Below are 135,361 nucleotides of genomic sequence, written 5' to 3' on the forward strand. Positions count from 1 at the left end.
TCCAAAGCGCTTGACCACTACCATCCCAGCCAAATTGAGGGGCAGCGTCTGACAATGGTATTTAACATCAATCCACTGAGTCCTTTATCACAGCCCCGTCTCAATAGTGTGGCTGCCAGTCCTTTTCCCACGGGTTCCTGTTCTGTGACCGATTACTTTGTTGTTATGGCAGTCACTGGTTTGTAATAATTTTTCCCCCCGAATTTCCCACGGGATCAATCGTGGTTGCGTTTTCCCTATCGGAGCTTCGCGGGAGCAGAGCATCGCTCTTTCGTCATTTAACTCTCAAGATGCTGACAATGGCCCTGGCACACAATGCTTGCAGAAAAATTCCAGCAGGGACATTATACAGTTTAACTTGAAAGAGAAATTGTCATTCCATCAAGCCGTCGACGCGTCATGACATTGAACATGGGAACTTGGCAAGACAGGTTTATCAACGAGCAAGTGCATAAATTGCATTTGAGTAGCGATCTAATTCGGCATTTCTCAACATATGTGAAGGGATATCGGGGTATTGATCGCCGTTATTTGTCACCTTTATTATATCGCAGTGTTTTGTGACCTTTTCCTTAACAGTCCTTACCCCACCAATGTTAATATGGTTTTTCACATACGGCTATTTATAACGGATTGCTGAGATTAATATTAAATATTAACCTAGCAAACCTAGCTATAAACACACAAATTTTATGTTCCTGAATATGTTTAGCTTTCACTAGATGTATTCATACCCTCATTCTCTATTGTCTCTTGACCAGTGTTCTTGGGTTACCAATTATAAACGTCCAGATACAAGTGGAGGGCAGTTGGCAGCTAGTGGTAGTAACTATGTAAAACATTGAATAACAAAAGAAGGGATAATATTGATGATCTTGCAATAGTAACTTGAATATCAAAATTGGCAAAGACAAACTGACATGCACTCTATGACCATGTTCTTATGGCCTGCATGTCACACTGAATCATGAATGCATCAAAGTTAACGTAAAGTTGCGGTATGTGGCTGTAATAAGGCCACTTTTCGTTCTCGACGTTCTGATCCGATCCACTCCACAGTAAGTGTGGAGTGTAGACCTGTTCACAAACAATGATTTGATTCTCGTCATTCAGAATCCAACTCTCGTATCAATCCAACACGGACCGGCGTCTTGAATTCGAACGAGACTGAAGCGCAGAAACAGACTGGTGCCAATGACGAAGCCCATAGATCATAATTATGAACGATGGGGACGAGACACAAAACGTTTATTAGGCTCTCGCAAAGAATGGGGTTGTCAGTGGCGTTTCATAACGTCGTGCTGTCACGTTAGGTTGGCTTAATACGCCAAGGCAGACGATAATACTAAGAAAAATAGGTCAGCGTTGTGATTTAGCCTGTTGTCCATAAACTTCAGCTAACAATGTACCTGTCCTGTAGAGACACAGATAGGTATTTAGCCGCCTTTTTTCCTAATTTGGGAATTGTTTGTGACTGTTTTACAAGAAAGTAGTCTTTTGATTTAGCATTCCGCTGAAAACTGTTTTGGGTTACCAGTAACGGTGAATGTATATACACTTTGTGTTTATGCATTTAGTTCGTTTCAGGTAAAATTCAGTTAACACACCTGAACCCGCACCCCGTTGTGCAGCCATTTCTGGTACAGCAATGAAGAGTCATCAGAACTACCTTTAGCAGTAATGCGCACGACTTAGCTTAGTAGACACACACTTGGTTTGCGGCCTATATGGGTCAGGACTCATTCCCATCGCGTGCTTATCGTTGACTTGACCGTAATTTAGTTTACCGTCCATGGTTTACCGTAGACCTTGCCTTGACTGAAACCCAATAGATGTAACCTTTAGTAACACAGGGAGCCAGATTATCTTGTTTGTCAGATATTTCTAGTATATGACGTCCTTGGCACATATTTTTTTTAAAACCTGGGCCACGCGGACAGCTTTCTGCAAGTCTATCTGGAAACTTGGGCTCGGCACAATTTTTGGTGTCGTGAAACATGGTTGAGAATACTGAGAACCTGTACATGTATTTTCAATTTAGGCCTTAGCCACGGCATTTAGTATTAAACGGTCACCTTTTCCTCTTTCAGACATCATTTTAGGTTAAACTTGAAGAGGCATTGTTCGCGTTTGAATTCACTTATTCTCAACATTCGCTTAAGTAAAAACTGCTGAAACATCAGTTGGGTCTATCAGTTTTCTTGCTTTTTAACAAAAGGAGGCATTTTTACTGTATGGTTTTTACGGTTGCAAACTGTTTTCAAGCGAAACGTCGAATAACAAGACAGTACAGGCCATGTGAGTGACCAGATTCGTTGGTTGTTTACACATCTAGATGACCCGATGAGACATCCCCTATCGAACAGCAGATAAGGCCATAATCCTGGGGTTGGCTCCCGTGGCGTGTATGTAAAACGACACCAAGCGGCGCGCGACACCAATTTGCCAGGCCGTGCCGCCGACCGCAATCGCCCGCTGGGCGAGAGGCACACGACACGCTGGGTCTTGTGACCCCCTTGGGTAACGCGTGGATGGTACTCTGCCTCTTGAGCTGATGAACGCAGCTATAAATGGTAGTGGGGTTGGGCCGACCCGGCAGGGGTGAGCAGATTTTGCTTGGACAGGTTTGGTTACCGGCGCAATAATGAACTGAATCCGCATGGCCGCATTACACAACATCTTGACATGCTTGTCGATGCATTGCATACGTTGCTATATAAATGGACCTTTCTCAATCTCAGAGTTGCTCATGGGGGATTTTGTACAGCTCTCTGTAAAATCAACGGGTCATTGATCACTGTAGGCTCAGTCACCTGTTTGATGCAACAGTATGTTGTGCACAGAATGCAAAGTGAATAAAAGGGTTCCAGCATTTTTTGAGCCAGTGTAGCCTAGAACCCAAACCCCACATAAAATGGACTGCTCGGCCTTATCGCACATTTCTCAACGATCAGCTGAGTTGAAAAACACGGTACTCATGTGCGAGAGTGGGGATCTTTCATTTGTGTCAGTCAAAATAATGCAACAAAGTTGGGAATTAGCATCGGACGTGCAGACCGATTCGGCATACTATCGTGCAAAACAAGCATATAACTCTGTGTCCAACTGTACTTGTTTGAACTTTGAGGTTTGGCGATGTTGCTGTTGCTATATATGCTGTTGTCAGTCTAAGCTATTGCAGCTGGTGCAAAAATGTTCCGGATTTAACTGGTTCTGTTGCAGTCATGGAAGACCAAATGGGCCACAGGGACGTTGCACGTAACACAAAACATAGGTGAAGAAGAGCAGGACCTACTGCTGGGAACCAGCGTAGCGTTCAAAATGTAAAACAGCTTTTGATGATGTCCCCCACATCACGTTTTACGTCATGTCACGCGTCTTTATGCAACAATTATTATGCTGCCTTGTCGAGTGGTACATTGATTCAAATCATGCTGCTCTATTATTTTTGATACCACAGACTCGAATACCGGCGCTACGAAAAGTTAACCAAGAGGAGAAATAACATAGGCCTACAGTGTATACATGATATTATATGAACACAGAAGGACACGGGCTGGAAGGTTTGCAAGCCGTATACAGCCAATGGATATAATATGTCACATTACGAGGACAGCCGTGTAGTTTGGGAAAGTCCTAACGTTCGAACTTACAACTCTCTTGAGTGAGGGGCGCAGCTGACTGAGAAGGGATGCTTACTTCACGCCGAGCTCATCAATTCCCGAAGATCAATCAAGATTTTAATCACCATTCCGTAAGTCTTGCTCGGGGCGCTTACGTCACAAAAGTGCAAGGCGAATCTGTCATTAAATCAAGAATGCGCTGAAGGGTTGGACAGTACAGAGAAAGGTTCTTATGATAAAGCATGCCTGTCCAGTCCTGAATGTCGTGAGAAGTTAACTTGTTTTGAGGGTTCAAGATGTCAAATGTACACATTACCATCCTCGACACTGCCAACACTATAGTATCCTTTGTGGTTTACTTCATAGATTCTAGCATGGGTGTAATTTGCCAAATGAATGATCCAGTTTTTTTTTTGTAAAAAAGCGTTTAAACTTGTCAGTGCCGTTAACTTCCATAACTTGTTTTTGGTGTTTTTTTTTCAACTTTGCTAGAAGTGGCGCAGACAGGAGTGATTAGGCTAAACGGAATTGCCAGAGTGTTTTCAGATAGCCTAATAATGATCTGGTGGTTTATAAACTAGACCGGAACATTGTAACTGTAGCTATTATTCGGTGTCGGCCACCTTTGATTTACGTTCTCGAGTCTGGAAACAAAACCTTGTCTCACAAAGATTATGTCGTTGGTTTCTCCCGATTACACAAGGAAAAATTCCATTTTTCCTCCGGATTAATTCGATTTAAAACAAAGAATCTCCTCTTGCTGTTTCTGTATCACGGGCAAGGTGAACACTTGTCGCCTGGTGTCACATGCAAAATTGAACCCCTGCGACTTGGTGGATGGGGTGTCGGCTGTCGCCGCAGGACGCGGTGTGTTTAGTCTGTTGCTACCCTGGTGCCAGCTGTCTTCAAGATCTGCACTCACCTGTAGAGATACATATGAGAAATGCACTTCTGAAGCTATTATTATCATGTGAACTTAATCATGTATTTTTATGCTTTGAATCTGCTACGCCATTGGTTACAACCCCCCCCCTTCCCGGGAGAAAGAGGAAAAGCAATCTGAAATGTTGCCAAAGTTTAACAAGGTGTCAAGTTGACGTTTATTTTAGTCTAAAATCGTAGCACCTGGAGGTACACTGAGTGACATACATGTCCACGGACAGTACAGTATTTCACTGGGTTTTTTTTTTTTAGCTGGGAGTGAATCGTGACCCTAAACACCCATGCATGTTGTCTATGAAATCGCAAAGTTGAAACTGGTTATTATGCTTGGTTTTACTTTTGAGAATAATAAACAAAATTTTCAACGTTCTGAAGGATTTGCGCACTTTCTCAAGGCCACTTCATGTACACCTGCAAGGTGTTTGTTGTCGCGGAAAACACGATTCTCCTTTTTCTTACCTTGTGCATTTTCAGAGCACTTCAAGACGCGGGGGACTTTGCGGTATTTAGTTTCTCTCAAATGAAGGGTCATGTACTCTTCAACATCCTCCGGTCTTGTGCAGTTCCTTTGTTTCAAATGGCTCTAATTTCCTATGAGTTTGTTCGAGCACCGTATTCTGCATATGGAGGAGTCCATCGTTATTTTAGAGACGAATAAAAAAGTACTTGAAATAAAATTTATTGTTCAGTATCATGCAATATAGTTGTCCCTGTTTTGTAAGTTCATTTTGAGGTTCATTGAAGCTATGAACTGCTAAAAGTTGTTTCGAGCCTATCTCGCTTCATAAGTGCTGTTTTGGGGATGTGTAAGTTTTATTAAATTATAATAGATAAAGCCATACATTTTTAAGTTAATAGCTTTTGGGGTAAAATCCGCATTTCGCATTGAATAGCACTTGAAATGTATTTATTCTCAGATAATACAATATTAAGGGACATCTTGGTTCTATTGGCTCTGTTGGTCGTCTTAAAATAAGACATTTACGTGTGGGGATTGAAGGGGAACACGCGAATGCATCGCTTTGGTTTCAGCCAGGGATCTTGTGAAGTTTGACCTCACTGTGACCCAGGCGGAAACCTGAGGACTCGGCTGTCGTGTAACTTTTCAGCCCACGAACGGCCCTGCGATTGTGCTGGGTAAACACAGCAACAATCATGTCAACAATCATGAATATCGATTCAGTCATCGTCTGCAATCGAAGAACTTGGGAGCCCGGCCCTCGACAGACCAACACCACCCCGGCTTGACAAAAAGGGGGTAATCACCAGTGCCGAAAAGACTCATGGACAATTATCCATGGGAACCGAATATTTCAGTGCAAACAAAAAGCCTGGAAGGATTTCAGACTATAAGTGGGGCTTTCACTCACTTTCTGAGAGTTTTTAAAGCCCTATCAAAACATTGCGAGAAAAAAAGCCTACCACGATGACTCTTACTGTACACAGTTGACTTTGATCTGTGGCTGTAATTTCAAGCTACTTGTAGGGTTTTCACGATAACTTCGAATTTGTTGTTGGAGAGGTCATTAGCTCATTTACAGTCTTCGACGTGAGGAAAGTGGTCTTGTTAGTTCTTCTGACAAAAATCTCTCTTGTGTATTTAACTTCCAGAAAACACACATTCGAGATGTCTCTTTGGTTTGGCAATTCAGACTCTGAACAAGCTCAATAAATGCGCAATTTGAATTGCAAAACAATCAACCACAATAGCTATTCAAAGAAGGTTGGCTAATTATCGCCAATTTTTTTTCTTGAGGTTTTGGGAAGCTGTTCGTGAGAGAGACATGTACCAGAATCGTGGTCGTGCAAAATGTAAAAGCACTGTTCGTGTACTTTGTAACTACTTTTCCACTTCTTTAATACAAAGAGGATTATTGCTAAAAACCTCCCTAAAAACATCACGTGGTTTGAAAAAAAAATGTCAGTGTTCATCTTCCTGTATCGTTTTAAAGACCTTGAACCTTTAAAATGTACCACCAAGGGTCACGGTGGCCACTCTGTGACGCCTCAGCACCACACACTCTGACAATTTATGCGTTAATTTACATCGGTTCACCTTCCCGTGTCTAACAGATACGGCAAGTATTATTTATGAGGCGAAAGGAGTAATATTACTTGATATTGTTTCTCTCTTGGTAGAGGAGACATGTTGCCAGCCTGAATAGGTCGCTCAAGGTACAAGATGTGACGACTTCGAGAAAACAGGCTAACCGCCTGGGCTATGTGCCTCATTTTCATATCATTCTGCCGTTTTTGTGGGGTAAAGCAGAGCTAAGATGAATGTTCGGGGTTGGTTGTACTGAGAAACAGCCATGGATCTAGTTTATAACGTGAGAGTGTCATGTAAACATGTTAAATTACGTCGGCGATGATAAACAGACGACAAAAGAAAAAGACGGCTAGTTGAATCAGAATTATGACAACCTGGGTGGAATTGAGGTTTATTGGGACTGGGTTTTGGGGATTTGAATCGGAGGTGTGGCTGGAGGCCTTTGGGTGGTACATTCATTGCGTTTGGAAGTTCTACCAATGTGAGACTGATTGAGAGGTGCTGTGTTTGCCCGAGGTTTTGTTGAAGAAACTTCACGGAGCGGTCCAATATGCAGGGTGTGAGGTTTGGAGGAAAGTTAAGGGAGGGTTTCATCGTGGTGATTCAAGGTATACTGTGAAGTGCTCTGAGGTTGGAGGCTCCTTCGTTCAAGAAGATTTCCTCATATAGTAACGAACTCATTTGAATAGGATAGCGACTTAAGCATATTCCAGACTGCTGTTTACACGGTGAACGTTCAATTAGGTATTTTGTAACAGTTCTGTGAGTTGATATAGGCCTATCACCATCCATTTTTCCATTTAACACTTGTCAAATGTGTTGTGATTCATTTGCTCTTACCACACATGCCCTGGCGTGCGACTCCCGAACGAATCTGTGTGCCTGGGTAATAGGTCTTGTCAGTAACTATCGACCTGTTCGCAAATATGGAGTGGTTGAAGTTTCAGGGCGACCACACCCATCCTGGGGACGTTAGACCCTGGACCAATGTCAATCCGTCGCCACGACCAGACAATGAGAAAAATGTCAGTGCGCATTCGATCACGCATCCAAACCAATTGCATATCCCCGTGGAGGTCGTCCTGGTCGAGCGGCGTGACGTCACGGCCTGTTGAGATCAAATCAGAGGTGCTGAAATTAAATTTATTGCAGTTGGCACTCCGAGAGGCCATGAGATATTTACTCAGTGTAACTCAGCATATGTATAATTCAGTTTTACGTCGTCTCACCAGAAACGATGAAGGAAACCTTAGAAGAAATGATCATAAAAATTACCCTTCATGATGTAAAGACTAAGAAAAGAAAGACCAGTTTTGAGGCATGATTGTTTCTTGGAAATGTTAACTTTCAAACTATGTTAGTTTGGCAACAGTTATCATTTTCAAACCTGTCTTTTTGTTTTTTGTTTTTGTTTTGTGTTTTTTTGCTGGCACCACATAAAGAATTATTTGCAAATGAATAAAATTTTACGGTTCTGCTCAGATTATAATAGTCTTAAAAAAACTGACATTTTTTATTCCCATCTGAGGCAAAAATATTTCCAAACACATTGTGTGTGTTTGTGTATCTCCTCCATAACAACATTAGGCCTATAGTTTCATTTTCATCTAATTGAGTTAAATTACATTTCGAATTTATTGCTAACCACAATCTTTCTATAGAACGCCTTATTAAAGAGGTTTCGCGTGAATTTCGGAGACATTCCACCACCTAACTTTACCAATAACGCCACTGACAGAAATGATCCTGGTCACCATCTATGAATGTCCTTTAACTTCTCCTTTCTTAACGAGCAATTTGGCTAAATTAGCGAAGCGCGGAGAAGCCTGCATATAGAGTTGTGGTGGTACCTGTTAGGCCAACTGCAATTTCTGGTTTGCCCTAAAAGTTATCTTTTTGCACCTTTTTGGCGGAAAGGAATCCTTGCGTAGTGTCTAGCTGAGGGACACATGCACCGCGCGAAAAATATGTCAGGAAAACTCCCTTTTTTATGGTTCTATCATCATGATCCTCAGGCATGCAGTTCCGATTTTCTTGCCTGCCATGGCTTGGTCCTGTCAACGTGAGCACCTGATCCAAGGGAACGGATTTTCTTTCTTTCCATTTTGCAACGAAAACATGATCCCGACCCAGAGCTGGTCACATATCCCCCTTCCCCATTTGATTCTTTCCTTTTCTTTATTTTCCTGTATTGATATTAATCCTCAGACAAATGAGGATTAGGCGATGTGATTGAGGCAAACCTGCCAAGGGCTTCACGTCAAGTGGACGTAAAACCTTCGCTCACAATAGTTACGCCAGTGGACTCGACGGCCAGGGGACGAAGTTAGTGAAAGATTTTCAAAATCAGGTGTTCAGTTTGGTTAATTGCCTTTGGCTGTGACCCAAAGGCGATTACACACTCTGTCACAAATATGTTTTCCTTTCCTGCATAATCCTCTGGCGTTTTTCCCGCTCTGATGTCTACTTGTACTTTTCTACAGTTCACTTGTCCTTTTTTGATGGGTTTGATCTATATGCTGGGAGCTCTAGCAGTATTGGTGTCGACAGTTCAAGAGGTGCATAACTAGAGGATGTCGAACAGAGTCAGACCAAAAAATGGCATATCGTTTCAGCTGCAAACTGAAAGCAGCGGACTCTCTAGAGTGAAATCAACTTGAAGCTGACACTTGCAGATTTTCGCCCTTGTCGAGTGGAAAAACACATAAAAAATATTGGTGTTCGTATGGCTCTGTAAAATGAGTCGTTCATTTCTCTTTTACATTTCGTAGAGAGCCAAAATGATAAGATTGTACTATTTCAACAAAAATGTTCACTGCATTCCTGCTTTCATTCTTTTTGCTAGCAACTAGAACCTCTCTGTGATATTGTGTGCCTATTTACCTTTGTTCTTTTTTTAGCATTTTTCCTTTTTAATGATGAATTAATGTGTTATTGAACGTGTACACAAGGTGTTCCATTTGCCCTGATAAACTTATTTGAAGATCCATGATCTATTTTTGATCATACCAGAGAATTCATCAGTGAAAAGAAGGGTATAATAGTTGATTCTTGAAGCTCATAGCCGCTGAAGCATGGACTCCGTGCTAAGACCTTCACAAAGAAATACACTCAACAGTTCAATTCGTCTCAAACCATGGCTGTGGGCAAGTTTCACCCTTCGTCCTATTTGTTTAGAAATTGGTATCAGGGCGAGACGATATTCGTTCCCTAATAAACCACACTGATATGACCAATACCGGGGCTTCATGCATCATCCATGTCGTTATCATTTTTTTTGCATGAGGGTGTTATCCCGTCCCTGTATCAAAACAGGTTGATTTATCGTGCAAAAAAAGGGCGCGAGTTCTTTTAACACAAATAAACGGCGTTCGGGAGTGCAGGCACCGCCGCGGCTCGGGGAGACGAGGTGCTGGGGAATGGGGCATACGTGCAAAACCGTGGGTTCCCGGGTCATTTTTTTGGGGGGAGGATTTGATGAAAGATACACCAAAGGCATTGCACTGGGTGCTGAGGTACATGCACGGCATACCTGACCTGAACAACCGTGACCGTGGATTTTTGGGGGGTTAGCTCTAGGCCAGGAAATGGTCCACTTAAGATTCCCGGTATTTAGCCTTCAAAGACGCTGCTAAAAATTGGTCAAGATTTTCCAATGAGGTAAAACCTTTTAAGCTAATTCCTCACGTGGTCTCCAACTCCCCCCCCAAAAAATCAATAACTAAAATTCGCACAAAAAAATCTACGAACTTGTTTAATCCGTTTTTCCGATCTGCCAATCTCTTTTAAAGGCATACAAACGAAGGAAAATGGAACAAGGTAAAGGTTTTCACTGGCTTTTCGAACAAATCCAACCGCCCAACGATAACATCAATTTCTGTTGTTGCTCGATCATGTTCAGAAGCCTTAGGGGTCTGCTGGGAAGGTCCAACCAATACAGGTTCATTGTTACATTATGGAGTTTCGAAAGAAACAGAATGTCGAAACGAATTTCTTTCGGATCTGTCAAGCAACCGTCGCCTTCAAAACAAAATTAGGTGTAGGACTGTGATCTTGGCTGCCAAACCACAAATTCAGGCGATTGAGACTTTTTTTTTCGAGATGGACCAACAATAGATTTGGAAGGTTTAACAACTAAACAGGTGACCTAATGTTATTTCCAGAGATATGTCCTGATATAGTTTAAATTTAGAACAATGAGGTGGTGTGGTCCACGGAAAGACCCATGAGTCCCACGACAGTTTCTGCAGTCGTAGATATACTGTGTTTTTACACATAAAAAAATCTGAAAACAGTCGTGAACAGGTATAAAGTAGCTACTACGTGAGGCACAAACAGACAAACCAAAAGCGTATGGACAGACAGCGCCCAGACGCCCGAAGCGCTGACGGGATAAATGTTAATGCAGTGCCCACAAATCTTTGAAAAACAACTTGATAACAGATGAAGATCAAAGCGAAAACGTCAAGCTTAATTTGCCCGCGATTTGCCCCTGTCCTGTTGTCGTGGAGTGGCAACAAAGTGCCCGCGGCTCTCACTCCGTCAGACATGGTAATGACAAGGACGGCCCATTGTCACCTCCCTCCCCACCGAACTCAGCTGGAACCTCGGGCCATGATCGCAGGGCAAACTCGTTCGTGTGTAACACGCGAGACTCGTGACAGCCACAGAGGCTCCGCCTTGACTGTCAACAGGTGACCCACAGAGTGCGCTCGTATCGTACATGCGCTACATAAAGGTCCCGGCTGTGAACATGTACGTGTAAGTCAGGAATGAATAATTTATGAGATCGTTACATGTACATGTACATGTTTGTCATACGCACGCCGCGAGGGTTGTGGTGCAAAGCCGCGTTGTTAATATTCAAAAGTAGGCGGAGATTACACTCAGTGTGGAACCGCTGGCTGTCAAAAAGCACAAGGATCAGTCAGTCTGTAAGCAACGGTGTGAAAGGTAGGTCGTGTCCTGGTGAGGTGCGTCTAACAACTGCAATTTTGCCAAGCGTGAACGAGTACCGTGAATACAAACGCTGCAAGCTTGGCGGGATTTCTGTTAGAGAAGGGGAATCTGCTCATCGGGCATCCAGTGACAGGGCATATTTGTGGATTACCTGGATCCGAAACTGCTTCCCAAATCTCACGCGAGCCATCAGGTAATCAACAGACTGCAGCTACTGACATCCACACCACCTCAGTGTTGATGACCCTCATCGCGCCTTTTCTCAGCCGTTGATCTGGAGATTTACACACAGGCCGGATAATTATTGAAGAAGAGTCTGCTGTTTTGTGAAGGGACACAAACTCGATCCGAACATCAAAAAAAAAAAAATAGATAAAGACCGTGTAAAGATAACAAAAATGGAAGGTAAGAAAGATACAACTTTGACAAAGATCTTCGTTGGAGGACTGCCCTTCCACACGAACAATGAGAAGCTACGGGAGTACTTTGAGCCGTTCGGAGAGATCGAGGAAGCCGTTGTCATCACGGACAGGAACTCTGGAAAAAGCAAAGGATACGGCTTTGTAAGTACCTGTTTCATTACATGTTGCTATAGAACCATGTGTATACTATTAGTTTTTGCTTGAAGCCGCAAATAATGGCTGACCAACCATTGACTAAAAGCAGTGAATAATAATTGTTCACGGTGTCAAACTCTCACGCAGCTGTTGAAACATATTAAATACCAAAGTGGAGACTAGTCTTCCTCGAGAGCTCAAATGGGACAATGTGCATCATTGATAAAAGAAACTGTTGCCAGCCAAGGATGAAAATTTGGCAAACTTCGGCAGCCAGTACAAAATAATTGGCAGTCATCTTCTTTCTGTGCTGTGCACAAGCCTTCCTGTGCTCGGCAGCAATCGAAAAGAGGCCTATAGTTGTTTCAAGCAAAACCTTTCAGATATAGGGTGCAACTTAGGCATGGGATGGCATGTCAGCCGTTGAGCTATTTAGTCAGTGACTCATACCCCAATGTAATAGTGCCCCGGTGTTTCTCGATCAGCTTTGACAAAGTAAACAGAAAATCGGGGTGATCAACGTTCCTCATGATGGGTTTATTCCATTAATTAGCAAGCGAATCCTTTCAGTATTGTACATTTCAAAACCCAGTCTGTTGCTACCAAGAGAAGGGCAAAGGTTTAAAGGCGTAGATGGGTTCATTCTTGCTCAGGACGTCATTGTACCTGGCGGCGCTGCGCCAACCGCGGGGCATTTCTTAGTAAGGAGCAATTTGAAACTAGATTCTATGCATTTTATCATTGGCCATAATTATTAGCTCGTTTTGATGGCTTAAAAAAGCTCACTGATGAAACCGATATATATTTGGTTGCCGATATTTTCAAAAGCGAAAGAAACGTAATTGAGACAAGATCGAACAGTTCACACGGTGTATGTGAATTCGGTACAAGCACATTCCGTGTCTAGTGACGGGATCAGCGTCCGTGGTTACATGACGTGAGCGGTATATATACCCAACTGCACAATGTTAAACAAGGCGTACCGCATACTATACAAGGCCCCCGGCAGGCCTAGCGAATCCTTATTATACAGGGCGCAACAATAGAATGCCCCTGGTAGACTGTGCACTTATTGTTCTCTCGTTGCCACCGTGTGCAAGTATTTGCTTCTTTTTCGACGAACAGCATTGGGTGGAGTACGTGCGACTTCTGTTATGGGTCCAGAATTATTCAATGTGGACCTTGTCAGCGCAACATTGGCTCAGTGTACCTATCTCAACATTTCATCCATCCAAACGTGTTGCAGCCGTCAATGTATCTTTTCTCCATGACACTATAATCATTCCGTATCATTTGCCTAACTTTGCTTGCGTCTTTTTAACACTTGCAACCCAGAGTGACGGGCATGTTATGACCGCGAACTCTGCGTCTGTATCTGCCCCTACACCAACTCGGATAGTCTGCTCAAAGTGGTAAGGCCTAGACTGAATGGAAACGTTGGGAGGGACAGAAAGGTTTGTGGGAGGTAGGCTCAGGACTTAATGTCAATAACAAGTGATTATAAAGTAGTCAGTGCTATTACCGCGTACCATCTACCACCCACTGTACCTGAGCCCTTTCACGACTATACCAAATATTTTGTCAAAAATGACAGGACGGTGCAGCTTTTCCCAATGGATCCTCAACCATGTATTGCACGCGGCGAGGCGAAAGAAGCATGAAAAGGTGTTGGATGTGCCATTCATCATAGTCGCGTTTATGACCCAGATGCAGTAGGGACCGCCAACGGGAACGAACCGACCCAACCCCCGTCACAGTTTACCAGCGCCGCGGGTTTCCCCTCTATCTCAAAAAGGGGGAGAGGAATCGAGCGACAAAGTGAAAACACATCCATCATTCTTTTATTCACTTCAGTTCTCGAAATCTGTAACATAAAAATTTTAGTCAAAATTTGATTAGTTCGGGAGGTATAAAGCCGTGGGCCTTTACAAACAACACGTTCGCCCCCATGGCCGCGTGGGTATGTCGTGTTGATTGCTTGAGTGAAAGCAAACACATTTTAGACTGTTTTCTTAATAATCGTGCATTGTCCTCTGTAGGAATGACCTCTGTTGAATAGCATTTACTTTCCGTTCTAGATACATCATGTAACTGCGATGTGCCCGTGCCAATGCACTAACTCTGTCAAAAGGGTCACTGATAAAACCTCCCGTCGGATACATCTCGTGCCCAACCTCGTCTTACCTGGTCGACTTACAGGCTTACAGCTGTTTCTTTAGGGAGGCACATTTGAGATACCGTAGGTTGTCTGCAATGTAACCATCTCCGCCATTTTTTCAGGTCTTTTAATTATCATTTTTGACGAAGGCTTGTTAACAACAAACCCAGAAATACAGTATAAGTAACGTATAATCTGGACGGAGTAGACGTTACGTTTCACTTCTCTTCTTGGTGGTGTATTTTTCTCACCAACGGAGGGCTTGGGACGTTACCGGTGATTTGTACCTCTGGCGACTTCGAGGAGAAACAGATTCAACCCCCCCCCCCATCTTTCCGGGACGCTTGTTCTTTCATACCTTTTGAATCTAAGTGAACCATTCAACTCCACGTCTCTGAGTATCGGTATATCTATTGAATTATGAAGTTCGTCAGACAGTGCACTACCCTGGATTGGGGCCCACAGCGCTCGAATTCGCTGGAAGTATTACGTGATACATAAAGGGCATATGCTCGCACATCGCCATTTAAAGGTAAACGAATGGGGTCGACTTCGCGTGAAGATACTCATGTAGAAGTCGCTTTCGTGCTGGAAATTATCAATCATCTTTGGCGCCGAAAAGTGGCAAAGGTGTAATTGTTCTTTTCGGGTAAGGTTAAAAAGGTTTGGCCGGTCCGGGTCCGGAATGTTCCGTGGAGAAACCACACGGGGTGTTTATGGAGCAGTTACAGTTCCTGCTTCGGGCAGTTCCGAGAGAACTTGTGGCTGGGTCCATGTTTGGACACGGGAATTTCCGACATGGACGGTGACAAATTGAATTGTTTGACAGTGATGGAGCACATTTCTTTCGAATATAAACCGCCAGTAACATGTTGTTAGGGGTTGACAGGCGTATTCCTGTAGGTGGCGATATGTTACATGTTCCTTCGAGTTTTGGGGTCTTGCTTTCGTGTAAATTTCATCAGTTGAGATGAGAAATATTGTGTGAGACTCTTTGACTGTGTTGACGTTGACGTCTTGGGTGGACAATGGAACCGTGTCGGCGTGACTTGGCAAGCCTCTTGCAATGCAATGTACTGAGGTCTTCGAGGGAAAAAGCCTGATCAGATCAGAGATTATTTCATCCACAACACACAACCTCGGAGAAGTAAGCCTTAAGAGGATCGGAATGGGGATTAGGGCATATGGCTAAGCATAAATCGCCTTCTTTGGGGATTGGTGATGATTAAGGACTCTATAGTGTGGGTGGTTGGCTCACCGGAACACGGCTGTGTTTTTTTTAAGGGGGGGGGAAGAGAGGGGACACAGCCGTCCCATTTATTGTGGTTGAGGCTTTGGCCTCGATTTAGTCATTTTACAGCAAGACATAAAAGTGGAATTAGGGGAGGGTAGCCTGGCCATTCATGTGCAGAGCCTCGCCACGTGTGGTGTTTTCCCGGTCGTGTCGAGGTGCATGTACTCGTTGACATGGCCCTTTGAGTGGAGATTCCATTTTCAATTTTTTTTTTCTCACACTCTGGGCAAACCTCCACTGCGCTATTATCCTGATAATTTCCTGCGCTGACAAGCCATGAAAGCCACGGCTCATTGAAGACATCTGTCTTTTCATGATGTGGTGCTCAACCAAAACTACAGTTTGTGCGCTCAGCTGAGATGTCTTAGAGAATCGAACTTCTTGAACCTTGGGGAGAATTCTGAAGATTGAATCGACACCTTGTACATTTTATCGCTTGAAAAGATACCCCCTTGTAATTGCTTTGATAAAAGTGCACGTGTGTGGACTGTGTAAGAAAAATTACGCGAGCTATTATTTGCTGTCTTGTGTTTCCCAACCAGACTCGGGTAAGAGACCGTCTCGTGCGATGCATACTGATGTCTATGCAGTGTACATGTACATTAATACTCATGCCTGTAATACAGTGACTCTATCTCTCTGATAATAGCGCACTGTTTCTTTCCTTGTTTGGCCCACAAAACAACTTGTATGAAACTGAGTTAATACATTTCCGGATTCTAAAGGGAAGGACTTCAATTCTGCTGGGTGATGTAATGGAGGAATAATTGCACTAGGTACGTACGGCACGCCGGACTTTGGGGACATAAAAACGAGATCATGGCACTACGTGGGAAAGGCGCTTGCCGTCATAGACGTCACTGGCAAGCCGTCTGTGCTCTTTGTATAATTATATCTCGCTTTATCGGCATTGTCAAAATGTGCTCAAAAAGAAGAAAAACTCCCTGACCAATGCAGTGTGTCCCCGATCAGTCTGCATTTTAGGAAAAGGAAAAACCTCCAGGGGCCAGTTATTTTGTGCTTAGTGTTACGTAGTATGTGAATGTAACAGTGTTCGTATTGTGATACACACACGACCCTTAGGGGGCGTAAGTCGGAAGCGCCGAATTCTCTTCGCATGGAAGGGTGACAATGAGTGAACCTTCTTGTTTATTTTTCATTTGGGCGGCTGCTCTGCTAATCTAAAGTACAGAGTGGGTGCCAAAACAAGGTTAGCCGGGGTGCACCCATACTTCCTCCAAGAATGGGGGAGGGGGTCGAGGAAAGCTAAAACTGTACCTAATAAATTCCCCCAAATCCAAAAGCATGTTGTTTTTTATCATTGATTAAACAGAGCAAGCAACCAATGTTAGCGCAAAATCAGAGACCATTCGCGATTGTCAGCAGCACAATTAGGCGTTGGCATTTTAATCGATGAGTTGTTTACGTACAATCCACCGAACTGCATTGACCGGTTATTGGTAAGCCTTCACTGCCTGTGGTTGAATGCTTTTGCTCACATCAAAGACAAAAATATAATCGTGATAAACATGCGTTTGCTTCATGTCACACAGTTTGCACTCCATGTACCTTGCAATAATTAAACGAGATCTAGGGTGAGCCTGCCCAAGATGCAACAATCCCTTCACATCGATACATCTCGTAAAACACGTAATAGCTTGACGATTGACAGATACCGATGTATTAATTGAGTTTGCTTTGCCAATTACAATAAGTCTCACTAGCCTAAAGCAAGGTCAGATCGGTTAAAAAGGTGCCTCCGGGATAGGCATCACCTTGTAAAATCCCAGTCACCATAAAATCTCCTATGCGACAAAAATACCGAATATTCAAGAGTAAAATAAGAGTGATGCTGTATTTATTTTAAGGTTGGCTAAATTGCTAAGATTATTATAAGTTTGTCGAGATAAGACACGATTTGAAAGATGTCCGGCATAGTAGTCAAAGCTGTGGTGTTTAGCGAATAACAAACAAGAGGCGATTATTTCAATTTCGTTTGAATTTTGCTCCAGGTAACGATGGCGACCAAGGATGCGGCGAGGTTAGCATGCGCGGACGCGAACCCAATCATCGATGGGCGGAAGGCCAACGTCAATCTGGCCATAATTGGTGCCAAGCCAAGGAACAACGCTACACAAAACAGTAAGTGTTCATAGGCAAGTGGCGGTTAGGGTATGATTCCTAGAATGAGGATCGCACGTGTGTTCGTGAGCCCAAGAGTTAATGTTCTCACGAACATTACTTTCACAAAGGTACATGTACGCTGGCATGAACACCCGTCAGTTTGATTTCCCTAAATAAAGTTTGACGTAGGTGTTACAGGTCACGTGCTGCTCTTCTAATTGTCTTCCGAGCAATGGAAACGTATTTTTAAAAATCACCACACGATTGAGGTTATTGAAAACACCGCTCTTTTTTTCACTGAAATGAGATTTCTGCGTAAATTCCTGAAGCTAGGTTGGATCCAAAAGTCCCTTCATCTAAACTCAGGTAACGCGAGACACTGACAGAGCTTCGATTTGTTTTTCTTCTCAAAGAATCCATTTTGTTTTCATTCTGTCCCGCTGCCGTGATGCATCCTGTCCGGGTGGAAAGAACTTTACCAGTCAGGTTTGCAATCACGTACCAGACACTCAAGGATTTTCGTTATGCATGAGTTGATAAATTCGAACGGGGAGTAAACACCAAAGCTTGATGAGCCTGGAGTGGCACGTGGCCAAGCATTGCAACCTGGGAGAACTCAACACACTCATCATGCAAATTTTACAACAGATAACATTTAGCCTACTTGGTATGTATGTATGTAATTATTGAAAATAGGACCATGAAACTCTCACCAGGTCGTTACATTCCAAGTAGACGGCATACTGGTACCTTTTAAAAGCTCCTTTTAATCTGTGACCTAGGTGGGACTATAACCATGGAACCGAAGCCCACAAGTTAGCAGAAAACTGCCTTCTTTTGTGGTGTGTAGATGCAACAACTTAGGTGACACAGGAATTTGGTTCCGACTGGTTGCTTTCAAGAGAGCTAGTCCTCAATTCGATACTCGTTTTGTAATCATTTGTTGGGCGTTCACCAGAGATTAGGTTTTAGTTCTCACCGTAAGCCTTTCTTTTCTTCTCGTTGCCGTGAGATCTGAAGCGTGTAAAAAATTCCAAAATAATTTTGAATGGCGTATAACGTGTTACCGCACATGAGAATGCAGAAGTAGCCGTGAAACTGGCAAGGCCGTTTTAGTCCGTTATTAACTGTCGGGTGTGACGTAAACACATTCAAATCCAGCAACCTTTCATGGTTGTCTGAGAGCTATACAGTACCCACAAACGACGTAAAAGTCTCCTTGTTCAACACAGTATCGTGTACCTCCCATGACCTCTAGTTGTTTCCTGAAGACATTTTCACGAGGTGCCAACGACAGCTCAGGATTGTCGAAGAACCGGAAACTTGTGCTCAAGACCAGCCGTTTCTTTACATTTTGAAGCAGGAATGGCACATTTTGTATTTTACATACATATAGTGTGGCTTCACAAGCGACATTAATTCTCCAGAAACTTCAAATGTAGGTTTTTAAGAACTTGTGAATGAATTTAAACATACGTTTGTGTATCGGGGAATGTTTAAGGGTTATCCCTGAAGGACGGACGCTATATGCCTAATCCTGCATTCCAAGAAATGTTGATTTCCCACGAACCTCAAACAAAAACTCGTTACTAAAGGAGAGCCAAACACGGCCCTCCTATTGCATTCACCCTCGTTCAACCGGATCAGTTGTTAGTTCGGCGTGCCTGCGTTGCCATGGCAGCCGACGTTCCGCCATTATACGATTGACCTTTGACCTCTCGAAGGCCCTGGGAGGTAATGCGGAACCAGGCGCGCCAGATTTTTTAAAGGAAACTTCCTAGTACGGTCGGGGTTGAAAACTAAGCTGGTGCAACGCCAGTAACGAAGATCCATGGCTCTCTGACGCTGTATAAGCCAGACACGTTCAATTTGAAAAAAAAAAGCTCATGAGTATGCAGAAGCCTTCATGTAATGTCTGTTACGCTTGGACTGGGTACGGCTAGGTAGTCCCGCCAGAAACTATGACACTGATAGAAGTTACGTCATTGAAGTACGGAGTGCTCAGTGTCATCCGGGCTATTCAACTATGACGGTAACAACCTTGGTACGATCCATACTTACTCTTGCTAATGGCGTTTTTCCACAGTGGACGCAATTCCGGTTGAAGATGCATATACAACCTGTGGAGGTCATTCACTGTCTTCGAAATGATATGGCAAGCTAAATTGATAACTATGTTGCATAATTAAATAGATGTTTATGCTCGTAACAGGAACACTTCATGCAGGAAATACATGTATATGTAATCTGAGTGTACTCACTTCGGACGGACGAGGTCAACTATTCGGACCCCAGCGCACATCCTCCGAACGACGCTTGAAAGACTGCCCATTTTGTCAGACAAATTGTATGACATTGTTCCACCTAATGTTGTCCCAAGTGAATAGGCGGATGCTGTTTTGCACCCTGGCATGGTTGAGCCACCTGAGGAATTCAACCCGCCAGTTTCAACGTTTGGCTGTAAAACCGCTGGCAGTCGACAGCTAATTGATGTGGTAACACCACAACCTCGTTCAACAACTATTATAAATCACCCCTCTACGTGCAAAATAAAGATGACGTATCAAGACCCAGCCCCGATCCCCGTGTGACCCGAAATATTGTCACGTCGAACGCCGAGCTAATAAACAAAATAAACAGGAGCAATTGTTTACGCTTAATGCATGTGTAATGTACCCTACACGATTGTGTCTCTCCTTTTAACTGCTATAAATCCAGCGCTGGCCTTAATGGCCGCCATATTTTCTTCAGAAGCTCTGAACTTACCAGTGATATTTCTTCCCCGTTTGTTTGACTATTTAATTTAGACGAGTGTTAGAATAACAAAGAACTTGGGCACAGATGATGAAGCGCTTTCCGTACAAAAAAGTGTGTTAGGGAAGCTTGTTACTGATCTTTCAGCAGGTGTCTTATGCGCAAAGGAAACAAAATGGGAATGCTCCCGATTGTTCATTTTCTGGTAGGCAGATCATCCCAAAGTACAGTATTAAGAAAACCTTTTGGCTGCCAATGTTTGGTACATCTAGCTCATACTTGAAAATTCTTTTTGAATTTTTGCGTTAGCGTGTCATGCTTAAGTTCCTCGATATTTATTCCAAGTCAGACGGCCTACGTATACTAAAAGCATAGAAGTACGTTGTCGAAGTCACATTCATGTTCATGTAATGAATAACAGTTTGTTATTTTTTAAGTTAAGATCGTATAACGCGTGCACAACTAATCTGAGGCAGGAAATAGAAAACCAAATGGCGCACCAAGTATATGCGCTCAGAAGCATTATGTTGCAGTCGTAACAGAGCATTGTAGAGCGACCACAAAGCAGCCAACAGCTGAATCGTATCAATGCATGTTTGGATGTGACCGTTAATTCCAGCATGCCTGTATGGCTGTACCTTGCGATCTTGCAGAATCGTTGCCGAACTTTTTTTTATGGTTTGGCTTAAAGTAGGTTGCCCCCGCCGGCATCGTCGTCAAATGTCATGAATGATGGTGATCTTGAGTTTCTTATGGGTAAACTGTGTGAAGCTATCAAGGCATGTATTGAAAAGGGACATTTTATCTTCAGGCCTACGTGCGTCGCGTCCGATTCTTGCAGATAGAGCGGCTATAAATTTGTATCATTTATTAAAGTGTCCGATTTTGCTACTCCTACGCTTCTTTTCTTTCTTTGAATATGGAAATGCGGATAAATTATTGGAATAAGGTGTTACTGTCTATCCTACGAAAGGACAGCCGTTTTGCAGACTCTGAGTGGGGCAAGCGACGAGGATGTGCTCGCAGCATAATTCGGATGGCAGTAATGTCAAAGGTTGAAGTAGAGCCCCAAAATTAAAATCTTCCGTGTTGCATCAGGAAGAAAAGCGAGAAAGTTCCAGCTTTTGTTTTTAAGCACGTACAGCAGAACAACTTATAACACTGTTCGCATTTTCAAGGGGAAACAAACAGTCTAAGGATCCTGTGGATGTTTACTTAAGCAATTTCCTAATATTTTTCTTCTCCTAAAAATGCATGTGCCTTTATGGTGGAGAACAAAGCCGTACAAATGATCGCAACTGTGGGAACAGTTTGCACACCCGTCGGGAACCAAGTAAATAAAGGTCGGGCGGCCTTGCCGTGGTTTGGAGAAACCCGTAGGCTACGGTTTATGAGCCAGCATGCAGTGACAGGGGGAAAAGGGGATTGTCACCAGAAGCATTGCTCGTGCAAGCCGCACCAGTTTTTTTCGCGTGTAAATAACGAGTTCTCACACGTAAATAATAGGGTTTAAGTAGACATAAGACACCCCAAATAAGATTACACGCGTGTTATGTACCCTGAAATTATAGTTGGAACGTATTTTCGGAGCGTTTTGTGTACCGTAACCAGGTAGAGTCTGACTGCGAAAATGTATTGTTTGCTTTGGACCTACATCAAGTCACAACACGGTGAGCGCAACGGGTGTGCTTAATGCGAAAGGACGTTCACAATTGCCGAACAATGTACATTTGGAGCCGCCGATTGTTGTAACTTGGTAAAGGCACGAAGGCCTTGTTTTGCTGACAAGACTTTCCCTACAGCATGCGACACTATAGCTCACAAAGATTGCATAACGATTATTGTGCAGACCTCACAGCATCCCAAGGGCAAAGAGTCTCATGCAGGCCGATTCGTCTACACCAATTTCTACTGTAATTTACTTACTCGTCGACATGTTCTCTAGGCTCTAAACACGACCTCTTGGAAGGAAATTTGAGGTCCTCTTCCTGGAGAATGTCCGTGTTCATCAAGATATTGGCTGTTTCTGAAGGTGTGGCTGCCACCGGCTGTAGCTATTACCATTACCACTTGTATTATTCCCATAATACGTAACCGGATAAGTCGCTCACGGCCTTCGTTGCATATAAATTTTTACCACGGGTTTCGCACGTGCAGTCGATAGCAAGTACCAACACAAAAACAAATTGATGCGATCGCGAAGTGGTGGCGTCAAAGGAAGGGGAGTCATTTCCACTTCTCCTCGTGTCGAATTTCGCAGCAAATGTTCGGAGACGTCAAATTCATTTTGGATTGTGTAGATACTGAACTAGCATTGTTCAATAAGAAAAAAACTACTTTTGTACACGACTAAGCGTCTTTGATAATTTGCTAAACCTCCGTTAACGTTTTCGAGAAGTGCATGACATTTTTATTCAAGCAATGTCAGCCTCCAGCAACGTAGCTTCAGCTCAGACTTCTTAGAAACCTAGTAATAATTGTCGCGAATTAAACACGAGTATGTCGGTGAAAAACCAGAAAGGTTGCCCACAGACAGTGTGAAACATTTTCAGAGATGCTAACTGCATGCGACACAGACATTGGCTGACGGCTTGCTCAACTTTGCCAGTCCCAGACGCATCCTATTCTGCGCTCATTACTACAACATAGATGTGAAACATTTGGTTCAATCTTTTCCAATTCATGCCATTTCATATTTTCAATACAGCAGCAGAGCAGATCCAGTTAGCCATCGCCAGACAACAGCAGGTCAACTTAGCCCATCACCATGCTGGCCACGCGATACCCGCCATTTCCACTCCATTTGGGTAAGTTGTAGCCTCGAGTTCACAGTCTCATGCCATTTCGTCTAGGGACGTCAGAAAATTACGAATGTAAAATGCACGTCTTTAAACTATGGTGTACCCAAGGTCTTGCTTTTTTGTCTTAAAGTTAGATTGTTTGGTTGTCCGAACATTTTGATTTAGGTTAGTCTTTTCTATCAAGAGGAATACGGTATGCAGTGTGTAATTATGAATATTCATGAACGATAAGGATGACATTTCTTCCTATGAACTGGATAGTAGGGTTCACATCAGTGTTGTAGTCAAGACCTCACAAGACCAGACTCGAGACCATGCACGAGACCATTCAGAAGACCCTTCACATGTAAAAAGCTCGTGAATTCAGACTGGAGGTCTTGTGTTGGTCTTGTGAGAGGCCTCGTCTTGTTGGATTTTGTGATGGTCATAAGAGGTCTCTAGTACAACACTCGTTCGTGTAAGTCGCGAAATTTTCATGAAACAAATTGATCAATGCCGTTCCGAGAGAAGCAGAAAATTTTCTCACGAGTCACCACTCGAAACCAACTGTGTTTTAACAACGATATACACAATGAGAAGTAAGCATGTTTCCCAACAGCCTTAATGTAGCAGAAATCAACGTTTGGAGCGCCGATTGAACCTCAGGCTTTATTTCTTTATTCGACTTCAAATAACAAAATCCATATCCTGGCTACACGAGATAGAAATTGACAACATAATGTCTCAGTAGCTTGAAAGAAGGCACATGGGCATTCCGTCGTAACCATTGGTTCTTTTGTTTTGTTTTCTTTTCATTGTAAGACGATTGACGTTTGTGGAGCTGATAAAATGCCTCCTGTATATGATTGTGTGCAAAGTAGTAAATGTTACACCGTCTGCACATTGTTAAAGGATGTAAAGAGTATCTCATCTGAATTTTTTCAATGTCACCTTGACCTAGGCCTACTTCCACTAAATTAATCAGATGTCACATTCCAGTGAAAAGAAATTGAACACTGCTTATCAATTTATTTTGTATATTGTCCTGACTGTAATACCTGAATTGTCTTGAAATTGTGTTTATCAAAATGATAACTTTTTCAAATTTGGAAAACTTTGCTAGTTTAAAGGTTGCAAAGATAGAAGTCACGTTACCACAGCTATCTACTTTAGATAGCAAACTAACTTGATGAACTACCCACCTCTTTCTTAGTCGCCGTTAATTTCTCTGATTTTGTTGACGTACTCCGTTATTATGTGCAATAAATCTGTCTTTGCTTTCATGGCTTTTATTCCGTAGGCTTATAACTTAAAATAAGACCAGCAACAGCCTCGCATTGGAGAGTTTTTCTCCCGCGGTACTAGTGAAAGTCAGAAGTCATAGCCAAGATGGCGTCTGAGCTGGAATCGCTGAAATTCTCAATTTTTTAAAGGTTGGACCAGTGAGATGTTGTGAAGTTATTTGATTTTTTTGTGACGGTTCGTGGCCTGGGTTTGTTTCTTTTTTTTCACGGAGTGTAGTGGGAATGATATCTTGTGTCTGTAGCAACGAAATTTATTTTGGTAAAGTTTAGTGACACTTTCACAACAGCGCCTTTTGCAAAAGAAGTTTCAAAGTGACTTGATTTTGTTCAAATAGATGCAGTGATCAAATTGCGCTGTTTGGAGCTGAATGACCATTATCATACCGTAGGGCTAAAGCATGGTTTGAAAACAGCAATTAATTCATTTTGGTTTTTGGTTTTCTTTGATTGATTTAACTGTCATCATTTTATGCAGTGCACCAAACAAATTTGATTTGCAGTGTCTGAATCTGATTGAAGTTTAATTAATCTCAAATTGTTGTGGAATGAGAAGGGACCTGTTAACAGAACACATTGTCCAACGGAAAGTTAATTTTCGTGGTAGACAAACAATTTCAAGCCGAAGCCCAAAGCTTTTCGCTGTAATAGTTTTACATCCAATGAAAAATTTCGGACTAATTGTTTCCTTCACTATCGTTTTCCCTTGGTTTTTGCCCTTCTTTTCTACTTCTTGAATATCTTTCTTGTCTCATTATTTATCTTTACCATTAAAAAGATTTGTGCTGGATTCTTTAATATCTCTATCGTTTATAAAATGTTATTACATCAAAAGCCCAATAAACAGCATATCTCTTCGTCAACAAGTGCTGATGAAAAGTCAAGCAATTTTAAATCATCGATTTTTATCTATCTTACAAATGCCTGTATTGATTACAGAATGACCGATAGCAGTGATCTGCCAGCTTACAGGACACACCACATTCACAAAATAATCCCCATTGACCTCGCCCATCGATCAATAGTCGACCATAATGCATCTGTATCGACTGGTATCGATCAATTGGGCCAGCAGACACTCGAGCCGCGTCACTATATAAAATACGTGTTTGTCGTCCAGGAGAGATTATCTTTTGAAAAGCTCTGAAAAGCAGTTATTGTGAGCTGCCTGATCAGAGCCGGCGAACTTTTATGTTACCTGATGGATTAGACTGTCGTTGATGAATAATTGACAAAAAGTCGTCCGGTTTCGCCTGGGATGAACCAAGGATATTGACGTTTGGATTTTAACTTTACCTTCGACTTGTAACAATGGAACCATTTAGGCATAGTCAAATGTTAAGACTGTCATTCGATATTAACCTTGAATGGCTTAATACTCACGTAAAGGTCTTATCAATTCCAAAAGGTTTCAGTACTTCCTAAATGTTAAAATATTGCACTGCATATACACTGTACGTGTTAAAAATTACGCGTATATTAGGCCGTGTCCGAAACGGGCTTCCGGAGCTACGGCTAGGTCTACTGTCTACGCGTCTCCACGCATTTCCAATTGAGTGAAGCCCTAGACCTAGCTCTAGACAAGAGATTCGGATGCAGCCTTAGTTACTTTGAAACTGTTAACATCAGGAGCAATATGTACGTTTTGTTCATACATTTGTTGCACATACATGTACATTTCTAAATTGGCCATCCAAATTGGCTAATCGAATAAAAAAGTAGGAAGTTGGAAGGATACTTTCAGAAACAAATCAAACAGTTGTAGGCCTACTAGAGACTGCAGTTTTTCTTTGAAGGGTACCCATTGATTTTTCTTGAGGTAATATCTCCTCTGAAAAATGACAAAAGCTGAAGCGATGACGTCCATTCTACAAATTGTCTTGTTGATGAAGATCCAACTTGATATACACTTATGTCATCGGTCAGAAAGGATATCTCGGCAGCTGCAACCGCGGTCTGTGATAAATCTCAATTTGAACGAAATACAACCCTCGTCAGTATTTTAATAGGATCTGACGGTGCGATAAGTCATTTAGCGAAGTCACGGTCATGGAACCCGGGGACCTGACTACACTGTGTAAATGAAGTTGAACTCTGAATTTTGACGACTCAGTGCACTCTCCAGTGTCATTAACCTTGTTGGTATGTTTTTGTGGGTGGATTTGGCAGTTCAGTTTTAGGCGGGAGAAAAGGGTCATATAGAGATAGTGCAGGGCATATTTTAAAAATGGAAATGAGCCAGTTGAACATTACAGATTTATGTTACTGTCACTTCCCGCACTTCATTGCAAAGCTCAATAAAATCCTGAATTTGGTTGATAATTCCACAAGAAAAAAGTGATTGAATGTGAATTTAGTGTAATTGTAAGAGGCAAAATGTTGGTATCGGGAGCCACTCATGCGGTAAATGAGATTAATGGCTTCTGTTCTAATGTGCTGATGCAACTTTTATCGGAGTATTTAATGGGAAGTCATTTTTTAACATTCATATTTGCTCTTGAAATGCGCTTGAAAAGATTGAATCATTTGAGATTTAAGTAAAAAGGTTAGCAAATTTGATGTTCATATAGGCCCATACAATTACATGAAGATATTCACAGAGGATTAAATTGGTGTTAACATTTTGTTAAACATCGTGCATGAACTTGCGGCTTGACTCTCAAACACTATGTGACAACGGCTGTTTAGTATACCTTTTGAATGCACAGTGAAAAAAATCTTTCAAATTCCGTTCAATCGAATTAGTGTAACGTTTGAGCAATTCTTACATATCTGTTGACAGGTATTGTTTGAAAATTACTTCCGTAGGCCCCTTTTTATTCTGTTAACGTCGGATGTTTAAGGGAATCTCCCTCCCAACTAAAACCCAAACCTAATATACAAGCCTTTGTAACAGCTGAAGCAACTAAAAAGATACAACGTGAATAGTTTGTCCTGAAGCTTATTGCAATTTGTTTGTAGTATTGGACCGGATGGAGAGATCTCATTTGAGATAAGGCTTTAATCTGTCAGTTGTCCTGCATGTCGCCCAATTTCAGACAACCTTAAGAAGCTGCCCGCGTGCTTGCAAATCCATTCATCCTTCCCTTGCCAATGCAACATGACTGGCTTTGACCTCGAGGAAAGCCAGCCCCGAGCCGCAGCAGGCTGTGGATTATTGTGTTCCACGGCTGCCCTTTCCGGCTCTGTTCCTCCCGTTGGTGTGGGCATAACCCCTGCTACGTCATCCACGTGGCTCGTTCTAGCCCTCCCCAGGTCGGCGTACGCCAGAATTACGTTCTCACAGCCAGGGGTCAGGCATTCTCTTCCATTTCTTGCTGGCCTCAAACTGTGCCCGTTGGCCTGTTTTCAATCTCCTAGCATTCATCAGTATACACACTCAACACACACAGGCCCTCGTCCCACGCTAGGCATGCTTTCCACTCCATCGATCCTGTTTCTTACCATATAAGGCAATTCAGCTGGCACGTGGCTAGAATTTTGAGTCCAATTAAGAAGGGGGAATTCCTCGAGAAGTGGGCTGAAAATCTCCTCAATGATTGATCAGGACATGTTTTCCTATACGTTGCCTGGCCGGTGATTTGAGAAATTTTGGAGCGATTGTGTGGATTTGGTTGTTTTCTTGTATCACTCAGTCATGGTGTACCATGCAATGGTATCAGGCAAACTTGGAGAGAGACGACAGAGTTTGTATGTAATGATCAGATAATCCAGACACCTATGTGCGGTGCATGTTGTCGATCATAGGTGTTAAGTCACAAATACCCTGTAAGCCGTCTCAGAGAATGTTGAAGACGTTCACGGCACCAGGCATCGGCACAGTCATGTGTACCTTGGTGTGAGTGGAATTTAACCGCCAACCTTTCACCTTGCCAGAGGAGAATGGGCTGAATGTCATCATGTAATGTCAAGTGTACATGTAAATACAGCGCTGAAGGTCTTGATGATGTTGCCATGCTACATGTAGTAACATGAAGAGAAGACACGGCCTGTCAGTGATAGAAAATTGGCGTTTAGTCTGGATGCTTCCCTTTTGCTTTCGAAACCTTGAGGAATAGAAGAAAGCCACTGTTATGATGGAAAGTTAAATTAAGACCATTGGGCTTTCCTTGCTCATAAAATTTCGTTCTGTGGAAAGTTGCAATATTTTAATAATTTTTATATTTGGTCAAATCAACAAACATGCTCCTTTGAAATGAAAACGTAAGATGTTTGCTGAATGGATGAGATAAACTTGACAATACAAATTCTTGATAAAAATACCCAATATTTCAAAAGTTGCTCTGTGCGAATGTAATCAAATAAACCAGACTGCCACATGCAACCAAGCGGTCTACACAGCTCCGTTGCCTTCATGGTCTGTCTTTGAAGAAAAAATATTGGCAATGATGACAAATTAATGCATCCATGTTGAGTTTGCAATGCCGAAAGATATTTCCACATGGACAGGCAACTGTCTTTACGGTACCGTCTGCGTGTCATGTGATGCACTATTCCAGGCAATAATGGCGAAGCTCCTACGTTGATTGTAGGTCATTACAAATACCTACAGCTGCACCATAATTTAGGATGACCTGCAAAAATGACTAACGACCTACTCTGTTGATAATAACATTTCTTCCGTCTTGTACCATTAATCTTAAACCTGTCAGGCCTCCAGAAACAAAAGTGATTTTAATAACACCAATTAACAACGGACATGTTTAAGGTCAGAGTTTAGACAGCGCAGTATATTTGCATCAGCGTATGCAATTCAGGACAGAGACCGTGGTGTGTGATTTATCCTGTCTGTCTTATGAAACGGTGGTGTTGTTTTCGTGTTCAAGTTTACTCTTTAAAATTATGCAACTTGTGGGTGTGAGAATGTGACCTGATTTTTCTAAATCAATGCCTCCAGTCCTTTGCGGTTTTTGTGCTCACTGTTTTGTTCGTCTCCCCTGTCTGTTCTCTTTATTCTGTTGTGTCAATGAGTACTGAACAATTCAGCTTTTTGAGCTGTCCGTCGTTCCCAAATGACCACAAACATACCCTTTCTTATTTGAGCATAGATGATCTGAGTGCTTTAAAATATGGTTCAGAAATTTGGCATATAAGGAAAATTGAAAACACTATTTTGCGTAGGCATGCAACTGTTCGCACAGTGCTTTCTCTAAAGCGAGTGTAAGTTCAGAGATAAACCTGTCACATACCCAAATGAGCCTTTTGCCATAGGATTATACAGCTCAGTCATAGACATTTTGTCATACATTTAGAATCAGTGCATTTTTTTCAATAAGACAAAAGTGTTGGGTGATTTCAACAGTCCCAATGTATGCTTATTATATTCAATGTAGCCATGTTCTCGATTCATGCCTTTCAAATAAGTCCAAAGTCATGATGAAAATGCATAGAGTCTGTGTACATATTGGTCAGACTGATCTCGCAAACAAAAATCTTCCAATCCAAAGGTTGTAACTATGTGAATACGTTGTGTTGGGATCCTGTTAATGATTGGATAATGTATGACTAACCTTTACAATAACCCATATAACAGCAGTACTACTGCATATAGACAGACCTACAGATTTATTTGAATGAAATTGATGTTGACTTATGTGGCTTCTTTTAAAAGACTTCAAAATCAGAAGTACATTGCCCTCCAATAGCATTGGTCTAATGTGGAACAGTATTTCAGAAAACTGGCACTTTACTCCCCTTTCGTTTGGCTTTGAAAACCTTCTTGTAAGTTTTTATTTTGTCATTGCCTTAAGAGTTACAGAAGCATGAGTTAATGGATCTTCTATAAACATGTGAATTGATACCAGTCAATTGTTGTAATGGCCACCAGTGTGTTTCATTTCATTTGAAATTCATGGCATACCACTGGAGGAATTTGGGAAGTGGTCATTTAGCTGTGGATGCAATGCGAACCTGAATTGTCTTCTGTCATGCAGTATTTTTGTCTAACTTACCAGTTTGTTGCCAAGGCGGGCCTGGAGTGCCAGTGTTATTTTTCTGCTGTTTATCAGCAACCACAGATTAGCTTTATGTGCCCAACTTTTGTCCACCCTGTGATAACCCACATTTTGATCTCATGGCACTCTCCGCGGTCTGGAGAGCGCCCCTGTTTGGGTCACTCGGACTTTCTTTGTCCGTCAACTTCAAATGAGAATGTCGCCGCTCATATTGGCACTTGAACTCTTGCAGAGAGCCTCATCTTTTGGAGACCATTCCAGTGACTACTGTCTTTGTTAGGGATTTGTATCATCTGCTTTGAAACTTTGTGGCATTTTTAGGATCAATGGATGAATCAAGTGAGCATTTAATAATTTGTAAGTGGCAGTCTGCCAGTCCACATCCTGAGAGGAATGACCTGATGAGTGGTGAATAAATCAAGTCTGCATTTGCGTGATTGTCAGAAATTAAAAGGTATGATTACACTTCATTCAGTCAAAATAAAGAATTACATAAATTATTTACACGACAGTCATTTCAAATAATTGAATCCTAGCCCAGAACTTAAGCCAGGTTTCAGGACAAGGCTAAAGATAACATCCAACAAGGAACAGCCAAGCCAGACTCTTAAGGAAATAATTTGGGGATGCTTTCCAGAGATCATCACAACAGAGTCACACTGAGACCCTTAAGAATAGGTATGCACTCGTGCAAGTCTCACTTCCAAACAACATGTCAGTGATGATTTGGCAGTTTTCAGAAATCTTTTTGCGAGGTGTTTGTTCAAACTTCAGCTGCCCCTGTCACTTGTCGGTTTTCCTCAGTTACCTTGCTGAAGACAACTCTTCACAATCAGCCTTATTTTTTTCTCTCAGCACTTGTAAGTTTCTCTCATTTCATGAACAGTACTGTCACGGCTTGTATATGGATGAGGTCACGTTGTTCAATGTCCCCAACATATGCTCACAAATAGGTGAGAGTCGTTTTTTTTTTCATTTGAAGGATATTTAAAGTTAATTACACTCTTTAAGGTCAAGATTTAAAGAATTTCATACAAGCATCAAAATCATGCCTCACATAGATTTTCCCAGTGTATCAAAGTTTAGCTTTGACTACAGAAGATCTTAAATGGCATGTCTTACATCAACCATCGTCATCATATGCCGTGTTCCCTGGAGGCATGACATCTCTATCCTTGGTCTTCATGTGAAGGTACCTGTTTATTTTTAGTTTATCTGTCTGCCAGGCATTTGCACCAACAGCAGCATTTATGTGATAAAAACACATCTGCCAGAGGATCATTATATCAAGTCGTATCCTTACCTCTGTTTGGTGGCTTTTGTAATTCCTTGATTGGGGTGAGCATGCAGCCCACTAAACCATTGGATTGTTGTCATGCAGATGTAGTGTAGCCAACACTCAATTGGGCATCTTGCCTTCTGCATCCTGTATCCCACACAATGCTTGTGTCCCTAATAGCATAATGTTTGATAAATCCAATGTTATATCCAACCCCCATGGCATTCTCTGTCAAAAAAGTCTTTTCACAGGCCATGTACAATGAATATATTGTTTTCTTGGCCAGAAGCAATTTGTTCTGATAACTCACAAGCTCGTAGAAGTTTGTAGTGCTGATTCAGTTATAGCTTAGCATAGAGAAATCTGTCAGTCAATCTTACCATTTTCCTTATGTATAAAAAAGGTACTGATCATAAAGTTCTACATCATTTTTCTTCAAATAATTTTTACTACTATAATATTTGCAGTTTGTAGGCTAATTGAATTCTGTAAAAAGTCAGATGTGGGCCAGTCTGACAACACAAGCACACTTTGCTCAACCTCGTGTTTATTGCTGCGTATATAGGTCTCTCGATCTGTAGACTAATGATCAGCCTTTCACAGAGCATAATGTTGGAAGACTGCACCTGAATGTCCACATACTCCACATGTGAAACATGAATCATGTCAAATGCGTCTCGCACGTTGACAGACATTTGTTGAACATATTACTTTAAAGGCTCAGTCCAACAGGTTCCTTCATTTTGAGCTGGTGTCTATGAGGTGCAGATGTTTATATGTATTGCATCACAATTGCCTGGTTTTTTGTAGTATCTTCCTCGCCCATGATAGACCTCAATGATGGACATCTTTTGCATATGTAATTCCCAGTGTTAGGACTTTGATAATGATACAATTACAAATATACTATAGCGCGTATTTGCTGTGTTTACAGTGTCACTTCTTTCCAGACCTTTTTCTTTCAATAATAAACAATTTCATCAAATTCTCTCCGAAGTATATTTAACATGTCATCTCCCCCATTTAACACCATATCTCAGTTGTGTTTCTTGAAAGTATTGTAATTTTTTTGAATCAAAAGATAAGCTCACCAGCATGCAAAATACAGCTTGGAATTTGAAGGAATGTTTCGCCTGGGGCTATACGTCCGCCTAGCAAAAGTGCCAGCTTGATTTTTATCTCATCAAGAGCATGTCTGTTATCACCTTGCCTGCTGATTGGCTGAATCAAGCTGCCAATTAGCTTCATCAGAGATCCTCTCTTGCCATCAGAAAAGATTATCTTCATGCTTGTTAGCCTAAAAGGCGTATCCAGTTGTAAACAGCCATGCTCCCTATTTCATCTTCACTGATACATGAATCTAACACTATTTTTTTCTTGTAAACTTTGACAAAGTGGCACAAACTATGATTAAATTTTGTGTTCTAGTTTATATACATGTATCCAAATGTGGTGATGTCGTGCACCGTGTGTTTCAAGCTCTGACTGAGTTATTCACAAGTCATTGATGAAAGCAAACCACAGTGTGAAAATTGCCACTTTAAAAAAAAGGTACTTTTGAAGAGTTTCAATAAGACTGCTGTCTCTTTAATGCTGATCTTCAAAGATCATTCCCACCTGGTACAAAACAAAATTTGCCAATGATGATGAGAAAACCATGCGGGGCGTCGATTTGCTGTCATTGAAAATATGCACGCATCGCACATGCTGGATATCTCATCCGCTCATAGATGTCAGAGAAATTGGATCAAATATTTCTTTTAACATTTTCAAAGGGCATACGGTCATACCAAGCATCCAGTTTGCTTCGGTTTGTTTAAAAAAATCCTTGCTGTCTGGCTGGGTGTTTTTCATAAAGGCAATGTACAAATTGCTCTGCCAGTTTGATTTGGCCATCGGTTGACTATTGTTCATCGAATTAGATTCAGAAAAGCCACTGCCAGTGGCCATGTAACTGCACTTCCCTTCTCTGTTTCACCCAACAGTCCATATTACAGATTTTGGTTTGATAACCTTAATCCATCTTGCTGCTATTCCAACAACCGACCCCTCACCCCAGGGGCCTTGGTAAGACCCAAGGATTGATATATCACACTAGACACGGCACACGACTCTCATAATGCCTCCACCAATGGGGAGCCCCCTCTTGCCCCAGATGGACCCTCGGGGCATGTTAACTCTCACACTTTGGTGTTGACCTTGGTGAAAAAGCATTTATTAAAGGAGTACCAATGCCATGGATGCATGTCCCCTACTTAATAAGGAATTGTCAGGATCTGTATGAGGATATGAGATTGTTGCATGCTCATTTCTTTAGATTATACTTTCTATAAGTATTCATGTACAAACAGTGAGTTTGAAATTCATTGGTACACATGAACTTTTTTGAAAGAAAAACCTGTTCTTTTTTCAAGAAATCTGCATGTTTATAATGCTTTATTCAATTTGTGTGTGCTCACAAGGTTGCACATGTTTTTCTTTTAACTGAAATGAGGCCTCTGACTATTCAATAAACAGTTATTTTTGAGTAGTACAAATTTACATATTTTATGCATGAAAGGGCCGTCTTCATTATCAAATTCGACAAGGAAACTCCTTGTGACTGAAGAATTTGTCTAATCATGTGTATGGTCTGAATACAGAATGAAGCTCTTTGTCCTATGATCCAAGTTTCCACATGGTGACTAATCAAGCAAGTGTATCTGATTTCTTTTGTACTAGCAGCAAGCTTTCACTTCAAATCTCTAGAGCCTTGTAATAGTGGTCAGATTTAGCCTATAGTTTACTCCAGTTGTGTGATAACCAAAGATGTATGATATTACTAGGTGTAATGTGATTGGTGTGTTTTGTAGGTGTGTGTGTATATATTGCTGTTTGTTTCATCTGTGAGTAGCACTTAATGGAGTTGCTACTTTTGCTCAGTCTTTCCTTTGGTGTAGCTGTCTTTTCCGTTCAAGCATATTTTTTGCTTGAGGTCTTTTTTGTCAAAACTCCTCCTCAACATTTGCAAGTACGTTGGATCATTTAAAAGCTGCCTCTATCTGCACATGTCTGTTCAACTCTGGGAAATGTGCACTTTACAAAGTTTGATTTTTACCACAAGTAAGTTTTACCTCTTACCTGAAAAGTACGTTAACAAATTGCAACTACCCACCTACAAGGAGTCCCAGTAAACGTGTTTAACTTTCTTCAAGCATGAAGCATGACATCTACACAGAAAAAATTTAAAAAAACCACAGAAATGTATGTTCTTAGTAGGAGGTTGTGAGTTCTTTCCTAAACAAAAATCACCCTCATTGTGAGTCACAAACTTGCAAGCTCCTTTAATATGTTTAAGTTATGCATTATGTTTTAATAGGCCAGGCTGAGTGACCATGGATGGGCAGGGCCATGCAACCCACTTGGGTAGACCTTTCCTGGATCCTGGTCTGGGTCACTTGATGCTGATGGACCTGACAACTGGAAACTTACCCTCTGGGTATTGGTCACCAACTTAAATCTTGTTTTTACATTCATCACAAGGACGTTCAGAGATGTTTGAAGCATGAAAAAGATGGGATAGCCCATGGTTTGCCTTGATTTGTTTAATAGAAGATTTAGAGGCTTTTATAGAAGTCAAATCATGGTCCAATTACTATGCTTTTACCAACTTTGACTGTTGGTTACATGATAATTGCAGATGTTTTCATCTCACCCCTCATATTCTTGACCGATTATATGTATTAACATCATTTAGGAATTAATGACAGCATATCTTAAAGATGTTGAAGGAGTTTTAAAGTTTCTGCAGGATTTGTAATTTCTTTGCTTTTTGTTTTATAAAAAGGTTTTTGAGGCTGTGTTTTGTATGGAATATGAACAAAATCAGAAAAACTGGCAGAAAGGTTGGCTTGGCATGTGTGGCAGTGAATTCTTCCATATTACACGCTGTCTGCATTAGTGGCAAATGCACTGGGGCATTGCTTGACGCTGTGATAGCAGTAACAGCTGAAGATTAGTGCCGCAATGTTTTGTTTTAGGGCCAGGGAAGATACTTTTGGAAGGATGCTATGCTGGTTGATGCCCACAGCAGCTGTCCGTAACTTATCCTAATGCTAGGAGTCAGATGTTGCGTGCCCCCTCTCCTCCCAGATAAAGAAACTATGGGCTTTGTGTATGTGGTGTCAAGGTGCATGACAGCATACTTTACGTCATACTATCATGGTAATTGTACCTGCCTCCAATATGTCTATGCACATGCAGGGATAGATTATTCTGTGTTATGAGCTTTGAACATACTTTTGAAATTCTTAAGAACTGTCCATCTTGAAACATTTTTTAAAATTAAGCAATATCGATTTCCATTTAGGGTATATTTTTTTCATAATTTTTGCATGGCCTGATATTGTTCGCTCGTTTGTTTTTTTCTCCATCTACATTGTGTTTACTGAGAAAAACTGTAAAGTTGTCATTCTCAACATTAGTTTCCTTAGTTCTCTGATTTAGGTATAGCTTTATTCTAAATAAAAGTGTTGAACCTGAAGTATGAGTTAATTAATATGAAAATGCATTCAGGTCTACATGAGCACTGTGCTTGTGTCCATGAAATTCAGAGCATTCTTAATTTAGATGGGAAATCATTTCCTTTCGTGTTGTCACTCAAAGCATTAGCAACAGGGTGTGTTATCAAACATGGAAATGAAAATGCACTACCTTATCAATGAGCACATAAGCCAGCCAAAGAGACAGATGAAGGTCACTCCAAATATTTGAACGGTTTCATGTCATACTGACTGGAGACCGAATGGTCTGCTAATGACAAGTGTACATTTGGCGTGCACAAGCAACCAAAACGTGTCATTAGACAAGATGAAGGCTGAAATTGACCCGAACATAACCTCTCAAAGCCTCACAGAAGAAGCTGGTATCGTAGCTGTTAGGGTGGTATAGCAATGGCATGCATATCATCAGCTCGAGCTTTATAGTACACACTTGCATTCCCATTACATGGGTTCGTAGACAAGGGAAGAATTTGTGAGGCACACAGAGGATGAGTGTACATTATGCATACAGTCATTAACATGAACCCCGTTATGTACAAGTCTATGGTTGAGACAAACCAACCCAATCGTTTATTTATAAAATGTCAGATGCCTCCTGTTGATGCATTGCCAATAGTTTTGTGGTTGTGCAGAGAAGTCACGTACCAGATGAACATGTGTGGTGTGCTTACATTATTTATGCGGCCCTGTGGCTTCAAGTGTTTACCTAGACATTGAGTCACTGTGTCTGGTTACCCCAAGTTTTGAGTTTTTGAGTTACTTAATGAAGATCTTTCAAGCAGAAAAACTCAGAACTCAGTTTCAGATACCGTTCATTATTGCCAGCAAGAGGTAACACAGATAGCATAGATATATATGGATCCATGCTGACAAAGCAAAGCAGTCCATTGGATCCTTGAGCATAGTGTAAGGAGCTTTTGCCCAAAAGAGTATCAATGGCGATTCTATTCACAATTGGCAGTTTTGTTGAAGAACAGAACAGTGAGAATAAATTCCCTTGGATTCCATGCATTCACAAAGAAAATACATGGTCAGGCAGTCCTTTATATACCATTGCAGCTGCAAGACTATATCGGAGAAGGATTACTTGGTTAAGTAATGCACATTCTGAGTCACCTAGTCATGGGTGCGATACTGGTATGTCAGGATTTTCCAGGATGTCCAAATGTAAGAGGCTCAATCATCCAATTTTGCTCTTGTTTTAGCTCTTTGTGCAAAAAATGTAACAGTGACACAGTCATAGCTTTTCTGGAAAGAGCTTGTCACTTTTTGACTAGTCATAGTATTTTATTGTTGCCATGGTTACAACCCATCTGCTGGATGGATATTTCCTTTTTTTCTTCTTCTTCCCCATTCTTACACCTTACTTTGGGTGCCATTCGATTATGACTCACTTATTTTGGAGAAATTTTGTTCCATTGGTTAAACAGCATTTTCAAGGACTCATTATCACTGACCATGTGACCAGTTTGGTATGCTTGCTGCTCTTTGGAAGTAATCCAACTAGCGCTCGGACTTTGGAATGGTTTGTGGGTGAATACCAAAATAGAAAAAGGTTTGGGGAATTAGGCAATGAAAGTTTGTCCTGTCTTAGCTGTGAAGTTTATTTGTCAAATTTTGTCGCAACAATTATGCCACATGCACCACTACATGGGAAATTCAAAACCACATTTGACTGCCGTGGCATACACCCAACTAACATGGTTTTTATTATGTCAGCATTTCTTTGTCAAATGTTGCGTGCATCTGTCACTTGCGTGCCGCCCCCTCATGTTCTGGAAAAAAAGTCTGGGTTATTTTCTTTTGACCTGCCTCCATTTTGCAAAACATCCACCTTGCATGCTCCTTGCACAATTGATCCTCAGAAAGGAGGCGTGGTAATGCTCACGTTAGTGACCAGGGGTTTGTGAGAGGAGGTACAGGCTAAGGTTGCAGTGAGGGAATTCACATCACACCTCGTTAATTGGGTTCATGTGCCACCGAGCGTAGCAGTCATATGGCTGTAATTGTTAAAGACAGGGGCAGGTTCATTGCTTGGGTAAAGCCTTGCGTTGGACGGTTCAGTGATAGTTATCTTGACACCACATACTATTTCATTTGAAATCACGACAGTAGTTATGGGGATGGGTTGTCTGGATTGCACATGTTAACCGTGAAAGGGATGTCTTGTGTTTAGAGCCTTGAAAACTTAACTACGTGTAGAGAGCCCTTGCTCTAGTACGTAAAGGGCTTGTGCAACGTGATTTTTTATTGCAATCCTCATGCACCTTTGTGTCCCAGTTAACCTTACTTCAATTTTTGTGTCACCATTTAAAGAGCATTTTGGTGCCTTTCTTAGTTTCTATGTCAATTTCCATATTCTGAAGAGTGCCATTTTCAAATCACCATAATTTCCTTTGGAGAATTCTTAGTAGGCTATACTACCCTCAAAATAATAATAAAAAGACTTGACACACATTCCAATGATCCACAAAATCATCAGTGAAAAGTAAGTATCTAAATTGCCTACCATGCATTATGGTGTATTACATTATTTTGGACAAAAGGTTGCCAGTGATGCCTGAATTGCCTGAAACTGCATCACATTAATTTCTAAATCTTGAAAAGTGTGTCAGTCTAGATTTACATTTGTAAAGTTTCCAATTTTTGTGTTTCATTGTGGATGCCACCAGTTTGAAACTGTTAATAGAAATCGTAATGACAGGTAAACATCTATCAGTGTTCCCATAGAATGGTCTGTGATCCCAATGAACCTTTGATGTTATCACAAAGGTTAAATTTTATTTGCCTTCCTGCTGTTACGATTGCATGCTGGCAGGAGTTAGCCTCTATTTTTTTACCTAAAATGGTTGGGATTTGGTTCAGCTACTGTCCTTGCGGTAAAGACGCCATAGGCTTAACCTTCGGAATCATGTTGTGTTCATTAGATATTCACACTGGAACTCACCAACCTGTCTTTGAAGAAGCTAACTGTATCATCACTATGAGTTCTCTGCATAACAGAGGTACTATTTAAACCGTCACTGTTAATGACGGATCCTTAAGCTCTGTTTCTGTTGAGCTCCCCTGTTTGGGCATATCCTGTTGTGCATGCTGGAAGTCTATGTGGGTTTGTGCACATTCTGCTGAAAAATTAACTGCCCACATTATAGCCCTTTTCACACCAGTCTGGACTTACCTGGGTAATTGACTACCCGGGTAGTTGTTCATACCCCGGGTAGAAACTTACATGCAACATGTCCCAACTTGCTCAAGTGAGAGTATAAGTCACACAGCACCTTTTGCAGTTCACAGCTTTTTAAATTCATGCTGTGAACACCAATTCAAGAAGAAAAATAAGACACTTTCAATGTTACAGTGGAAGTGATCATTAATGGGACCAACTGAGGAAAACCTGCATGACTATTGACAGACTGAAGAACACTATCCCCGCATCACTTTCTAAGCTTATTCCTTCATTGTTAAGAGATGAGGGATGCCGCTTTGTCAGTCTGTACTAGTCTAGGCATGTTTGTTGAGAGCCTTGTCATAAGAGCTCTGCTTACAGCAGCATTTGTTAAAGGAGTACCCCAATTAACAAACCAGTTGCCAAAATGTCCCTGTTGGTTGAAGTGGCCTCACACTGGTGGCTTTTGAAACTCACCCTGTAATTACTAGGGTGGGTCCATAGTTAGCCGACAAAGCCTGCTACGTACTGTTTGAGGTATTTACATAGTGGCCGACAAAGTCTGCCAGGTACTGTTTGAGGTATTTACATAGTGGTTCTTGTGTCTTCCGAATGGAGATGCCTCTCAGAGAAGTATTAGGCTTGCGATCCTAGTCCGCAGGGCTCTGCTAGTACTTGTTTCGTGTCCCCTTGGAGGCTACTTACTCATTCAGAGCTTCTGCTTTTGGCAGAGATGGAGCCTCACAACTTATAAGCATGTTTGACATGTTGTTTCTGGGCTTGCTGATGTAGGGCCTCTCTCATATTTGTGGGTGCATAGTTCGTTTGGAGGACAGGTTGTTCTTGAGGGATGTAACTGGGTATTTGGGGAGATGGTGATGTCAAGAGGCATCTTGAGCAGATGACTGTTGGTACACCTTGGCGATTATGATCTTTGCACCAGGAAGTCTACAACTTCACAGCAGACAGTCCAATTGCATACATGTCAACTTTAGCCCATCTATGGCAATGTCCCTAAAGCCTGTCTGTATCTCATCTTGAATTCTTGGATCTCTCTTATGAAGTGTGCCGTTAAGTACTTGTTACTGGTTTCACACTTTACCTCCATCACAAACAACAACAAATAGATTGCCTCCAAATGAGGTCCAACACCCATGATGTAGTACGGCCTTTTTGCTGCCCTGATTGCATAAGATGTCCCTATTATGGTTGTAATCTTCGCCTTCACCCAGGTGTTAACTGCCTGTATAAAGCGGAAGTGTGCCTCCAGTTTGGGTGTGAAACTCAGGTGTTGGTGGTGTGCCCTAGGCCACCAATTCTCTGTTACGTTTAATTGAGTTGTTGCAGTGCAAGACAGGACTCGTTTCTCAAATGCTCACAAACAAAAGGAGGAGAATTCCCCTCCCCTGTTTATGCCTTTTTTTAGCTCTTCCTTGGTGGCTGTTTAACCTCATACATTCAACCTAATGTCCATACACCCCTTATCCCACCGATATACAATCTTTAGAGAAATTCTTGTCTGTTTTGTAGGAATGGTACTATTTACTATGATGACATAGCTACAAAGGCACAGGGACAAGGAAGGTATGTACAATTATATATCTTCCTTTTATGAATCCCATGATCCCAATGAGTTCTTTTCATGTTCATTAACATCTCTAATTCTTGTAGATTTCTTCCACACTTTGCCAATAACGCTGCTAAAGTCCATCAGTCACAAATTCAGTTTCATTGGTTGAAAGTTTATAGCAGATACTTTGCACACCAGCAATTTTCCTTACACTTGAATAATTAAGAATATGGCCGCATGGCTTGTTGGATGGCCTATAGTTTGGCTGAAACAGTACTCCACAAACATTGTTCAGTGCGGATTAGTTGTGCACATGACAATAAATAGTTATACATTGAGGCATTCCACTGCCTCTTATTATTTGATGAATATAAAACTTGTTACTGTGCATTAGCAAAAGGTGTTAGTTGATCTTCCCACTTTCTCACTTCTACTCTCATTATACTCACTTTTTTCATCTTTACTGACAAACCCACTTATCTTCCCGTTAATCCATTCAATTACCCCTCTCATAATTTCTCAAGGAACAAGTTCAGCCAAATTTCAACCAAACAGGTTTTACCTTTCCAGTTTTACCCCTTTTCACCACTTCTTCTCCGCTACCCTATCATGTGGCACGCCCTTTTAAACTACTCACTTTTAAGTGTTACCTTAGCTGTGGTGTTACCCATCCTGTACTTCTTACTAATAACTCCCCTTCCTTCATATTCACTTTCCCATGAGTTTTCCCAACACACTTTATTACGTGAAGTTGTGATCATTTAGGAAAGAGTCACTGCCAATTAGTGACATAAAGTTGATTATAGATTTCCTGTTACCCTGTAATCGCAGTGGTATTTTCCTTGAAAAAAATCAAAAGCCAAATTCATATTTTATTGCAAACTGTTCTTATTGACCTATGAGTGGACTTTGAAACAGCTCTTTACAGGATCTCCCAAAGTTGTCTAATGGTTTGCATACATACATACATAGATAAAGGTCTGTGCTCCTGTCGAATGTTTCAAGAGACCAAGCTTCTATATGTGCAGAGGCCCTTGTTACATGCTTGCAGGCACACCCACTTCATGTGAAGTACACCTTCCCCTAAATTGGCGGACAATGCCAGCGGGCCCCACTCGAATAACCCGCTTATTGGGGTGCAGAGTCTCTCATATTTTAAGCACTCTCTACTTCAATACTACTTCGCAGTCCCTCAAACTTGAGAATCTAGGGATGAAATATAGGGCTCCTTGTGCAGGGTTGGGGTGGTACGGTGCTACTGCACTTTTGTGGCATTGGGACCGGTTACAAGTTAATTTTTTATGTACACTGCCAAATTGAAAAGGCCTCCTGTAAATAACTAGCTGTGAGAGCTGTCAGTTTTGTACCGAGCAACCAGTGTTTGCATTTGAGGTTCATTTTTATTTGGGATGAATTCTATTTACTTTCTTGTATTTTTTGTTTGAAGTAGCTTTTTTATTGGTGTTTTTAGTTTACTTTTCGTCATTTGCTGTACTTCAAATCTATTGGGGGAGCTTTCTCATTGGGCCCCGTTTTTGTGAATTGAAATTGCTAACTAATCTGCATCACTGAAGGATTACCAGATCATGTTTGTTGGGCACATTGCATTCAGTGGTCAAGTGCATTCGATAAAATTTCATTTTAAATGAGAGTGCACCAAGTAGATGGAACTGTTTCTAGACACTCTCCTGCAAAATGAAGAATAAAGGGGAGCAATATCAAGCTGCTGGCTACTAGTTGGCAAACAACCATTGTTAAGCATGCAAACAGCAGGGTCTAGCAGTGACCACACACTGCTCTAGAAAGGAACCTGGGTTTGGCAGTCACTCTTAGCCAACACAGTGGCAAATATTAGCTTTAGGTTCAACGTTTGATTTCACCAGCCGCTGCATGCATTGTTGACTGGCCCCGCCATGGTCCCCCCGCTGCCCACCCCTGCTTTCTGTAAAAACGTTTCAACTCTGTTCATCAACAATGGGCTTTGTAGATTTTTTGGTCTATTTTGTTCAACTAAACTACTTCCACTGGTTCCATTATGGACATTTGATTAGCGGGATTTTGGCAGTCCAACGTGGCACTGAATCCACCAATGAAAACATGGTTTTAAATACCCGAGTATTGAGCACTCTTCTTAAGCTGTTATTTTAGCCACCGCTGCAGACTTTTGTGGCTCATTTGTATTAATGGCCATTTCCACTCCGGTTACTTTAACTTTCTTTCCCTTTTCTATTTAGGGTCAACAGAGGGCACTAACATTTCCATACTAATTTTGGTTGAATTTTTTTGGAGAGGCAAGGACGGGAATAGCGTTAACCTTGTCAGGTAACGCAAAGGTCATAATCCAAACTTACCTATATTCAGTTGCATTATAATCAACGTATAGATCTTGATTAGCTCTCTAAGTTCAAATCTAAAGAGACACATTTGCCCAACCTAATGCTACAGGAGTAACTTGGAAGATCTGAGTCACAACTCTCCAGAAATGCTTTAAAAAGTCAAGTTATGTTCATCTTTACCGAGAGCTCTCAGAAACACTCTATATTCAGTGTTCACTGGCTTAATTGTGAACTGTACAGCGTCACAGGCTTTTCTCTAAAGTGGTGCAGCATGCCAGATTTGCCTTGATGGAATGGATGTTGTCTTTTAGAGCTGACAAGATAAAAGCCTCCATGCAGTCTTGCCTTGGTCTTGTAATAACATCCCCCTTGGGTTCCACATGGGTGGTACACATCATTATTGTTTTAACAAGTCCCTTTGTAAATGTCACTCCCCAGCAGCTTGGACATGTAATATATATAGGCTGTATTCCTTTTCACTCAAAAGGATCAATTTAAGCATAGTTCGACTTTGGCTGATAAAACATATCATCTACTCCCAAAGAAATAAGAAAGAAGATGGAAAGTGGCTATGTGCATGATTAGCCTATTATTAGTCATTGCACCTTGTAATAGCCTCACATAAGTTTCAGTGATGGTCCCCCCTTTTCTCATTGGTATACTCCCTAATTTGATCAAAAAGCTGTAGGTTCAAAGTCATCCTGCATTCCCATAATTCTTGCTTCTCTCTGGCACTTGACACAGTTAGAAAGGCTTGACAGGACACTAGAATGTTTAAGGATATAATGAATGGATGTGTCCCAGCCATGCCTTGGTTCTGTGTTTCATGGCAAGGGAGAAAGAAACTATTATCAGGCGATGCTGTAGCACTCAAATTTGTAGCACTCAAATTTGTAGCACTCAAATTTGTAGCACTCAAATTTGTAGCACTCAAATTTGTAGCACTCAAATTTGTAACACTCAAATTTGTAGCACTCAAATTTGTAACACTCAAATTTGTAGCACTCAAATTTGTAACACTCAAATTTGTAGCACTCAAATTTGTAGCACTCAAATTTGTACTGTCACGTTTCTGCTCATTCTTCTACACTAATTTCTGTACTCAATTATATGAGTGCAATGTAAAATGTACCTGACTGCATTGTATTTTAGTACTCAAGGTTGTACTTCAAAGTAGTATTCATATGAATATTTGGCCTCTTTTTCTGGTACTCATATACTCGTACTCACTGAAATATACTCACGATTACAATTCTGTTATGAGACCCAGTTACATGCAGTGCACCCTGCAGTTTACATGTAGGTGTGCTCATGCAAAGTATTATTATGAGCATCTTGCTGTCCTTACTGTGTGCCCAGTGCAATACCATACACACCAACAAGGCCTTTGCCATATTTGGGTGGGGCTTTGCTTGGGCATTGCACACAGATAAAAAACTGTTTTCCTTTAGGCTTTATAGCACGAAACATTGTTGTGACAACTGCACAAAACAGTTCTGTAACATTTCTTAAAAGATAACTTTATATAAACACCCCAGGCTGGTTTACCGCCATGGAAGGGATACATTTTTTTCATTATACCATAAAAGTAATAATTAAGTTCACTTTAGTGTGTGGCAATGGGAGTATAAATTTTGCCCACTGAGAATTTATATCTCACAACGGAATGCCACAACTGCACTGATGTACCCTTTTTTGCTGTAATCTTGATCTGCATTCCAATTGCAACTAATTGAATAAGCAGTAAGTTCATTGTCTGTAATGTCTTATGCGTGGTGTTAATTGTTAGACCAAGGAATAACCTAATCCACTTATCATCTTGCTTTTCTCGTTTTGCAAATAAAATTAAATTTAGGATTCAAGCAAAACAGTGTATTATGTCACTCCACGTAGTCAGTTTGAAAGCAGTTTTCCGGGTTGGTATGATAGTTACTGCATGTACCTTGGCCAGTAATGGCTGACATTTTGAGGGGGTTTCTCATAAACAGGTATCAAACAAAACTGTATGTGGACTTGAGCGTTGCATGACAACGTCCTATTTATCATGCCTGTGATACATTGGACTGATGACGTTTTTACTGCATGGCATGCATTTATTGAAATCTGACCCCAATAAAAAAATTGAGTTGGGATTAGTTTTTCCCCAGCTCCTGTGTCTGGAAATTAAAATTGCGGGAAGTTAAATCCATAGTAACTCTCAGAGGTACTGGAGCATGGATTGGATAACATCAAATACTTGTCATTTTTTGTTTATATTCCTGATTGAATCTTTTGCAACAGGTGTTTCTGATGACTAATATGGCATAATTTTCAGACATTCTCTAGTGACACACTAAATACTTCAGACTTTTCTCAATTTATTAGTTAGCTGCCAATGCTCAAGGTTGCGGCGTTGCCAAAATAATTTGTAGGAAAACACATTTCTTTTCTTGTTTGCAAAGTTGGAATTGGCCTCTTGCCCCTCATTCAAATGAAACATTCCTTGCCCAAGAAACCCACTTGGGATTGACAAGGTCCAAATACTCCATGTACAGTATGTTGAATAAAACTGAAGAGGAATGAATTCCGAACAAAATAGCTACTTGCTTTGCGACAAACACCTGCAATGTGCAAGTTAGTCTGTACATGTTTACCAGTGCCAACTATAATGCTGTGGTGAGTGGGATGTCACTGGTTTCCATGGCACATTGCCTATTAACATGCAAGAACTGAGGTTGGGAAGTGACTCCCTAGAGCACTTTTAATGACTCTGATTGCCATGAGCAGGTAGGCCTAGCCCCTGCTCAATCATGCCATGGTAGTATAATTACCTACATGCATTAGTTGTCATTCTCCATTAAGAGAAAAGAGGCACATTCCTTGTCAAGATGATTTTGCAGTTTTGCACCAGAGTCAACATTTCTCTGTGAAATTACCCTTTTTAGGATTATAGAACACACACATGAATGTTACAGGCTGTGACAAGCAGGTGTAATATATATGATTTTAGCCCTATTAAATATTGACCGTCTTGTCGTGGCTGGCACAATGCTATCATCTGGTACACTGTTTTGGGTTCTAGGTTATGTTCAATACTGGGTAGACTTTGCCTTATTGGCCCTTAAAAAGTGGCGATAAACCCACAAACACCAATTAAGTGCTGTAAAAGCTGGCCAGCGCGGTGATGTGTCCTTTGATGCAGTTCTTTGCCTGGACTTTTATGTGCCATTAAGCCTCAGATTTCACACAAAATGTGTTGATACTATTTTCAGGTAATTGGTCTGCATACTTTGTGGGGAATTGGGAAATTTAAGGGGACTTGCATGAACAAAATTACCAGAGCTACATGCACGTGTGCATATTACCTCCGATAAACATGGTTATTTTAAGAGCCTGTACCTTACTCTTAATAGTAAACTTCTAAAGGGTGATACAGTGCAGTATCACCAACCTTTGAATTTAAAAGCCAACATGCTTTAACATGTTACACCCAGGGATTTTGGGTTGAGTTTCAAATCTGGTTTTATGAAATCCACCTGTACTCCTGTTATTGATTGGACATGGCTGAAAATCTTACAGGTAAACATAAGAAACTACCTGTGAATAGTTTGCCCATCAAATGTGGGCTGACATTTCAAAATATTTGGGTTCCACAGTGAGTAATGGTTGGTTTCATGTGTGATACTGATTGTTTTAATCAAGGTTTTAGTGGGTTCCTTCTCTCCTGGGTACAGCAATCATTGGAGGGCATGCAGGAGAGACACTGGCCATTTGCCAAATGCTCTAATTCCACAGTATGAAAAGAAAAACTGAAGTAGGCCATGTGAATCATTTATGTATCACTTCATCCACCTTGACCCGTACGTATGACCTCCCGAGGACTTTAGGGGTCATTGGAGGTCACGTAATCTTGTGTCAGCTGAGGAAAGTTCCTGCCTCCGTGCTGTCATTCCTTCATTTGTCATTGCACACCAGTCCCTGGGTATTGGCAGCTCACAATGCACAACAGCCATAAGGCCCCATCAAATCGCTAACTCGTAAATCGTCTTTTCCATAGATCATGGGGGACAAGCTCAAGAGTTCTTGGGTCCAAAAGTTGGCCATTTTCATATTTGATAATTGACATCAGGTATCGTAGTGCACATAGATCAGTTTGGCACTTTTTACTCTTTCTACTCATGTCCCACTACAGGTATGGAGTTTGTAAGCAAAATGTAAGGAATTGAGCAACACTCCTGGCATTTTTCTTCCAGTATTTCTTGAGTTTTATTTTTTTAACCGCACTGTTTTGATCCAGTACTCATATTTACTCTTGGTATTAAAGATGAACACTAATTTTGTACAATATTTGTAGGTCAGCCTTTACAAAAAAAATTCAAACAACCAAGCAAACCTGACGAAGTACATCTTCCCTTGTCCAATGCCTCGTTTGGATTCTTAGCGCTTCTGTTGTCTTATCCTTGACCGTGCAGCAGACTCAATGGCGACGTTGTCAGTGGTGTCTCTCTTCATATCAATGGGGATTAATACACATTTTGGTCATTATTCATGTGCATAGCACAGTTCGGTTTGTTTCAAGGGACTGATAGACTTGAGTCAAGTGTCATGATTAAACAGCTGTAAAACACATTGCGTGTTGGCTACCCGATAATATTTGCACTGAATATAAATGAGTCTGTGCTGGATAAATTTGGGCTTATCTTAATCTCATCTACACCAATCATTTTCCCATTATACCTGGGTTTGTAAATTGCCCTGTAAGGACATTGATTAATCAGACCTGTATGTTAAAGGTCGTGCCTCTGCAAACAGAACTCAATTGGCTGCGGCATTAGGGATCTAGTTTATCGTTATCGTTTTGTTTCTGTCGTTGCTCGGCCCCCTTGTTTCAGTATCTTTGCCCCTGTCTATGTTTGTGTTTTTGAGGCCCCCAACTGTTTTGCCTCTGCCTTTGCTAGTGAATTGATAGATTTATTTGTTATTATCTAATGTCTGTGGAAATGGTGGTAGATTCCACTTTATATCCCAAGAGCACAGATGTACACCTTTTCTCTAGATGTTGTCAGGTGTCAGACTATGGTTAGACAGAGTAGTTTTTTTTTTTCTTTTGATCCTCAAACAACTTTTGCAATGACAGCTTGTTAAACAAAAAGAAATTCATTCGTCCCAGTCTTTTTCGGCTGAGGTATTTTTCTTTATCTGGCCCGACAGTAATGCATGCTTAATATTGACAGTTCTGCCCCCAACTGTTGCTGTCTTTTAGCAACGGAATTGAAGCAAGCAGTGGCTCTGTGCATCTCTTTATGAATGTGCCGCAAGATTACACTTGTTGTCAGCACCATGCTTGAAAGTTTTCTTTCTGCCATTGGAAGATCAGGGAGGGAGGCAAAAGAACCAAAGTGTCTCCTTCCCCACCCCAACCCCCCAAAAAAGGCAAAACATTTTTTTGTATGCACTTTTGAAATACTAAACTAGCTCATTATGGTATTTAACCAAGATCCAAGATGTTTAGCATCCACACATGAATTGTGGAGTTTGTTGCTTTTATTCAGGCTATTGTGCAAAAAGAATTGTGTTGCTGTGCAGCTTGTGTCATTTCATTTTCTTTTTCGAAGTCTGATGGAAGGTCTGCCTCGAGCTGAGCATGGCAAAGAACCGCTGAAATCAGAGTGTTGTTCTGTGTACTAGTTGGACCTTAAACCTGTACACCAAGCAGAAAATAGGGATGCAAATGCCAGACTTCAAGTGGACCCTCTTGCCCATGTTTACCACGTTGTTGATTGTGAATATGCCGTTGCCAGGCACTTTGCTGGGCTCTGAACTCGCAGACGCTAGAACCATTTCTATGTCTGTCACGGGTTGATTTTTTTTTCTGCTCAAGTCTCATATCGAAACTATTTGAGGGTAAATTTCCATGTATTGATTAATATAAGGTTCAGTTATATGTCATGACTCAGTATTTCATGGTGATTCATTCAAATCCCATGAGGGCGCTCTGATACATTTGCAGAATGACATTTGGAATTGAAATATAAATAACACTTCCAAAAAGAACGAAGCATTAATTTCCCAAACTGCAGCAGTTTTGGGCATAGCGATTTGGCCATGGTGAAAATACAGTGTACCTCCAAGATTTCCAGTGGTCCAAATAGGCCTAGGTGGTATTTTGTCTATTTGTCTGTTGTGGGTAGTTTGTTTGGGTTGGTTATGGGCTAATGGATGTCCTGACTATGATGTCTATAATAGGCCAGTGATTAGTCCAATCCAGTCTCCTTATCTTGTTAAGTGCTTTCATCACCTAGGGGCTCTAACTTTCTTTTCATTGAGGAACTGTCACTCTTGATTTGTCCTTTGATTTGTCCACGGTGTCAGAGCCTAATTAGGTAGGACCTAACCCCAGCCCTTGTGTGAATAAGTCTACCATCAGACCACAGTGGATTCAATCACAATATTACATACAGAAATGTGACTTTCTAGTTTTCTACGCATTGGTTTTAGTGTGCATTTTAAGTAGGTCTCCCATAGGACAGTCAATTTACAAACTGGGCTGGGATCCTAAGCCTAACTTGGGTCAGGGCTGTTGATTGTCAGTTGCTTTCCTGTTTGCCATTCACATATCAGTTGTTTGTTGATTGTTGGTCTGTCGTTGCCTACTGTGTTTGCTAAATGTAAGCCTAATTCACAGGGCAGAGGAGGGACTCGGTGAACCCCATGGATTCTTACAGAGATCATTTACTCTGTGATTGTGAACAAATATCCCATTCCTTCCCACAGTGTAGTTCCCCTGGCTTGAATTGAACACTACACAGATTCCACAGTGTCTTGGTCTTTGGGATTATCTTCTGCCCCTGTTTGCACCAGGTTGTGGCACTTTGTGTGATCAGACATTACGAAGGCACACTTTCAGCCATTAGCATGTCAGCTCCAAAGTGTGTCTTCTGTATTTATTATGTTTGGCATACATGCAGTAATATTTGATTAATCAAATTCATTCCTGTTCAATTTCTTCTCCCCCAGTGGTCAACCATCCTAACTGCCCTCCGATGCCTTGTTATGCACAGTGCAACACAAAGTCATTAAATTGCACATTGAAAATAACTTTCACTACTTTTGCCTATGGACCAAGAAAACTTCATACAAACTTCAGTTCTCTAGGTCAGCTTACTGTCAGAAAAGGCCTCATTGCAGAAACCCTTCGTCTCTCAAATTTAGTCAACTTTGCATCCAGGACAAGTGGCGAGTGGGAAAAATGATTTCTTGGCCATTCTCTGAAGAGGGGAATTGGAAGTCAGGGATTGAAGAATTTAAATTTGTGTCAGGGGCCTGTCCTGTTATGTAATATTTGTCAGGACTTTGGATTAGGCTGAACCTCATAAAGGTCTGTGATTGAATCGGTTTTAATACCGGAGAAGTGGTAGGTTTTGGATATATGTTATAACTTATATACTTCTCAGAAAATGGTCATTGAACTGGATTAAGGCCAGACATGAAACATTGGAATGCATACTCAGCTCTGTCTAAAGAGACCTGAACTGGTGAACCCCCACCTTGGCATGGGGCCACAAGGTGCTTAACATGCACGTGCAGCTGGTCATCAAATACAGTTGGATTTGGACAGAAAGTGGTTGAGGCTAGTCCGTAAAAATCAAAATGCAGCCTGCATGTTTTGTGCATTAACTTGTGCATGATGTGCAGTATTTGGTCAAAGTTGCTGCCACGTTTGAGGTGGAATGGTGAAGTGGGACTATATAGGAGTCCCCATGGTCCCAACCGACTCCCCATCCCGATTGGGAAGTTATTTCCTGACATTCCTAAGACTGAAAGTCTTGCTTTAAAACCCTCCCATGCAAAGATGCATTCTCATCACAGTTGTCCTATCAGTCAAAATCAGTCAGGTGACATATGACGTGACTATGTACTGTACAGGGGAAATGGAAGAAATTTTTGACTGTTTCTGACAGTCACAGAAAAAGGAGGGTTATAAAGGAGAAGAAGCCACCTGCTACTACACACATAATAGCAATCACATAATAGTTGGCATTTTCAGATAAAGCAGTGTAGCAGCTCGAGTAGAATCCATTCACGCATTTGGGCTTAAGTGCTCTGGTTTGCCCTTTATTCACTGTACCTTATTGAAAAGGCTTACTGCCCATGGGGTATACGTGCATTTAAATATAATCATCCTTGTTTCCCTTCTGATCTGTGTTCAGCAGCAGTAGATCAGAACTATTGGCAGCCATGCCTTGAACCCTCATTTGTCTGGATTCAGACTAGATCCATCCAGTCCTTCGAGGACTCACCCAGGTCAATGACTGGCATAAAAAACCTACACCTTATATAATTTCCTGCAACCTGTTAAAGAGTTTTTCTCTCCTTATTCTTCCCAGAGTCTTGGGCTAAATCCCTGTGCATGATCCCATAGTTATCTTGGTTTGTTGCTTGTGAAAGGCAAAGAGAAGGGGTGTTGTGAATACGGAAATACCCCGGTTTGGTATAACTTTTTTGAGTCATGCTCCATACTTGCTTACCAAACGGGCCAAGTACATAAATAAAGTGATGGATCAAGTTTTGTCTCACTGAGTCAAGTATTTGTTGTTTCAATCATTCTGTATTTTCCTTTTTTTTTAATCACTTCGGAAATTACTCTTTAGCTTTTCGTCTGGTGGCCTGCCATAGTCTACAGGCTGTGCCTAAGCAAAATAACAGGACTGTCCCCTAGCAGAGAGGTGTATTGGACACACCTGTTGCTTTATATTTGATGGTATGGTATCACTCTGCTAGTCCAGACAGTTCATGAATTCTCAACAGTTGCAGTCTTAAATAATGTCCGGTAGTCTTTTGGTTAAACACTTTGTTCCCAGTCCTCTTATTTGTCACATCAGCAAACTTCTTTCTCTTTTTCTGTTTTTTCTTTGCCAAAAGTGCCAGTCTCCTAATCCCTCAGTTGTTTGCCTCCTCTGTCCTCCTTTCAGATACCATTTTGCTTGATTAAGTGCAACACCTTGTAAATAAAGCACCTGGATCTTTGTCGAGGCATATTTACCAAATGGTTACTGGTCTTTTTACAGTGCTGAGGAAAAAAGTGTTGGAATGTGGTAGTCATTGTTTATCGAGCTGGCTGTTTCGGTCCAAATCCAGAACGTGTCTGTTAATAAAAAAGGGCAAACTTTGCAGCATTGTAGAGATATAGTGTTGAATTGGAGTGTAATGGAACTCTGATGTCTTTACATGTATATGTGTACCCAATTGCGGGGTTTCAAGTATTACTGAAGAGGCGAGTTTAGAGGCAAATGACTGTGGGTTAAAAATTCCTTCAATTTGTCCAACTTGTTTTTCTCCTCATCCTTTCATGGTCTACCTTTCTTTAGTCCATTTATTTTTGCTTTAAGTGCTGACCCCACAGCCTAAAAAATGGTTGCACCCAATTTTAGTTTAACCCAAATTTTTATTTTGGGCCTGAACAGTTGAGCTGTGATGATGCAGTTGGTTTTGTTTGGCCATCCCAAATGGTACAATTTGATTCTAACAGCTGCACATCAGAGTCATACTAGGGTCAATTCTTACTGCTCGGAGCTTCCAAAAGTCACTTTTGGTAGCATTTTCAGAAACTCATGAGATATAGTGACTTTCAACAAGGGTAAGAGCGTGTGCCTGACAAGCTCTGAAGCCCAGGGCAGCTTCTGCAATTCCCACACAGAATTAGAGGGAATTTTTTTCTTCTCTGAATGATCAATTTTCTGGCTTGACCGAAACCTAGTTTTTGCACGTAGGCAGTTTTCATGCATGGAGAGTTCCACCTCAGGTATCTCTGTGCTGTCGCTTCTTTGACTTGAGAACAATACACCCTAGGCCATGCTTACAACAGGTGCGCTTTCAAAAGAAAAAAATTGACATAGTTATATGTATATTGTTCTAGCTGCTATTGAGTCAGAAGAATGCTCCAGAAACTATATCTTTTTTTTTACATTTGGCTTGTTTTGGGGTTTGTTTCTTTGAGATTTTTCAGCTTCTAATCTTCCAGCTTGACAGAGTTGTGTTTCTCTAGTTTGAGTGCCAGATCCTCCTACCATAATTAACCTTAGAGCAGGGTGGGATTCTTTGACGTCATGCTTGGCTGCCCATTGGCATTTATCCCCTTGCAAAACTCTTTCAGGCCCATTTGCCGAGGGGAGTTTGGGAACACCTGGGGGGCCACACAACAATTCACCATATCCTCCTCTGAAAAAAAGTCTCTGGATTGAATACACTTTACTTAACTCACAAAGAAATCAAATTAACTACTTCTTTCATGAAGAGAGCGTAGATTTCACTCAAGTTTGTCCAAATGGATGAGGCTAGTGCACCAGCCACTGAGGCCTCACAACATTTCCCCAATTTACGAAGTCATTACCCTTTTTATGTTCCACATGGGATAACTAGCACACTATTCGGTCTTGAAGAAAACATCATAGTACTATATCCACACTGCTTCATGCCCCAATTAATTTTATACACGTCAGCCATTTTAAGCATTATGAATTTTAACTGGGATATGTTTGCCTTGTGCTGTCATATTCTTTGATCTCGATCTCAGTGATAGGGATCTGTTTGGGCAGGAAGGACAGCCAGGTAGTTGATAGAAATCTTACCAATGTGGCCAGTGCTAGCATAGCGTAATTCATCTGTTTAGCTTCTGTTTTTTCTCTAAAGAAAAACCACCAATTACACTTGAAATTTCCAAATCCAGATCTTCAATGCATTTCCTTTTGACTAAAGAAATTCAAATGCAGTTATGCAAGGGGCTGACATTGCTTTACTGCCAAGCTAGTATAGTAATGTTCAAAAGGGGCGCCATTTCAAATCAGGTCAGACATGGTGATCACGGTCCTGATATGGTACACATGTGTCCATGGCTGTTAGTGGCTCAGGTTAAGAAATGCTTTGTCCGCATATTTTGTTTAATTTTTGATTAAAATCAATTGTGCTTAGCCCATATATCCTGTAAAATAATGTCTAGCCTGTTTAGCCACTTTCCATCATTCACCATTGGCCTGCTTGGATCTGCAGGGCTCTACAGTTGTAGATCAGCACTGCATCATTCGAACCATCATAGGAAAACTAAGTTGAACATCTTGTAGGGCCTACAAATGTTTCCTATGTTTGCTAGATTGTATATCATTCACTCCAGTAAGAGAAGTTTCATTCAGTCTGGCAATGAAAAGATTCGGTCAATGAAAGTTTCAGTGCATCTTTTTTCTTTCTACTTTGCCAGGCTGATGGCAAGCGGTGTGTAAAAAAATGGCACATTCAGCAACTTCTTAACTTTCAAAGAGACTAATGCTCTCCAAATTGTAGAGCAATATGGAGTTCAGTTAGTCATGGTTGGTTGTGCATAAAGATAATATAGTACAGGGGCACTCACAAAATGTTGACAAGCCAGTTAAGCACAAGAAAAGAAAAACCCAATTTACAGCTCAGAAAAAGGACTTATAAGCAGTGTTCTTATTATTAGACATTTGTGGAGCACAGGCATGCAGAGTTGGGTTATTTGTCGCAAATCGTCCAGTTTTTTGCTTTGTTGCACTGGGCACGTTTTGGTAACACTTTGCTATTGTCCAGAGTTGTATTCAGATGTACAAGGCCACAACACCTTGCTTAGTACCAATTTTGTGGCGGCACCCTTCAAAGGGGGCTCTCAACTGAACTGTCAGGCTACTCAGTATCTGAAAGTCTGATGTCAGAAGTCAGTAAAATTGCTGCCCCCCAAAAAAAATTTCACTTGAGCAGCAAAAGGCAGTTGGGTGCAATACTTCATTTTCTATCAACCAACCAATTATGAAGTGCTTGTAATGGGACAGTTCTAACCGACCCCTTTTTCACACTTGCATGTTATTGTCAAGTTCACAGTGCGTTGGTTCTTTCCCTTCAAGTAAGTACATGTACTCTATCAGAATTGAAGGAAGTTTTTTAATTTGATTTCTTGAGGGACTTTTTTCTTAAAGTGCATATTTGAGGCATGAGAGTAATTGGGCAAAGGAGTCCAGTTGTTTTCATCAGGTATTTTAATGGAGAATAGAAATTAGAATTGTTTCATCATGTCTCAGTAGTACTAAAAAACAAAACATTTTCCACAAAATGTGCCTGGGGCCGGAAAGTGAAAAACTTAAATTAAAAAAATAATCATTTGTCTCATTTCCCTCTTAAGGAATGCTGTCTCTGTGACTGTTAACTTTATTGTACTTCCTTGATTATTTCCACTGTCTACTTAGTATCTGCAGCATGAATTTGCAAAGAAAAAAGCTAGTATGCCCTTTGCAGTTCAGTTTGGTATTTTCCCACGGCCTGTGATTAAAGGACCTAAGTCCTGAAAGGATTCATGGTTAGGAAAAAAAATCCATGAAGGAAATGCAACACATGTGGTTCGACCAGCATTTGTTCAATCAGAAGAATACACGCACGTCCTATCTGCTTTTTTGGGGGGGAGGGGAATGCTTACACCTGTATGCATTTCGATCAGGTCATTCCATTGTGCCCACAGTTCCACATCAGATCTTTCTCCAGCTCTAGACATTGCCGTGGCAACTGGAATCCATTTCTCACTATATTGGCTCATTGTGTCGCCATGGTATTCAGAGTGTATGCACAGTACTTAAAAGGCTAGACATATTTTCTATTTGTGTTTGTGTTTGTCTCTGGCTGTTCCCGTTCTGTCCTTAAAAAAATTCACAGCTGAATGGTAATCTTTACTCCTTTTATATTTGCACACTAATGGACTAACGTCAGTCTTTCCTCCAAATTCTTTAGGGTTTGAGAATTGAGACTGTTAAGGTTGGTGCTGGGCATTTGAGGGACTTTGTGTTGTTTGAGTATGTGATATTGGAAGGTGTCTTATTAAGAAATCCAGATTTTAGTTTGTAGTGTAGTATATCAGATGTTTATCATAAAAAAAGAACTCCGAATTCTCATTTGATACTTAACATCTTGTCTCTGCTCACTGAGATTTTGAGATTATTTAGTGTGGGGTCCATCAGTAATTTTTTTTTGTGCAGGCATGAAGAGAAAAAGTCCCAGATCCTACTTTTATTAATGCTGTTTCTCTGTGAACAAATCACCTAGCAAAAAGTGGATGACGAAAGCCTACTGTGTGGTGCTGCGCCGGTTGAATATGACGCTGAACAGCACACACATTCTGTTGGTATTTAGGAAAGAAATAATAAGTTGCACCTCTAGGGCTAGTCTATCATGTTGGCAACAACTCAGTTTGCTAAGTACACAAATGCTAAACAAATGACTGCACCACTGAGACTATAGCACAGGGGTTTTTTATCAAAGAGATGAGAACCAACAGGGTGTCTGTTTGCATGGGTCCTACCTTTTGCCCAGAGCAAGTGGTTTGTGGGACTGTGTGTCATGCAACCCAAATCCAGACAACTTGAGTACAATTTCAAGAGGTTGGGTTATGATTTAAAAAAAAAAAGCTAATTTGGTTATAGTTGAAACACATTTTGCTTGCCCAAAGTGGATCATGCATATATCGTAGCATTCTAAAAATGTGTGTACTTAACGTTTAATTGTGCCTGTAGTTTTCAGTCAAATCTGAAATCTTGAAACTCTACACTGCAGGGGGTAGGAAAATCAAACAGTGGTTCAAAATGACTGGTTTGCTTTCATTTCTGCTCTTTGACTTTCATCTTTTCGATTAACCTGCCCCTGACAGACGAAATTGGGTTCATCGACCCCCGCTGACGCTGTTCATCATCTGAAATGCCTTGGTGCAAGACACATGTACGCAAGAAGCGGAGACATTTATATCCTGGGAGAAAGCAGAACATGATGCCGTGTTCGTGTTCAAACCATGACATGTTAACCCAACCTAATCCCTTGGCTGTTCACCCATTACCCTATCTTTGTCACTCACCTGGCCTTTCAAAACCAGAAGGGCATTCCTTTAAAAGAGGGAAAGTCACATCAGAAGCAGATGTATTCAGCATTGCGTGGACAACCGACACAGCTTTTCCCGGCCCAGAATGAGGCTGGCTGTGTACATATGTTCATGTACCTCTTGGCAGCTGATATTCCCACGTGGAAGCTTTGGCGAGTAAACTTACTCCTATTCAGGGTATTAACTGATTGTATTTCTGTCAGCTTGGTGCATTTTTTGCATTCAGCCACCCCTCCCTCCAGACCACGGTCTCCACGGAATGGCAACAGCTTAATTGAATGTTTAAATGGAGATGTAAGGACATTGGCCCCAGTTTGTACACTAAGCCTGGCATGTTTTCACTGCCAACAGAGACATAATGTTGGGGGTGGGCAGACCCATAGCTTTACCAAACCTCCTTTACTTTGGAGCTGGTTTGTCATATAATGCAGGTTACGTGAAGTACGGTGCAAATTGAGCGCTACATAGTGTTGAGTTGGGGAGAGTCAAATCATTCAAAGACTGGTGGTAATTCGTGTGATTCATCACATAGGTACATATGGGTTTCCAATGCAGACTTGGCATGGCTAGTTTATCTGGAAAAAAAGTGTCAACTCTGGAAAGGAGGTGTTCAGTATCTGCTTAACCATGTTGAAAATTTGCTTTGTCATAACTTTCTCCAATTTTGTTGTTGCCGAAGTGGTTTGGATGGTAAACAAAGTGGTTACCTGGGTTTCCTTATTATGAGGAAACTTATCAAACAATCTGGAAGGTTCTGTGGGGAAGACTGGTAGGCCTACATGCCAAATGGTGGGAACTTGCTCAGCTGATGCAGACTGCAGAAATGAGAGGTTGTGGAAAGGGTGTCCAATGTTTGTTCAGCGTTTGCTCAGCTTTGCAGAAAATTTGTTTTGGCAGGGATTTCCTTCATTAGCCTTCAAGTGGTGTAAGGGTAAGGAAATCGATCACCTCACTCTGCTCATTGTGGAGAGAACTTATCCAACAATCTGAAATATTTTCAGGAGCAGTTTTGTACGTGCCACAGGATGAAATGTTCAGATTTTTGACAAATCATAATTGCCACTTCCACTTTTCAATGTTATCACGGTTAATCTCCCCCTTGGGCAAGCCTGCATGGTATGTTTTGTAAAAAATGAGTCAAGTTCAGATCTCATTTTTCCTTGGGCTTCTTTCTGTGAGTTATTTCAAATGTTCCAATGCCTTTCTAATCGACCAAATTCAAAAGTAAGAGCATTGCACTCTGTATAGATTATTTGCTATTATCCAGCCATAAATGGTTGGCTTCAAGAGCATTTCCTTTTTCTTTCCAAATCGTACTGGCTTTCTTGGGAAAAACATAATCCCTGCTTGTTGAGTCTGGAGCATACATGTACATTTTTGTTTACTAATGTTGACCAGTGCTGTGCATATCATTTCACACCTTGCACGGGAATGTTTAAAGCTTTGCAGTAATTTATGTCAAGATTTTGCAGCTCTGCCCATTTAGCTGTTGATGCCTTGATTCCAACTTTGAACACAAAATAGAACATTTTCTTGATATAACAACAAAGCCATTGACACTGTTCACAAGAAGTGGAAGACTTGGAATAATAAAGCAGAAAACTGTGCAAGAAATGGTGCAATTTGGTCTCTCTCATAAACGTTTGTCTCCAATAGTAGAACCTGAAAAAGGACACCGTTTGGCACTTGTGCACACATCAATTGTACATGTATTTTGAGTAATATCTTGGTTCATGTCCTTGCCGATGTAGCTTTAGATGTGTTTTCTTTGTCTTTGTACATCCTCTTTTTATGGGGGTTGACATGGCCTGGCCACCATAAGAATTTATATTTTTAACCTGTATTTATTGTCCACAAATAAGAAAATGTAGCCTACCCCCTTCCATCAGTTTCCATATTTTCACCCCCCCCCCCCGAAAAAAATCAGGAAGCCGGCCCCGCCCCCTGAGCAGGTTGCACTTGGAGTTGACAGATCAGTCCCTGAGTCTTCTCAGCTAATAGCTGGAAGGTCCAAAGCTAGACCTAGCCTGGCCCAGAAACACCAATACAACTGCAGTGGGGGTCTCGGATCGATCATTTGTTGGGGCTGTTTAGAATGATTTACTAGGCCCTTGGGGGTCCTTATCAAGCCTGGTTGATGGTCATTGTCAAGGGGCTGTATGGTAAGGCAGTCAAGACTTGCTTCTCCTTCTTGAAAGACTGTCACTGCATGAATAGGGAACCAAGCTGCTCAACCCCCCCCCTTGAGCTTCTTACCTGTTCATGCATTAATGTGATAATGGTTGGCCTTTGTACTTCAAGTGATAAATTAAGAAGTGTATGTGACTGTTCGAATATATTATCTTTGATAATGGTGTCAAAAAAGAGTGTCTGTCCACAAAAGGTCTACCTGCTTTACCTTCAGCTTGTCCTGTTACTTCAAGTTGGATAGGGTTTCAGAAAAAATCATCTGAAAGTTCAATTTACAAGTGACATATGTTCCAATCAAAATCATACAAGCATGTTGGTTTGTTTACATGATGAAGGACTAGTTTTACACTCCTTTTCCCTAATTGGGAGCTGGCACTTCAGAGACACGTAGACTTCCTCGAGTGGAAGAAACAAAACTATTCTGACACATTGACTACCTTACTCCATACTGGTTCACCGTCTGGTAGGGGGATAGCATTTTACAAGTGCCATGGTGCCCCTGCTGGTTTTGAACCCACCTCCAAAGAAAATTACCAGTGCAGGCCAGTCTGTTTAACCATTTATCAGTGATGCAACAGGTTGATGGGTATCTGAGAGCCATAGGTGCTGGCAGGGGTGTGTCCCTGACCCCCCGATCCCTAAGAGAAGTCAAAGTTGTCAAAGTGGCAAAGAAGGTACACAAAATATGACAGAGAGGAAGACTGTTGATCCAGTAAACCCCCTAGTGCTGAACCCCCACCCAACCCCATTTAAAAGGTTTGGACAAATTATTACCCCATTCTTTTGCCCATGCCTGCAAAGGACACTGCCCATGCAGCATACACACGTCATTCATTTTTTTTTTCTTTTTGGTCATCAAATATTCCAGTTGTGCTCCTAAATCATGTAAATCTTGGCTCTGAAGCCCCTGCTTAACGAGAGGAAAAAAGGGGTCCGCCTCCACTACTGATGTTCTTTTTCTCTTCCACCTATAAAACATTGACCATGAAGAAACAAGCTTCACTGGGACTCTACTGCCCTTGACTCTGTCAAGTGATTTTGATGAGTTCAGTGCATGCATGACACCCGACTGAAGGGTGAAAGATCCTTGCTTAAGGGCTACTGGGAGGGGCCCCTGGAGTTTTGTCCTTGTGCAATACAGGATCTTGTATTTTGGGTCTTTGTTGAACATCTGTGCTGCAGCAGGGGGATTTCTCAGGAATTTTCCCAGATTTTCAGCTGAAAAAAATGCTGGACAGTTTAAGATGCTTAAGCAGTTGAGTTTGTATCTTTATTTTCCACTTTTTAATTTCTCAGGATTTTCTGGAATTCAGGATTTTGGACTAAAAATTCTGGGCTTTCAGATACTAAATCATTTGAGGTTTTCAATTTTTGTAAAAAAAAAACTGTGAGAACAAGCTAGATTCTGGCTAGAATCCATGGCCTTCTGGGAGCAAACTCATGCCTTACTATCTGTGAAAATCTGTGAAAAGTTGCTGTGTTGTATTGTTGTCAGTGTCTCAACCTCTTTGTTGAATGTTTTCTGGATTTTTCTCCCTTCCCCCATTTCACCCTGGTGCTAGAATCTGTCAATTCATGAATAGCAAACAGAAAAGATTCACCTGCACAGTTAACAATCCTACCATCATCACTTTCTTTTTATAACATTCGGGAACGTAACTGCATGGTCTTCTGTTTACAGTAGCTATCTGAGCTACTGCTTTAAAACCCAACTTCACACGGCTTATTGAAGATTTATGTGCCACAAGTACTAAATATGTTTTTTTTCTTTATGTGTGTCTCGTACACAGGTTGGCTACCCAGTACATCTACCCTCAGTACTATGTCGCCCATCCGTCCATAACCTACCAGCATCAAAACCAGGGCTACCTGGACTACTCCACAGCCTATGCCTACCACCAGCACCTAAACACGGCCGGGGTGGACCCCTACACATATGCCGCTGGCCAGGGGGCATATGTCCCACCCTCCCCCACCAGTACCACCTTCCAGTACCAAGTGCCCCAGTCTGGTCAGCCTGCCATCCCACCCGCTGCTCTGCCGGTGAGCACTGCCAACATCTACCAGGCCCAGTTCCCGGCAGCCCAAACCGCCCAGCCAGTCTGTGAGAGAATGTAGTACACAAACGATGTTAAACAGAAGAGAAGCAAAGAGAGAGACTTAGAAGCCAGTCTACCATCCATAGAATTCAAAATTTCTGTTGTTGTCAAAGAAGTGTTAATGCAATATATGAAACGTGATCAAAAAAGGCTCACAGGAGGTGTCGTTATAAAGCCACCGCAATAATTTCCCAACGAATTGCAAATCTCTGTTTGAAAGATGTATAGAATCAGTGGCTTGTTTGAAGGCTATGGATGGGGGACAGCGTATGTACATGTAGTGGTGGTCTGTCACTGTATAAGACGCAATTAATAAATAAGCACGGCCCATGTTGTCAATATACTGAGAGAAATCTCGGAGAACAATACAAAGAATGCCGCATGGTCATTTGATTTTTTGAACAAATTTTGGGCAGGAGACACTTCAGTGTGAAAGTGAGCTTCAGTTTCATTTTCTTAAATATTCAATGAAGAAGTTTTCTTATCCCAATTAGCTCTGATTCAGACAGTATCTTGAAAGGGTTTGAAAATACTGGCTGGGTTTGCAATTGAAAAAGTTCACAGATGTCAAGCTCCTCATTGATGAAATGTATTGCAAACATCTTATCCCACAATATTTCAAAGCACTCTGGCTTTAGACATCATTGGCAGAAGTATGTGGATCTGGTAACAAAACTGTTACATGTAAATTGTCTTTCATTCACCAATCAGTGGTTGGACAATTTATGCATATTCATATATATTCAAATTGAAATATTCATGAATAATTTAAGAAAAGGATGTATAATTTAATGTGTGTTTAAAGTGACAAATTGCTGCATTTAAGAATGCAAATCTATGCAAGAAAATATTCAAGAGAACATGGAAGATGACAACGAAAGTGCCTTTGTGTATAAAGAAATTCTTAAAATGAGATATATTCACTTGAACTAAAGTAGCAGCGTAAAGCAAGAAGCAAGAATGAACATAACAGAAATCTGTGGCGTTTCCAAAACTCTTCAGAGATTTAGCTCTTAACCAATCTGCTGTTTCAGAGATGGCTCCCTCAAAAGTGAATATGTCTCATTGACTCATTAGCAGACTATATTTTATGCTGAAGTGTACTTACTTGAATCCGAGCCACTAAGCATACATATTCATACGAAAGTTAATACTGTGTTGATTATGTTAGAAACATGAGTAATTCATCAAGACAGTATTTTGATATTTGGTAGACAATCTACTATTGATGAAAACCAGCCATGCAAATAAGTTAGAGGGTATTGGTTAACACTAGCTAGAGGGTAGACATTCAGAATATTACAATGTAGTTTTCAGCTATAAATTATATATTACATAGAGGTACAAATATCAAGGGTAAAAATCTATCTTGTATTATTATTGTTCGTACTGTTGTTATATATTAAATTCTTTTAAAAGCAAAGTTTAAATGTGTATAAATGATTATGATGCTTAATTCAAATGTATTAACTTAAAATTTTTGTTTTAATTTAATGCTTTGTTTTAAGCCCATGCAAAACAATCCGTCCATTTTTTAATGTAGGTTTTTTTTTAATTAAGCTATCATTATAGCATTAATTAATATTTATAACTAGCTGGCACTAGCGGCTAAATGTAGAGGTAGATTAAGTAAGGTCTTCTTTCTTTTTCTATTAATTTGCTGCCAAATGTTTTTATTCTTTCTGTAGAAATATTTTGTACATTTCATTTTGTTTACATTAATTTGGCACCTACAAAATTAACGTAGTAGATAGTAATTGACATGTCTATAGTTGCCTGTTTCTTCTATTTGTCTTCCATCGACCTTGTGCCTTTGCTTGGAAAATCTGCGATACATGTACATGGGAACGCGTGGCTGCATTCCTTTGAAGTTTAAACATGTAGTACCTCTGTGGTACATAACTTCTCGGGAAAGATGCCTGTGACACATACGAATCTGTTGTTCTTTCAATGATCTTAACACATCATTATGCTATCACTTTTGCATATTGATCTGGCAGTAAATGAATAATGCTCGTCATATGCTAAGAATGTTTGCGTGGAAATTCGTTCAGAAATCCGAGACAAAAAAAGACCTGGTGTTGCGACCCTGGTTAAAATTGTTGGCAACGAATGTAGAGATGTAGATTCTGAAGACGTTGAAATGGCGTCATGATACGTTCTGTAGAATTTTCGAATGTCTCAGCAATTTGATGTATTTATTTTTCACAACATGTACATGTATATCGTGCTATTTATTGACAGGCAGCTATATTATTTCACTCCTTTAAATTTTTGGTCTTCAATGCAGACAAATTAACATTGGTCAACTTGTACCTGAAATACGTTTTATTCCCACTGTCCGACTTTCTGCGCATGTGTGTTTTGCACTGCAGAATATCTACCAAAACAGCTTTAACCCATATTTCCCCCGTTTTTATGATCAACTTTCTAGTGGGTTGTTAAAAGAATTAGATGACGTTCAGTCAAAAAGGCATGCACGTGCTCTGTTTAGCTCTTCAGCACTCCTTTCACGGTTCAATGCTTAAATCCTGACACATAGCACTTTTTACTTGCTACAACACATGGTAACTCTGTGCTTCTATAGTGATCAATTTTAATTTGTACTCTTAGAAGCCACTGTGTATGTACATTTCTATATACTATATATACTGTTCGCCATGATAGTAGCGTAGAACAAGAACCACCGTAGAATACACTCGAGGTAATTAAGTAAAAGTTATAAACGCTTGTAGATTAGAGATGAATTAGAGTAAGCATTCAATGAAATTTGTAGCTATACGGCCAAAGAGCTTGTAAAATTGTAGACGTCCTTTGTACAAAGAAATATAAGGAAACAAAAATCGCATGGACTCGTAGTTTATGTATACATGCCTTCTTAAAGGGGAAAGCGACAATAATATCGAATATTTTCATTAAATTATAATTATTGTTGTATCACTGATGATTGCGGACTTGTGGTTTTAGATAATGTTTAGGCAACAACACGATTGTGTTAATTAGTCAAAAGGGGCATTGTGAGGCAAAAGAGGGGCAGAAAAAATCGAGGAATGATGTGCAGAAATACCAATAGGCTTACGTAGACGCAAAAGACAAAATCTGAGCGGTTTAACTGTAACTATAGTAACCGTCGTCGAAAGCATGCGGGGTCTGTTTGGCTTTCCAGCGTCCGTTTTGCTGGCTTTGGCACGTCGAACCAAACTTTCCGTGCCGTCTCGGAGCTCAAACGTAAATTGTCAACTGTAAGTGGAAGAAATCACTGCTGACAAATGCCCCGAACAGAAATTATGGAGTCCAAAAAATCCCCCCCTCCCGCCGTTACTTTCTCATCATGAATGCAACTGTCGGCCGTTTTTATGATCGTTCCCGTGAGATGCGTCGGCTGGGTGTAAAGTCGGCACGGAAAGCGTCAAGGTTATTGCTAATTACAGGTGAAAAACGTGATTTCCACCCCATGATTGCTCTACGTTGCGAGTTATTGCAGAAGTTAATAGTTGATTGTTCAAGGTATTTCTGCTGAATGGGCCAGGCACAGTTACTCTATGCCAACGCTTCCCGCTCAAGTCGTGAGGATTTGCCTATCGTCAAGATGTACATTGTTTTATTGAACAGTCACACACTGCTTCATTCCAGAACAGAAGCGCACACTTAACGAAGGGATTTAATATTTAGATTGTTGGTTTCCCTGACTTTTTTAGAACTTCAAGTTCATTGCCAAGACAGGAGATTCGGAGCTGCCATTTTAATAGCTTCCTTCATGTTATTAGCGTAGAAGTAAACATGTCCGATTATTATTATTATTGTTATTTTAATGAATCAGTGTTTCCATTTGAATTGAGGGAACTGACAATAAATTCCTCCGGAGCGATCAGTGTACAGAATAAAATGAACTGAAATGTGTCAATGGCGCTGGTCGCTTGGTCATGTCTCTCCCCATTCTCAAACTGCTTGGCTATTTTTTTCCCCAATTTTCTTGGTCTTTTCACATGTGATAAATACTTCGGCCAACGTTTGTCCCAGCGGCGAAGACGGAAGACAACTTACATGAGACTTGAAGTGTTCCTCGGCTGCAGTCTTTCTTTAACACACAAAGGATGCTTCAAATCTGGAAGATGGACCAACAACCTGCTGACCATTTAATTTGAAGTGTGATCTTTTCCCGCTTACCTTCTGCTCAATAATTGTAAAGATTGCTGAAATACCCGGACCATCCCAATTCGCATTCTGTTAAATTCTCTGCTGTTGAAGCATTTTGTTTTTCAAAAGGTAGAAGCTATCAGCAGGACTGCCAGCTTGTATTTCGGGGGGGGGGGACGGAGACAAATGGCTCCACTTTGCAATTTTTGTTCAAAATGGTGAAGGGGATCTAGACTGTTTTTAGGAGTGATCATCTTTGGATAGAAATATCTTCAAACATCATCGATTAACCACTGAATTCAAAAGGAAATAAAATATTAGGAAACGAGCTTTAATTTTTGTGTTTCTTGAACATCTGAGAAACGTTTATTTAATTAATTTGGGGAGTCAGGTTGGCAAGGTTGTCAGGTTGGCAAGGTAGTTCTTTCTTCGCTTTCCACCTCTGTGGTCCCGGGTTCGAATCCCGGCCCGGGTCCACATGTGGATTGGGTTTTCAGTCCCTACCTGACTCCGTGGGTTTCACCCAGAATATTCCTCTATGGATTTCCTCCCACCTCTAAAACTGTAACTGCTTCTTACTGTCTCTCCCCTTTACTGATGTTGGTGAATATGGGTCGTTTGGCGGCTGCCCGAGGCCCCCTTGTATGCCATCGGCTCAACCATGTTTAAATGTAGTCATTGTTCCATGCTTAATGTCTTCATTGTACAGCGCATTTGAACATATCTATATGAAATGAATAGATTATTATTATTATTTCCTTTTAAAGGTTAGACTTTATCACAGTTGTCTATGGCAGCTTATCATTTACTGGTCTGCAACTGAGATCATTTTGTTTACCATCTTGAGTGCCTGGGGAACCGGGCTGTTGAGTGAAATGTTGTTCGAGCATTTACTGGAATCAAGTTAGTTGGTAATTAAACCCCTACATCTTTAACCCCCCCCCCGGAATTCTTATGCAGTCCAGTTTTGTCTGCGTTAGAAAAGAGCAATGTAGCCAACCACGAATCGAAATCAGTTTACGCTGTGACGCCAGGCGTCTTTGGCAGGCGCCCTGTTTTTCGGCAGTCTTGAGTTTGGCAGACCACGGACCATTTACACAGACAGACAGGCCAAAGTGGAGCTCTTTTGCCGTGGTTAATCTTGAATAAGGACGTCACCGACGGCAACATAAGTGATGATCATCTCCAGGTGTGATTTCTCCTTTTCAAAAAACAGGACGAGGAATTCTGCTTTCACGGAAAGGTCGTGTAACTACCGGAAGTTTTTCTTTTTTTCTCCGATAGCCAGCGTCGAAAACATTCCAAGTCGTCCCTTTTGAGCCCATACTTCTATTCTTAAATCAAAAACTTCTGTATGCTTCACTTGACCACCTAACAGTTTAACCAAAGTCGAACTGCTGACGACGACAATTTAATCTCCTGAACTCACGCAACCGATAGTATGGCGCGGTATGTCTTATCATGCTGTATAGTCTAATCACGTCCAACTGCTGCCTAATTCGCCTCTTACGTGCAAGCAAACGAAGAGTTTTGTAATGTATTTACCTTGCCCTTAGCTGGATTAAACATTCATGTCTTTCAGCAAGTGACAATATTGACTGACAGGTGGTGGCCGTTCAATGGCTTGAAATGTGTTTTGCATTCTCAACGTCAAATGTGCCTTGAGCTCAATCCGCTATAACATAACGCTGCAGTGCTGCACACACCCTGTACTCTTTTCGTCCAAACTGGGAACGGCAAAAACTGCATCGCGGCTATAACCAAAATTTACAAAAGCGTTAGAAATCTAGGAACGCAAGCTCTCACTTGGCCAGTTCTGTAACCAAGTCATTTTCCCACAAGTCACGTTGCAAGTCATTTTTAAGCCTACATGACGATTATGTTTGTACACTTTTTGCCATCCTTTGACTCGCATGTATGATGTTTTGGGGGAAAGATTGACCTCTCTGTGTATTTTTTTCAATCATAATGTGCTCATATTTCTTGTGACAAAAATCAGCATAATAAAAAAACAGGCAGGTTTTTGGATTTGCTCATGGGATGTTATAGATAGGCCTACGAGTAGGCCTATCTTTTCTTGTGCATTGGCAATGTCAACAAACCGCATTTGGTCATGTCAATTCGCAAGTCATCTTCCCTGAAGTAAATTGTCAAGTCAAAATGAATGCAACTCTAGTCTGACTTGACTCCGAGTCCGAAATTCAAGCCAGCAATTCTCGGAGTAGTAAAGAGCAAAAATGAATGTGGCTACAATAGGAGTGACACGCTTTGGGTGCAAAGCCTGGAGAAATGGGCAAAAACAACAACTTTGTCGTGCCCCCCCCAAAAAAAACGTGCATCGACTTTATATCCCAGTGTCAGGTTCGAGACCTGAAGTGGGCAGAGATCAGTTACTTAGCTTAGCTTTTCGCTTGAAGTGTTTGTATGGTGGCCTTCACCCACCTCCTGATGGTGGGCGAATTTGTTGAGTCCTTTGCGCGCGCTGTTCACAACAGGTCCATGAGGACGATCCTAACGCAATTAAATGGGACCGGTACGCATAGCTTAATTTTTCCAAGTGCTAAGGGAGCAATTACCTGGCCAGTAACCCTTGACTATCGCCATTCAGGTGATTTCTCGTGGAGCGCCAAGATTCTCTGAACGTTCTCAAGCTTGAGTCTGCAGACATGTGGTCTGTACAGTGACTGACAGCGGTCATATTTCTGTGGTTTGGGTTGTCGCTGTTTTTACTTTTTTTTAATAACCGCAGGATAGTAGAGACGCTGGAAACCCCACCACAACACTTGAAAATCTTACTGACTCCACACCAAGTTATTCAACTTCACACAAAGGTTATAATCGGCCAGATTTGACCACCCTTAATACTGCATGAAAAAGGTACAGACTGCTCAAGGCGTCCTGAAATACGTAAGTGTACGCGTTAAAAAAAAAATTGCTGAATCCGCGTGTATGCGGTCAGTGACTAAATTCCGAGTGTTAAATTCATTCAAGTTTTAGCGTACCATGCGTCTAGTTTAATTGATGCTTTATTTAAGAGCCGGTAAATAAGACGTGATACTTTATGGTCTTATTCAACTCTAACTGTGCACGTTTGTATTGGAAATGCTATAAATCTGTAAAGTTATGTTTCCAGGTCTTAAATGAACAAATGCTGAGCTAGTCTTGATATTATAATATTGTAATTTGCATTCTCGTAGGATACACCTAACCATGTTGCACGAAGACATCATGATACATTAGCCCTATACAAACAAGGCTGTAATAGGTCTCTTTTACTAAAAAGTTAACACATTTACTTGGCGAGGCATTACACCACTGTTTGTAGACATGTACTGTAACTCCCGCCAGGCCCTGGTGAAACTATCAAATCTGTGGTCCAACAGCCGTTTCAAGCCTTGACAGGCTTACATTAACCAAACCACCTCCATAGGGTGTGAATTTACAACTACCTCCACTCCGGACCATGACCATTGTCTGAGCGAAGAGTTGTGCCGTAAATCACCGCGCTGATCACCCTTGTGCAGCCGGCGCGGTCGGCTGCACGTTGTCGCGAGGTGACTACACGCACCCCTCCCGTGAAGATTGGGCATGAGTTCATCTGAAACTAGTCCAAAAATTGGACTACATCACCTGATGCTGCGCCTGTATGATTCACCTGCGCCTGATTATGTAAGTATGATTCGTTTTTGAAAACTAGGTGAAAGGGGAAGGGAAACAAAGTAAAAAGGAGAGCAACAAAAAACAAAAACTCTCGAATTTAGTCAAAACAGAACAAAACATTAGGCTGATAAGACCAGTGGAGAAGGGATCATGGGTGTATGTAAGCCCCATTAATTTTTGCTCTAATATAGACCAGGTGGCATACAAGGTTTCCATCCAACTACCGTACACAAGAATGGTAATTTGGAACCTTGGACAAGGCAAGCGAACCCCCACCACGCCCCTTTGCCTATAGGCCCTAGTTCAATAAGTTCTGTGTAAATTTAAGAACTAATGAGCTGTAAGTCAGGAGTTTCAAGGGACTTGGTTAAGGTGTGCAAAAGTAAAAAAGAAAAAAAAAACCTCAATTCTAGATGAATAAATTGGAAAGCATTTCGTCGGGCACCTGACGTGGGCCTAAATCGTGTGAACATTTGATTTGACTCCTTTTTGTAAGATTGCGACCTGGAGAGGGCGCTATGCGTCAATGACGGCGTCGCATATAGAATTGAGTTCAGTGCGAGCGCGCAAGTGCATAGTAAATCCAACTGAACTTTGGAGTTGCTTAGTTTACAGGGGGAAACTAATTGAAGTTTCAAGTTCAGACTGAAACTGCCTCGGCTCATTTGCACTGTGAAATATGTCGTAATGTACCTTGCAGGACAAAGTTCAGGCAGCTTTCCCTCACAGCTTATAATGCAAATATCCGTTGGCTTAATTACATCTTTTTGTCAGACATTATTACACAGATTTCAAATGCATAGACCTTTCGAAAGATGGTTCGATCTCCGAAGGCTGAAATTTGTTTTGAGTTGTTCTCGAAGAGGGCAATGTCCCCGAAAATACTATTACAAACCTTTGCTTTGATTTGCACTTTTTCCAAGGGAAAATGATTGCTTTGTCCTTGACGCAGTAAATCACACCCTTTACTAGTCCATTGAGGAAATGTACTTGTTCATAAATTAAAGCTTGTGGCGTGAGGTACGATATTAACTTTGACTTGGTTAGTTTTGGTTCGAAAAAGGATGAATGCACATTGGCTCCTTTGTGCAGTGTTCAATTCTTGGTAGCATTCTATGACATCGGCAGCCAATGATACACTACGACATGTGGTGTAAATTTAACACCCCTACCAGTATCCATGAAGGACAACACACCAGTCTGCTAATGTCATTGTGTCGATGCCAAGGGCTTTATTTTTATACTATACAATGTGATTTTATGATAGGATAAACAATATCTAAAGTATATTACATGTATTACGAAATTAGATAATCGTTCAAAATAAGCATGAGGCCCATCTTAAAGGAAGTAATGTTTCTGTCACTGGTGTGTTTCTGTGCAACTTTATTTTTAGTTTAAGTTTTGATTAAAATATTAAATAAATTTTCTCTCATTTTGATTGACTGAGTGTGATTTCTTAGAATTCAGTGTTATTAAAGGATAATCAGTTCATCTGTGGCAACGTTTAATTTTATATTGGCAGTGGTGCTATCAATGAATCAGTTTATGGGTGCTACGCGGAAACAACCGAGGGGTGAAAAAATTGCGGCTGAAATAAATACCCTGGTTGAAACATTATCTTGTTTTCCTTTTATCACAGTAAGGTGATCAAAGATTACAATGGTTCCTCGGCCGACAGCAAATACGAAATGAAATATGCAGTCTTGCAAGATCACGGAAAAAGGTATATAAAGTGCACTTTATGTTCCCTTTTTAGGTAACATAAATAACGATCGATCCCACACATTCAATCTCCAACAACTGGAGGGTCACACGAAAGGTACGTCAGCAAGCGCCCAGAGGACCGATCGGCAGTACGGGCTGGTAGGCCCCTTGCGGGTTGCGTGCAGAGAGCACACGGCAGCAAGGACGGTACCCTCGGACGAGAGTGCATTGAATCCACATAGCGCCCAGGATCGTGGAGTAGGCCTATTTGCGGGTACATCGGTGCGTTTCTCTTGTGCATTTCATTCTCATTCTGTGTTAGGAGCAGGGGAGGAGTAGTTGTTGGCTTGGCAAGGATACTATGAACTCGACATCTGTTGACAACTCGGTTAAAATTCAGTTTTGCCCAATTTCATGGCGCTGCTAAGCACCGTATTTTACCAGCCCGTGGACAGCCTCGGGCGTTGGGGTGGGAACAGTACCAAAGCTCAACGGCCCAAATCTTCGCTAACGGTTAACAAGGAAAGTTAACAAGGAAATTTGGACAATGGACGATGCCCATGGGTAAAGACCGTAACCAGGATTCTGTGCTGACTCAGCGGGGCAGAATTCTGCGAATGCCGTCAGCATCTCAAGTAATCGCAGACCGTCTAGGCAGTTTAGTTTGGTTTCGGATAGTTGTAGTGATTTCTTCATTTTCCATCTCCATCGACCTGTCTGCAGACTTTCTCATGATCGCACTGGGGCGATCAACCACGAACAGGAAGCAGCTGAAACAGAACTGAACATGATTTTGCATGGTGACATGCTAGACGGCAAAGTTATTAGAAACTGAATTAATGCACCCCCCGGACCAGTGGCGTAGCTGAGGGGGCGTGTCCCTATAAATTCCCGGTGCCCCCCGGGTGCGGCCCACCGAAAAAAAAAACCGGAGGAATGGATATTGAACAAGGCTAACAAAATCTTGCCCCCCAAAACACCACTGACAGCTGGTGCCCCCATAAGACGCTGGTGCTCCTTTGTGCCCCCCCCCCAGTATAATCCTATAGCTACGCCACTGCCCCGGACGATGGAACAGAAGTTTATCTAAGGGGATTTACGGTTTTTCACAGTCCGTAATCAAAACAGGCAGTATGCTGTGCCTATGTGGATTATCAACGCTAATGCATCTGGGCGAAATATTTATATGAAATGGTTTTATTTCCAGTCTTGAGTGCAGCGCAGAGAAAAAATTCTTTTGTGTAAACTTCCGCCCCCAACGGCGTATTCAGAAATGTTTCGTGAAAACCGGTGCAAGTTTATGTACATGTCCATGTACACATGTACGTGCACGTTGTGGTCACGCGTGGAACGAGGTGGGCACTCGCAACGACTTTCAAATGTAGAACTGCATACGAGGTTGCGTTTAAGTTGTCACGTCTCTTCCGGGTTTTTATTACCACTCCCATCTCAGTCGAATCGAATTCCTCTCCAGAAATACCCAGGGTAAGCGAATATTTGAGCTTATATCTTCATTTGATGAGCTAAGTTGTTCTCAAATACTGTCAGCGTAATTGTCATTGCTTTTTGTACCTACTATTGTGTCTGAGATGGCATATTTATTAGTGACAAATTTGGAGCAAATTGAAGTTCCGTTCACCATGTTCCCATCTTCAAATTCACGTGACATAAGCCTTATCGCAAATACTGTATGGGTGATTTTACAGTATGGTATAAAGGCATTGTGGGAAGGGAAAAACGAGCAAACATTGCCCCTTTTTCTTTCCCATAATGGCTTTTTACCATTGTGCAAAATCACCCATGCAGTATTTGCGATAAGGCTTATGGTGTGACATGGTGCATGCAGGCGTATTCCAATCCAGATATAGGCCTAGGCCTTTTAAAAGACATAATTAGGGCTATGGGCCTACGTGACTTTGTCTGCAGTGATGCATGCGAGAGCTTTCCAGAAGTAACCTTTGCAGGAATACCATGGTTTTTAGTAGAGTGTGCGATTCAAGTGTTATTGAAGATGCTCGTGTTGGCCTTGCCAAATCTGGAGAGGAAACAAATTACAAATACCCAAACACTCAGGCCGCGATAAATCGCCTGTCGGATAGCCCAGGCAATTAAAAGTCTGTCCAGCTGTGCCCATTCGGGCATATCCAGAAAGGCTGATGTCTTTTTGTCTTCACAGAACATCTTTCAGTAACCATGATCTTCTCACTTTAAAAAGCATGTTTTTATATATTTTCTTACTTAACCCTCCTTTGGTTTTACAGCACAAATATGCACAAGTGCCCACAGTCACTCTCTTGCTTGTATTTTCTACATGGAACACAAACATGCACAGGTTCAGTGTGTACAGTTGGTTGCCAGCACAAAATGACCCAGGTTCCTTTGTGGAGTCCTCTTCACTGCATTTGGTTTACTGCACAATGATGCACATGAAACAGTGAAGCACAGTTGTTGGGCAGCACAAAAGTGCAATCTGATATTCCTGTGAGGGACTGTTGGTGCAGTGCACAACACGACGCAGCTATGCTTCTTTGAGGTGTTTACCAAGTGACCCAAAGAGTGACTTCAGCACAGGAGGGTTAACATTTGAAATTTTCGAAACGAAACTTCCATTATTTTCATGAGTTCCCATTCACGTTTCCCTGTCACAAAGCTCAATGCATTAAGCAAAGCTACACTGGTTCCCGCCGTGCTGCACCCATGCAACAGAACGTGTGATAGAAATGTAGCAGCCAGAACCAGTCTATACATGTACATGTACATTCCATTTGATTATTCTACATCATCCTAAAGCTGCAGGTCGAAAAAATATTGATGTTGCAAGAGGTTTTTTGCAAGTTAATTCACAGAGCTTGGTTTCTTATTTATGTAAGAGTTTAATTTAAGGTTGTTTTGCTTGTACTTGAAGCAAGCGTGTTTCTACAAATTTCCTGCTGTGGTACAAAGTTTATCACCCGCTGGTCTGGATGCATCATGTAAGCCTGCCACTTGATACATGGACAGTTTTCCCTCGTGATTGCCTGAGTAGCACTGTGTGAATTGTCCATAATTCTTGTGAATTGTCGAGTGTAGAAATTTTTACATAGATTAAGACCAGTGTTTTCACTTTTTGAGATAATTTTGGAAGCTGTCGTCTCTATTCATGGCATTCAATTGGCACAAAAAATTGACCCAAACCCCCCCCAAATTTTGGACATACCGACCCTATTTTTGAAAGGCATGTAATCAGAAGCACAGTTATTTTTTGTTGGCCTAATGAAGGACTTCATGCATGCAGTAGGCCTAAGTTAAGTAACCATGATAGGCCTAATCAAGGATTCTGTGAAATCATGGGTACGTGTTGATCCAATTCGGGCAAGCAAATTTATGGCATAGCCTGCCGGATCAGGCAAGCTAATTAAAAAAATTGTCGCAGTCTGCAGACACCCGAAGTACCCTTGGACACTACAAATCTTTACAAAAGAGAAAATCCCAATTAGCAACTCCTTTTTATTTAAACAATTGGAAAAAAACACACATGGCCATGGGTGACGCCTATATAAGCTGTGGACCTTTTGGGGTTGACGTGTGCATGTGCGCCATAATTTTTACTAGGGCAGTTGAAAAGAATGAAAATACTGATGCCGAAACCCAACAGCTGTGCCTCCCTACATATTTTATGGGCATCATAAATAAATTGCCCGGTTGAAGAATTTGTAGGACAAAAAACCCCGCCCCAGCAGCTTTTTCGGGTAAGAAAATCCAACATTAGCTGATTGACAATAACAACAGCAAGAGAGGAAGGCTGTTTTTTGCTTCCAGTGAAATGAGCAACATTATTAAGGGTACTCGTTACATTCATTTGAGCTGGTTGAACCTCTGTTTCTCTATTTCCAATGTCACATTTCACCAGTGCAGTGCTTTAAAAATAAATAACTGTCAAAATGGACCTTTATTTCTCTGTTAACCTTGTGTCCAATTTTCTCATCGTTTTTAAGGTATTTTATGAGCAAAACTGTGATGTCGTCCCAGAAAACCTCAGTGTTACCTAACTTACTGGTAGTGTACTGGTACATCAGGAAACAAAAGCGTAACTCTTTAAAGAAAAATTATTTGGCCTAAACACCGTGTACATGTAGAGTTCAGGGGGAATGCTACATGTACACGCACAATATACATGTACATGTACACACAGACTGTTCATCATTTGTACACGGTGCAAAATTCCAAGTAAACTTACTAATAATCTTTCTCTAACAATAGCAGACAAATCCAGATTTAATCTGCAAAATTCACAACATTGGTTTCAGCTCCGCACTTTGTAACCAGTGACATTCCACATCTGGCCATATATAGTGTGCACGATGGTCAGTCAAAATAAACCTAACTGTGCAGCTGTCGCTGGGTAATTGCAACCTTGTGTGCATACGTTGTACACATAGAACACAAATGAAATTACTGACTAGCTTTGTGAATGACTCAGGATATTTACATACGATACATGTTCAAGTTTACATGTACTGGTATATGGACAGTACATGTAGCACGTACATTTCTCAATCCTCCAATTATGTAATATTTGATGCAACCTTGGTTATTTAGCGAGTTGATGTGAGAACTAATTGCATGCATGTACGTAATCTTTAAAAAAAAATGAAAAGGAAGTATGGATGCGAAATTAATTTTATGTTCATCCTTCCTGGTCTTGTGGCGGGCCTTGTAAGAATATGTGTAGGTCTTAGATTGGGGGGGGGAGCATGGCATTGACTATGTGACATCTGGTGGAGGTGCGAAAATAGTGTTTCACCCCTGCAGTTGAGACTATACATGTATAAAATGATAATTGAAGTTAAAGGAAACTGTAAGAATTAGGATGCACTCTCCGTATAAAGTATGCTGTATTTTATTACTAGATAATTATTCCAGTCTAATTCTACATGTCCTGCTGTATTTTGGGCCACAGTCTAATTCTACATGTCCTACCGTATTTGGGCCATAGTCTTATTCTACATGCCCTGCCGTATTTGGGCCATAGTCTAATTCTACATGTCCTGCTGTATTTTGGGCCATAGTCATTTCACTGATACATGTAGATGTATGCACAAGTGATGATATTTGGGGTAAGTGTACAAATATATGTATACATATTTTAAAGGGTCCATTCCAAAATTCCTGAACTGTACAGTGCTTGTCTAAATGCCTGATGTCAAAATAACCTTATAGTACTATGTTGAGAAATCTCCATTACATCATACATGTAAATAGAGAAAAAACAGTGCACTTAAAGATTCAAACCTAAAAGAGGATTATTTGGATGCAGTTTCTTTTGTTGGTGTCCATTTCAAGAGGCTCTTTGTCAAGAGACCGTTTGTCATTTCTCAGAGTGCTGCTACAAGTCATCTGATGGGCACATGTGTTGTTCTTGTAACAGTGTCACCCAGGTAGACCATGGCAGACGTCAGTGCTCTTGTGTCTCAACTGACCACGCTGAGTGGCAACCTAAAGACGGAGGTGGACAAGCTGGATGAGGTCACCGTCAAGAAGCTGAACGATGCCATCATCGTCTTGCAGGGCGTGTCCAGGAAAGCCAGTGGAGGTGGGACGCTAAAGCCTTTATTTGTGTAGACTTTATTAAAATAGAAAGTAAGGTTAACAATTCATTTTTGCAACAGAAATTAAAAGCAATACAAGGTAATTTCTGTACAAAACAGTAGTCATCTACAGTGACGAGTAACTTGTAATTTGTGGTTTAACCTACCCGAGAATTTAAGCTGAATTTTGAAAAATATTGAAAGGGAGGCTTGGAACATACACGTACATGTATGCCATAAAAAGTACATGTATAGCACCATTAAGATCAACAGTTAAAAATTGTTAAAACAGATTCAGGATACAAGATAACAAATGGCTTCTTTGTGAATTAGGCCTGTACATGTATCTCAGCTGCAGTCATTAAACTCAGCTGAGTCCCATAACATCCAATGGAATCCATCAGTAGAATATGATAGGTCTGCAGTCAGTGATACAGTTCATGTGCCATTTATGCATGCCTCCAATCCAATTAGTAAACATGCATATACATACAGGACCTATATGGATCTTGCCTCTACCAACATGCATTTTGTGCTGTTAAAGTGAGCTCAGGTGCTTGTCTTGCTCATATTCTTGTTATGCAAAACAGAGCAGGCGTCGCTCAATGTCCATGTCTTTCATTCCGTATCATACAAGTAGCACATTTTGGATGTTGTACCAGTGCAATGCACCGTTAATATGGCTCTATCAGTCTATTGCAGAATGCAACCCTGTAGTAATTGTGTGTGTTAAAGTCCTCCATAATGGCGCATGGCATATTTTATGGAAACGTGAATAAACTCCATACTGGAACTGTAGAAGGGGTGTTGTGGGGTTTGCTTGCAAGAGCCAGGGTTTGTCAGCTGCCTGCGCAAGTTTATATGATTGTTGCTGACGGCATGCATCACATTTCCAGTTGAATGGGTACAAAAGGCAAAGTAGGACATGCGTGTAAAGGAGAATGTGTGCAGTCTGTTCTTACACCACATATGAAACAGATGGTAGGGAAACAGTGCAGAGGCAGTGACCCAGACTTCCCATAATGAAGACAGTGTGAAGTAAATCAGTGTTACTTGATCCAGCCTGTGCTTAGAAACATTATTGCCTCTCTGCAGACACTCCTCCCTTTTTGACTGCCTTTGATGACTTCATCGATGAGCACTTCTCCAAGTACCTTCAGCTGTCCAAGGAGATCGGCGGTGTTGTGTATGAGCACGTAAGTCTCAAACCGAAGACAGTCCACGTCTCTCCCACATGAACGTCTTCCACAATGACGTCCTTCCCCTAAAGTTTTTTTTGAAGGGGGGACTCTTTCAAAAAGTTCCACCGTTCAACAGTGTGTGGTAAAATGATGATTGGAAGTATCATGTGTGCTGAAACAAAAATAGTATTCCCTAAGTAAAGTTGTGATCTGTGGGGGTCTTAATTTCAGGGTTCTTGGGTCGAGATGTACACCTATGTAGCCTGTGGGTTAGGTTTTACACTTCTGATTGTGGTTTTTTGGAGGGGAGGGAGGACTCAAATTAAGCAGCCGTAATGGCTGGATTGGAGCCGTGTTTTGCCCATGGGGCTGTGATGTTTTTAAGGAATGTTTCAGGGTCTGGGGCCAATTTCATAGAGCTGCTTAAGCACAAAATTTGCTTAATTATGCGTGAGAAAACATTGCTTGATAAATCAGGTAACCAGCCAAAACTCCATGTGATGTATATTTTCTTGGGATCGTATTTAACTGTCTTTTGGTTAGTAATGGTAATCAGGTAGAGTTTGAGCTGGTAACCTTTGTTTTTTAAGGAAGTTTTTTCACGCTTAAGCAAATTTTGTGCTTAAGCAGCTCTGTGAAATTGGCCCCAGATGAGCAGGGATAATACCAATGTATCACCTTGAGCACCAGCTCTGGTATATGTGTGTGGTGTGGAAATACTGCTACCCATTATTGTTTAGGGCTATGCCCAATATCTGAATATTGACTCGATTATCAAATATATTTGAATATTTTTTTCCAAATTTGCATTTGCATTTTAAATGCAAAATTCATGAAAAGGAAGGGAGAATGTTTGAAATGAGAAAAATGTACTATGGAGGCGGGTTTCAAGCAGATTCAGATGAAAAGCGACAGAAATCTTACGATTCAAAAAGTAAACTGTTCATTAAAAAATGTAAAAGAAAGAAATTTTCAACAGGATTGTTTGTCTCGTAAATCTTGCTAAATCGTGGCTGGAGATGCTCCTAGACATGGGAAGTGATTGTAGTGATTATAAAGTACAACTCTGTGTGTTATTGCAACTGATTTTGTATATGGTTTGTTCATCAACAATCTGCCCGTCAGAACGACTGAATAGTGGGATATTCGATCGATTGGAGGTGGAATATTAAGTCGAATTGACTCATCCCTATTTATGTTATTCACCCTGAGCTGAAGTGCACCCTCACTGGTGAAAGAAAGACAGATGGGACTAAGTTTTCCAACCGGGTTCTTGCACACGTTTGGCGTGCATGTGAAGACCACACATCCGAGACTAAAATCGTTGCGCGTACTCAGCATGCTTCGCGACAAACGTGCATAAACTTGCACACCTGTATCAAAGGACTGTCAATTTCATATCAAAGGACGCCCTCTTTTGTTCCTGCTGGGAGCAGATTACTAATGAGAGGAGCTAAAAGCTGACAGCGTTTATTTTCCAGATGGATGAAACTTGTTGGCCAACAGGCCAAAAACTGGTAAATCTCCTCAAAATTGGGACTCATTGGGAAGACAAACTGGGAAGAAATGGATTTCAAAAAGTTATGGGGCTCAAAGTGTACATTTATTGTGCCTCTTCGCTCCACAGGTCTCAACAAGTGAAATTGGTTCAGAAAAAAAAAGTCTTACAGCACCATTAGCGCCTTGCCCCAGTTGACCCTAATCGGTGATTTTACAGACCTAGGAGCTGACACATTCATTCAGTGTCAGTGCGCTTACATGTGCAACGTATGTATACATGCATGTCTTCTTGTACTGACAGGCACAACTGGTTGAGAAGTGCTACAGCTTGCAGAGGGACTTCTTGCAAGTTGCTGCAAACAGCCAGCGACCACCACAGGTTTGTATAGGCCATTCAGCAAGGGTGGAGAATAGATCATGCTCACGGACGTATCTGGTGACCAGAATAGGCAAGCCATTCCTGCGGTGGTGTGTACCACACTTGCGGACATGTAGTCCGTGCGTTACATGTGTAATTGCACTTGAGTGCGATGCCTCTGCAGTAATGGCGTGTCCTCTGATTGGTTTGTATATTTTACATTAATGTTCACCTGTTTCATACGTGCATAGGCTCATATGTTTATAAGTGATACATTTGCAAGTTCCTTTTGTATCATGGTAGGTCACTTCCTTCAACAAAAGCACACCCTCCAGCAAGGAGTACCAGAAGTTGAGGGGGTACTTACCGGGGTTGTAGTTGACTTCACGATTCTCTTCACAAGTTCAGTCACAAGTTCAGTCACAAGACCAGTCAAGTTAACTGTTACAAAGGAATTCTTTTGTCACAGTTCATTTGAATAGCTTATGACTTGGCTCAAGACAGGATGACTGTGATGGACTTGCACGGTCCTGTGATGGACAGACTCATCTATAACGCTGGAATGTAAACAGTCTCTCTACTGAAAGTTGAGCTTTGATGCCTTGCTCTTCAGCTTTTTCAGTTGTCTGAAATTCTTTCCCGTAGTTGGGAGAACTTGCATTTAGTCAGGACGACCCTTTGAAAAGCAGTTCATTTTTGTTGGAATCTGCAGAAGGATTACGCCAACTTTTTCAAGCCGCTTCAAGTTGCGGTGGAAGGGATCATTGAGTTTGCAGATAAGAACCGTGGAAATAAGGAGAGGCAGAACCACTTGATGACTGTCAAGGAGGGCATCGGCTGCATTGGATGGGTCACGGTGGTGAGTATGGGCCTTTGTGGTTAGTTCATTAGCATGGATTTAAAACTCATGGCCATTCTAAGGGATAGAGGTTTGGCTTGTTGGGTCACTCTGGTGAGTGGTCATTACGGTGAGATTGTAAAGGATTGTAAAATGAATGTGGTGAAAGCAGATGTGCATTGACTGGGCCACAGTGGTGAGTAGCAGTTAGGATGAGTTAAATTGTGAGATTGTTTGCAGAGATTGAGCGGACTAATGAGTATGGTACATGTAGGCAGTGGGTCTGATCGGAAAGGGGTTCGGGCACTGTGGTGACTAGACGCTGGTGATGAAATGTATGAAGTGAGATTGTTTAGCAAAGATAGATGGAATTAGCCTGCTGTGTAAGGCTACTGTGGTGTGGTATTTTTGTTGGCATTGGTAGGAGAAAGTCAAGGGCTGGGTCACTTTGGTAAGTTGGAAATACGTATCAGTAACATCAGTGAATGAGGAGATACCATTTGACAGCATTTGTGAGTTTGTTCAGGCAAAAGGTTTGGTTGTAAGTTAGATATTCAAGGACTTAGCAAGTGGGATATGGTGAAGTATGGGAAACTTCTAGACACTGGTGGCAGTAGACATATGTAGTGATCCTTTTTCAAAGTGCTGTGCATGCTCATAACACTGTGTGCATTCTCAGAACTGGTAAAAAGACAGGTATGATTGTCGCTACTTAAGCATCTCAAAGTCTGCCGTTGAAGAAATATGGATTTCAAGAGCTTCAAAATTGTGGACACCTATTTTTCTGTCACAGGAGCCCAAGCCTGGACTTTATTTGAAGGAAATGTATGACCAGTCCTTGTTCTATGGCAACCGTGTCATCAAAGAATTCAAAGGAAAGTAAGTGGCCTGTTTCACAAGAAACGTTAGTCCAGAGGGGCGTTTTGCAGATGTCATAAGACAGCTGAGATACAGGGGGAAGGGGAATAGCAGTATTCAACCCTCACACCCCATCTCTGGTATTGAGGTAGTCCAAAGTAACATGGCTCTTTTAGGATTAATTATGTTACTTCTCATAGGTCTGATATATCTGTTTGAGGTCCGCAAAATGGCATCAGGCACTCTTTTGAGTCGGATCTTGGGAGATTTCAGATCTTGGCAAAAATGCTCAGGCATCTGGAGTCTAAGCATTGACATGGGAGGCTATTTTGTGAACTGTCGTCAACCTTGTGATTTGGCCCTTGACAGAGACGACAAGCAGGTGGAATGGATGCGATCGTTCACCAACTCCATCATGAGGCTCAAGGACTACGTGGACAATTACCTCAGCACAGGCCTGCAGTGGAACCCACAGGTAAAAACCAGGTTTATATGTCAGAGTTGTTGCCCTGGTACTGCAGAACTGGAAGTCCAAAGGAATTATTCAATATACTCAGCTGAAGCCAGGTCCAAAAAAATGAACCAGCTGACACACCCATAGCAACATTCCAGTTATAATGGAATTGTTTACGATTGGTAAATTGTAATGCACATCAGCATGGGAGGCCTGCTGCCTTGTAAAAAGAGCCCAGATTGTGCGGTGTTACATAATTTTTTTTTTTTTCACGATCCTTACACAGTGCACTGCTGACATAGGGGCCAGATTAGTGTGACAGCGGTACTGGCATAACCCTCCCCCACAACACTAGGCACAAACCCTAGACACCGGTATGCACAGTCTCCCACATGTGAGCACCTCACCGTATCCTAACTTTGCATCATTCGTACATGGAAACATTCCCAAATAAGTCTTGGTATCAGACAGGACACTCCTGTATCTGTCTCAAGCTGAAGTGCACCCCCAATTGGCGTAAGACAGACAGGTGGTTACAAGCGAGTTCTTGCACACATTCTCCATGTACGCAAAGACCATACATGCTGGAATAAATTAGTCATGCATGCTCAGCGTGCTTCACGTCAAACACGTATATATACTTGCGCGCCTATGCGGTGAGTAGCAAAAAAACCACACACTCTTTTGTTCAGCTTGGAGTGGATAAGGAAATCCACTTCAGCACATCAGGGTCTCACATGTCTGCTGATCGTGACAAAATGATGCATGAAAATTCATCTACTTTGGCAAACAGTTTTAGACGTAATTGTTAGCATGTCCAACTTTGAGACTGCCCCACTCCATCAATCTGGACATAAATTCATCGTCTTTGTGTCTGGAGAATTACCATTTACACCCAGGTTTTCTTTGATATGTACACGTCGTAATTACACTGGGATTCGTGGAGGTTTTCTTTTTCAAGGTCGGTGCTGGTCCCAAGGCAAAATGTCTGCAAAGAAACAAATTTGCTGAAAAAAAAACCCTTGGAGAATCCACCTTGTTAGCAGAGCGTAACTAATTGGAAATTGCTGCTTCAAACTTCTCCCATGATTGGAAAGCAGGTCACGTGTAATTGTTCCTTTGTCTGGGCCTGGGGTGTGTGCTAACGTGTGGGAGACTGTGCATACCGGTGTCTAGGGTTTATGTCTAGTGTTGTGGGGGAAGGTTATGCCAGGATCAATATCCTATCGCATTTGGCGCAGGATTCCGAATCCCACCGGCTACAGCTATTGTCCTAATAGTTGAAAATATTCCCCCCCTCAAAGAAAATACTAACTTAATTTTCAAAAGCACAGGTGACAGACATCCTTGGAAGCAATATTGTCTGAGGGATTTGAACAAAAAAGATTTACAAAGAGAAAGTTACTGAATACTTTTAACAAAACAGTATAGAATGCAAAAAAAATAAATTCTGCCCGTACTTACTGGGTTCTGTAGAAATATCAACATTGTACACATGCTTGAACACTGTGTCACTATTAAAGCTGATTGTGTAAGCCCAAGGAGTGCTGAAATGTACGGTAAGATTCTAAATATTAGCGCTTTGATGACTTCATAGAAATATCAAGCCGGCCCACCAGGAAAACATGTATGTAGATGTTTCTCAAGAGTGACAAAGATGCGTCACTATCATGCTCTCTTTAATCTATCTTGCTAAGCTCTCAGAATGGAGACATTCACATAAGATAACATGATTTTTTCCAGTGAAAAAATGATAGGGTCTATTGTTTTAGTGATATGTTGAGTGCATTTTCGCCTTTTGTAATTGTAATGACATCATCTCCATGTACTTTGTGTTGAGAATCAGGCCATCTAGGAGAAGTCCACAGCAGTAACTCTCTTTTGTGTGTGTGTGTGTGTGTGTGTGTGAAAAAAAAGGGTTACTCCTCGGTATATTTCCGTTCATAGCTTTTTCAGCATCTCTTTTGGTATCAAATTGCAAAGGTGCAATTTGCATTCTTGTTTTTACATGTACATGTAGGTCTAGTGATGAGACCAAAACGTGTCACAAACTCAATTTTGATTGCTTGTACTTATGAAGGGATTATCTCTGGGTTGTCAGAAGGGAAATACCAGTAGAATATGGTAAAATGAATCACCAAGCCAAGAGTAATAATTCTAATAATAATGAATTTTAAATGCACCAGCTTCAGCAACATGCTGCTCGACAGCGCAGTACAATTTAACATTCCTGCTAAAACATGTTTATATAAATACATATAAAATCACTAAAAATTTACAAAGTCATAAAACACATTAAAACAAGGAAAATTAAAATTAAGATAATATTACAATAAGGTCAGACGAAACAAAACAACCACCAATCAAAACCACCCGCCATTCATGTTTATGTCTGCTAAAGTATTGTCTTTAACAACTTGTTGCCGGTACTGGAACCGTATTCTTTATACGCGTGGCGGGGGTCTCTGAAATCGAACAAAGAGAACTGGGCCCTGTAACAAAAGACTGTACTCGTAACATGAGACCAGGCTGCTGGGCATTACCAACATTTTTTCACTCTCAATAGTGGAGATAATCCAGCCCTATTTTGAAACAGTGTACCATGGTTTGGGAGATTCAGCGCAAGCGGATTACCACCGGGGACAAAAGCGCTCCACCACCACCGCATCGATGAGCCACACAGTACCGCTGCACACTAATCTGGCCCCTATTGAAAAGAAGTCAGCAGTGCACTGTGTATGGATCGTGAAAAAAGAAAATTACATAACACCGCACAATCTGGGCTCTTTCTACAAGGCAGCAGGCCTGGCTGAAAGACTCCAGCGTCAAGAGGTGTTGTGTGTCAGATTAGAGTAAAAATCAGAGAGTCCTTTGTGTGGGCATAAGGTCCAGTAAATGATGATACGAATTTTCAAAGAATTAAAAAAAAAAGAAAGAAAAAATTATCCCGTCCCAGCATCATCAACATTCATAATGCCCCTGGCGCAAAGTGGTTAAAACCATTTTAATTATAAAATACTGCCAGTAACAGATTTTGCTTAAAATATATAGTATTTTCACATCATATTTGGGACATATTTGGGATGTTTTTCATATATGGAAATTTACATTAGCATATTAGAATCCTTGAAACACCCATAGATGGGCGAGAAAATGCTGTAACTCATAAGACAAATGAGATAAAGGTTTGTATTTACAGATTGCATCAAAAAGAGAAGGTCAATTTCTGGGGCCCTGTAAGGAGGGTCTGCTTCAAATGTTTAATTGGGACTGTGATGGATAATGCTGTCCCTGTTAATGGACTGCCTTCTACATGTAGGTCTCAAATTGAAAGTCACTTGGTCATGGCTGGTTGACCATCTGGCGTGTTGTGTGTTGTTGACCAGTTCACTGGTCAAGGGCGCAGACAGTCACTAAAATCAATGAGGAAGGACACAGAAGGAGTTGCAACTCATGCACTTCAAAGTGTTCAATGATGGTCGCTACTGAGTCAGACGAATAAAAGAAATTTGCCTGATTACTGCTTGCATCTTAGCCGGACAAGCAGGGCGTGTAATATCCTAGCAATACTTGTAGTTTTTGGCTGGTAATAAAATACAAATTATCGATGTGACCAGGAAATATATAGAGAAAAATTCCTGATATTTGACCTACTTTTGCCATCGTAAATAAACTTTTTAAATATTGATACACTGTCCCATTATCCATGCAAAGTTTGTAATTTTATTCTCCTCTCTCCAATACATCAGTGTTCAAAGACTTGGTATGAATTTGGCTAAGACTGGCCAACAAAATGTTCACTACTACTGGAAAGCTCAACTCATTAGGAACAAAATGTGCTATTTCATCACAGCGATTGATCGTGAAATTTCATAAAATAGGCTTTTGTACAAACGCCACAATAAAAATGATTCAAACGAAACACAAAATCTTGTAAACAACTGGGCTATTTATTCCCAAAATAACTCCAGAAGAAAGAGTTACTAAGGGCAATGACTGCACATATAGATTTAAGGCACACAGCGTAATGCAAGCAACTGCGCAAGCATTAATTTTGATGTTGTCATGAGATCATACTAAGGACCAACAAAGGCATGAACCCCAATACATGAAACTGCTGTTGACGACAAAAGTGGGTGTTTATTTCCAGGGGAAAAAAATCAGGTGTCAGCTACAAATCTGTAGTAAAGAGATGAGAAACTATAACTTGTTCTCCCACTGCTGTGAACCGAATCAATTAAGACCCATTTTTTAATATTTATTTCCAAAACAGACTGCCACTGTTGGACAACAGCAAGCCCCACCTTCAACTTTAGCGCCGCCCTCACAATTCACAGTTTGTCCCTTTTTGAAAGAAAAAAAGCTCAATCAGCATGCTACTCCGAAGTGGGCCTTCATGTATTGTGCCCATATTTGTTGTCAAATCCATTTGTTGTGGTCCCCAGACTGTGAACCCCCCCAAGTGCTTTACAAATCCATCCAGTGTGTCTGGTTTTAGTCCGACGTTCACCAGACTTATATTGTCTTCCCTCCCAATGACAGCTGGGGCATTGGGGAGGAAGACAAACAGGTTGGTCTTATGGCTGACTGGTTTTTCTCCGGGCAAAACCGTGAGAATTGGATGTGGCGTTACTAATGGTTTGGATACTGAGGGTTGATGAAGGAGAAACTTGTCGGATGAGTGGGTGTTTTTGGGGGGATGAGGGTATAGGGAGTAAGGTATTGAAGAGGACAACCTGAGCCATTTGTAGTTCTAATCCAAGGGATATCCTTTGGTCTGTGGTGTTTTTTAGTAGTGTAAGCCCCCTCTAAGTGATTTTCGCTCCTTTCAATAATGTTGTCAACATCTTTTTTACTCTTGATCCACTGCCACTAAGAGGGGTGTCTGAATAATAATGGTAAAGATAATTGCTTCAGGCAATAGAGCGTTCAATCTGTCTCCCAGTGAGATTCTTCTTTCCATTGCACTAGTGGGAAACATGCATTTCATCGTATCAGTGCTGAAAGGTCTTTATTGAAAATATTGTTTAAACCATATGCTGCCGGGTTTAATTTGAAGTTGCATGACGTATACCCGGTGGATTTTCAAGATTTTTCATTTTTGATATTCGTCAAAAATTCATAACTTCATTTATTGGACATTTACACCCACACGAATGACTGTTTGGTGACTACTCTAATCTGACAGGCAGCCCGGCCTGCTTCCTTGTAAAGAGAGCTCAGATTGTGCAGTGTTACATATTTTCCTTTTGTTCCTGAAACTGGCCCAGTGGGCTGCTGGCGTGTTTTCAAATGCGGACCAGATTAGCGTACAGTGGTATTGTATCGTTCATCCCTAGAGTGTTGGAGCACTTTTGTCCCCAGTGGTAATCCACTTGTGCTGAATGCTACAAACAGTGGTATAATCATTCAAAACAATGCAGATTTCCTCCGCTATTGACAACTGAAAAAATGTTGGCAATTCCTAGCAGCTTGGTCTTTTGTCCGATTTCGGGCACCCCGGCTATGTGTATAAAGCCAGTGTCTCTGAAACCGGGCTCCCCGCCATAAAGTGGTTAAACATGAATTTGGGGAAGAAATTTGGTTGAAATTTGAATATAATGGCCCCGAAACTAGTTTAAAACTATAATTCTAAGTAAAAAATGAACTTTTAGCCTGTTCAATAAAATATTTCTCTCATGCTAAGAGTGAGACCCTTAGAGAATTTTTGCCATAATGACTTTTTAGCCTTTTTTCTTGTTTTATACAAGGCCTGAATAAATCCTTTGTGAATTCTGTGCACCAGCCACCATGGTTATCCATGGGGTATATTCAACAGTCTGCTGTTGATATACTGCATAATTCATGACATGGGATCGACAACCCACCAATCAGATGTAGGGGATTTATTCATGTATTGTACAGACTCTCCCAAGCCTTTGTATAAGGGCGTCCAAACTTAATTCAGTGGTTGTCATAAATTTCCAACAGACCCTTTGACTCCAACCAAGGGAAAAAACCTTTTAGTATGCCACCAATCCCGTCTTGAATTTCTTACCAAGAATGAAATTGAGAAACACTGATAATCTAAAGAATTCGTGGGGATAAAGCAAGTCATTACCCCATTTCCTCCCCCCCCCGACAGACTGACCCTCCCTAAAGACCAACAAAATAATGAGAACCAAAGAATTCAAAGGGGAAACCCCTTAAAGAGGTGTTTCTGGCAACACCTTAAAGAGGTGTTCCAGGCAACACCTTGAAGAGGTGTTCCTGGCATGCCCCGTAGTGTCAAGTATTAAACTCTATACCAGGCTTAATGTCATTTCAAACAGTAATGGTATGAATTAGAAAGGTGATAAGTAAATGAAGTACAATGAACTAGGAAAGAAAACAGGAGCTGTTTGTCTGGAAAGAAGACAACGAAGGTTGTTTTTTTCCAACCCTAGTTTGGGTTCATATGTGGTATGTTGACTTTCCCACAGTGATTGTTAGTTAATGCATGAGTAAGCGGCAGACTGCAAAATGTGTGTAAGTACATTAATGAGAAATTCCAAGTTAGCAACCGTGCCGGCTATCTTTTGAACTTTTTTTGAACGCATGGTTGATAATCCATTCTCTCGGCAAATGCCGCCACGGCTGTGACTCTGCTTCATCATCCCTTTGCCTGACACCTCCATTCTGTTGTGTAGAGAACCCAGTCCCTGTGTCTTTTTCTTCTCCTAGTTGTCATAATATTTGTGGTACACTTTAGGAAACGGTGAGAATATCTCCCCGCAGCCCCTGGGCATTATCGATGTTCAATTTTTGTCACAGACTTGGTTTATCGATAAAATGCCTGAATTTCAACAACTAAAGCAAGTGCATGTCAAATTCAGATGTCGAACCAGCTCAGGTGGTCTTCCATCCCACAGTTGAACCCATCCACCTGTTTCAGGATTCCCAGCATCCACCTTGACCGCACGAATGGGTATCCCTTAGGTCCCCTTTCAGAAGAGGAGCAGAGAAACTGCTCTTGAGGTCTCGAACCGCAAATCAGAATTGATACAAATAAAAACTAAGTTTGTCACTAGGTGACTGTACATTCTTGTAAATACCCTAACTGAACGACAAACAAGTGGTCCTTTTTGAAAGTGTGTAAAGATAATTTTGCTAATTTATCTCTACCTATTCATGTCATCCACTTGTAACTTAAAAATGCGTAAGCCCATCCTTGTTTTGTCGCTTATTTGGAATGTTGAGATATTTGGTTTTAGAAGTTTTCAGCTGTTCTCTTTTGAAATGAAGCCTCACAAAGAGGTCTTCAATTTATTGCTTAGAAAATTCAATCAAGTACTTGATATGTCAATTGACTGATCAAGCCACTGAATGTAACACTCTAAGGAGTGATGCACAGAGCTTACATGTATTGTGTCTCAGGCCAAGCCTTTGTATGACTAGCCCCGCCCAGTGGGCAGTCCCACATTTGTGCCTGCCCACCTGTTTAAAGATTTCATACCTAACCTTGACTGCATGTAATTGGCATCCCTTATCAAGTTGACAATCACAATGAAACTGTATGCTGGATACATAAAGCACAATAGCAAAAAGGGCATTGGTAAAAGCGGAGTTAGATCGTTTGAGATCAACTTTTTTTTTTCAAACTTGAGTTCAATTGAACAACCAGCCTTTCTTGTGTGAATTTTGGAGGTCCGTGCCTGGAGCAGCATTGCCCCTCTCAATTCAAACCTTGAAACAACTTCATGCATCATTTAGTGCAAATTAAAAACCCCAGTAGAGAGGAAAGCTGGCACGGTAATCTAAAGTCTGATGTCAGGCCACCCGTTGTGGATTCGGACCACTACCCATGTTAGTGACTAGTTGGCTACACGACAATTAACAAAAACTTGAAATCTTTAGCCTACTTTTTACTTAGTGTGATAGTCGATCTAGCATTGTGGACCCACACTGACTTATCGTTTGCCTACGTGCCGGGACTTGAGTTGTCCAACTGGAAAAAGTCCAGCAGCGCTTTGTTAATTGTTTACAGAGATTGATGAAGCTTATTAGCAATGCATGATCACTCAGCTTTGTTCCGGGTTCATCATTTCAAAAAGCAAAAGAAAAAAACAGCCCGACCTTGCCCGAGCTGCACGTAGTCGCAGTTTATTGTTACTGCTTGGTGGGGGGGGGGAACAATGTCACCCGGTCAGGCACCACAGTGCATGGAAACTTCCATCCAGTTTACCCACTTATTGACACTGTGATTGGGCCGGTGTGCATTGTGGGGGGATATATATGTGTGAAGTGTTTTAAATCTCTTGTGTGGACCAGAGAATGAAAGGTCCATACAATTTAAGGTTTGAATATGTTTTGTAAACTTGTACCATGCACACAGGTCCACAATATGTTTCCCCTTCAAGAGAAATCAGTTTCAGAATTATTTTAGGGTCAGGGCTATCTGTAACAAAACAAATATGAACAGTCAAGGAAATCATTAAAAAATAATCCAGCTTTAAAGAGAGGAAGACGTGGATGAACTCGGACTTTCAATTGTTCCTTCAACCTTGTAGGTCTCCTCAGTTCTTGCACCTGTCCTGCATTAGTCCTCACCTGCTATGAGTTCCCTGGAAGGAAGTTGCTTAATCTAATGAGATCAGATGGTTGATGAAATGAGTTTCCCGCTTAATCCAACTTGGACCAAGAGGCTGAGTTGCTGATGACTGGGACCTATGAAATGACTTGCCATATTTTACTGTTATTGTTGAATTCAACAGAATAAAACACCGCAGGGAAACTTTGTTCTCTGCAGTTATGAGTTGCCTGCTCAATTCAGCGGTACCCAGAGTGAAGTGCACTGTTACTTAGCTGCTGAATGCAACAAACTTCAACAGGAACACGTCAAAGGAATTCACTGCTGAATCCAACAGCAGTGACCAAACAGTTTATTGTGGTTCGTGTGGTTAGGGTTTTCTTACGTGGTTCCAACTGCATATTATGTATGTTCCTGTTTTCATCAGAAATTTATCTGACAACTGCATTCTGTCCAATTGTCTCGCAGGGTAAAGTGGCAGTGGCCCCAGGGGGCAGTGCTGCTGCTGCCCCGCCACCCCCACCCCCAGGGGGAGCTCCCCCACCCCCTCCCCCACCTGCTGTGGAGGCCCCGGCATCAACGGGGGCCCCCTCTCAGGATGCAGCTGCGGCTGCTCTGTTCGCTGACATCAACAAGGGAGCAGACATCACCAAAGGTACGGTCACAAGTCTGAAAGTTACCCTTATCTGGCTAAACAAAGTGGTCGACAGCAGTCCAGACAGAACTTGTGTCAAAAGGTGTAGACCCATCGGGCCATGAAAAGAGAATGAGGAAAACTGTTACCAACTGTAAGTATCAGAAGGACCAAATACAGAACAAACTGCCTGGATGTCTGTGTCAGAGAACAGAACGTTAGTGTTTTCCATGTATACAGTGTTGTGAGTTTAGGTTCTACCTGTCCTTTGACTTTTGTGTCAGTTGAGTCTTGTCTAGTTTTGATGGTGTCATCACAATGTCACTCATTTTGTCAATACCACATGACGTCACCTCAGTTTTTCTTATTACATGTGCTGGTATATCCGCGTACAAATTTTAAGGTGGATTGGATTTACAATTCTCTAGATATTGGAGCTTGAATTACACACTTTTAAGATGATGTCATATGATTCATGACAAAGCCCTCATGACATCACGTATCGAAAACGTCTTTCACATACAAAGTCTTTGGGAAATGGCAAGAAGAAAAGAGATGAAAAAATCTTAACCAAAAGTCCAAGGCTTTTCCTCAACTCGTGGTAAAGCCAAACATGTGAAATGAACCTCTAAGCTGAGTGGGGAAGGGTGAAATTACATCCCTGGACCCCCTCCCTTCCTAAGTGAGAGCTTCAGTGTTACGTTTCATCCACCCACAGGTTTGAAGAAAGTCACCTCGGACATGCAGACCCACAAGAACCCAGCCCTCCGCGAAGGCGCCAAGCCATTCTCGGGAGCTGGCGCATCCGGGGTTAAGGCCGTTTCTGCCCCGAAGACTGCAGCCAAGGCTGTCACTAAGCCACCAAGACTGGAACTGATCGGCGGGAAGAAGTGGGAAGTGGTGAGTGAAATTGGGTCAGAAAAGAAGAAAGGTATTGTGTTTCTGGTAGCCTCGGCAAAGGTATTGTGTTTCTAGTAGCTTTGGCAAAAGGTGGCGGTACATTTGGAAAAAAAATCCTTTGCTGCACAATTGTATATTTGTAAACGTTCGTTTCTACTGTGGTCACTTTGATTACATACACAAATTCATTCTTTTTAAATGGCTGCTGGCAGAGCCCACTTTTTAAGATGTTTGTCATGTAGCCTACCTTTTATTGGATTACCTACTGTGTCGGTTGTATATTTTGGATCAGAGATTTTGCTACAGAAAAATAATAGGTTGATTGGTTATCAGAAGCACACTGTTTGGGGTGGGGCTAAAAAGTGGGATTTATTTAAGGGAAGATTCTTGAAAATCTTTGCAAAATTACTGTAGAGCAAAGAATTTTTGGATAGACTTGATTGATGAGCTACTCTTCGCTGTGAGAAGAAATCCCCAGAATTTGAATATTGGGGCTTATGATGGCTATGCATGTCACAAGTCAGTACGCTAAATAATGTTCCAACCAGAATATTGCTTGTTCCAATTGGAACGCTAGCTTTCCCTTCCCTCCAACTAGGCGTGTTCCCGAATAAGAAGGGTGGTCTGTGTGTGTTCTTTCTAATACGGAAATTTACATGTTCCGAACCGGGATGAAGCAAATGCCACTGGGAACATTCTGCCATTCTGACGGAGCATTCCAGTGGGATCAGCGAAACTTCAACTTTTCAGACAGCACTATAAACAGCGCTTAATTTTTGTCATGTTGATGTTGTATAGGAATACCAAAAAAACAACAAAGACATCGTCATCGAAGGCACCAAGATACAAACCATCTACATCTACAAGTGTGAGAACAGCACCATTCAGGTCAAGAACAAGGTCAATTCCATTACCTTGGGTAAGCCGGCGCTTTGCTGAAGCAGTGAAAAAGTGCACTTTATGAATGATCTACCATTTGTAAAAAGGGGTGCTGAAATAGGAGGTAAAAACTGGAAAAGGGGTGGGGCGTATATTTACCCATCTGGATGAAAATAATCTGCCTTTGGAGTGATTGAAAGCAGAAGAACATTAGACATTCCTCTTGATTTAAAAAGGAGGGAGGCATGCCAGCCCACTCCACCCCTCCCCTCCCGGTCCACCATTGTTCATCCATATTCATAATAATGATAATGATGATTTATAGAGCGCACAGATCCACCAAGGTGCTCAAGGTGCTCTTCATAATTGAGCCAATGCCACCTGGCTATTTTATTTATAATAAGTTTGAATTTCTAACAGTTACAGTGAACTTGAGAACTGTGACTATAGTTAACGTCTCAACAGCCAGTGGATTTTTCTACTGTCTGATTCTTTTATTGGTGATGAAGACTTTATTAGATTTATTGCATAAAGTACGCGTACACTATGAGCATTTGGACAACAGTAATTTGGTATCTGCTCTGCATTTCAGAGGAGATGCCAGTGACATTGTCTTTCTCCACGTCTCGGGGTTGCATCGTGCATTTGGGTTGTGGTCACTGGTTTATATGGTGTTTCAGGATTCACGGTTTTGATCTACATGTAGCAGCCCCCAAACAAAGATATTGACAAAGGCCAATGCAAGGCCGAGTAGCTTGGTTGGTCGAACACCAGTACGGTGTTCCAGAGGTCACAAGTTCAAATTCCCCTCTAGTTAATTTCCTTGACAGTCTTTTTAACAAGACTAAAAAAGATTACCAGCCAGAATGCTGTACGGTGCATACTTCGTGTACTGGTTCTCTTCAACTGGTTCTCACACAGCTTGTCAGCAGTATTTTTCTGGTTTCTTTGTGAAATTGAGCCCTGTGAACTAGTGTTGGGCGGTTCCAGAATTCTTAGAGTTGGTTCCGGCTCCAGCTAAGGACCGCGATTCCCAGTTAGAACCGGCTCCCAAAGATATAAAGAAAAACATAAGGTTTAAAAAAACACATTAAAAATCTGTTGCTGCCACATCACGCCGGTGCCACTCACGAATGGCACAACGATTGCCTTTTGGTCTTTAGGGGGCTTTAAGATTATCCCTAGTGGGTATTTGAATTTTATTTTTGCCTCTTCATAGACTAGTCATGGTTGGAGTAAATCTGCATCATGTATGTACAACCATGATACAACTCAGTACTGCTTCCTCCTGCACTAGTTTCCACTCTACGTCCATGTATAAAAATACTCCAATCACAACAACAACCGATTCACCATTGCAAGTACATGGAACTTTACCTGTAATACAAATGGAATCATTGACCATGCCTCGGAACTTCATGGACTGGATCACGTGTACTCATTGAACATGTGCCAATGTATCATAAATGGCCATGGACCATGCATAAACTGGTTATTCATCCACAGTGGCCGCATCTAAAACTCTGATACGTCCACTATCTTGTAGGCTATGCCATTGCCCGGGTCCATGCATGGAACTGGTTCTGAAGTGAGAAGTTGAGAACCGAGACCCTCGCTGAACAGTAAAAAAGTTGTGGACTCTGGTGCATAAGTTTGGTGCCTCGGAACTTCATGGACTGGATCACGTGTACTCATTGAACATGTGCCAATGTATCATAAATGGCCATGGACCATGCATAAACTGGTTATTCATCCACAGCGGCCGCATCTAAAACTCCAATACGTCCACTATCTTGTAGGCTATGCCATTGCCCGGGTCCATGCATGGAACTGGTTCTGAAGTGAGAAGTTGAGAACCGAGACCCTCGCTGGACAGTAAAAAAGTTGTGGACTCTGGTGCATAAGTTTGGTCAGCATCTAGGCTTTTTCTTAACCACTTGATGATGTACCCGGTTCTTCACGAAAGCAGAGCCGCCGATTCCAATTTTTTTTTGGAGCCGCGGTTCCACTTGGAACCGGGAGTACCGCACAAGCCTACTGTGAACGTTAGTGTCTAACGCCGCATTCTAATGCATTTGTTACATTTGCAGATGGCTGCAAGAAGACAGCGCTGGTGTTTGACCAGTGTCTGGGGTCAGTGGACACCGTTAACTGCCAAAGTGTGCAAATGCAGGTGAGCATAGCTGGTTACCTGTTGCAGAAATCGAGAGCAAGTTGGATGGTAACTATCTAGCCTCTGGACACTAGCATCGTACTGCAGACATCTCTGGTCAAACATAAGGCAGACTCTTTGAAGTACATTCCAATATATGGAGCTAGTGATAGCCAGTGGTTTGACCAATGTGGAAGTGTGGCCCCAAACAGTTAACTTAAGTAGTCCAGCCATCTTGACAGGCATTCTTTCCACTAGAATTAGTAAAACAATGCTTTGAAAATCATAATGCACTGATCGGGACCAATTTTCTAATAGGCACCGCTAATGTCCATGTACCAAGGGCCTGCGAAAAATTCAACAGCCTACAAATCTGTTAAGCGTCATTCAAATACACGTTTCACTGTGTCCCATCAAAATGTCTTCTCACGTCGGCAACAGCCGATGTACAGAGTTCTGTCATCACCCTTTGGCTTTTCACTTTTGGTGGAGTTTCAAGCTAGCTGTTTAGTACTTTAAGCCACGTACAGCTTAGGACCAACATGAAATGAGAATCTCCAGTGTTTGCCAGCCACTGTGAAATTGGTGCTCAAAGCATTCCTTGAGCTGACAAGGGCTTTTGAAACACCAGGGCCTTTAACCCTAACCCCCTAGCATATCACCTGGGGCACAGGACTTAAAATACTACTTAGTAGTATGACATTGAAGACCCTGCACTATAAATTACTACTTCCAGTCTGGGGCACTTTCATTCTTAATTGTACAAAGAACAGTAAGGTCATGTATTCATGCAAACCACAGCACTGTATGGTACATTGACTTAGTAATAGTAACTAATAGCTTCATAGAACAATAAGGTCATGTACTTATGCAAGCCACAGCACTATGTGTTACATTTTGCTACTAAGTAGTATTTTGTAGCTGCGTCATTCTATGAGGTTAGGGCATAACTTGTGACGGTGTCAGTTGTTACATGGTTTCCGTAAAATGAGCAGCTATTTCCCTCCATGTGGACTCCAAATTGACATTGTTATACATCGTGCAAGGCTGAATACAGAGGTTTGTATTATTTTTACAGAGTAAATGGCCTACTCTACAGGTCATGACAGGGGGTAAAAGTTGCAGATGTAACAAGTGACACCATCACAAATTGTGTCCCAACTTCGTGGAATGACCCAGCTTTAAGTGAAGTTAGGGTTGAGGCCATTTTAATTTTGCGCTGGAGCTGAACACCATGATACCAAACTTTCAAAGGCAGTTTCTTACCAGACCAGAAAACAATCAGAAATGTGATCTGATGTCCTATATTTCCTTTTTATGAAGAGGAAATCCCTGGACTGTTACAAACTAGACCTATTTGCTCTGTTCTTTGAACTAACATTGGTACTGACTATGTTCTTACATGATAAGGTTTGTGGATATATGGGGTCAGACAGGTGTAACCTCAACAATGTAGCCATCATTGTAACAGGTCTTTGCATAAATGAGAAATGCGAATTTTCAAGAATATGGCCAGTGCCAGCATAAGCTCACAAAATTGATTGAGCGAACATTGCCACAAAGAGAATGTGTTGAAAATTTGTTTCCTTGTTGAAGAGGCAAATCTCTCCATACGCAGGAACTGCTGTAGGCGTTGGGTTGTATTTCATTTTAACCTGGCTTGTTGGCAGTATTTAGCCACCAGCATGCAGGCAATTGGAGGATTTTGCAGGACTGAGATTGTAACCCAGAAAAAATGTGACGGGAGTTGGAATGAAAGTAATGATGTTTACAACATTTAGGAAATTTAACACCAATTCAAGCCCTGAATGGATGCCATGAAAAGCTGTAGAGTAACATGATCACTGGAGTGTGGCATAGACTGAGAATAATTGGACCGAATCCCAGAAATATTTTCATATTTTCAATAATTCAGTCTTAGTTTTCTCAAGAAAGAACAAATTGAGCTCCTCGTTTTCATATACAAACCAAGTTTGACATCCCAATGAAAATAGATAAAAAAGTAGAAGATAATGAGACCTCCAATTTATTTACAGTGTGTAAGATTCTATTAAAGACCTTTGACTTGTGACTCTTTTTGTTGTGTTTGGTCACAAGCATGTGCACGTTAGTGCCCACAGTTTCATGTCTCTTTACTGTCAAGTTATATTATCTGAATACTTTCATTTGCATTTCAGGTGATGGAGAAAGTACCTACTGTAAGCATTGACAAGACAGATGGTGCCATGTTGTATCTGGGTCCAGACTCCCTAGACACCATGATCATCACGGCCAAGTCATCTGAGATGAACGTGCTGATACCTAAGGCAGACGGCGACTATGTGAGCATTTTTTTCAAAATTTCTTTCCTTCTAGATTTCATCGTAAGACTTCAGCTCGTGGATAGCGGCAGGATTTTGTTGGGGGGAGGGGCTGGATTTTTCGGGGGAGGGGAAGCAGAAGGCTACCAGCAGTGAACTGCTAAACCATTAACAATGGAAGGGGGTTTAATTCCCAGGTGTTTTGAAATGAATTGGCCATTTTCAATCCCTCTTCTCCTTTTTTTGGGGTGTTTCACTTTTTTTTTTTAGTATTCATTTTCTTCCGGGGAGGCAAGTACCTCCCTTTCTCCCCCCTCCCCCCATGACACACCAGTGGCAGTAATTGAGTCCATCACAAGTCATCCTAGTCTTAACCCTGTACAGAAGGGTCCCCTCCACCATGGACACTTTGCCCATTCTCCCAAATTGCTGCAAATGTCTAATTTTTTTTGGAAGTCTTACACAATTTTTGATACCAAAGTTGCCAAACTTGGACACAGTGTTTTCATGTCACATGGCAATTAAGGGTCAAGGGTCATCCAAAAACTGAATTTTTCCATACACTCGACTATACATGGATGTGTCATGCAGAATTGTTGAATATATTTTTTTCTATCAAGTTGTATGTTTTTCTTCTCATGAATGTCAAAACAGTATATGAAAAATATCAAACAAAATGTGAAATAAATGAAAACAAAATTGACACCCCACCCAGTGAAAACATGCTCATGAAAACCCAGTCTGAATAGGGTCAAGCAAAGTCACATGGTCCTCAAGTGAATTGTGAAAAAAACTGCTACCAGTACTTGTGCTTAGGCTTATGGTAGTCTCAACTTCAGCCTCATTTATCAGCTTCCCTGTCATGACAGTCTCTTTGTTTGGGGGGGAGGCTTGATCTGGTCTGACACCAACATCTGGACATGTATGGCAAGTTCTGTTATCCAAGGGTAGATGTTGGTCGATTGACGGCTGCCTGTGGCACCTTTCCATGCCTATAGCTTGACCACATTGCAGTTCAGTGTGGCTTCATTGCACAGTGCATTTGAACATGATAGTATGGAATTTGTGTGTCTCTGTGTTAAACTTGATTTAGGCAGGACTTGATTTTAGGTCACAGTGTTCATTGATTTTTATTTTCTCATTAAAACATGACAATGTCTGTGGAATTTTTTCTTGTTAGACGGAGTTTGCACTTCCAGAGCAGTTCAAGACTACGTATAATGGCAAGACCTTCGTGACAGAATGTCAGGATTCGCTTGGCTAAATCTATTGGCTAAATTGTTACCTTGGCAACGGCACTAGGAAACCTGATATATTTGGCAGTGGTCAGCATTTTATTATGAGATCGGATTCTTATTAAGTAGAATTATTTTACTAACTAATTTTTTCTTAATTATTTTCATTATTCAACACTTGATCTTGATGGGAGACCATACACAGATAAAATGAAGTGCACTGACCAACTAAATCTGAGGAGATCCATTACTGTAATGAACCATATTCACACTTGCTTTCTGAAGTACACACTGAGGGTATTATTCAACAACAAAGATATGCCAGGTGCGGTTAAATGTTTTGCTAGAAATACCGTCTTTTAAAACAATAATATCACAACCACAGACCTTTGCAGAGATGAACTTTACAAATGCTGACCCTTGATGGTCATTTGTTCCATTTCTGTGCAACATTTCTTACCGCTTTGTCACTTTTTACATACTTTGAGGCAATTTCTCAGAACAGTATTTGCTTCAGTGCCTGGTCGTGGCCCACAGCTGTCTGAGGGCTCAACACACACTAAACCTCCATGGACTAGTTGGAGACTTTGTGTGAGAACAAATGCAATGGGAATCACTCTAGCCTTGGGATGAGTAGAGACGTCATCTGCTGCTGCATGCAGAAATTGCCACAAGGTGTTGAAATGGTCATCTGTGTAGCTGGCACTGAATGCCTGTGCTGCTTGATTACAAGCCATCCTGTACAAAGTGGTTAAACTGAACTGGGCTTGCAGCTTAGCAAATCACAAAAGTCTTTTGGTTAAAAATACATTAAATTGCAATACGACTTGTTTGCAGACGTAGTCCCATCCCAGTAAAGGCATCTAAGTCTGGTCATCAGATAAATCTGTCCATCTTTCTTTATTTGTAAACTAACCAGGACATTTTGCACGTTTGTTCTTTTCATCCCAAAGAGTGTCATTATAGAAATAATTAAATAAAACCTGTACCACAAATGCATTTTACAGAGCATAACTTTGACAGGAGTGATCTAACCTTGAATGAGTATTCTGAAGAAACAAAAAGCCGGTAACTTCATTATCTCTATGAGAAATTAAAGAGTTTATAAAGACGCTTTAAATGAGTGTCACACACATTTTATTCTCATTAAAAACATGGGTCCCTACTGTGTAGATAACCCTCACTGAAACAATAAACTTGATAAGCATTGCTGGTTGCCTTAACATGCAGCGTATGTATGTGATATGCATGGTGTATGAACCACTGTGGTACATGTAATTTCCTCTCTCCTAGCTTCAACTTTAATTTCAACTCCATGGGCCTGTTCTCTTCCTGAGTTTTTTTTACAAATGGAATCTAGGTCACTCAATCACATTGTTAGGAACAGGTGAAATTCTAGTTACATGTATTTCAAACCCATTTTACTTTGTATGAAATTAGTTCATTTTTTTCATCAGGAAAAGTTTCCAAAATTGTAATTCTATGCAAATCTCAGATTTCTAGAGCCACTGATTTTTAACCTTGTTCTGGGTAAGATAACTGACGTTAGAATATACTGCTGTGAGGTTCATCAGGTCTTACCTTTTCTTGAGCTTAGTATGTAGGTTTTTTACACATTCTGTTGGCATAAGAAAATGGGTAGATACAAGTCTTCTTCGAATATGATTGTTGAATCTCCAGAATCAGATACAAAGATTTCAAATCACTTGGAAGAGCAGAAGAAAAAAATGTGCAGATAAAAATGCCAATTTAGTCATGACACCAGAGTTTTAAAGGTATTTATGAGCAAACTACTGGCCAGTTGTTTGGCTTCTGGGAACAGGCCCGGCCAGTATTTGAATTTGCTATTTTAGCTTCTACCGTGAATGGATGTGAATGAATATTGTTCAGCACACCTTAGCAGCATTTATTATGAAATGGTTGTGATTTAGGTGGGCATAGACTCACCACAGACATCGTAATTTAATCTCTCTTTAATTCCCAGTTCTGTTATCTTCAGAGTGAATGATCAAACTAAGTATGAGTATTGAATGAAATGTAGCAGCTGGTAAAAACTGGTGTATGAACAAATACATGTAGAAGTTTTCTTCAGCTCATTTAACCCCGCCCACAGCTTTAACCATTATCCAAGGACTGACCCATGAGAGAACAGTGCTAGTTCATGAATATGCATGAAAGGTTCATAAGCAGATTTGATAATGTAGTCTGAGGGTAAGCTATGGAATATATTTGTAGTGAAGATGCTATTGATGTTACCAAAGCGAAGAGTTTTGCACGAGATTACTTAAGACTGACTCATTTAGTTATAGTGCGGCATTTGTTGTTTTAACAGTCACTGTCGGAATTATGCTGTGCGTGTTTGCCGTCGGTCATAAGCCACGTCCTGTTGGGGTCACAAGCCACATCCTGTTGGGGTCACAAGCACTTGGATTCACACACAAAAGGCATCGTGATACCTGCTAGTAAATAGTTAACATTTTCAATGCAAACCTTTCAAACATTCACACTTGGCAGCATGTTGTCTGTTGTAGCCAAAAATCGTCATTTTTGCAATGTTGGTTTCTTTTGAGGGAAAACAAAAGCCACTTTTCAAAAATTAGCTTCTGCTCAAGTTGCATGGTTGTCAACACTCTAAGAAAATGTGTGAATCAGTTGCCGTGGCAATGAGCCTATGACCTCACCTAGGTGTCAGGACGGTGATGGCAACTATTCTTATAGAATGAAGCATTAGGTTTCTTTTATACTGCTCTTGATCAATGCATTGGTGGTAGGTTTGTACATAGAAATATCCCCATATAAACATTGGTTTGAGTTTCTTGATAAGCAATTTGTATCAACTATACAACCCTGCAAAGGTAATTTGCAAAACAAAACTTGTTTCCATATTTAGGGATGACAGAATTAAGAATAATCTGAGCTTTTTTTAATGACATTGGTGAAAGACAGAAGCTTTTCAAAGGTATCTGGTTTTGCTAAGGTAGAGAGAATATCTACAAAAATTAAAACAGAAAAATTATGTTTATGACAAAGGCAAATGAGTATCATTATAGGTGGTTTAGCACTATTGAGAAATGTGTGAAGAGAATTTCTGATTTAATGAAGCCTTTAAAATTAGTAACCAGTTGAATCCGTTCCAATTTATTTAAAATTTCTGATAACGACAGTTTGCTTGTTTCCTTCAGTTGGGTTCTGAACAAAAGTGGAGCTTGCTTTTGTTACTTCTGAATTTATTAATCAAAATAAAGGTGCAGTCATTAAAAAGGTAGGTAAAACTAGAATATTTTATGCGACGTTTTATTGATTGTGTGGATGGCATATGCGGTGCACCGTAGCAGCGTTTTAGTTAGCTACTCCGGCGCATGTCGAGACGCTCTCTTGTCCGTGATTGATAGACTCGCCCACTGCAGACAGGCGTCCTGTACTGAGTACTTTAGATCGCCTGTCTAAGACGGAGGTAAGACCCTTTTCCAGATACGTTCAACTGAAATATCTCAAAATCCTTTTCTACATTTCTAACAGCAGTGTCATAGGCGGTCTGCAGCGTTTGTTGGAGGAAAATTTTGGATTTAAGATGGTGAAGAATGCCTGCCATACGTACCCTACGAACGTTGTAAATAAGATTCATTGAAACATCAAGGTGCATTATCGAGGACTGTAAACAGCAACTGGTCGAGACAAAGCCCTAGCTTCCAAATGAACTATTAAATGTGCTGTACCTTCTGCAGCTTTCGAGCGTTAAGTTCCAGCACAATGGCTCCTTTTTGAGCAATGGCAGATCCAGGGGTCGGGGCCCGGCCCCCTCCTTGCCATTTGAAAAAAGTAACGGAAAGGTATTTTTCTATTTTTTCTAATTTCCATCCCTTCCAAAACCGTGTAGAAGCCCCCCAAACACAGCCTTTCTCCTCAGTAAGACCGTAAAGGGTTACATAAAAAGATGTCAAAAGTGTTTGACCACCTAAAAAGAAGTCCCCCATCCCCTCCTTCGAATATTTGGGGCGTGGTTCGCCCATCCAAAAAAGTTTTAGTTTAATTGACAGGTTTTGTTAAAACCCCCTGGAGTTCTTGGATTTGATTTCGACCCAGCCCCCAGCTTTCTGTGAATTTATTTGGTTTTTTTTGGGGGGGGGGGGTTGACAAATAAGCAAAGCCCAAACACAAAATCCAACGCATTGAACTAGCCAAAAACAAAGCGCTTACCACTTTCGTCAGTCGGCAGTTGAGTTAATTGCAATGAAAATTTTAGCATCGCTCCTCACCATCTCTGCTGTAAAATTGGTGTATTTTTCTGTTATGCGTTCTATCTTGAATACAGTCTGTTTTTCAAAGGCATATTTAATCTATTTCACGGAATACTTAACTAAATTCCGATTTTTGTTTTCTCCCTCAGTTTCAGGGGCGCGTCCGGTTGCGCTTGTTCGTCTGTCCAATTTTTTTTTATCACGACGCGACGGCGCGCGGTAGGAGGGCGATCGACCGACAATGCCGTCTGTTGCCTGTTGTTCGAACCATGGTATAGAATACAACTTAAAGTAGGGAACCGGTCTATTGGCGTACGTGCGGCAAGCTTGTGTCGGATACGATGTGCATTGCTGGCCGCACCGGTTTGATTGAGTCGAAAGTTTAGTTTCTTTCCATTGTTCACCACATTAGTTCTGCCTGAACATGGACGACAGTATCGAGGACGGTGCTCACAGCATCAAGAAGCTGAAGGCAGATATAAGCATGATCGGACGGACGGCATCGGTGTCGTTTTCTGGCGAGGATCATGTCGATACAGTGTCAAAGTTCACCAAAGCTGGCCAGGGCTTTGGAATGGTCGGGACCGGCAAATGCATCGCTGTGTTCACAAGCGGAGGCGACTCGCAAGGTTAGCTTCATCACCCATCAAGACCGCACCAATCGTTCATTAAGGAATTAAAACAAAAGAAGTGCGATTACATCTACACTTACATTTGAAGCTGATTATCGTGAAAAAAGTAACTCACAACGGACTTAACCAGTTAACGACAGAAATCAGAAAAATGGAACTGCTTTGGGTTGTCCCCGCCCCCAATACTTCTGTTAAGTATAACACTGTAGTGTTAGGCCTCCTACAACTAGGGCTAATACTAGGCCTAGTAGGAGTTTAGGCCAAAGTCTAAAAATTTAAGCCTTACTTGGTATGCAAACAAATGAAAATTCATTCATAACTAAGGCCCATGGTGCATAGGGCCTATGATGTCGTATTTTAGTGAGTTTCAAAACTTGAGTCAGGTTTTCAGCAGGAAAAATTGCAGTGGTCCAAATTTCCCTTTCAAATCAAATGTAGGCCTATGTAGGCCCCATATTTTTGTTTCAAAGGGAAGGCCGAAATCCAGTCATTTGTTGCTCTTCATGAAACAGCCAGCATTACACCAAGACCAAATATTTGCTCTACTCATTGACTCTTAGTGAGTGGTTGGCTCTGAGCGCCCACAGTCACAGTTGTGAGATGGAATCCTGGCAGAGCTATGCCAGCAAAAGGCTTTGGTCCTTTACCCCCTAAAAGTCCCAGTATCTCCCATTAATGTAAATTGCATGATGTTTTGCTTTTCCTGTTGTGATCTGTGGCCCTGGAGGATTCTTTTTTGAAAGGGAGGTAAAGTCTGAAATTGTACTTGGCGTAATTCTGAATTTTCCATCTTGTGAATATGAACCCGGAGAAGATTTGCCCTAGTATTCCAAGTCCCCCAAATATTTACTGCACATGTTCATTTGCTGTGCTTGCAAAAAAACAACCCAAAGCTCATGGTAAAAAATCTTCTGCCTCATTGTTTTAAATCAAATTTGAAAATAAATGGCAGGATATTTAGGTTTTTGTTATCCTCAGTTCAGAAGGGGGAAAAAGTTTATACTTGCAATACATGTAGGTCTGAATTTGATGTTGTGAAAAGGACCATACAGTGACAACCTAAACCTTGAAGGGACCAAGGACTTCTCAATGTGAAATTTCTGAGTCCCCCAAACACATATTGTCCATGTTCAGTTGCTGTACTGGTAAAATAAAATATATACACACTGCTTTGTTTTTAGAGTAGACCTGGGCCCTATCGCAAGACTGATCATCACTGAAACTTTTTATGGAGGGGAAAAACCCTTCCCAAGATGCTCAATTCTTTCAGTCCTTCATTTTGGGAAACAAAAATAAGGAAAAAGTTCTAAAAATATGCTGCCAGGCACGCATATGGGTGAATTTCAAGATTTTCAATTTTCAAAAATCAAAAAAAATTTATCATTTCAATTAATGGATGTTTACACCCACATGAATTACTGTCTGGTGGCCACTGTAGCCAGACAGACAGATCTATTGACGCCCGAGTGTTTCAGTCAGGCCTGCAGCCTTGTAAAAAGAGCCCAGATTGTGCGATGTTATATAACTTCCTTTTGTTCGCGAACCTGGCTCAGTGCACTGCTGACCTCTTTTCAATAGGGGCCAGATTAGCGTGCAGCAGTAGTGTGTGGCTCATCGCTGCGGTGGTGGAGAGCTTTTGTCCCCGTGGTAATCCGCTCACACTAAATGCCCAAAACAGTGGTATACTGTTTCAAAACAAGGCTGGATTATCTCCACTATTGAAAGTGAAAAAATGTGGTAATGCCCAGCAGCTCAGCATGATTTGTTTTTTGTTACAAGGCCCAGCTCTTTTGTCCTGGTTTTGGGCTCCCCGGCTTCGTGTATAAAGCCTATGTGCTCATAAACGATCCCCCAGCAGCAAGTGGTTAACACTGTATTGAATGCAGAAAATATAGTACACCTGTACATGCAGATAGTGTGTCCTAGTACATGTACATGTACATTGTACATCCTTTGGCTTTGATACTTAAACACATACAGAAGTGGTATTTGGTAGAAGTCTGCATACTCAATAGTAGTTGGAGAGCCAGTCTCTACCTGGCTTTCTTTTTTGACTAATTAATTTTGTAAACTTATCTTCTCTAATTACCAGGAATGAATGCTGCTGTACGTGCAGTGGTTCGAATGGGCATCTATGTTGGTTTCAAAGTCTACGCTATACATGAGGTTTGTAATGGAAGGACACATTCTTGAGAGGCCACGCATATATATCAAGCCATACTGCCTCTGGCTCTAGCATTGGTAGGACCAGTTATCAGAGTTGTAATCAAAACCATTCCTTGACCTCTCTGAAATCTCCCACAGCTGTTTGTATGATGGAACATCAGATTCAAGTCAAGTGCAGCATGGATAAAGAAGGAGTTTGACTGCTTTGATTTTGAGAAAGGCTGAGTGTATTCACATAATTAAGAATTTGATGCTCAACTGTCCATTCAGTCTGAAATTAGTCTGAAATTACTTGATGTAACCAATTAAATCTTATCAGTTCCATGGGAATTGTTCTTCTTAGGGACTCCAAGGGAAACTACTCTAAAGAAATGTTCACTTTTAGAGTTGGGAAGAAAACCCCAGACAGGTGTTTCAGGGAAAACCCACATATCAAGTTGACACTGAAAACTTAGTTAAGTGTTGGTCCAGGTGGGATTAGAACCTGGGTCACAGATGTGGAAGGCAAGGATTGTAACCACTGTGCCAACTTAACTCCTCTGGCAGCTGAAAAAATTATCTCAAACTCTGTGAGGTAGAGAGAAGATTCTCAGTATCTCATCTACAAAGTTTAAGGTCACAATTTCAGTCTTCAAAGGTGACTTCGAACATTTTCAACTTACAATGAAGCCAAGCGATTTCATTCTGCAGCCTGAGACTAGAGTGGTACCGGTACATGTCCTGCCTTGATTGATCATTCAGTAGTCTGGTATTGTGACTGTGATGAGAATGGGTAGAAATAGGGACTGGGTACCAAGTGGTTCTTTTGACAAGATTGATTGAAGCAGTATGAAACGGTGGTGGACAGGTTGTTTCTTGCACCAGTCTATTTTCAGACTTTCACTGTAAGTTTTGGTACTTTCATACATGGTATTGAGGGTCCCTCAGTTTCAGACTCTAATGTCTTTCTGTACGTGGCTGGAGTGACTGCAGTGATTAAATGGTTGTCTCTCCAGGGCTATCAAGGCATGGTGGATGGAGGCAAATGCTTCAAAGAAATGACTTGGAAAGATGTCTCTGGTATCATTCAACGGGTAAGTTGTCCAATTTGAAGTCATAGATGACTAGTTAAGGCATACCTGGCCATTACCAAAGACAGTCTCCTAGAGAGCCTTTTTCTCTTGTGAAGAAGTTTGTATTGAAGAAAAAGACTTTCATATCCAATGTAAGTAGAACTGTTGTGCGGATATAAAAGAATATCTGTAATGCCCTTTCCAAGTTGGTTAGAAATTGAATCAATCTGTACAGCAATGGTACGCAGGGCTGTGCCCTGGAGAGCACGTGAGGAATGCATCGTGCATAGTATGTGTGGTCTGGTATGGCTGTACCACAGAGGATCGACACACATAAAGGGCACAAAGGATACTTCCTGTCCTGAAAAGTCAATCTTTTATTCAGATCTGGTCCTCGAAACTCAGGACCATTCAGGACCTCGAAAATGTGCTCAGATTAAATTAGTGTTCTAGGAACAAAGGGGCACACAGTGTCTTGTCATGAGATACATGTACGTGTACAACAGTTAACGACTGCGTGTGTGAACACACTTTTTTCACAAGGGGAATGTTTCATTGAACCAGAGAGCTCAGTTTGCTCTGTTGAATGCTAGTAAGAAAAAGAAAATTACTGGAAAAAGTGGCCTTAATTCTGCGTTTTAAGGGATCAGTTGACTACAGGAATTTCTTTCTGAAAGCCGACTCCAAGAATTCCAGCCTCGCTTGGCCACGAAAAAAAATTCCCTATCATTTATCAGCATTCCACAGAATTTTACACTTCTTTGACACAGGGAGGGACAGTGATCGGCAGCGCAAGGTGCCAGGACTTCAGGGAACGGAAGGGACGGAAGAAGGCTGCTCTGAACCTGGTCAAACGAGGGATCAACAACCTGGTGGTGATTGGTGGGGACGGCAGCCTGACTGGTGCCAATCTGTTCAGGCAGGAGTGGGCGGAGCATCTTAACGAGCTCCTGGAGGAAGGTTTGACTTCTCTTTGGGCTGTGTGTTGAAAGATTTGTGAGACCTTCGTATTAGATACCATTTTGGCTCCAAAGTCTACCTGCAAAAGTGCACCGCATTGGTCATTTTCGGTGTGTATGTACATGTACCTGCACGTAGAAGAAATATTGTCCTAGTTTTCTACTTGATAATGCAGCTCTACATTTAACAAACCAACATTTTTTTAACATTTTGGGAACTAAAAGACATCAGCACATCACATCACATCACACTTCTCTCTGTTCACAGCCCTGGATATGCCTATAAAGATATCTTCTGCCATTACATCCTGTAACTTATATTATAGTGATCGGCATATGTTATACATCCTTGTATTTCTTTAGGAAGTGCATTTCTCCCACTGGTCTTCATGCCTACACTGAGGGAATCATTCCCTGAGGACATGACAGTTATTCTCAACACATTTGGTTCTTTGCCTTGTTGAGGCTGAACTTGATCAAATTAATTGCTCTTGGGCTGTACCAGTTAGACACTTAGAAATGTGTAGAGACTGTGCATTGGTTCTGGAAATCAAATGCAGTTGGTAACTTTACCAAAATTAGAACTATGTTAAAATTATTAACATACCTTTTAATATGCTCATGTGAGTCACAGCTCACCAGAACTACTTTAGTGTCAAGGCTTTTAAAAGAATTTGCCTAGGGTAAATGAATGGGGACTTTTGACATTTTTCACTCATATAATGTCTATCTTCCCCATGAAGCCAAACTAAGTGATGCATCGAAATAAAGAGCTCAGTTTTGCTCATTCTTTTGCAAACTCAAACAGAAAAATGGCCTTTGGACTCACTTTGTAAAACCTGGTCACATATTCGGTCTCTGTCACATCCTTGCAGAATTGATCACCGAGGATGAGCAGCAACATTGCAGCCATTTGAACATCGTCGGGATGGTAAGGCTCAAAGAATAAATTGTTGTCATGCTAGTTCTTTGAGAATGTGGACCCAAAAAATAAAAATGTCCTCTCTGCCAATTTGCCTGTGCCGCTCTGTGAGTTATTTTGGTACTGAGAAAAGCCAGTTTAATCAATGTTTTGAGCAGTATGCTCTGTGTGACTTCGGTGAAAGAAACTCAGAAGATTGCGCCAACACCCCCATTGTTCTTAACTACTTAGCCTCTCATGCTTATCTTGTGGACAGTACATTTGCGCAACTTTTTGATTAAGGTACAGTGTATTGGTGTTAATGCAGTTCGCAAGACAAAAAGATAAAGAACAGCTACAAGAAAGTTCTTCTCAGAGTTTACCAGCAGTTGTCTGATGGGCCAAGTTGTGTCTGAGGTTACAGCCGAATCTGTTGTCTAGAGCTAGGTCTAGGTCTTCCCTCCATTGGCAATGTGTAGAGATGCGTAGACATTAGACCTAGCCGTAGCTCCGGAAGCCCGTTTCAGACACGGCCTTTGTAATACCAAAGAGGCTAGCAGCCTCCAGGGCCAAGCTCAAATCAATGACTGTTTGTTAACCACTGGTGGATCTTGGCTGGTACCCGTGATATAATTTATGAATAGGTTACCAGGCAAAAATTGAGCAGTGGTCAACAAATGGTCACTGATTTTAACTCGGCTCATTCTGAGTGGACTTGTGTTGGCGTGCAGGTGGGCTCCATCGATAACGACTTCTGTGGCACAGACATGACAATTGGAACAGACACGGCATTGCATCGAATCATCGAGTGCATAGATGCCATCTCAACAACTGCTCAGAGGTGAGTGACTCCCTCCTTCGATCCCAGGCCCCACCCCCCAAAAAACGAAATGATAGTTGTGTGTTTACTGTATCCGACCTATTGGTGCACAGATTATTTGCTGCCAAACTTCAAACCAGTGATTTTTTTCTTGATGCATTTTTCATTAAGAAAATGTATATAATTAAAATATAATGGAAAAAGAGACAAATACAAAGACAAAAAAAACCCAAAACAAATGACTCAAAAAACAATAACTTCCATCCTCCATGCCACCAGTTGTTACTGGTAAAAGAGGATAAATTTGAATGGTTAATCACTGCTTTGGTTTAAGAGAATTTACAAATACTGCCATTTCTGGCATCCTAAAAAACAGGAAGTGAGTATTGCAAGACAAAGACAAATGGTTAAAGAGAGTTGCAAAGTAAAATTATTTATTTCAGCACTTGAAACGTGGCACTTATGTTCTTGAGCAAGCGACTTTGTTGCAATCTTTTCTCTCAGTCTACAAGTAATGGATGCCTGTAATGCATTGGCTTGTACATGTTGAGTTTACAGCCAGCAGAGAGCATTAAGACGGCTGCCTTGAGACATTGCTCATAATTTGTTTTCCTTATCGTCAGTCACCAGAGAACCTTTGTGCTGGAGGTTATGGGTCGTCACTGCGGCTACCTGGCCCTGGTGGCCGGCCTGGCCAGCGGAGCGGACTGGATCTTTATTCCGGAGTGGCCACCGGAGTCCAACTGGCAGGAGAAACTCTGCAAGAAATTAGCGCAGGTGGGAATCAACACTGCTCGTAGAGGACCTGGTTTCGAGCTCCCTATAAGCCATTACTGTGATGGTGCCAGTAGGAAGTTATGAATTCATAACTTGTTCGCGTGAGCTTAAAATTGCATGCGTGAATGTTGTGCCACCACTGTAATGTTGTCACCTTGGATTAGTATATCATCTAAAACATGGGCATTGCCAGGATGATTTCAGGGGGAAGGTCAAAGCACTCATGGGTAGCAAACTGACAACTCAACAGCGGAAGGGGGTGGATTCTAAGTTTGGGGGCACAAATTGGTCATGTTCATCTCTTTTCCTGCCTTTTCTATTTCTTCCCCCCCCCCTTTAAATTTATTTTTATCACCTTATGAACTGGTTCTTAAGCTCCTGTGATGTAAGACGTGAGAAATGTTAAATTTCTTGAACAATTTCTTTTGTTAACTCGCTCAGACCCGAGAGTTTGGGAAACGGCTGCATATCATTATCGTAGCTGAGGGCGCCAAAGACAGGCAAGGCAGCCCAATCACGACACAGCAAATCAAAGATGTAAGTTGAGCCAATCCTGTTACTTGTCAAATCATTCTAATAGACCCCTCTCACATTACTTGCTCTCCGCATGGTTGGCCACAGTTTGAAGAAATATGAATGTTGCTTTTAACACATTGACTGCCTACGACAAGTATGTTTGTCTTGATAGGGATGTTGAAAAACAAAAGTTAAATTGTTGAACAAAATCACTGGAGATTTATAATCTATAAACTTGGTTTGACATTTTGACTTAAAGGTATTTATAATTGGGAATAAATTTGTGTATGGCTAGTCGTTTAAGATTGGCTCAGGAGAATGGATGCTGATTATGTCCCTCGCCTTCGACTCAGGTGTTATCAGCATCTGTTCCCTTTTGCTTTTGTATCATCTTCCAGCAGTAGTTTGGCCAGCTATCTGCCCCGAGCAGGAACAAATGAGGGCGCGTTTTAAAATGAAATTGACAATCCTTTGGTACGAACTCACCGCATAGGTGCGGAAGTTTATGCGTGTTTGATGCAGAGCACACTGAGTACGCGCAACAAACTTATTCTAGAGTGTATGGTCTTCACGTGCACGCCAAATGCGTGCAAGAACCCTGTTGAAAACTTCGCACCAGTCTGTCTGTCTTCCACCGGTGAGGGAGCACTTCAACTATAAAGGGCAGATACTGGCAGGCAAAAATGCAACTGTGACATGGAAAGAGCAGACTTCATAGACCTTTTCCTTGCTACACTACAGTGTTCGGCCATTCCCAAATTACTTGGGAAATGCATGAAGCCGCTAGCTAGTGGTTTCCATGGGGGAGGGTGTGTTATTTCCAGTTGCAGCCAAGTAATACGGACAAAGCCGTAGTCTTAGCCCACTAGTGGTTGGCAAACTATGGCTGGCCGTCAGTACAATAGCAAAGGAACACTTCTCAAAGTGTTAACAAATCTCACACAGCCATCAATACACCAAACAACAATGCTTTTACTACACAGTACTGAGACAGTGCAGACATGCATCTTGAAGCAAACTCCAAGACTGATATCTCTAATTCCCTCCTGTTCGCCTTTAGAGTCAGCCACACATTTTCCATTGTTTCATGTGAGTATTTCTAATGTTGGTAGTTATCTATCTTCCATCCTGACAGCTGATAGTCCAACGTCTTGGCTATGACACACGAGTGACTGTTCTTGGTCATGTACAGCGGGGGGGCAATCCCTCTGCATTTGACAGGATTCTGGTGAGTGCTGATGAAAGGAGTGCTAGATTTCCAATTTAATAAGCCTTTTGCGAGTTAAATTTGAATAAAATCTGGTACAAATTCACGCAAATATAATTTGAATTCTCCATACTAAATACAGTATTGCTATACCTCGTGATTCGGGGCAAGCTTTTCCTTAGTTACGTAAGAGACGCCTTGCACCAATACACTGTTCTCAATGGATAAGAAGGGTACAAAGGAACCAGTCTATTCCAGAGATGGTGGTCGCTATGCAAAGGCTTGCCCCGAATCACGAAATATAGCAACAGTGTCTTTAGTCTGGGGAATTCAAATTGTTACATTTATGTGCAGTCAGATAACTCAGTGTACCGGATTTTATTCAAATTAAACTCACAAATGGCTTATTGAAGTACATTATTTTCCTTGAAATATTTTCAGACGGTTTTTATTTCACAGTGAATCAGGCCTAGGTATGGGAACCTTGTCCCCATGGACTGCATGCCTGTTCCTTCACTATTGAACCTTGCAAGCCCTGTAAGATTACAAAACTTACAAGGACTGGCTCTTCAGAGCAAATATGCGTAAACTTCAAGTGTAAGACATGTGTATTTTGAAGGATATTCAGCCTAGATGCATTCATGTCAGCACCTGCATCTTGCTACTTGGGCCAGTTCGTTGTTACATAAGATCATGTGCAGGTTATCAAAGAGCTTTGCATAGACTTTTTTAACGTCATCAGCACCTTTAGGGATAAGTAGTTTGTTAATGATTCTCCAGGCTTGTCGGATGGGAGCAGAGGCTGTCCTCTCATTGGTGGAGTCAGACCAGGAAACACCTGCTTACGTCGTTACTTTAGACGGCAACAAAGCGATCCGAATGCCGCTGATGGACTGTGTGCGCAGGGTAAGTTTCTCTCACAGCTTTTATGGTAGAGGATGTCAATTCATCAGCAGTGTTAAGAGTCCAATCCATCACAAGCCCTTCCACAAGTTGTTTCACTAGCCCATTTATGAGACCAGTCACAAGCGAGAGGGTGAACGATTATAAAGGAATGCTTTTTGCCACTGCAAAGTTTGATCACGGACCATTTACCCAGGGATGTGCAACTTAAGCTCAGAGCTGGTTTCAGTGCGTGTTACAGCTGGCACAATATCAAAGCAGAAATTAAGTTGGATTATGTAACACTTTCTCTAATAATAAAACATATATTCCTGTCTACCACTTTGTTTTCTTGTAATGTTTTAAGTCATGGTACACCCTTTCTTAAAATATGCTGCTCAAGATATTTCATCCTATACATTCTGAGAAAAGTGTACCACAAAATTGGGGAATTTTGCCTCATTAAAACTTCGTTTCTCCTTGAAATCGATAAATGAAGAAGAGTTATTCGTCAAAACGAATAGCTTTAAGCACCGCGTTGGCACGTCGTCTCGGCATAACCACGGCTGCACTGTACATGCTGCATGCTGCAACATGTGGTCGCGAATTTTTTCGAGAAAGTCGAGAGCGCCTGCGGGGGTAATAACAATCCGTAACACGCATGGAACCAAGGTCACACATGTGATTGCACTGGGGCCGCTCACGGTTGCACATCCCTGGGTAACTTATGACAAGGAAAGACTAGTGATGAACTCGAATACAACGCTGTTCAATCAGTCTCTGCAAACTTGGAAATCACAAGGAAGACAAGGTGTGGTTTATCATGCAGCATCTAATGCCAGTCAATGCCAATTAACTTTGCTAGTGCTTGAAAGCCACCTGCTTCTTTAGATAAGTTCAACATCTGAATCTTGACATAGCTGTGGACTATCAAATGCGAAGAATCACTCGCACGACTTTTCTTGTTGCAAATGACTGCATGCAGAAACATTATTTTGTTGTTAATACATTACCGAAAATGTTCCACTTGTTGCCAAAGGAAAATCCTAGGGCAAAAACTTTCTTTTTTTCTAAAATGCGTATTTTAAGCTTCGTGTCTGTGGTACATTTTGATTGAAGATGGGCTGGGCTTCATTCTTGGGATTTGCTCACCAGCACTAAAATATTTTACTTGGGTTTTGCAATGTGTTAGTGTGCTTGTTGTTTTAGGTTTTTTTGTTTCAAGAGTCTTGCCGTCTTTTGCTGCAGACGCAAGCTGTCGCAGAGGCACTCGGGAAAGGCAATTTTGAATTGGCAGCCGAGCTTAGAGGAAGGTAAGAGAAGAGGAAAAAATATTAGTTATGTCCACGTTGTAGAAAATGCAGATAGTCTTGCTGCGTTCGAAATGGGACGCTCTAAAAATTCACATCAGGACAGTTACGTCGAGCACAATTAAATTGATGAATCACAACTCTTGTGCTTGATAATTATTACATGTACATTAAACAAATGTGCTCCTGTTAAAAAATGACAATTATTGAATCATTTTTCACCATGCGTGTCTTTTTTTTCAGGAGTTTTGTGAACAACTTGCGCACGTACCTGACTTTGACCAAGTTGAAGCCCCCGGACAAAGTCTGTAGTTTAGATGGGAAGAATTGTGCAGTAAGTCGTGAAACCTGCCATGTAAACTCACATCTCTCAGAAGTCATTGTTGTCTTAAAACTGTGTATTTGATTTGTCTGATTGATGCCTAGTTTGAGATTGTTACTGCTCGTGCCTATACTCAAGGCATTGTATATTATCTCACACATCTTCTAAATCTCACATGCTGTGACAGCCTTGTAACTGCACTCAAAGTTTTTGGGACCATAGTATCAACTACATGTGTGTACTCAGTCACTGAAAACACACAGGTTGCAAATTATTCTGAAAATTGGAAAAATGTGTCAACTCTTCTGTTTCTTACAAGGCGACGTGGCAAGGAGAGAATTAACCACACACTAGGCATTTCATCCAGTCCATACATCAGTGATCTCCTGATGTTTGGCAGGCAGTATCACTGCAGTACCACTGGGTCAAACCAAAAGAGGCTTTGCGTGGTTGCCATCTTGCAGGGCAGGTCTTTTGCTCCACTAGAGAAACCTCCTTTGTGTAATCCTGTGGAAGAAAAGCACCGGCCTGCTGCATTCTAGCCATGCCAGCTCTCTGTGAACTAAAATGTAAAAAAGGTTTTACATTTTCAAAAGTGTGGAAGATGTGTGCTCACATCATGGAGATACATCTTAACTTTTGAGTTGAGTGGTTCTGAGGAGAACCAGTTAGTACATCTTCTTTGACTGTCAGAAACAGTTGAGGTTGAAATGGTCAGGCATTGATAGATTCATGGGGCATTCAGGGGGGCATGCGACCTAGTGGTCAGGGTTTGCAGCTTCTGATCATAGGGTTGGAAGTGCGAATCCAGCTGGTGGCAGCATGTTGTGATCATGGACAAGTCACTTTACCCCCATTTCAGTCCAACTTGAACATCGGTGTGATGAACATTGGCGCTCCGGCCGCTGGCATGAATGCAGCCATCCGAGCGTTTGTCAGGGCATCACTGTTCAATGGCTACGGCGTGCTGGGAATTCATGATGGCTTTGATGGTCTCTTGGAAGAAAATGTAAGTGATTGCACTAATAATGCAGTTTTCCAATGTTGTCAAAATCATTTTGAGCATCTGAACCTGCAGTATATGGCAGGTTCCTCAAAATATGGACCATTAGATCATGTTCAACTTTGGGGTTCATTTTTCTTGAAGTGAACAGCAGTAAATTAATTCCCAATGTCTGATGAAATAAAGGAAGTCATGGCTGATATCTGGGACAATAATGAGCGTGCCCATCTTTCAACTTAATCGGAGTTTGATTAATTAAAGTCCCAAATGTCAGCATTTTTGATGGACGTGAACAACCTGTTGAAATCCTAGCCAGTAAGTAACTGGAGTGATAATCCCCATGGTTAGTTTACACAGATTTATATGTGGTGAAAGGTGAAAATATTTACACATATTAAAACCGTAATTATGAAATTAAAAATACCTCTCACAAATAATCGGGTCTCGAAGTCGGCAGTCGCGAACGTCATTCGATTCTGTCAAAAAAATGGACTGCAAAAAACCATCGAGTGAAATCAAAATCAATGTACAACACAAGCTTTAAAAAAAGCACCCCAAAACCATCATCCTTTTATGACTGGACCTATCACATTTTTTTCAAGTACATTTCCCAAAACCACAGTCCAAAATACGGATCATGGTGATTTTACAGCTTCTATCATTTTCTCGCGATGCCGTTAGAGAAACGTTTCACTGCATCATGGGCTGTTTGACCTTTGACATGAACCCAGATCGTGTTTCCTCTTTTTCATTCAATATTTATGAGCCCCTCCACAGAATGGTGACGCTCCAGAATTTTTCTTTTTGTACCAAGGTTTCTCAAAAGAAAATCTGTAATACTGAATGACATTTGCAAAAAAAAGATTTCTGAGACATAAAATGCGATTCATGACGAAAATCTTATGCTCAGAGTTGTTAATTTTAATACAATTTTCAGCAGGGATTTCTCCAAATAAGCGGCAAAATGAACATCGCACGTGGACTTTTCAAGCACTACATGTGGCAGTGTTGTTGGCATTCTGGAACGTCATGCATTTCTTGTTTAAATTCTCGAACGTCATCAAAATTCTGTCAAATATGATGTTTGCAATGAATATATTGCACTCATTATATATTTTTGATGCAGCCAAACTTAAAGATAATTTTCAGTGGTTGAAAGGTATAAGACCTGGCAGATACGCTGGTATAGTGAGAGTGATTATAAACGGTAAGATAATCAAGAGAGCCAAACTTTTCTCATCGTTTTCCGTCAATTTTTTGCTCTTTTTTCATGGCTTATCTTTTTAAAGTTATTTCTCAGGTGCTTTAAAATACATCAGTTGAAAAATATACTGAATTCTCCTCGTTGTTGAGAGAAGTTTTGAAATCAAGTCTTCTGGTCCAAACACTTTGATATAAACTTTAAATGAATGCAACTCCGTTTGATTTGCACTGGTAGCCAACCAAATGTCCACCAAATGTACACAGTTTGCCTAATCATCCCCAAGTAATCAATTTTATAAATCTGAAGGTGCTAATTTGTATTTTACATGATCAAAGTCACTCTTTTAGAAGTTTTGAAAAATGACACGTGGAGTTGCATTTTGGTCCATTTTATGAAGAACATGACACATGCTGTTTCCTATAGAGATGCCTTTCCATGGTTGCATTTCCAGTGCGTGTCATGGTTAATCTGCCTAAGTTCTGGAAATTGGCCATTTAAATGGACATGAGTGATATGTGGTAAACATGTGCACATACTGAATGGACCACAAAAATTCACTTACAGAAAGTTGCCTTTATAGAGTGTTGTCAAGTTGAGAAAGGGATGTATTTGTTGGAAAAAAGGAGGAGATAATGAGCCAATGTGGTGGTTCAAAAAGGCAAGGTCCTTAGAGAAAAAGCACACACAAGAGTCAGCTGCAATAATAGGGAAGATGTCCCGCTTGTGTATTGCTGTTACCGAATGACCTCAGATGCGCTGCAGTTTGGGCAAGCAGTGTTGGAATACTGAACTGGCTCATTGCATGGCACCTTTGCAAGGACCATCGATTCAAGCTTTGCCGATGAAGGATAAAACTGGAGTTTAAGGAGAACGAAAGAGGAAGGAACAGTTCCACTGTCACTTTGAATGTTATCTTTCCTCCTGGAAGTTGATGCATTTGGCGTCCAGAATTCTGACAAACCTGATGTCAAGTGGTTGAGGTGTACTGCTGGAAGAACGGTGAATGTGTTTCTGAATGCTTTAAGAATTTGACACATTTGTTGAGTGAAATGAAATACTTAACCTACCTCCTGACCCATGCCCTTTGACCCTTAGGTCAACCACATTGGCTGGATGGATGTGGCTGATTTTGTCAGCGCTGGAGGTTCCCGGCTCGGAACGAACAGGTGAGGGGGAAAATATCTTTTTAAAAAAACGATTATTCTCGTTGTGAAGTGGTTAATTCATAGTTCATTTGCATGGATTACACTGAGTCTTGTGTTGGCTGTTTGTCGAGCACATTTTTATGTTGGCTGCATCAGTTTCAAGAAGGGACATAAAAAATTTGATTTTCAGAGTCACTGCAGTGCATGCATGGAAAAGATAAGAATTTTGCTTGTTTTCACTTTGAGAGCTATGAATGGAATGGACTAAGGCCAAATAAAGACTTAGTTGTGTTTCCTATTACACTGAAAAATAAATTAGGGTGGTTGGTTGGATAAACTTTTTTTTACTCTAAATTTTTATAGCCCAAAAAATTAGGGTCGGATGAAGGTCTCTGTTTCTTTGGGGGGGGGGTTTGTATACTTGTAACAGATATTAAGTTGGTGTCAGGTTAATACATGTACTGTACATGTGCACATCAATATTACATATCAGCACTGTGATTGAGTAGTAAAGCAGCTGATTATTGAAATACAAACACACGAGCCGTCCATCTGATGCAAAAAAAAAATTAAACCAATGCATTGTACAGGATGTACACAAAATTAGGCTCGGAGCAAGGCACCATCAGTTTTTATATTTTATCGATTCGTCGAATAAAAAGATATAGGTTCCCTGTGATTTTGTAGGTTTGGTCAGATAACCGGAAACACAGCTTTTTTAGGGGGAGCCTAATCCTGAACGAGTATCAGAACGGCGCCGGAACTGTACTTTTCACTTCTCAGTGATAGATACAAATTGATGACAGGATGCGTATGGGGGTTGTTGATGAAACCTTAAGTGTAGATGAGCATTCAAAAAAATCTGCCTTGTAATAAATTGGAACCATCAAAAAGGAACGACTAATCAGTCAAACATAGTCATAAACCTGTTAGCCAGATTACTACATTTTTGAATACTGCAATATTTGGGCTTTTGCTTTTTTGAATGAATGTTTGACTGCTTAAGACTGCTTTAGATGTATTTGTTAAAACAAAGATTTCTCTTTACCACTGCTGTACATTTGTGTGTGTCCCATTGTGCGTAGCACTTCCGTGTTGTTTGTTTTCTGATTTGTTACAGCGGCCTGTATTCAGCCAAAGAGACCCCAATGCCTGATGGGTATTTTTTAGTTCTATAGGCTTCTCATTTTATATACAGCGCAGATTCCAAACTGGGCATTACTTAGTTGGGTTTTTGTGTTGCTCCAGGCTGAGGGACAAACAGTTTATATTTTGCGGTGCCCTGCCATTCCAAAGTGCATCGCATAATCAACAAGAATGATGTGCTGATTGGACACGAAGCAAAAACGTAAATAAACAGATTGGTTTCTGGCCTACGGGCTCAGCAAAATGAAAATCTGAATGAAACTGGGTACAAGCACCCATTTTGTTACGTTACCCAAGCATGTCTGAGGATAAGCATCCTGTTTTGTGCACTTTTTATTCTAAGGTTTCCCTGCAAAGTGCTGCAGTTTAAGGGCTACATATCTCACAGGTGTCAAGGTGATCTGATCCATTATGTAGGCAAAGTCAGGCAGGCAACTGCATCAAATTGAATGATACGTTGACTTCCTTTTCTCAACAACAATGCCATGGCAACAATGGCATTGCATTGTGTAGTGAATTTAAAACCTTTTTAAACAGAGCCCTTTGTTTCATTGGGCATCTACAGGTGTGAGTGCACATTTAGAGGTTAAGTGTTGACAAAGGATGTGCTGTTATGAAACCCATAGAGTTTTCCATTTCATTTCATGTCAGTCACAGATTCTTACTATAGGCTTCGCTGCAATGAACAGTGTAAAATTGTCATCATAAAATATGCATACTAATAAAATAATTTCAAGAACTGTTGATGGCACTACTTAGTGCTTGGCCCATTCTCAAGAGCGTTTAAAGATAATGAAATATGCATCCGCGCCCCTGCTCAATTTTTAACTGAATGTGCACAAAAGTATAGCATCTTTTTATGAGAGCTCCTTACACTCATTCAGCTTCTGCTCACAGCATCAATGGCAACAGTAGCATTTGACATTCTGAGGGCATTGACTCATGCATATGTATGCAGTGTCCATGACAGCAGGAAGTTGTCAGCCTTGAAAAGAGACAATGGCTAAAAAACCAATTAGAGCAGTAAGCCACTTACATATACAGATTTTCAGTGCGTTGTAGGCTCCAGTGTACTGATGGTCACATCTCTCATTTTTGTTTGTCTCCATTCATCAGCCACACGCAAAGTTTTTAATTCATAGATTATTTTTTGTCGATTACTTGCACGTGTTGTGCAATCAGTGCTTAACATTGAAAAACCATTCCAGCACAAAGCCCAACTACGAATGCTCAATTTGGAAAGAAAGGGGGAAAAGTTCATTGCAAACAATATACTAAGAAATTCATAAATTTATGGCAAATTGACCACTGGCACTTGCTATCCTTCATTGTTTATTGGTCCTCCTTTGCTTCTCTTTAACACTGAAACATTTGTTTTCTTTTTTCAGTGAAGCTTTTGTTTTTCCCTTTTTGTTCTCTTTCATCTTCGCTGGCCGCTTGTTGGCTAGAGGATTGACCACATTTCCATTCAGAGTGTAGATCCCTGAACAATAACTCATCCTGTCATTGCTTTTTTTGATTGTGGTTTTCCTTGTTGAGAGAATGGCTTGGAGTGAAATGACAGAGCATGGTTTGGGGGCATTCGATTTACAAAGCAATTAACAGTTGTGTAATTTTTCATGTGGGTTTGAGAAGGAATGCATTAGGATTTGTAGCAGTTATCGATATTTGTGACCAAACCTATCAAAATGAATCACAAGCAAGAAATCTTAACTCAGTGGAAATCAGTAGCAGCTGTTGAAATTGTCCACCTGTATAATGGTCATTTTGTATGAATGCCAATGGAGTGACTCGCTGAAGAAAAGAGCTTAATATCCCTTTTTTATGCAAGTGAAAAAGAACCAAGTTAACAGTTCCGTAAGGTTTATTTTGTGGGATCTGGTCACATTTCATCGTATGCGTAACACAGCATGACAGAAAAGTCCATACATGCAGCCACTGTATACCATGTCAGTAGTGTAGTGCATGAATTTTTGTCTTAAAATTGCCAACACAAATGACAAGTAACTACATGTACCCTTCATATTGAGCGAGAGCCACCTGTCTGCTCTGAGAGGGATCAAGGGAAGACACTGCAGGATTTTACATGTCAATGACAGTCCTTTAGTGGGAACTCACAGTGTGGGTGCACAGGTTCTTGTGTGTTGGCTGATTGGCTCAGGACCCGCTGAGGTCATCAGCGACCAGTTTCTGTATGAATGTGCTGTGCAATCTGTCTCTTCATTGCCAGTGAGAGTGCACTTCCAATTTGGGCAGACAAAGCAAATCTCCCAGCTCCACTTAGCATGGCACCCGATTCCCTTTTCTATTTGGGAACCCCCTATGCTTCATGTCCATTTGAAGGACAACAGTGATGTGCATGTATATGGAGAGACAAATTCGGAGTCTCCTCCACCCTGAAAAAGTCGGGAAAAAAAGGTGCTGAATTCTTACTGTTCAGCTTAAGTACTCAATGAGCATTTGGTAATGCTTGTTAACATTTTTCAATTTCTTGAGTGATGCACTGGTAGGCTAAACATGATTGTGCTGAAAAAAAAATCAGTTTTCTGTATTGCATAATTCTCAAGTTGTAAAATGGTGACAGATAAATGTATTACAAGTGGTCGATTAAGATTACTGTATTGTCTTGCCAGTTTCATGAACAGGCCTTTACTGAAATTTTAATGAAGGCATCAATGTCCGTGCTTTACATAGGGCCAAGTTTTCATGCAAATGCGGGAATAGGAAATATTGTAAGCAGATAGGGGCAACTTCAAAGAGGTGCTAATCACAGAAATTTCCTGAGCAAAAAAAAAATTTCCCAGCAAAAGTAAGTTACTAGCCAAAATATTGTAAACTGTGTATTTCATGTGACTCGTTCCCAGACAATTTCCGCTTAGCGCAAATGTTTGCTTAGCAACATCTTCTGCTTAACAGCTGTATGGTTCTTTAAAAGTTTGATTTGCAGTTTTGACGTGTGCTGTGTGCATTTACCTCGGTGCTTGTACATGTATGTCTAGGTTTAACACACTGCGGCGTTTCACTGGCTAATGCATAACTTCATTTTGGTAGCATTCCTTTTCAATCATCAATCAACATGCATATCTCTCATCTCTGATCATCTGAAACATGCTGTAGCCAGCTCAACCAATCAGAGTCCGTGGCATTCCAGATATATGCGTATTTGAGAAGGGCCATGTGATCACTTTTTGACAGATCAGTACCAATTGATTAACTGTACTGGTTTGCCCATAGTGTGACCTTTTCAGCCCAACTGGTTCGGCTCTAAGGCCATGAAATTAAACTGGTGTCAAATGAACTACCTTGAGACTTTGGTGAAAAGATCCTCATTTCTTTTCATCTCCTCTTTGAAATATCACCCGGCCCGGGTTTTTTTATTTCAAAATGTGAAGAAATATGAGACCATCAGAAATTAGTGTTGTTCATTTGTGATTACTGCAATATGCATTGTACAACTGGTGTTCTCACTATTCAATGAAGCAGCAGCGTTTACCAGCAAGGACTCAGTCGTTTCATGAATATGCTCTTTTGACAGTCAGACTTGGCACAAATGCTGAACATTTGCACCTGTTCTGTTTGTCAGTAAGAACCTTAGTTGTTATGCCTGCCTTTTTCCTCATTTCTTTTCATTGTTTTAACCACTTCCTGCCGGGGACTCCGGAATCGGAGACGTATGGTTTATATGGGTGGCTGGGGTCTCCCAACTCGGACAAAGGAAACAGGGCCCTGTAACAAAAGACCATACTCCGAACAAAAGACCAGGCTGCTGGGCATTACCAACATTTTTCACTCTCAAAGTGGTAATAATACAGCCTTGTTTTGAAACTGTATACCAGGGTTTGGGGCATTGAGAGCGAGCGGATTACCACTGGGAACAAAAGCACCATCTTGGCTCTGTTTACAAGGCTGCTGGCCTGGCTGAAATACTCGGGCGTCAATGAAAGTCACCTGTCAACTCAGAGTAGTGCCTAAAGATTACTTGGGGTGGCTATAAACGACCGTTAAATGAAATGATGAATTTTTGAAGGATTTTGAAAATGGAAAAAATGATATTCATGCCGGCCCAGCATCATCAACATTGAAAAATACCCCGGCATGAAGTGGTTAATGTATCTCTTCAGTGTGCGTTCTTATGTCTTAGAACTGTTTGTCCCCACAGAACAACACCTGCGAAAATTTTGGAAAAAGTGGCAGAGAAATTCAAGAAATTCAACGTGAATGGCTTGTTAGTGATAGGGGGATTCGAGGTGAGTAAAACTCCCAGAACAAAAACTTTAAAACTGCAAGATATAGCAGAACAAATTTTTAGCATGACGCAAGCTGTTTGCTGTATTGGCTCTAGCATGAGTTCCCATCTAAGCAGTGATGAATGAACAACAAGGGTGAAGTTGGATCATTGACTACTAGTCAACTATTGGTCAATTTTTGCCTGATACCCAGGGTGTATTTTATGCATAGGTTACCAAGGAAAAAATTCCGCCAGTAGTTGACCAATGGTCACTGATCAAGCTTAATCATTGCTAGGCCAACTGCCAGGTTCCTGCTGCCATCATGGTGTGATGTCCGAGTGACTGTGGATGGACCAGGAATGGTCTACCTCTGTCTCACGGTATACCTACTCTAAATAACCAAAGTACAAATATCAGCCAGTGATGGCGGCTCAAAAGGAGGGTGTAACTTGGCAACATAGCACCCTGGGTGTTTTCCCACAAAACCCAAAAACATCTCATGCAAAGTGGTGGGCAGAGTCAAGTGGAGCTGAGATGTTGAACATAGTGAACCATTTTGTACCTGAAGACGTATTAACCGACAATGCTTCTCTTTAACAGTGACGTGAAGGACTTGCCAAGGTACGTTTGTGGGTGCACTCAATGTGTCTGCAAATCCTTACATTGTTGGGGGGGTGTTCCATTTTAAACAATCCTACGGCAGGACTAGTTCATTGTGAGATAATCTTTGTACAAAATGACCCAGAATGCACAGACTGTCTGAACTGATGAAAATAAACTGTTCACTCAAGAATCCACTGAAACACCAAATGGTTTCATATATATTTGTTTTTGCATCAGGGCTATCAGAGCATTATTCAGATGTCAGAGGCACGTGACAAATATCCTGCATTCTGTATTCCGATGGTCCTCATACCGGCCACCGTCAGTAACAATGTACCGGGAGCAGACTTCAGTCTTGGGTGTGACACCGCCCTCAATAACATCACTGAGGTGAGCAAATCTTTTAGGAAGTGTTGAAACAATAAGCCCATCAGCTGCATACATGCTGTGTCCTTTGCATCTTTAAGCAAGATCATTTGCATAGTATAGTTTGACCCCCTTAACAATTTTGTTCTGCATCCGTTCTTGCACATGATCATTCTCATGTGCGGGACTTCCTGTTGAATTAATCATGAGAAAGGTTATTGATAACCAGCGATATGACTGTGCCCCAGGACTAGGTCCCTGGTTGACTAAATGGTCCAATCATCCATTTTTAAGGCAACATTGGTCAACTAGTTATTGCTTGAACGTAAGGTTTACCCCGCATCGGTGTAATTTATTAAGCACTGTAGGCTGAATGCTTTCTGAGATCTCGTAGGAGAAAAATTCACAAGTTTCATTTGGTGAGACTGGAACTCATGACCTGTGGCTTGCTGGTGTGGACATCTGAACCAGTTAACCTGTTTAACTGTAACTTGATTTTTCCATGCATTTTGGCATGGCCTTCCAGGCTTGTGATAAGATCAAGCAGTCAGCTAGTGGATCTAAGCGGCGCGTGTTCATTGTGGAGACCATGGGGGGCTACTGTGGTTACCTGGCGACCATGAGCGCCCTCGCCGGTGGCGCGGACGCCGCCTATATCTTCGAGGAACATTTTGGGATAACCGATCTTCAGGCAGACGTGGAGCATCTCAAGGCCAAGATCTCAGACAATGTCCAACGAGGCTTGTTGTTAAGGTTTGTCATGACGACGAAGCCCACAAGTTTACGATGTTTTCTATACAGATTAATTGCTCCATTTTTGATTATGCGTTTGTCTAATTGAGGGTCAGTTTGGGATTGAAAGTGGTAATTTTTTTAGTTTCGATTGAATCTATATCAATTGTGCCCTTCAGAACTTGTGCTCTGTTTCATGATAATCCAGTTTTGACTGAACCAGTCAGTTTCGATTTTGTGAAATCAAACATGTCAAAAAAAAGGTGGGACGCTCTGCTGTAAGAGAATAAGGTACATTTGCACAATCTGACATTAAACTCATTGCAGGAAAAGCTGCTTGTCCATCCCCCCTCATCTGGACCTCTTTGTTTTTTCAGGAATGAGAAGGCAAATGCGAATTTCTCGGCAGATTTTATTCAGCGACTTTTTGCGGAGGAAGGCAAGGATGTTTTCACAGCTCGCAGTAATGTGCTAGGACACATGCAGCAAGTGAGTGTATCTTGACAGAGGTCTTGCTGGCTGAAGAAAAGCCCGGAAAAGTCATGGAGGTTTTTTTTCGTTTGGCAGATCCCAAAAAGTCATGTAAAATAGACTACATGTATAATCTTGACAAGGTTATGGAATTTTGTGCGGACCTATTTTAAAGTTTAAACTTCCTTGATGCATTAAGAAGCAATGTCAATCTGATTTTTGTGTGGGATAAAATGCAGTAGATTTTGGTTATATAAGCATTTTGCTTTAGTCACTTATGTCGTTCTGTCAACCAAGAAAGAGCAAAACCCTTCCCCTCCAAGCACTTTGCAGTCCCGTTAATTATCGTTTTGAAACTTGACACACATGTAGAGACATATTATGGATACATCTTTGAAGTTTTAGGTCAGTCTGACATTTGTTTGGTTTCGTTGTTGTGTATAGTCTCACACATCAATTGAAAAGTAAACATTTTGGGCCTACCTGTTATGGGAAAAATGGACTTTTTGTGCTAAATGTTATCTCAGAGTTTTGGCATCCAAATTACTGTAAGAAATTGGAAGAAAAAGATAATTATTACAAATCCAGAGAAACTGCTCAGGCTCCCTAGTTTTAAAGTTATTTAGGTCACCTAAAAAGGGGAAAGAGAGACTTTCTTGTCATTTAGATGAATTTTTGGCCCATTGCCTTGTTCTTGGACTCGTTAAATCTATGCTTACTTTCTTTCTTCAGGGAGGGTCACCGTCTGTATTTGATCGTAACATGGGAACCAAGCTGGCTGTCCGCGCATCGGAGTTCCTCAGAGAAACCATCGAGAACAGCTTGAAAGATGGTGAGAGTCGGCAAAGACATACCCTTAAAATTTCTTGTCTTGTGGACTCAGGACTAGAATGAAAATTGTAAATTATGACTGCAAAACACCATGTCCGTTTAGGATTCAAGACATTAGCCTTTGGATGAATTCACACATAGACAAGTACTAACAGGCTATATCATCCAGTTTGTGTGACGTCACTTCAGTTTAAACCACGCCCACTGCACATAGAGTTACACAGAATCTTGGAACCGGAAAGTAATGTGCACCTTGAGTGTTCATTAAATGGGTGCTTGTATTCAGTGGAGCACGTACTTGTATGACGAAGTCACCAACAAACTGGATACATTTGTCACCCACTCTGTGAAAATGAGTCTTAAGTTGCCAGAGCCACTTTGGAGTAAAAAGTCCTTTAGAATAATTTTGCACAGTATAAATCAATAGGAACCCACAGCATTTGTCATCATGGAGTATCCACTTCCATCAGGATGCCAAACTGATACATCAAAACCAAAAACTCAATTTGCTCTTTCCAATACAAATGAAACTCAAAAAGTGGCTTTGGCACCTTAAGACTCATTTTCACAGAGTGGGTCACATTTTGGCACCAGGCAGGAGCCTGGTCAGTATGCAGATCATGTGCTAATGACTTTTTCACCCCACAGGAAATATTTTAAGGCATGATAAGGACCAGCTCAACAGTGCCAGTCCATCTGTGATTTCATGCCAAGTGAAACTGCTGATTGTCCAGATTGGTGGATTGTTGTCTCATTGCAGTATCTTTGAAAAATTTCTCAGAGTTCTAGACACATGGCATTTATTGCCCGAGGGTGATGTGGTCTGCCTGTTCTCTGTGTTAATCTGGAAACAGTTGTGATCGACACTTTTTACAGCCCAGAATTTCATAACTGGTTGTCTGCTTTAACAGCATTTACATTATATCAGTAGACTGTTAGATAGGTTCCATACCAAAAGTTTAGTCCAAGAATTTCTTCGTGCTTTTACTCTGCCAAATATTGAGCTATTTGCAGTGAACGTAGAGAGATACATGTATTATGACAGTTGACAGTAAACAAAGTCAGGAAAGGGGAGGGGCTTAGAATACATAGAAAAATGTCTCCATTAAAATTCCGGCCATTACATGATAGCCGAAAATTTTTGTCACACAAGCTCAGGTTTTACAAGATCCTGATTGTCCAAGGTATTCAATATCTTTTGGTACCTAACCGGACATCAAGCAGTTAACTTGGTACTTGGAAAATACTCTGACACTAATTCTGACCGCACTATAGCCAGTGTCGTGGCATGGACGAATCAGATAGCCATGCTTATGTTATTTATTACTGGATGGCCCCCTTCAGTTATGAAAGGCATTTTGATAATGTGTGTTCCACGCCAGTGGTTCCATTCAAACTCCAGCAGACTGTTTTCCACCATTGGAAGGGTGAGGGGAAACAGAAATGTCCAGAGATATCACAAGATACGCCTATATTGAGTTTCCTAGTATTTGATTGTTGCCATTAAGGTCTCATTCTGGTTTGTGAAAGCAGAAACCCTAATTTGACTGAGTAAAAGCAACTCTTTTTTGTCAGCTCAACTTGGACGCTGTTCACAGGTTAGTGTGTTGTAACCAATGGCATTATTTTATTGTGCGTTTTCACCCACAGGGGTGGTTTACACCAATAGCCCTGATACAGCATGCTTGCTAGGCATTCAGAAGAGACGACTTGCCTTCCGACCAGTGCAGAAGCTAAAACAAATCACCGACTTTGAGTAAGTTTGAAGCAGCCCCCATTGCTTATGGGTAATATCAGAAATTAGGGGTCCATTTTTTTGCGTCCCTGTTGCATCTGACATATGATTTTGTAAGTTCAGAACATATTTTCTAATTTCCAAGAGTGATGATTGATGCAAATGACTTGCCAAATAAATAGTAATAGTTTGCAATCAATTCCAGTGATATTTCCAGGTGAGATATCACAGATCAGATGTAACGGGGACACAAAAATGCCACACTTTTGGGTCCCTAATTTCTGGCATTACTCATAACAAACTCCATACCCATGCATTTTGTACTGTTGTAGCAGAACCCATATCTTTTAAAGATTGAGCCTGTAAACCTGGTCGTTCAGTTGCATAATGGCATTATTTTGGTTGCGTGACTCATACTTCACTGTGACAAACTTCACATTTTGACATTTGGACACATTCATGGATGGAACGTAATTGTTCCCAGAGTAAGGGAGCATTCACTCATGATAGTGGTGGCAAATCCTCTAGCTTTTCTTGAATGTTTCAAAGGATTTTGAAGTTTTTTTGCTTAATGTTGTCAAGAAAATGATTTCTTCTCTTCTCTTGTAAATATGTGAGGCGATCAAGAAAAATGAGTTGTTTGTCAACCCTGGCCAATTTGTTAAATAAATTTCTTTCCTTTGAAAGGTTTAACCATGTCAATGTCATTTGTATGAAAATGCCTACATATACCTTGAAACCACCCTTGGATCAACAGTAGTGCAAGTTGAAACATGAAGAGATTTGATTCTGGACATTTTATGCTGAGACACTGCTTCAATCAAAGATTTGTCAAATCACTCCTCACATGCGAATCTTCAGAGATCAAAGCACTGTATTGCCAGTTGTTCCTGTAATATAACACTCTCCCACAGACTAAGCACAGAGGAAACGGGACATTTTCGAATGAATGACTGACTTCCAGGCATCTTTTGCTCTTGAGTCTTAATAGTCCATGATGGTAGCACAATATACATGTATGTACACACTCTCCAAGTTACTGTACGCTTTGCTCTGTCAGACAGTGTTGTAGTCGAGACCATCACAGGACCAAACACAAGACCATGCACAAGTAACAGGTTGAACAATGACAAAGGAATGCTTTTGTCCTAGTTCATTTGAAGAGCTTGTGACTTGAATTCCAACTGGTGGTCTTATGTTGGTCTTGTGTGGTCTTGTGAAGGTCGTAAGTGGTCTTAAGTACAACACTGCCCTGTCCTCCTGAAGAGTGTACCTCAGGTCTTCTTTACTTCTGTAAAATATAAAACGTTGTTGAAAAAAATGCTCCGTCTTTCCAGACACCGCATCCCAACAAACCAATGGTGGATGAAACTTCGCCCACTGCTGAGAATCCTGGCCAAGCATGCGAGCACCTACATCGTGGAGTCGGAAGTCCAGGAAACCTTGGTGGATTGAAGGGTGTCTGCTTTGCAACTCAGTTAATAAGTCTTTTGTAATCGTTATACAAGTCAGATATTTATTGTATATCCCTGTGGTCAGTTGTTCCTGCTTGTGCCAAGGTATTGCAAGAGTTTTTAGTAAATACCAGAGATGACTTTTATCAGAAAGGTTCAGATGTTTTCTTTTAGAGGGCAGGGCAGAACATCTTGTTGTTGTGAGCTGTTCCCACACAGAAATGAACAGAAATGCCACCCCTGATCTAGATCTTGAGAAACACCCCTTAACTGTTCCCTGCCACCACTTTCCAGGCTTGCGACATTGCTAATGTTGCCTGCTTTGTGACTTGGCATGATCCGTGGCAGTTTGGTGTCACAGGGTTCATGGCTCCTGGCAGGTGTCCCTGAACAAAGATATTAAATTGGAAAGAGCCATCGACACATGGCTAAATGTTGCTCAGTTGGTCGAGTTTCAGTACAGTATTCCTGAGGTTGCAGGCCCAAATCCCTTTGCAGTCAATTTCTTTATTCATCTTTATAATTGTTATGTTAGGCTTGGTCATTTTCTAATTATACATGTAGCTTCAGAAAAATCCTGGACAAGCTTCTTGATGTTGAATGTTGCAGACAAGACTAGATACCTAGCAGAGTTATCTTAAGAACCGAGGTGAAATCCTGAGGTGTGTGTGCATATTTGATGGATTTGTTCCATCACACTTTCTTTGCCAAACTTTTTATAGGTGTAACATGGTTGAAGTTAGCAGGAAGAAAGCCTAAAGAGAGAAAGGTGTTTAGCTCTCATCGATAGTGAATGTTTTAGTAATGTGAACTTAAGTGGCAGTGGAGTCCCTAATTTGGAGCAGTGTGACTTTTATTGTAGCTTTCCTCAAGAAATCTTTAATGCCACTCTTGATGAGCTTCAAACTCATTCTGGAATTATTTGCACTTGTATGTATAAAACTCCTTGAATTAGAACATTCCTCAAAATTTTGGTGTCTTGAAATTTATTACTGAGTGAAACAGATTGTATCTGAAAATTGGACACAAAGTTTGGGGAGGATCTTCTGACATGCTACAATGTAACAAAGATCAAATCCCCAATTAATCTTAAACTTCCTTTCAATGCTACAACATTGTGAGTAGCTATTCTTATCTAGGTTCACAAACCCAACTGTATGTTCGTCAAATAGATCCATCACCATCCAGAAAGAGTTTTCACCGTGTTAAAACTAACATTAGGGAAATTGTGTCAAAACTATGTCACTCTATAAAATGGAAATTAAATTACTAGATTCAAAATCAGTGGACATAGACATTTGAATCTCCCTAGAAGTTTACTTCTTGCGCTGTCCAAGGTTAAAATGTTTGCACCAGCAAAGTGCTTGAAGGAAAAGTCACAGTGCACCATATTAGGGGACATTCCAAGTTACTTGGCATCCGTGTTTTATGAAAGAGCAAATACTTTATATGTAGAATTTAGCCTGAAGAGTTATAGGATGCAGTTAAGTGGAATGTGTTATGCACTAGCAGGTTCGGAGGCAAATCAGCTTTAAATCCATTGCGATATACCAAAGAATTGTTGAACAAAGAGGAAATAATTGCAGATTCTAACCCAGAGAGTCAGTGAAGCTTAGACAAATGCGATGTGCCGAATCACAGGTCAGTTTCTTGAGCCGTAAGAAGTAAATTATAATGTATGATGATAAGAGTAAGCATGATTCATCACACTGAAAGTCATCTTAATTCTGCACATGTAGGGGGTGTGAAATGTTCACATTTGCTGTGGGAGCCAACAAAGGAATGGCTCTGTGCATGCATGGATCAGCCACTAATTAACTTTTGAAAAAATTATGCAGCAAAATTGTGTAGTTGCATTGATGGAGTTCCTTGTTTGATGCATGATCAGTTGAGTTTCATTTTGGAATGGAGTACATTTTATTGATTGTGAAAGTAATGTATCGACTTGTGTATCGATTCCATTTTTCTCACAGCCTAGGACATAACACCAGTTAGGAAGTTGTGTGTTTGTAGTACAAGTATTCTTGCCTTTTGTCTTGAGATAAGACAGTACATTTTTCTGAAACTGCTTCAGTTATCCCTTGAAGATGGCACTCTAATTAGAAATCTGTGACCTCCCTAATGCCTGTCAGAAAACAAATAAATGTTTGCCTTGAGGTAACCAACCCCCCATGGGTAGGATAGGAAATAACTTACAGCTAACTGTTTTTTCCCTGAACACAACCCTTGCAGCCTTCCGCTGGACCATCATGCTCCATGGTAATATGCATTGCTTTAAGTGTGCAGGTATATGAGTTGCCATGAAGATAGAAATTGTCAGCCTTGTCTAACGTAATCCAAGTTGATGTCAGTAAGGTGGACACTTTCTGTTATATACTGTGCCATCTACAAACATTCTCTGGAAACCTTGATAAGATACACACAGAGTCTGCAGTGATGGTTTTGATAATTGTTTGCATAATTTCTTTTGACCTGCATGTTGCATTTAGCTCGAGAGGAACACAGAGCACTTCCTGACAAACACTTTGCTGTGACGTGCCAAATGTTGCCATGCAGTGGAATGCTGACCGAACCACACAGTTCTATACCATAGTTGCACCAAGTAGTGGTTTGATAACTTATTTTGTACCTGTTGATGGGTATGCCATTATTTTATTGATCTTTAAAGGTGCCATTCCATGATGTTCAGATATTACATTTGCAGGGACTGTGACAGTGTCAGCAGTAGGCATGAAGTGTCCCAATCATCTCATTTTGGGCCATCTGGGTCTGGGAATGATAGCAACTTTAAAAAAAGGAGAAATGTCTGAAGTTTAGATGGTGTCACAGATGTTACAGTTGTGCACTGGTACTCTGACCTAAGCTTTGCTTAAAATCTGATGTAATGAAACAGCTTTGGACAGTGGCTCACTGAGAACAAGCAAACAGGTGTATCTCGGCGTGTATAATTAATTATTTCCAGAATATAATGAGACTGACTGAGAAGATATTGACTTCTAATGGGCAAACACCAGAGGGGGTCATCTGGATACCGTATTATACCAAAGAGTAGGGCTCGATGTGATACTAGAAAGTTCTTAGGTCTGTGAGCGGCAGAGGCACGTTGTCAAAATACACTTATTTGTTTTGTGTTTTACTTTGCAGCCTTAAGTTGTTCTCACATCTGTAAAAATGTACATTTGACACAAAGATGTACTTTGCTGGAAGATTATGGAAGATAATTGGAAGATTATGTCATATACATGATCAAGTATTGTGGCAACCTGTGCGCAGGTTACAACTCAAGTCTGAGAATTCAGTCCAATAATGTTTGTGTTATAGTACTGCCTATGAACTAAGTACCCCAAACTAGCCAAAAAGAAGCTTGTTTTATACTCTGATGTAATCGATTTTTTTTTCAACTTCACCAAGTACTTGAATTGCATCATATCCCTGGCCAGTGGTACTGGTCAAATGATAGCATCTGTTGGGTATTTTATTTACTTTTGTTTTATTCATTTATTTAATTATGTATAAGGGTGACAGTTGTCAGACATTAAATAATGGAATAATTTAGAAAATGATCCTTATATACAAAGGGTCAGGTATTAAAATAATTTAAGCAATTACTTGGAGATAAACTGAATCAACTCTGCTTTTTAGGGGTGTGTGTGTGTTCTGGTGACAGATATCAACATCACTTGTATGTTTCAAGTGTGGGTAGCACATAGTTAATGAATGTCTGTATTTAAAAGAATGTTATGGGCAAAATTCAACTCAAATGTGCTCTTTTAATCTCTGTTTATGTACACTACTAGGCTTAACCCTAGAAGACTATCTCGCAGCTGGGGACAAGAACTCAACTGTTACATGCTCAAACATGTTGACACTTATCTTGCAGATAAAGACATTTATTGTCAGTAGAAAATTTGACATATCAAATCAATCTGATGTAGGGTTTTGATGTAATGGTCAATTAAAGTTCATGGCCTCACTCGTGTCAGCCTGCGTGCATTGAGCATGGACAGTGGAAAAAGTACGCATTTTTGACTGACCTGTCTTTGGAAAAATGGCATGTCTGAATTCACGAAATTGGTGTCAAAATGACCGCTAGACATTTTTTAACAAACACTCTTTGGTACCCAGTACATGAAAACGGTGCACTGCGGCGGTGTTGGAGGAAAAAGTCGGGGGGCAGATTCTTCCCCCCGGTTCTTCTAGGATTAATGCTATTAACTGTCCATGCAATTATTACCAGTTGTAAGCAGTGTTGTAGTCGAAACCACACAAGACCTCCATTGTGTATTCAAGTCACAAGCTATTCAAATGAACTGCAACAGAAGCATTCCTTAATCATTGTTCACTCTGTCACTTGTGACTGGTCTCGAGCATGGTCTTTTGTCAGGTCTTGTATCTGGCCTATCTTGTGGTAGTCTCTACTACAACACAGTTTGTAAGTGCTTGTGCTTGTACGACGTAGTCAGTGAAGTAATGGATGTAGCTCTTGACTTAAGCAGTTTCCTCGAATTCAACATGATCGGTCATCTCCCCTTATACACTGTACGTACATCCCGTGCAAAGGTACCTTCATCATTTGTCAGTGGACCTACCCGTCATCGGGGCGTCCATCTGTCCTCGTCCAATTTTCTGGTTATGACAGGGATTACTACATGCGTCTACAGGCGGCGGCTGCAGCTGCTAGCCAAAGCCGTAGCCATATAATTCGGACGCAGCGTAGCATGGATTTTACAACCAGTGAATTTGGTATTTTTTCAAGAAGCATTGGGTTTAAATTGAAGCTTTGTAGGTCGATTGGAGTCTTTGGATACCACCGATAATTGCTTTTGTGGAAAATGGTTGAAACGAGGCCTTATATTTTTGACAGTACCATCCGATGTTAGTTTTTAGCATGGAGGAATAAGAACACGTTCAAGGTTGTGTCGTGAATGTTTCTCTTTCTCCAAAATTAACGAAAGTGTGCCAAATGCTTCACTTCCCAATTTTACATTTTGAACTTGCAAGTAAGCATATATAAGGCTTTGTCAAAAAATTCGCTTATCGAAAGCCTAATAAGTTATGTGGCCGTATGGGTAATTTATCAGTGGTTGTCTATTCTCTCCCCGGTTGTCAAATAACTATACATGTACAGTACTTAGCTGGATTTTATCTCCCATTGTAGCTGTCTGAAGGAAGGAAAATATTTGTGCGCTCGGTATAATGTTGCAATGTGACAAGGTTGAGCTGAGATAGTTCAGTCCTTACAAATGATTTAAGTCAGACTCAGACATCCCATCGCTTCTGCTGCTGTTTCTTCGACATTGACGCCTTGTACATGTACTATGTGAAACGTGCACGTCATATGGCAATAACTTCTCATTATTAAAAACAAAATGAGGCGATATTTATTCCGATTTCAACGAGTTTGGAAAGAGTACTGTGTCGGTCTAGACATTTTAACGGTTTTGCAGCTCTTAATATTTTTCAATACACAGGTACAATGTATATGTAACCACACTCCACTAGCTACGATTAGGCTCAGACAAATAATGACATGCAGCGAAGTCAGAATTTCCAGAGCAGAGTGAACATACGTGCATCAGCATCACTGCACATTACAGTGATTGAAAATTTGTTCGAATCGGCTGTTTTACTAGCTATGACTTCAGGGTTTAGGGCAATGACATGAAGCAGTGAATTAAATAGTGTAATTCGACAAGCAGAAATAGGAACTGTTATTGCGGCGGCATAGCGCTTGTGGACAGGTAGTACGCGCGCGTTACAAGCCTCTTCAGCCAAAGGGGTGTGATTTGCCTAACGTTCGCGTGCGTTAAGCTGAAGTGTGTGTATGAGAGTGTGATAAACAGGAGCATTCTTTTTGAACGCGTCTAAGATTGCAAAATATGGGGGGCCCGACGTTTCGATCCCTGCAGAATCTCTCCTAAAGGCAAAATGACAAGTAGACAGGGTTAAACAAGCAAACAGGCCGCCAATTTCATAGAGCTGCTTAAACCCAAAATTTGCTTAAGTGCAAAAAACCTTGCTTAAAATAACAAAGGTTACCAGCTAAAAATCTATGTGATTGTCATGCTAACCAAAAGACAGGTGAATACCATTCCAAAACAATATAGGCCTACATCACATGGAGTTTTGGCTGGTAACCTGATTCGTCAAGCAAGGTTTTTTCACGCTTAAGCAA

The 135,361-nt window shown here is 41.1% G+C and overlaps 3 protein-coding genes and 1 long non-coding RNA gene across 8 annotated transcripts; 3 read left to right on the forward strand and 1 right to left on the reverse strand.

Moving 5' to 3' along the window:
- Nucleotides 1–3,714: 3,714 nt before the first annotated feature.
- On the reverse strand, nt 3,715–7,820 carry LOC147799827 (uncharacterized). Its single transcript, XR_015424602.1, has 2 exons — nt 7,456–7,820; nt 3,715–4,545 (listed from the first exon to the last, which is right to left on the reverse strand). It is a non-coding gene; the product is annotated as an uncharacterized LOC147799827 (long non-coding RNA).
- A 3,702-nt stretch (nt 7,821–11,522) lies between these two features.
- Nucleotides 11,523–65,481, forward strand: LOC110986708 (RNA-binding protein 38-like). Of its 4 annotated transcripts, none has more exons than XM_022248828.2 (5): nt 11,523–12,137; nt 17,596–17,725; nt 23,172–23,268; nt 41,013–41,066; nt 61,269–65,481. In XM_022248828.2, exons 1-5 carry the CDS (start codon nt 11,973–11,975, stop codon nt 61,594–61,596), a joined length of 774 nt encoding a protein of 257 aa, XP_022104520.1. In that variant the 5' UTR covers nt 11,523–11,972; the 3' UTR covers nt 61,597–65,481. The 4 variants fall into 4 exon arrangements, with proteins under 4 accessions (XP_022104520.1, XP_086989205.1, XP_022104519.1 ...); XM_022248827.2 differs by having other exon boundaries at nt 11,524–12,137; nt 23,169–23,268; XM_087133079.1 differs by lacking the exon at nt 41,013–41,066.
- A 6,925-nt stretch (nt 65,482–72,406) lies between these two features.
- On the forward strand, nt 72,407–101,763 carry LOC110986730 (adenylyl cyclase-associated protein 1-like). Its single transcript, XM_087130059.1, has 13 exons — nt 72,407–72,566; nt 76,489–76,653; nt 77,744–77,844; nt 79,631–79,708; nt 80,400–80,546; nt 81,319–81,404; nt 81,753–81,858; nt 90,854–91,040; nt 91,738–91,919; nt 92,718–92,838; nt 94,889–94,971; nt 97,128–97,271; nt 98,431–101,763. Exons 2-13 carry the CDS (start codon nt 76,506–76,508, stop codon nt 98,512–98,514), a joined length of 1,467 nt encoding a protein of 488 aa, XP_086986185.1. The 5' UTR covers nt 72,407–72,566; nt 76,489–76,505; the 3' UTR covers nt 98,515–101,763.
- Nucleotides 101,764–103,021: 1,258 nt separating this feature from the next.
- Nucleotides 103,022–134,576, forward strand: LOC110979578 (ATP-dependent 6-phosphofructokinase-like). Of its 2 annotated transcripts, XM_022235516.2 has the most exons (22): nt 103,022–103,352; nt 105,448–105,521; nt 106,517–106,594; nt 107,344–107,533; nt 108,408–108,463; nt 109,165–109,274; nt 109,877–110,030; nt 110,472–110,567; nt 111,682–111,774; nt 112,534–112,659; nt 113,884–113,948; nt 114,189–114,279; nt 115,130–115,276; nt 117,570–117,640; nt 118,740–118,778; nt 122,925–123,012; nt 123,835–123,987; nt 124,490–124,716; nt 125,073–125,184; nt 125,899–125,998; nt 127,648–127,753; nt 129,070–134,576. In XM_022235516.2, exons 1-22 carry the CDS (start codon nt 103,148–103,150, stop codon nt 129,185–129,187), a joined length of 2,499 nt encoding a protein of 832 aa, XP_022091208.1. In that variant the 5' UTR covers nt 103,022–103,147; the 3' UTR covers nt 129,188–134,576. The 2 variants fall into 2 exon arrangements, with proteins under 2 accessions (XP_022091208.1, XP_022091209.1); XM_022235517.2 differs by lacking the exon at nt 118,740–118,778.
- Nucleotides 134,577–135,361: the final 785 nt, after the last annotated feature.

Source organism: Acanthaster planci, linkage group LG02 (genome assembly GCF_054643075.1).
Source record: "Acanthaster planci isolate LZ-2023a linkage group LG02, COTS_SCS, whole genome shotgun sequence".
Taxonomy (NCBI): domain Eukaryota; kingdom Metazoa; phylum Echinodermata; class Asteroidea; order Valvatida; family Acanthasteridae; genus Acanthaster; species Acanthaster planci.

What these genes read in the sequence shown, in the direction of transcription:
- LOC110986708 (XM_022248827.2), top strand. Translation starts at nt 11,973, where the DNA reads ATGGAAGGTAAGAAAGATACAACTTTGACAAAGATCTTCGTTGGAGGA. An exon ending in AAAGCAAAGGATACGGCTTT is followed by an intron (nt 12,138 to 17,595) that starts GTAAGTACCTGT and finishes ATTTTGCTCCAG; the next exon opens with GTAACGATGGCGACCAAGGA. An exon ending in GAACAACGCTACACAAAACA is followed by an intron (nt 17,726 to 23,168) that starts GTAAGTGTTCAT and finishes TTTTCAATACAG; the next exon opens with CAGCAGAGCAGATCCAGTTA.
- LOC110986730 (XM_087130059.1), top strand. Translation starts at nt 76,506, where the DNA reads ATGGCAGACGTCAGTGCTCTTGTGTCTCAACTGACCACGCTGAGTGGC. An exon ending in ACAGCCAGCGACCACCACAG is followed by an intron (nt 79,709 to 80,399) that starts GTTTGTATAGGC and finishes TGGAATCTGCAG; the next exon opens with AAGGATTACGCCAACTTTTT. An exon ending in GCATTGGATGGGTCACGGTG is followed by an intron (nt 80,547 to 81,318) that starts GTGAGTATGGGC and finishes TTTCTGTCACAG; the next exon opens with GAGCCCAAGCCTGGACTTTA.
- LOC110979578 (XM_022235516.2), top strand. Translation starts at nt 103,148, where the DNA reads ATGGACGACAGTATCGAGGACGGTGCTCACAGCATCAAGAAGCTGAAG. An exon ending in TCTGCAAGAAATTAGCGCAG is followed by an intron (nt 110,031 to 110,471) that starts GTGGGAATCAAC and finishes TAACTCGCTCAG; the next exon opens with ACCCGAGAGTTTGGGAAACG. An exon ending in GCAGCCGAGCTTAGAGGAAG is followed by an intron (nt 113,949 to 114,188) that starts GTAAGAGAAGAG and finishes CTTTTTTTTCAG; the next exon opens with GAGTTTTGTGAACAACTTGC.